Source organism: Anastrepha ludens, chromosome 6 (assembly GCF_028408465.1).
Source record: "Anastrepha ludens isolate Willacy chromosome 6, idAnaLude1.1, whole genome shotgun sequence".
NCBI lineage: Eukaryota > Metazoa > Arthropoda > Insecta > Diptera > Tephritidae > Anastrepha > Anastrepha ludens.
Window position 1 is genome coordinate 61708152 of NC_071502.1, and position 144179 is coordinate 61852330.

The 144179-nt window shown below is 38.0% G+C and overlaps 2 protein-coding genes across 2 annotated transcripts; one reads left to right on the forward strand and one right to left on the reverse strand.

Annotated features, from left to right (window-relative positions):
• Positions 1-10392: 10392 nt before the first annotated feature.
• LOC128867088 (uncharacterized) lies at positions 10393-11290 on the reverse strand. The gene is made up of 2 exons (XM_054108185.1): positions 10869-11290; positions 10393-10785 (listed from the first exon to the last, which is right to left on the reverse strand). The coding sequence occupies exons 1-2, from the start codon at positions 10875-10877 to the stop codon at positions 10393-10395; spliced, it is 402 nt and encodes a 133-aa protein (XP_053964160.1). The 5' UTR covers positions 10878-11290.
• Positions 11291-53680: 42390 nt separating this feature from the next.
• Positions 53681-112293, forward strand: LOC128866000 (protein grainyhead-like). The gene is made up of 3 exons (XM_054106452.1): positions 53681-54411; positions 64282-65064; positions 110346-112293. The coding sequence occupies exon 3, from the start codon at positions 111009-111011 to the stop codon at positions 112206-112208; it is 1200 nt and encodes a 399-aa protein (XP_053962427.1). The 5' UTR covers positions 53681-54411; positions 64282-65064; positions 110346-111008; the 3' UTR covers positions 112209-112293.
• The last annotated feature ends 31886 nt before the right edge of the window (positions 112294-144179 follow it).

Genomic DNA, 144179 nt, shown 5'->3' on the forward strand with positions numbered 1-144179 from the left:
TAAAAAAAAATTCCCTTTAATTGTTATTATTTTTTCTTATTTGGTTAGAGCCTCTAAATCTAGCACAGTATTACAGTTACTGAAGTTTTACTGCAGCGAAATACCGTTAGATGGAATAAAATTTTGATGCATTTTTATTTTTGAGCAAAGTACAGTCTTCATTGGAATTATCAGAAACCCTTGTGCTCAAATACTGGACTGTATACAGCCTCCGAAAAAAACATAGCACCTCAACATATTGACCAGTTGATTATTTTTCTTATTTTTTTTAAATGTCAATTTTTTTTATAAAAGTAACAAAAAATCATATAAATCTAAATTTCAGACTTTAAACAAAAATTTAAAAATGGACAAATTTGCTTTAAAGGTCCATTGTTTTTTTTTTTTAATTAATTAAAAAAATGTGTAAGGAGTTTTTAGTTATTGAGCTGCATAAATTTTAAAGCAAGTTTGAACTTGCTAGAAAATTCCGTTGATTTTATATAATTTTTTTCCTTGCTGGTGCTGGGCATTTTCTCAATACCATAAATCCACTATTTTTTATCAAAAATTTCGCAACGCAATTAGGAGGAAAAATTATCAAAAATCAACGAACATTTTGAGCCACTTCAAACTTGCTCCTTATTATAATAAAATTTAATGGGCTATAAAAGTGCGTACCCAAATTTTTTTCTTAATTCTAATGTTTTTTTGAAATTTTGATGAAAATCTGTCGAATTTTTTATACTTATAAATCATGTACAAAGGTTGGAATTTAAATTAATGTCTCTTTTATAGAATGGACTAAATTTTGAATAAAAAGAGAGAGTTTATTTTAAAAAATAAATAATTTCAAAACTTTTAAATATGTTAAAGCGGACTGAAATAAAGTGGTTCAAGGACCGAATTATAGAGCTGCGCAGAATTTGAGATATTTGTACCGATTTTAGCGTTCATATCTGTCTGTAACCCTTCATACGTATGTACATGTACAGCACTACAGCTCGGAGTGAGTCTTAGCTTACTCCATGAATTTAGGTCCGGCCGCCGTAGCCGAATGGGCTGGTGCGTGACTACCGATCGGGAGTGCGTAAGTTCAAATTTCCGTGCATGAAACAGCAAAATGCAGTCTATAGTAAACCTGCGAGTGTATTTCTGCCATGAAAAAGCTCCTCATAAAAAAAGCATTTGTTGTTCGGTGTCGGCTTAAAACTGTAGGTATCTCCATTTGTGGGACAACATCAAGACGCACACCATAAATAGGAGGAGGAGCTCGACGAAACATTTAACAGAAGAGTACGTGCCAATTATTTATGTCGGTCTATAGCCATACTACGGTAGTTGGCCACTCCTATGCTTCTCAACGTCGTCTAACCATCTTTTCCGTGGTTGCGCTCTTCGCTTTTACCCAAAAATGCGTGCAACGAAAACTTTACGAGGTATTCTTTCATCTGGATTTCTGCAAACGTGCCCTGGATGCCTCGAAGATGCGCTGCGATGTAACAAACCGCACGTCATTTTCGCCTTGCAAGAAATCCTCTAGTTCATTATTATTTTTGATGCGATAGAGACCATTTTCTTCTGATAGCCGTAGTCATTGTAAAATGTTTTTTGAAAAATGCGGTAGTCAAAGGGGTGTTAATTATAATATCATCATTTTGGAGTCACAAACACTTTTGACCTTATTTTTTCTCTCTTATTTGTATTTTTATTAGCACCATCTGGTACTAAGTCCCTGTTTACTGATGTGCCGTACATGCGCACTACATAATTCTAATGCCATCAGTAGCGTGCCCATATTTGATTGCAGCAGCTGTTTTCTAAAAACATGTAAATGCCGGAAAATTAGGCTTCTAATCTTCAAAAGTATTATGATTGCATTGGTTTTTTTGCTCCACACAGTTTATTCTGCTGCTAAACATAACTTCAACGCATTTATTTATTTTCCACACGTTAATCAACAAACAGCAAATTTAGAATTTTTCCCCTGTGCCTGCCCGCATGCATTCCTTCCGCTGAACATACCCCACAATCACGACCCTCTCATCCTATCTTCGGTTCGTTCAGTGGCTGTGCCACACCATTCGCCCATTTACACAAATGTGCGAGTGGAAACTCCAATCCCAGTTTGCCAGTCTTCGCTGTGGACCATCTACCTACCGTCTAGCCCTCCGTGTACACATACTCGTATCACCTATTGGCGTTGTTGGCTAATTGCATTTTCAATTACCTTGCTGAAGTGCTGTCATTTATGTAAGTATGACGTGTTCACTCATCCTCAGCGCCTCCATCAGGCTGCCTGACCCCTCAACTAGCAGAACTCAACTCTTCACACCGCCAGCCATGCTTGAATTTGTTTGCCGCTCAATGGCTTGCACAATTAAGGCAGTGATAAATGGCGCTGGTCATCACAGTGAAATTCATCAAGATTGCGAATGGTGCATTGCGTCGCGTCGCGTCGCCGTGTTGCATTGCCTGCCTGGCGTTGCATCGTTTCGATGTGCCGTATTTGGCCACAGACGCAGTGCGCGTATCGGTGAGTATATACTAGACATACCATCATTTGCGCCTGCGCGAATGCACAATTGAGCTACACCAAAAGATGCTACACACACTCGCGTATTCGTTCTGGTCGCTTGGTGCGTTTGCGACATTCACAACGCGGAAGCATGGACACATACTCGTACATGTACAGGTTTGGTAGAGGAGGCGTTATTGTGGTTGTTGTTTAAGCTTTTGTCACTGCCTTTTCGTTGCTCGTTTCACCTCTTGATTAGTTGTTGTTTTTGTTATTACTGCACACATTAACCCCAAAAATTGGCGAGATTTGACTGCAGCAATACAATGTGGCCGGGATAGCATTCGTTAGGCTGGTAATATCACCCTTGGGCGCTCGTTTGTTGCATGCAATCGACAAATTTTTGTATGCTCGTTGCACAAATGAACTTGCAGCATTTGTACAGTTTTGAGCTTAAGCACAAAAAAAATGTTCTGTTGTGGTTCTATTTTGAAAAGATGCTCGTGAGTGGACAAAACTTGCTGGATGGTGTAATGAATTTGAAAGATTAAAAATGAAAAACAAAAAAATAAATGATTTACAGATGTAATGACTTTAGCATGGGGAGGGAGATCAGAAAGTTCACGGGTTGAAATTAAATATGAAATTAATTATTCGCTGCGTCATATACTTTTTGAAGCTGTATTAGACTGTCGTATATAAAAAAAGGTTTGTCGAGGACTTCCAAAGGTGCAGAAATACCCGACTTCGCTTTGTATTTCAAACTTTTTTTTCCCGTTTTGCAAATAAATATTCTTCCGGAGGAGATACATCTGACCTAATGAGAGATAGTAATTAAGCCTATCGAAATCACACTTGGGTCGGGCAGCGTTGGAACATAACTCTTGTGAACTGACGCATTATGACTCACAGTCCGAATTCATTTTCCTACCTAAATGATAGGAAACGGTTTTTTAAAAGCGGTCGACAGGCAATGGCAAACCTCCGAGAGTAGTTCTGCCATGAAAGACCTTCGCTTAAAAAATCATCAGCCGTTTGTACGTGTCTCCGTAGGTATCTCCATTTGTGGAAAAATATCAAGACGCACGCCATAAATAGGCCAAATACCCAATAAAGAGTGCAAGCTCTAATTACTTATATACAAAGGGTCTAGAAGTTGTCTTAAAATGAAAGATGTAAAAATTTAGATTCTTTCATTATATTTATTCAAAATACGGTTGACGATAATTATACAAGGTGAAGTCCAAAATAAACAAGACTGACGTCATAAAAATGTTTTCGATGGCACCATCTTTTTAATGAGTTAGTGCGTTGGAAGTTACATCCCTAGCGGTCTTCCAGTGAAAGCTTGGTGACATTCTGTTCAGTGGAAGCGAAGTTATTGCGTCTAAAGTGTCAGTATGTTTGTGCCATCGATACAAAAATGAGTTTCGAACAAAGAGCTAATATCAAATTTTGTTTTAAAATTGGTAAAACGTTTACCAACATATTTGAATTGAAGTTTATGGCGATGATTGTCTATCTAATGCCAGAGTTCATGAGCGGTTTGCTCGTTTCGGAGATGATTGTAAGGACATATGTAAATGATAATCAACATACATATAGGCCGCCCAAAATCAGTAATCACCCGAAACTCCATCGAAATTGTTCGTAAATTTATCAAAAATGAACCGAAATCATCGTTGAAAATCATTGGATCGTAGTTGAATATCTCTAAAACATCGATTTATCGCATTTTCACTGATAATTTGGGCTTACGAAAGGTCTGTGCATGTTTCATTCCGCACAAGTTAACTGAGAACCAAAAATTGCCCAGAGTTCAACATTCGAAAGAAGCGAGAAACGACGAGAACTTGCTTTACAACATTGTAACTGGTGATGAAACGTGGTGTTTCCAACATGAACCTGAAACTAAGCGTCAAAGTGCCGAATGGAAGGCCCCAGACGAGCCAGCACCCAAAAAATCGCATTTGGAGAAGTCGAAAATCAAGTCGATGCTCACATGTTTTTACGTTTCCAAGGGAATGGTCGACAAGGAGTTCGTGACAATGGGCCAAACCGGCAATGCAATTTTCTATCTAGGCGTATTGAAGCGTTTGTTGCATCGCATTCGTCGAATTCGCCCTGAATACCGCGAAGGAGGAAGCTGGCGCTTAATGCATGATAATTCTTGATATTATTTCCCCAACCTTTGAAATGCCCGACTCATTCGGACGATTATTTGCACAAAAAAAGGTACCGTCTAGGAATTATTCACCACTGAATTCAATGCGTTACTTTTTAATATATCTTATAATTTATATATATCTTAGCTTTTCATAAAGTGTAGCATATAATTCCCCTGTAATACTGACACATTTTTCTTTAAAATCCACTAATAAGGTGTCTTTAAACTTCTAAATAAATTTAAACATCCATCATCTTTCCAGTCGAGGGTTACATCTTGAACATCTTAGACATCACTGAACCTCTTTTCTGCCACAGCTAGACTCCTACTTGGAAGAGGGTTTATAGAAATTAATTCAAGTTTCATTGTCAGTAGAAATCTGGTTAATAAAGAAATTCGCACTCTTCTTGAACTACCTTTAGAAATTCCGTAGTGGTTACGGAGTTTTTTCCATACACAAGCAAAAGAAATATAGAGCATTCGTTAAAGAAGAAAATGCACAAGACCGAAGGAAGATTAGAAATCCTTTAAAACGTTTGAAATTTTGATGAAAATTTTTTTAATTTTTTTAATTCGAAACTTGAAAACCATGTATTGAAGTAGAATAAAAAATTATTGAAATTAATTAAATAAGCAAAATATGTATTGCCAGAACTGGCCAATAAGTTCTTGGGATATAGTTATTTGAGGTATTACCTGTGTTATTATTCGGTAACGAAAATAACAGCGAAGTCCATTCAGGTAGCCGATTTTTTGTCCAGCTTCTGATAGCTTTGTGCAATTAATCGAATTCAATTTCCTTAACATCAGTTGAGTAGAAATATGAAAGATTTATACTTCTGCAACTAACATCCATTGTTTAGCATGCTAATTCATATTTTGAGGTTATGTTATATCAGCCTAGAAAAAAATATAGTTTAGCTGCGTGATTTCTCCCGCAAAGGACACGCAGAGCAATCGTACAAAGAAAGTCAGCAAAGTAAACGCAAAAATATACCTACGACACGCTCATAGACAAACGAAAGCTCCGCGCAGCTACAAGACACATTGAGGTACGCAGTCAAAAACTGATATTAATTGAACGGTGGCACGCAATTCGCAAGTGTCCATTTTGATTAATTGCCGCACAACGAAATAATACACGAAAATTATTGCGTACGACTGCCTGCGCCTCTGCGCAGCTATTTGACTTTAAACATATTTTCATTGTGAACATATTCACACACACATATACACATGTATGTATGTATGTGTATACATGGTGCATACTCCTATGCAGCAGATATTGTTTGCAGCATGCGGCGTTGCAATAGCACAAGTAATGTTGCGTTGGTTGTACTTACATGGAAATGTGTTGTAGCTGTTGTTGTTCGTGTCGTTGCAACTATGTTGTGTTGGCAGCGAACGATTGCGCAAAAAATTACCACAATAAAAACTACAAGGAGCAGATAATCAAAAAAAATTGAACTACAATCAAATGAACTGTGTATGAAAAACGGCGCTTGTAACCGGCTACTGCATGCGCCGTGCCACAGTTTTTGTTTGCTCTCCTGTTTTATGGTATTTCCCCTCAAACGAATGTATAGCGCATCCTGAACGCACTCGCTGCCATGCCTTCGCGCGGATTATGCAATTGCTCTTGGTTTGGGATTGCCATTTCGTGCCCGAATTATCGGCGGCAATATCCATGCGCTGCAACGGTAGCTGACCGGCTGACTGCCACTTGCGCGACACCGACGATCAATTGGACTCCGGCTGGGGTGGCCCGCTGCGTAGCCATGTACCCATAACCAGATTGACATGGTCGATAGCGGAAGGACGGTCGATTGGCCGGTGGAACAGTGCATAGCTACTTGCAATCGGCGTTGCTGCGAGTTGTTACAACGCATGCGTCCTGCTGCGCGGTGGAACAAATTGCTACAATTTCGATATGCCAAAGTGCTGCTGCAATCAAACGCACCGAATGGTTGAGGTGCGGAAATTGGAGCGAAATACGTGAAGGGAAGACCGCTGGTATATGTTGGGCGTTGCACTGTTGGGCGGGCAACTCTTGAAATGGACTTAAATGGGCGCATCGCTGTAGTTGAAACCCACTCTACGTTTGATGTCGGCACGCGATTTTTTCAAATAAAAGAGGAATAAAATAAAATAAGATAAAAAAAAATTATTTAAAAGTGAACAAAAATAAAAATAAATTATATTAAATCAAATAAAATAAAATAAAATAAAAATACAATAAAAAAATAAAAAAAAATTTAAAAAAAATAAAAAAATAAATAAAATAAAATAAAATAAATCAAAATATTATTATAGACAACTTGCATAGCAGCGAATCTTATAAATATTTAGGATTTCTGCAACTTAAAGGAATTAACCACACGTTAGTAAAGCAAAACCTCATTAACAAATTTGAGGCACGACTGAAAGCTGTATTGAAAACTAGTCTGAACAGTGGAAATAAATGCAAAGCAATTAATACCTGGGCCACACCTCTTTTGACATACTCGTTTGGAGTAGTAAAATGGTCTCAGACAGATATCATTCGGATTGAAACGCTGATACGCACCACTTTTACAAAATTCCAAAGCCATTACCCTCAAAGCGCTGTGGAAAGAATATCCCTTCCTCGAAACGTTGGTGGGAGAGGAATCATCAATATAGCGCGTCTACACTTCTCGCAAACTTTAAAGCTACGTACATAGCGGCGTACTATTATTATTATTATTATTAGAAGGCCATTACGCACTGCGACCAGAGTTGATCTATTGTGCAAGACCTATTTTTGTAACCCTAGAGTTTAAGGCTTTTTATAAATTTTAGCACTATTGTGGGTTTGTTGTTCCAAAGATTACATGGAGATACTACGATACCACCAAGGTGGTGAAGTCTTTGTCTGCCCAGCGCAGGACATTCACAAAGCACATGTTCTGAGCTTTCTATATCCATTTCGCAAAAGCGGCAGACATTGGTCTCTGATAGACCAATGTTATTTAAATGATACCTCAGGCTGCAGTGACCTGTGAGGTATCCTGTTAAAAGACGCAGATCTACTCTGTTTAGTGAGAGTAGCTTGTCTGATATTCCTTTGTTGGGACTAAGAAATTGTTTGGCTTGACGCTGACCGGCACAATTTAGCCAGTGTGCAGCAAATTTCCTTTCTTCCCATTTCCTGAGGAATTCATTAATGTGGCTTTTCGTGAGTCCACAGAAAGGCTCAGGACCAGTAAGTTGCATATTTGCTCCTTGTTTTGCGAGGTCATCAGCCATTTCATTCCCCTCATGCCCTTCATGTCCCGGAATCCAGACTACAGTTACTGTGTTGAGGTTTCCTAACATGTTGAGAAGGTTTAGGCAATCATTTACCAATTTAGAGGTGATAGTTGTTGATAGAAGGGCTTTTAGAGCCGCTTGACTATCTGAGAGTATGTAGATGTGAGTACCTCTCATTTTCCTGCGAAGGCATTCTCTCACACATATTTCAATGGCATGTATTTCTGCCTGGAAAATTGTTGGGTAGAGTCCCATCGGAATCGATTTTTTAAATTTAGGCCCATTGATTCCTGCCCCTGCTCTACCATCTTCCAGCTTGGACCCATCAGTGAACCATAATTGAGATCCAGGCTTGAAATTGATAGAATTAGTTCTCCAAGTTGTTCGTTCATTAATAATAATTCGGAAGTTTCTGTAGAGAATAGGTTTGGGAGATATTGTATCCACCCTGTGTAGTATAGGAGTGTGTCGAAAGTCTTCTAAGATCTTTAGATGTCCTCTCATATCTCCACTTTTAAGATCGGCGTTGCCTTTTAGTCTTAATGCACTCAATCTTGCTTCTTTTTCAATTAAGATGGGAAGCGGTGGTATACCTAGGAGCACGCCCAAAGCTTCAGTTGGGCATGTTTTCATTGCTCCTGTTATACCGATGCAGATGAGGCGGTACAATTTGTTAAGATCGCTTGCCGCCTTTCGTTGCTTAACTTTGGGCCACCATGCTATGGAAGCATAAGTGACTATAGGCTTAACAACTGTAGTGAATGTCCAGTAGGTCATTCTGGGGCTGAGCCCCCATGTTTTACCAAAAAGCCTTGTGCAGGCATAGAATGCCCTTGTGGCTTTTACAGTAACTTTCTCAAGATGCGAGTTCCAGGTAAGCGCTTTGTCAAGGTTGATACCAAGGTAGTTCGCCTCTGTGGAGAGTTGTAGAGTCGATTCATTCAGGACAGGACATTTGATGTTGATATTCCTTTTCCTGGTGAACGGCACTAGCGCAGTTTTAGATGGGTTGATAGAGAGCCCTTTGTCAGTGCACCATTTGTTTATTATGTTGAGGGCTTGTTGCATGCGGTTAGAGATGGTCTCTTCATGCCAGCCCATTATATATACTACCAGGTCATCAGCATAGCCCTGGGTGTGGAATCCTAGGTTGTTCAGTTTGTGGAGAAGTTCATCTATTACTAGTGTCCATAGAAGAGGAGAGAGTACTCCCCCTTGCGGGCAACCTCTTGTGGCCTTGATAGACTTTATTCTTCCTCCTAATTCTGTACTGATCGTTCTGGATTTCAGCATCGATATAGTCCATCGTCTGATGGGTTTAGGTACGTCCTTTTGAGATAGGGCATTGTTGATTGCCTCATAGGACGTATTATCGAAAGCTCCTGTTATGTCAATAAAAGCGCAAAGTGCGATTTGTTTTGACTCAATAGCTTTTTCAATAATGGTTACCAGACTGTGTATTGCAGTCTCAGTAGATTTACCTTGTTGGTAGGCAAATTGAAGTTGGTGCAGTGGGAAATTAACCAAGTTATTCTCCCGTATGTGCTGATCCAATATTTTTTCCATTGTTTTTAGGAAAAATGAGCTAAGGCTAATCGGTCTGTATGACTTATGCAATTGTTCGGGTTTTTTCCCTACCTTTGGAATGAATACGACCTTTACCTCAGTCCATTTCGTAGGAATATAACCTAGCAATAGACTTGCTTTATATAGTCTGGACAAAGTAGGGACAATGTATTGGCTTCCCTTTTGCAGAAGGCAGGGGAATATCCCATCAGGTCCAGGAGATTTGTATGGGCTAAATGTAGATATAGCCCATTGTACCCGATTTTCATGGAATAGCTTATTTGCCAGCTTTAGGTCCTCCCTGTCAGCATAAGTGGTAGGTTCTACCAACATTGTGGACTCATGTAAAGCATGACATCCCGGGAAATGGGTGTCCAGTAGAAGTTGGCTAGTTTCTTCTGGGTTTTTAGTGTAGCTACCATCTGGCTTTTTCAGGGTACATATGCCGTTTGAGTGATCCTTTGATAAGGCTTTCTGGAGGCGGATAGCATTAGGAAGATTTGAAATCTTATCACAGTGATCCCTCCAGGAAGCTCTCTTAGATTTCCTCAATTCTTTGTTGAAGTTGGTTAGAGCTCTTGAGTAGGAGACCCAGTCCCCTGTTTGTTTAGCTCTATTCCATAATACTCTGGTTTCATGGCGTAGTCTTGAAAGCGTACTATTCCACCAGGGGACATCCCTTCGTGGTTTTTTCACTTTTTCCTGACAGCTCTCATGAAATGCAGACGTAATGTTTGAGTGGAGTTCATTTGCCTCCATCTCAAGCTCAGATTTAAGCACCAGGTGATGCTTAGAGTAGTTAGCACTTTGTTCTAAGTTAAAGTGAAAGACATTCCAATTTATATTCCTTGGATTTCTGTAAATTGTTATGTGCGGTAAGGTAGCACCTAAGTCAAACCTGATAAGACTGTGGTCCGACATTGATGCTTCCCCGGACACATGCCAATTTGAGACTATCAAGTACTTCCTCCCTTATTGCATTCCTAAATGTTGGTTCATTGCCTCGGTTTACTATTGATACATTATATCTAAGTAAGAATTCAAGAAGGCACTCACCTCTCGCATTGATGTTTGTGCTGCCCCATATCGTATGATGGGCATTCGCATCGCATCCTATTATCCAGCGTAGGTGGTTCTCCTTGCAGTAGTTGACTAGGGCTACAAGTTCCCTTGTTGGAGCAGTTTCCTCATCTCCTGGAAGGTAGGCAGAGGCAATGATTACCTCGTGCTCGCCTTTGTCTGTTGGCACCTTGGTCCAGATCGCAACGAGATCGGTGGTAGTGAACTGCGAAATGGGAATGAAAGTTAAATTATTGCTAATTAAGATTGCCGCTCTAGGGCGATCATTGTTGGCATAGATTAACTTACCATTAACATCTTGGAGTCCCTCAATGACTCTGTCACGTACCCACGGTTCTTGGATTAGAGCTATATCCAAGTTTTGTTTGTTAAACCTCCTTGCTAGTTCAGCCGAGGCAGCCTTTGCATGGTGGAGGTTTAATTGAAGGCATCCGAGTTGCCTTCTATTGTTGCTTAGGATAGCGTGTGGCATTATCGCCTCTGTTTTTTGGCACTGGCTGCCTTTTTCTTGCCTCTGTTGCTACCCAGCAAGGCCGCTTCCTCAGCAGAGTGACGCTCGCCTTTTTTGGTCCTCTTTGGACCATTATTTTTCTTGTCGGCACGAAGCGGGGGTCGCATTCTTATGCCTTCCTCTACCCTTTGAGCACTTGACATTGGTGCAGGCTTGGTGGCGTGTGGCGCATCTTTAGAGCAACATGGCTGCTCATCAGTTTGCGTTACGCTCACTGCGGTTGCCGCGATCGCCGATGCCGAAGTGCAGGGTTGTTCCTCGGTCCGCTGCAATGCGGGAGGCTTGGGCGCTTCTGGTTCAGCATCCTTCTCCGGGGTTTTGGCCTTAGTTCTAAGTTGAACTGTGCTAAACCCATAGTTCAACCAGTAGTGATGTTTTTTGATCACAGTGGCGGAGATGGGGTCGATTGCGATGGTTAGCTCCGTCACCTTACCCTTTTGTACTCTACGTAGTACCCGCCATTCCTGAACGTTCAGGCCAGAGTTTTGCCCATCCAGGAGGTTGAGGATGTCCTCTGTGGATGTGCTGTCCAGTTCTGGAAAGTGGCATGTGAAGATCAAAGGCCTTGGTATGTCCTCTTCTAAAACGATCTTAATTTGCGCATCTTTCCATGGTTCAAGTTTAGGCATTGCTGCCTTTAACCAGTCGGTTGTTTCATCGTTGCCACATGAGACAACTATGTATCCTGCGCGGAAGGTGCAGCTGTTAAAAATTGGCTTGGCACCACCAGTCTGCTTTTTCCTTATGCTGTCCAGGATAGCGTGTTGAATGGCCTTTAGTTTATCCGTAGGCCATATCGTTGCCGGATAATCAGGTGGTATGATACCCAGCTTGGTGCTACATGCAGCATCTTTGTAGGACATTTTAGCCGTCCCTTCTTTCACCTCCAGGTTAGGCACTGCTGCCTTTGCCCTTTCGGCTTCTGATGGGTCAGTTGTCCTTTCCACTAAGTTAGCTCTTTTGGGAGATCTTTGCTTAGGGGTGGTGCTGCTGGAGCGCTGACGCTTTAAGTTCATTGGCTGCTGTGCTAGTTGTCGCGCTTCTTCAATGGAGTGACCTTTACCCAGGTGGTACCTGAGTCGCTTTCTGGCGGCACCGCTGAGCCGCAGCTTCACTTCCATTTCCGCTCCATTCTTAGCCGAACTTGTGTTTTTTGAGGGAGAAGTTAAGAGTTTCTCCTCTTCCTCTGGTGATAAAGCGGAAGTTTTCCCGATGGGCCCTAGGTCCATTTCGTCTACTTCCATCTCTAATTGCGCTATGGCAGAGGTCGGGCATTCGCTGCCTTTTGTTGCCTGCGGCAGTTGCTGTTGTTCGACAGTAGCTGCCGAAAGGTCACTGCTGACCTGGTTTGTAGAAGGCATTGTTGCCTTTTCTTTGTTTTCGTTTTTATCGTTAGTTTCAGACATAAGTGAATCCCACGAGTAAAGGGGAATGGAGGTCGAGCCGCAACAGTGCCCCGGTGTTGCGGTAAGGCTAATTACAACCAGAGGGCGCCCGGTATCTGGAGGTCACCGTTAAAAGACACACTGACGTAGTGCCATTCATCACTTAGGCACGGTACGAATAACACCTGTGATTACGGGTTTTTTCGAGTTTGCCTCTCTAGATCCGCCATTTTCGGTCGAAAGCAGGGGCACCTCGTGCAGGAGTGGAATATTACCACAATGGTCGGTCTTTAGGCTTTAGGCAGTTCCTGCCAGTCGCCTCTGTGTGCCCTACCTCTATAATAGAACCAAAACACACTTAACGCCCAGCGGCGTACTAAGCTGCGAGTCTCATCTATTTAAAGCTTTCGCTAGGGCAGATAATGGCTTTACCCCGCTCAGTTTGATGGAGCAGAATTTCCCAGTACCTGAGGGGTTTAAATCCCCAGCAGAAATGATCGCAGCATGGAAGGCAATAACAATACATGGTGTCCATCCCCATGATCTGGAATGGATAGACGCACAATCATCCAATTTAGAGTTAAAAAGAGGAACATTATTTTCTGAATCAGAAGGTTTCGCAATCGCTATCCAGGGCCGAGTTATTCTAACAAGAAATTTCCGAAGGTCAATACATGGTGAGGCAATGGAAGATAGGTGCCGAAGGTGCGGCATTTATGGTGAGACAATTGACCACGTAATTGCTGAATGTAGCGTACTTGCCTCCAGTGAATATGTCATGAGACATAACAATATAGCAAAGATCCTCCACCAACAACTTGCGATAAAACACGGTATTTTACAAGAAGAGCTCTTGTATTTTAAATATGAACCAAAGGCACTATTGAAAAATACAAATTTTAATCTGTACTGGGACAGATTTATTTCCAACCGTAGCTGCCAACAAACCTGACATCATCTTGTTTGACAAGATAAATAAAACAATCGAAGTATAATAATTGATATAGCGGTGCCTCTTAATCGCAACATCCAAAGCACATACTCCACTAAAATATCGAAGTATGCAGCTTTGGCCATAGAACTTAAACGGATGTACAAAGCGAAGGAAGTGAATATAGTACCAATAATTATCTCTTCCACTGGATTAAGCATCTAATCAAAAATTTTAAGAAGTATGACTGCCAACACCTCTTAGAAGACATGCAGAAGTCGACCATACTGGACACATGTGCAATAGTTCGTAGAGTTTTAAATATTTAAGCAATAGCAATTGCATGGGCGTAGAAATTGGTAGAAATTGGACCAGAGACAATCCCTCGAAAATTTTATCCGGGATGTGTAATCTCTGGCAATACCCGAGATGGATTAAACTAAAAAAAAAAAAATGAAATAAAATATAACAAAATAAAATATAAAATGAAATGCAAGAAGAATAAATTGAAATAAATTAAATTAAATAAAGTAATGCAAAATAAAATTGAATTAAATTAAATGAGATAAAACAAAAGAAAAATAAAATAAAGTAGAGCAAAAAGAAAATATGTAAGTGAAATATAAAATATAAGCAAAATAAAATAACAAACTGAAATGCAATGAAACAAGGCTAAAACAAAAAAATAAATAAATAAAGTAGTTAAAGAAAATCAAATTAAACTAAATAAAATAAAATGAAGAAAATTAAAATAAAGCCAAAGAAAATGAAAAATATAAGATAAAAGAAATTAATTTAAAATAAATAACAAAAATTAAATAAAATAGGAAAAAAATGAAGTTAAATTAAATAAAATTTAATAAAATTTAAATAAAATAAATAACATGAGAGAAAAATATTCTATGCTTGTGTATATACAAATACTTAATAAAACGAAAAATAATAATAAAATGGGAAAAATGAATATCAATAGTCTGTTCCCTTCCGAGTCCGGTTTAGAGGATTTATTCAGAACTTATAGTAAGTTGTTCCTTTACTCGAAAAACTTCTACGTTGGAACACTTTTGTGAGAGTAACTGAGCAACTTTCCCTAGTTTCTTCTCGCAAGTTCATGTAAAGTGTTAAACGATGAGCTGTGTTGCATTTGTCAATAAAAGGAAGCAATGAAAACAAGTAAATTTATACATCTGCTAAAAAAAATGAAAATCAACAACAAAATATTTCTTTGAAAATGTAAACAATTATTCTTAATTTTATATGTTTTATAATTGTTTATTGATCTGCCAACCAAAACAGTTTAGTAAACCAGCTGACTGACATTCTTGCTCCGGAAAAGTGATTTTTTGCTTTCCCGGTCAAATTTGTAGTTGCTTTCCCGTTATTCTCTCTTACTGAGTAATATTATTATGTGACAGTTCTACAGGTTTTAGTTTGAAGTGAAATAGAACAGACTACAAATTGAATTACTATAAATTGGATGGCTTTATTAAAATCTAAGTAACGGTCCATACTAAAGCTTTCACTTCATTGTACAAAATGTGCTGGAAAAATAATTTCATATTTTGCACAGAGGATTGAAGAGTCCTTATGGAGCGTGCTAAATAATTTACTGGATACTATTGTAAAAAATTCACAAGAAAGTTCTTCCCCAGAAAAAGTTTTCTCGTTCTCTCTGAGATGCGACTATGGAGGTACCCACAACTAACGAAAAAAATGCTTAAGACTTTATAATAGTACAGAACCCTAACTGGAAGAATCTTCGTATTTTTAAAAAGCTGAAGGGATGCAGCCAACTAACCTGGCATAATTTCCTACTTACCCATTTTTGTAAATCTGTAGTGATGGAATTTATTTAGAAATATTCAATGCTGCCAACTTTATTTTATGATACCAGCCAAGTTTCCTTAGACCGCATTCATATCGGGCAACTTTTGTTACTTCAATTCGTAACTTGTGGTAGAGGGGAAGACGAGGAAAATAGAGCGGCACCGAGTTGATAGTGCTCGGCCAATATGTTTTGTGTTTTCGTTGGTCATAGACTAAAAACTAAAACTATCACAAGTGAGAGAGCTACCGTGTGTGAACGCGGTCTTACTAAAACTTATTAAGTGCTTTCAAACAAATACTATTTCTGACAGTTCTTTTACTGTGCTGCCAACGATTGTTTTTTTACGCCAGTTGCTCTATCTATTCGCCACTCGATAACTCAAGACGCCTGTAGTAACTTAGTTTAAAATGAAATATCGCCTAGTAAACTGGCCAGTGAGCGGGGAAGGTTTTGGTGAATTGTAACACTTCAATACTGAAATTGATCAAATATACCAATAACAAAGCAATAATTACTGGATTTTACGAGATAATTCAAAGGTGTGCATTTTATCTCTGAGCACATTTGCTCGTGTAGAGCAAAAAACCATGAATAAAAAATGATATTTATAACAGGCTAAAATACATTATTTGGTTTTGCTACGAACAATGGGCCTATTTATATTAGTAAAACATACTTTGAAAAGGTGTACATCATAATTTATATTTGATACCAAATCAAAGGTATTAGGACAATTAGGTATTAGAACCATAAGCAAAGCGACCTCGTAAGCGAACTCTGAACGGCTCTCCAATGAAAGTTAGCCGCTGTTATATCATTTGTTGAGTTCTTGACTAGAACTTTAATCAGATACATTACCGTGATGTAAAATCGATGAATATTTTGTTCACAAATACGGCCTTTTCGACGAGTTTGCTTCCTCAGACGCCGTTGATGTCCTGATAATATTATTTTACTGAATTTCACAGTAAATTTAATAGGGGTTTTAAACGATCAACCCAAAATGTATCTGACATCCTTTACTTGGCGTAGAGTCAGTCCCTTTTCCAGTGAATGAGTGGTTTCTACAGTTTCATGTCGCCCCCGATAGGTAGATGGTTTTTATGAGTAGCTTTTTTCTGTCATAACTGCTCTTAGTGACCCGTCATTGTCTGCTGTGCAGTGATCACTTTTGGAATACATTTTTTTCTCCATTTGATTATGTCCGCAGTGCACATCCAAACCGATATCAATACAATGACATTCTCCAACAAACCCATTGAGCTGCCTATTAAATACGAAAAGCACCAGACATATATTCATTTATTTTATTTTACTAAGAAAAATTTATTCTGCACATCCTTTATTTGGAAGTTGGTTGATCTCGATTTGATTTTGCAAAGGGTGGTTAAGTTTCAAGGGCCGGTGTTGATTTTGAATAAAATACAAGTTTTTTGGGAAATTATTGTCATTTCTCTTTATTATGATAATATTAGTATGGCTCAATTACGCGTGGAACAAAATATCGGCCAAATGGCCGTCGCGGCCTCGGCGACACACCTCCATCCGATGGTTCAAATTTTCGATGACGCTGAGGCATAATTGAGGTTCTAGGCCGTTAATGTGCCGAATTATCTCATCCTTTAGCTCTTGAATTGTTGCAGGCTTATCGACGTACACCTTTTCTTTCAAATAACCCCAAAGAAAGAAGCCCAACGGTGTCGTTGACGTTTAGGTGTGGTTCACATTCAACATCGGCCCTTGACATTTAACCACCCTTTATAAGCATTTAACTGCTTTTTAACGATATTTATGGCAAGAATCATAATGGTAGGTCTGTTGAATGTTGGTTTTCAGACACTATAAAATATTTTTTTAAAACTAACTTCGAAAATTCGTTGAGCACAAAGTGTTAGTCTTCAATTTTTCTATAGTGCCCAGCAATAATAATAAAGCTTATATTTTTTATTACAATTAATTAAAACATTAATAAGTTATAACTAACTGAGGAAGCGCTAGCTACCAAAGATTTCGGTTCGTAAAAGATTATATTTATTGTAGGATATAGCAAATGAATGCCGATAAGTACCTACATTGGGCTGGAGGCTATACAATTATATATTCACGATATATGTATGTAATTTTGTGGCCCACCTGCCACACCCACTCGACCACTTACTAAATCAGAAATCCCACCAAAGTAATAAGTACCTGCACGATTCATATTTTTTAGTAATTTTATTTTATTTTATCACCTGCAAATCTCTTATTTATGCCATTTGCGGCGGGGTGACGGCGACGCATCTAATGGCGGGAATTTAGTGTCACATTAGCACCAGTGACGGGCGCCACCCAAAGCCATGCAGCCAGCCAGGGAGTCAGCTACACAACCGCACCGTTGGCCATTAGAAAAGTGTTGGTGGGTATTGGTACGAGTTAGCTCGATAAGCTGGCCGTTTCGTTGGTTCGTTTGGCTGGGCCAATGCGTTGCTTGTCGTCGCGCTGCCGCAAGCGATTAGTCAACACACTCGACGTTAAGGGTGTAGCGGGTTGGAGGCTACTGCACACCCAGACCAGACATTGGATGACAGTTGCTTCGGTATTTAATTGCTCGTGCAAAACCAAAACAAAAAAAAAAACACACACAAAAAAACATTGCGTCTGAAAAAAATTTCTTGAAATTGCATTGGCAATTTTTCCAAGTGAGCTGTTTGTTGTTTTTTACTGATATTTTTTGCTTACTTTGCAAGTCATGCATTTACTAAATATATGTGAGTGCAACATTTTTTCATTTGCTCGCACTTTTTCATTTAAAATAATACTTTACGGTTGGGAGTGACAACTACCAATCGGAACGAACCAATGGAGTAATGGATGTGTATAACTTTTATGGGTTCGTTAAGCTGACATTGAGCTGGCTTTTTTTATTTTCATTTAGAAATTTTCTATGATGCATTGTATATTATTATCGTACACTTCGCATATATACCAATACCTGTATTAAAAATAACAAAAGTGTGATTTATAGGGTGGCCCAAAATTTATTACTCTATCGGCAGATTTATAATTTTTGCAAATGGCGTCGTGCGTCATTCATATTAATTTATTTATTTATTTGGTGGTTCGATTCTAACACAGCAGGGTAAACCTTATAATTATTAGTGCTAGGTTACAATTTTCATGTTCAAATTTACAAAGATGTTTTAACTTACATAGAAAAACAAATCAAGTTAACATTACTAATGAATTAAAATTATCTCTCTTAGTGCTAATATAGGGTTTTTCAATAAGGGCGGGTAGATATTGAAATGGAATAAAACAAGCTGTGTGTGAGTTATTGACAAAATTATTTTTTTATTTGAAAGGCGCATATATGCCATTAAGTGTGGAATATGACATCATTCAAATGCCCGCCTCGGCTTCTTACGGTGGAACGGATCCGAGTGGTCCAATTTTCAATGACTTTTCCGCATAGATCCGGCTGAATTTGAGCGATGGCCTGTGTTATGTCCACCTTTAGAGCATCGGCCCATTGTGGTTTATTTGCATAGACCTGAGACTTCAAGAAACCCCACAGGAAAAAGTCTAGCGGGGTCAAATCGCATGACCTTGGTGGCCAATTCACATCACCCCTGCGAGAGATAACCTTACCCTCAAATCGTTTATGCAGAATGTCAATCGTGGCGTTTGCTGTGTGGCATGTAGCGCCATCCTGCTGGAACCACATGTCGTCTAGGTCCATATGGTTCAATATGGGCCATAAGAAATTGGATATCATCGTTGTGTACCGCTCGTTGTTGACGGTGACCGCCTCACCAACGTCGTTTTCAAAAAAGTACCGACCAATGACGCCGCCAGCCCAAAACCACACCAAACGGTAACTTTTTGAAGATGCATTATCACCTGGTGAACCTCGTGTGGATTGGTGTCGCCCCATATACGGCAATTTTGTTTGTTAACACAGCCATTCATCCAAAAATGCGCCTCGTCACTAAAAATGATCTTTCGCCCAAAACTGGGGTTCTCTTCCAAACGATTCGAAGCCCAGTCAGCGAAAAAACGGCGTTGTCTATGGTCATCAACTTTGAGCTCCTGGGTGTATGCCCAAGTCCCGACGCCAAATTCGCCAAGTTGAAGTCTGCGAAAGGCCAAGTTCTTGTGCACGGCGAGGAATAGACTGCTTCGGGTTCTGCTGTACACTTTCACGGACCGCGGCAATGTTCTCGGCTGATCTTGCGTTCCTTGAACGTACGGGTGCTGGCTGATTGTTTACTGACCCGGTCGTCTCAAATTTGGCCACCAAACGTTGAAGAGTCGACTTTGAAGGGCCACCACGTCTACCGAAAAATGGGCGCAATGTGCGCAACGTTTGCGTTAATGAACATTCATTTTGATAATAAAATTTATCATTTGAACGTGCTGTTCAACCGTGTAACTTGTCATGATGATTTGGCATAAAAAACTGAATAATAAACAAAAGATTTGACAGATGTCACCAAAACAAAATGGCTGCCACAGGGCGCCAAAATCGACCCGCGCCAATTGGAAAACCCTTTATATCTCTGAAGTTCGCGTCTAAATGTATTCATGCTACTTATAGATACTAAATTTTGGGGTAAAAAATTGCAAAGTAGAGTCACATGCTCCAAGAGCTGTCTTACTGACGTCAGTGTTTTGAGGGCGAGGTGCTGTGAACTAGTCAACTGCAGTATACAAACAGATAAGCAATGTGGTACGTCAAGGTCAAAATATTTTTTTATTTAGAAAAAAAAAAACAAAAAACAAATTTGAATGACTAAATTCTACACCATCTAATATCAAAAATTGTAGGCAAATAATATTTTTATTTAATTTTAACTATTTTCTTTATAAAAATACAGTTGCTTCTACAATCAAAACTTTATAAATGACAGTTTTAAACTTTGTGGAAAATTTTTCATCATAATTACAAATTTTATTCAGAATTATAAAAAAATGTTTAGCATGCAGTTTTACATACATATCATACAATTCTAGTATAGTAGAATGCAAGTTTGAAATGGCTAAACATATTCATTGATTTTTGATAATTTTTGTCGCAAGCGGAGTTGGAAATTTTCTTCCATATAAAAAATATTTCGATCCAGCATTCTTTAATAGAAATTTACATTTTTATCCTAAAATTAAATTAGATAACTAATATTGAAAGTAAAGGACTTAAAATTTCATCACGATCAGACCCAAAACATTTATGGTATTCCCACAGAGCCTGTTACTTTGATAATTGTTTTGTTTGTGTAGTGGTAAAACTTTCAACTGTGAAGACACTTTTTATTAATTATCGGTAGTGTTGTAAATTGTTTCACAGCTGCTTCAGTTTTATTGAGAAGTGAAAAACCTGCGAGGAAGTGCGAAATCAAGAACTCTTGAAAGCTTAATTGCAAATGCTGTGAAAGAAATCTCGCTTATTGCTGGCAACCTCTTTAAAATGAGGTAGAAGAGTAAGGAGCTAACTTTAACATTTCTTTTAGATGTATTCAGAGCAGATGAATATTTGGTGAAGGATATCATTAATGAGCTTCATAACAACTTGCAGAGTGTTATGAACTGTCTCAGAGGTATATTCCAAAATAATTCTGTGATATTTAAAACATTATCAAAAAATTTTGAAACTTGCTTAGTGTGAATACCGCTATTAATTTGGATTTCGTTTCTATGTCGATTAGAGACGTATGAAATTAAATATTTTTTCCAAAGCAGTAGGCAGGAGACATTTTCTCTTTCTCTTAGGTCAGGTGGTGTACTATACTTTTAGTGAGTATCGAAAAGTACAAAAAAGTCATAAATAGGAGATAAAGCGCATAATTTAAAGAAAAATCCGCTTATGGGCTTATCTGGATATATGACAGTGTCTGCCAAGTATATTCGTTATTATCCAGCTATTAATGCCAAATGATTTTAACAAATTATAAAACTTTATTATGAATGATTTGAGAAAGTGGTAACTTTTTGTGAAGGTGACTTAAATTGGGCGTCAAGATGATGCGACTGATGTACTCAATGTTAACATAATCGAGACCATTTCTTAAATTTAGCCGGACATATGCTGCAGAGTCATTTGAACGGCGCCATATTCCATACCTAATGACGTACATATCGAATCCGAGCCTTTTGTTTCAGTTCGACAAAATGAGGAATATTTTTATAAAGGGTACATAGATATCTGGATGAGCGCAAGAAAATATTTCTTGTATCATGCGTGAGCATAGGTTTTTCGATTCCATTGGTTTCCAACATTTGCTTAGTTCCTTCAACCCCGAAGTTGAGTGCTAGCAACTTTACCAGTTTTTTGTTTTAGACCAAATGCTATGTTTAATTTTTTATTCGATCAATGGAACAAGATCAAGACGCTCGCCACGAAAAAGACGGAAACTCGCCCAAACTCACAAAAAATTATGTAAGCGCCATTTATATCAGCTGTTTGTTTTTAGCTGCAGAACTATTGATATCGCTAACTATGATTTGACAGCTGAGAATGGCAAAATGTGTTGACATTTCGGTTCAAGTCATCATGACTCGTTTAACGCCAGGACAACGCTTCCGAATTGTGGAGACTCTCTTTGAAAAAACAAAACGAGTAATCAAAACTTTGACTGATCGAATGTGTCATGTAACTTGAAGCCGCGTTGGACACATGTCGGATATCATATTCAAAAAATAAAGGCCATGAAATTATGTACCAGATTATAATAAAAAAATTCCATCTTCCCATCAATATTTCTGTTTTGTATTATCATTTTAAGTTCTCAAGCTCTTGAAAGACACTCCATATATACTCATATATATAAGTGCTTACAATAAGTAATATGTTAATATATTTAGAATAAGGATCAAAGCAAATAAAAAAAAATACAAGTATTTCTAATATAATTCATTGACGTCAATGCAAATTTGAGATTAATAATTTAGCATCGTCTGATTGAAGCGATTCAGTTCTTATTTTAATTAAATTTAATATCAAAACAATAACAATTTGATTCAAATTTCTTATTTCTGAGACATTTAAATTACATACAATATATTATTTCTGAGTTGTATTCTCGCCTTTATTTGACGCTTTGGTTCAGACTCTACTATTATTACTATTATTACTCAAAAGTTACTATTTTCTCGCTTATACGATCTAAGTTGGAAGAATATGCTGCCTTTATATCAAGGCTGCATCATCTTGGCCATATAAATAGATTTGGACGAATTCAAAAGAATTTTCTTCGCCCCGCTCTGAGATCGCTTTATTTTGTTCCGATTACTTCGCAGGATGCAAAGTGTGGCTTAGTAAACTTAAAGCCTTTGTACTCCTCAGTACGCCTTATTTTTTATGTCATCGGAGATGCAATTAACTTCATTTCATTTTTTCATCCCACAACAACACCAGAAGAGTAATGATTTATTCTTTCTCGAGTGAGCTAGAATGGCTTATGCCTCTTATACTCCGATACATAGGTAGAACAGTGAACGAATTTAATAAAACTTCAAAGGAGTTCTGCTCTAGTAATCCCCGGAGGTGTTCTTTAATGCAAATATGCCGCCTCTACCGAAGGGCTGTTTACCTTTTTGGGATGGCATTCAACACATCAAAAGCTCATGGCGAGTGGATGTTTATTAACTCTCATCTTATTTAAAAACAAAAAAATATGTTCGGCTTTTGCCTATAAATTCTATAAATCAGCATGGTTTTATGGCTGGTAGGTCAACAGCGGCTTTGTTGGCTGCTGGTTTGTTAAACTCAGCCGAAATCTCCGTAAGCGGTTTTTGAGCCAATCAAGAAGAATAAGAGGCTTAATGTAGTCTGATGCGATAAGAGTCTGGTTGGTTGGTTGGTTAGAGTGGTGATTCAGCCAGAATCCAACTAGCGCTTCCGCACCATTTTGTTGCCACATCCTCGTTACCAAATTGTTTAACAGTTATTTGCAGCAGGACTATATCCAGTCTGTGCGGTTTAGGAGCCTTATTAGGTTGTTGACGTCTAAGCCAGACAGTTGCTCGAGACTCTCGAACAGCGGTTTGCCCGTTTGAGTCTACTTCAATGTGCCATTTCTTGTGCCATTTTCTAAATCTAATCATTTAACCTCTTACTCATATTTTATAAAGTTTTAGTCATTTATATTTTATCATTCGATGTTTCTGATTTTACTCATCCATGTATCAGGTCAGTATAAGTTCGTGCGTTTTTTAAAGGTGGTTTAAAATTAATAAAAAAGATGTTTAAAGTATGTATTAATCAATAATATATTTGCCTTCATTATTTACAATGTCTTCCTAACGTTTAGGCAAATTTTTAATTCCCTGCTCAAAAAATTGTTTGTCCTTGCACCCAAAATACGCTTCGATATCCCTTTTTATAAATAGCTTCTTTTGAGGAGTAGTTCTTGTTACTCATATCGGATTGAAGTCCACGGAAAAGGTGATAATCACAAGGTGCAATATCCGGAGAGTATGGTGGATGCGGCATTAGCTCCCATCCGAGCTCGTTCGGCTTGCCTAATATTTGCCTTGCGGTATGAGGTCTTGCGTTGTCATGGTGAAACAAAACTTTACGTCTATTCACTAAAGACGGTCGATTTTTGTTAAGTGCCCTATTCAGGTTTTATAACTGATGGAAATGATAATCAGCAGTTGCCGTCTGGTTTGGTTTCAGAAGTTCATAATAAACAATACTGGCCATATCCCACCAAATAGACAGGATAATCTTCTTGGGGTGAAGGGCATCTCTAGGGGTCGGTTCTGGTGTTTCTCTTTATCTACCCATTGGCGTTTGCGAACAGGATTATTGTAAAGGACCCATTTTTCATCACCAGTAACGATACGGTTCAAAAAGCTTTCATTTTCAAGCCGTTACAGCAGCTGAGAACACAAATTCACTCTCTGCTTAAGGTTGGCGACGGAAAGTCTATGCGGAACCCATTTTCCCAGCTTTGAAACCTTTCCCAACTGAACCAGGTGCCTGTGAACTGTTTCATGCGATGAATTTAACCTCTGAGCTATCATATCGACAGTCAAATTTGGCTCAGCTTCCACGAATTCAAGCAAGGCGTCGGAGTTAATGACTTCAGGACGACCAGCGCGCGGGGCATCCCCCACGTCGGAATTTTGAAAACCACTTTTGCGCAGTTCTTATACTCACGGTATCCTCTCCGTGAACAGTGTTTATTTTTGCAGCAGCAGTTGTTACATTTTTACCACTTTTATATTATAAAAAAAATACAAAATATGCCTCTTATACGCGTTCGAAGAATCCATTTTATTTTTGAACAACACGTACTTCTATCCGCGTGAAATTATGGGTAAAATACGCACGAACTTATGGACTGACCAGTAGACTTGAACGCGTTCAAAAGAAATTTCTTCTTATTGCACTCATATCCTTAAGGGGTTATATACCTTGTGGTCCGGTGAAATTAGCGAAAGTTGGGTTTTTTTTAAAGATATGTAGCAATAATTTTATTGTATAAAAGTTTTTATTATTGGATATTACAATGTTTAAAGAAAAAAAAGGCTTTGTTTGTGTAAAAATATTTAAAAATGGCGGAGTTATGGCGTTTTCCCCCAAGACCCTTTTTTTGGAAGAGGCTTGCGGTGGACGCGATTCAAGTCCACCAAGTCAACTGAAATCAAAAAATCGAAAAGATTTCATTAGTATAGGGTTATATCTTCTTAGTGAACGATCAATATATTAAATATTTTGATTTTTGTGAAAATAGGAACATGTTTTTAAAAAACTCCACTTCTACAGTCCTAAAATTGGCATTAAAAAATTCATATCTGCAAAATAAAAATTTATACATAAAAAGTTGATCGTTCACTAAGAGGCGACATCAATTACGAACAATTTAAAAAAAAAATTATAAAAATCGGTTGAATACTTTTTTTGCAATCGCGTCCACCGCAAAAGCATTTTTGGAAAAACACGTTTTTGAGATAATCGCGTTTAAAGTTTCAAGCGCCGCATGAGGCCGTACGCTCAGGACGTGACGACGCACAATTTAGAACGCTGTAACTTTCGATCTATTGCTCAGATCTCTATGAAATTTTTGGAAAATGTTCTCAAGGGATTGTACTTTACGATAAAGAAATAAAATTTATTTTGATTTTTTTGAAAAACACAAGGTATATAACCCCTTAATACACTGCAAGATGTAGATTATTAAATTTAAAATCGTAGAGTAGAAATTGTGAAGTAGAAGAAGTGTAATTTCACTTTGCTTTGTTTTCGATATTATAAATAGGACACTTGACACCCCACTCACTACTCTTAGAATCATTAAGTATATTTGTGGTAGTCTGTAAGCAAGCAGTGTTTTTAGATTTACTAAGAATAAATACATAATGTCTGAATACTGATGCCATGTCAAAGGAAGCAATAAAAAAGGCACACAAACTTGGTTTAGAGATCCCAGCGCACTCCACCTTAGTAAGCGGTGCAAGGTATTACTAGGTATTTTTGAGGCTTGGAGGTACAGCTTGATGATCTCAATATTTTTTTTTTAATTATCACCTGCTTGGCTTCTCAAATAGTCAGACTTCACTTAACGAAAACTTAGAAACTTGATAATATGTAGTCGGGATTAATTGTTCAAGACAAAGAGGAACATTTTAACGGTTTTAGGATATGTTTTGGGCTGAGGCTTACCATATATATATATATGGCTAATGACCCAAGATGGCTATAGGTGCGCTCAGATGCAATAGATTATAGAGTATCACCGATGTGGTACGTCATACAATATTATGAGTCCTTGTCTTCTAACACATTGAAGATGAAAAGCTCTCAGAATTTTTGAAAAATCATTAAAACTTTAAATTGGTAGTTCAACATAAATTTTTATTACCCAATTTTTATTAGTTAAAATTATTATTGACGTTACAACATCCTTCTTTATATTTGTTCATAAAAACATAACACACATCCATATATGATTATCATTTTATTCGTTATCAAATTAAAGTCCAATTAACCTTTGCTGAGTTACGTAATTAAATTTACTACGACACGTAGCCAAAATAATCATAATTAGAAAATTAGTACCTAAACAAAAATTTGCTGCAAACATCAAATCAAAATTTCAAACATATGCGCTTAAACTGAAAAATACGGCATACGGCCGTCACACATTTTCTTAATTTTTTAGTGGTTTTATAACAGTTTTAATTACACATAAACTTGCACAAAAAAAAAAAAAAATACATAAAAAACTTTAGCTACCAAAGCTACGCTTTGAAGGGGCAATAAACCAAAGGCTATGAATGCAATGCGCAGTTGACCTCCAGCAGGCCAGGCACTTGAACGAATGAGTGGTGGTCATATTTGCCAAGCAGCCCACATATGAGCAATGGAATTATATATGGATGTATGTGCATGCTCGTAATAAATAAATGCTCGGCAGCTGCAGTAAGCGGCCACCGGACGCCCACAACCGCAGGCATGCCATTTGCCGTTGATTGCATCATAGCGCTCGCCAAATGTCAAGATGTCGAGAGAGCTTTAGCGTTGAAGCCTATCAAAAGGGAGAGGTGGTGATGGTGATGGTGACGGTGGCGGTGTTGGAGAGACGGAGATCATCTATGCATGTTGTTGCTTTTACCGCTAACATAGCGTTTGCCGTGTGCAGATTATTCGCTGTGGCAGCTGCAGTAGCTCTACTGACAGTACAATTGAGGTTCACTAATCCGCGCCAAGATTGACTGATCGCTTATGAATTGGACATACCACACAGCTATATAAAAGTAGATATATGTATTTGTATTCGCTTGTTGTTGGCTGATGCCAGTACTAGCGGCTGGGGATAGTTAGCTTAAAGATCCGTTAAAATGAATCATCTATGAACAGTCATAGAACGAATGACCAGCTGCATAGACGGATTGTACGATTTGCCACCAGGCAAAGCTTTCTCACGACCATAAAACTTCTCGCATTCCATCAGACGCACAAAAGTACTTACATATATATGGGTGTATATAATTATTCACCATTGAAAAAAGCGCTCAAGTAAAATTGCCGGACTGCAAAGAGGTATCCCTTCGCAAAAGATATCTCCTAGCAAAGGATGTCCGTTCTTATGCCAGTCTAACCTTAAAAAGGACATTTGTTGTTTATTTTTCTACTTTTTAACATAAAAATCAAAGCTGGAAATTCCGGTTTAACTGCCTCGCTGTCCATTGTCCACCACTGCGTGCTCGGATAGGCGATCCTTGCCGCGCCTGCGCATAATTAATGACCAAATGCGCAAATGCCTTGCACCCATCTAGTCGTTTGATTCTCAGCATTCCATGGCATTAATTCTTCTATGGAATTTTCCTGGCGCTTGAGTGTTTCTTAAGACCTTAGAGTGTGTTTGTAAACGAATTTATATCTATGAATGAAGCTCATATTTACATTTATCCTGATTGATAGTTGCACCCATCGCACAAGGGGTGGTACACGTACGTACTGAACGCCTCTACATACATTTATATATGCAAACACATACATATGTATGCACACTCAATGCACAAAGTCCCAGTACAATATTTTTATTTTCCTACCACAAATGGCATATTTAATTGTTGTTGTTACTTAATTTGAATTCAAAGTTCTAACAACCCTTGATTGATAAATGCTTTGTGTTGTTATGTGATGGTAAGAATGTCAAAAGGAGGGTAAGATATTTTTGCAATAGTTTTTGATGTTTTTATATGTACGCATGTAAAATGATAAGGAAAAGGTTATAATGCAAGATTTTCAAGGAAATAACGAACTAGTCATCTATAGGCATTCGATTCCCATTTCGTAATCCTTACATTTATACAGCAGGGAGTTTCTCCTCCTCTTTGTGGTGTGAGTCTTAATGTTTTTCTACAAATGAAGGGGCCTACAGCTTTCTGTTACTTCGAATGACAATCGATTTCTTACGAGGAGCTTTTTCACGGCAGAAATATATTCGAATGTTTGCCATTGATTGCCAAAGGTTCGTTTCCGTGCACTTCTCAATGGTAGTCACGCACCAATCCAAATCGGTCTATCCGTTCTAAAGTTTCACGGTTACATATATTTATGAGCTAGGACTGAAGATTTATCAGAAAACCTTTTGCACATTTTATAAGGCTTCTCTCAAAAAGGAGTTCGATGTCTGGATACCACATGATTTGACTCCAAAGAACTTTTTAGACCGAATCCATGTATGCAGAGGCGTAATGAATCGAGTGAGTGAATATGGGCGGTGAACAATCAGTCACGCGCGAGAACAATAACCAAAAAATAAAAAATGGTCTATCGCTAACCTAAGCGTTCGTCAAGTCCGAATGCCAAGCCATGAAGATTTTGCTATGGGTTTGGTGGTATGGACTAGGAATCATTCACTACTAACTAATTCAATTGAGTCAAACCCTTAATTCGAACTTCATAGTTGACCATGGTTCAGGACTAGTTTTAGGCTCCGAAATTTGTTTTGTTGGCCTAGGAGTGTTAAGACAAACACAAAATAAGCGCTTCTCTCAGCTGCAAAGAAAGGGTTTTTACATATCTATTTTCGGTATCAGCAATGCTATTTGACAAATAGTGACTGTTTTAAGCTTATTGAGTGGTACAGTTGCGACCACACCGACAACCATTTGCTTTAAGGTACCTCATTCGCGGACAACTTTTGTTAGACTAAACTTGTCTTGGAGTTTATGGGTAATACTGTCGATTGCTGTTTTGTTTCCAGCTGATATGCATAGATCCAAGATTCGTCACCTGTTACAATGTCATAAACCTGCTTTGAATCACCAGGGCTGAATTTCTTCAGTATTTCTTTGCACTAATTGACACGAGTCCTTGTTTGGGAAATTGTTAAATTATGCGGTGCCCAACGAAAACAAATCTCCTTGACCACCAAATGCTCTTGCAATATTGAATGTAGGCTGCTCCCACTAATGCCCAAATAGGCTTCTATCTCACTATATATGCCACATGATGGTCTTGTGTTATCAATTGACGCAGAGCATCGATTGTTTTTGATACAACAACCGTTTTTAGGTGGCCTTCACGAAATTCATCCTGCAAAGATCGGCGGCAACATTGGAACTCGTTGTAACAGCATTTCACAGTGACTAAGTGTGGTGCTTTAATACTGAAAGTCGAAGTAAGCTGATTAATGTTCGCCTGGCTAGATAATTCACATAGAAAGTCGTAATAAATAATTGTTCGAAAATTTTCACGATTTAATTCCATCTTTTGAGCGAGATGCATTTTTCAATTCACTGAAAAACGAAGACATAAAGCTGGTAAATAAAAACGTTATATGTAATTGTATGCTAAAAAATATAAAATTTTTCGAAAAAACATCACACGTCGTGTTACATAGGCGCAAAATGTAAAAGGCAACCTTCGTGTTCCACCACTGCAGTGCCTCGAAATCATCCTAAAATGACACGCTGGCATTTTCGTGTCGTTCGTTCGTTCATTCCAAATCTTATCTTAAGGTTGTATTAGTATGTGTGGAGTTTGAATAAAATATTGTAGAAGCCGCGCTTAGTTCGACACACGTTCTGCGTTGAAGGAATAGTTTTGCTCTTCAATATTATTCACATTCAATGCTTGATTTAATTTTTTTTACAAATAATTTTCCATTTTCTGAAAATTGTATTTTTATTCATGAATATCTATTTTGTCCCCTTCAAAGTAATCCCCATGAGATTATGCACTTGTGCCAACGTTTTTTCCAATATTCGAAGCACTTGAAAAAATCATTCTTTTTTATCTTGTTCAGCTCCTCCTTCGATGCCATCTTTATCTCGTCAATCGTAGCGTAGCGTCGTCCTTTCATGGGCCTCTTCAGTTTCGGGAACAAGAAAAAGTCACAGGGGGCCAGATCTGGTGAATACGGTGGCTGTGGCATCATTAGTGTGTTGTTTTTGACCAAAAAGTCGCCCTCAAGCAACGATGTCCGTGCAGGGGCGTTATCGTGATGCAAGAGCCGATTTTTGTTTTTCCACAAGTCCTGGCGTTTCTGGCGGATTGCTTCGCGCAAATTGTGCATGACTTGCAGGTAATATTCCTTATTGACCGTTTTACTCTGTGGCAAGAACTCATGATGCACAACGCCCCTGCAATCGAAGAAAATGGTAAGCAAAACTTTTACATTCGACCGAACTTGGCGCGCTTTTTTCGATCTTGGTTCGTGCGGCAGCTTCCATTGAGATGATTGAGCTTTGGTTTCCACGTCATAACCATAAACCCACGATTCGTCACCAGTCCTCCGCGGACAGAGTCCACTATCTCACTAGCAATGTTCATGTGATGCTGCTTTTGGTCGACATTGAGCAGTTTTGGTCCGAATTTTGCGGCGACTCGTCTCGTGCCCAAATCATTGAAAAAAATCGAATGGCACGAGCCAATCGATATGCCTACGCCCTCAGCAACTTTTCTAACGGTGATTCGACGGTTGGCCAATACCATTTTCTTCACGTCATCAATTTTTTCGTCTGTTGTTGAAGTGCTCGGGCACGCTTTGCGTCGTTCACATCTTCTCGACCTTCTGAGAACATTTTGTATTACCGATAAACGTTGCTTTGGTCAAAAGTATGAGAGCTTCTCCGTATGACCCAGTCAACATTCGGAATGCATCCACGCACTTAATTTCGTTTTTCACACAAACTTTGATACAGGTTCTTTGATCCATCTTTTTGAATAGGTACAAATCGAAGACGAGCCGAAACACGTGGAAGCAAAGCAGCTGTCAACAATTAACTGAACATTCAAAATGGCCGAACTCGTCGGCATGAGTGAAAGACATGAGTACCAACATATCGCCATAAAAAAATCGAAATTCGAATATACGCAACCTGCGGTAATTCAAAATTCGCGATACTTTTTGTACACACCTCGTATAAGCTTCTTAGACAGTGGATATTTGTGAAATATCGATAAATTTTCCATTACCAGCTCCAACATAGTAAGAAATTAGATGAAAATCTCTTCAAAGAAATGTTCAGGACGGAATTGTTCTCACTTCACCAGCCTCGGCACTTACTAAATATCTCTTATATTTCCGGTAATTCCTTGATTGATTTTTCACAATTGACACGTTCATTCCATTCGCCAGCAAGTCGCATACTTTTTCTCTCCTGGACATTAAATATATGTAATTTAACAGCTGTGAACATGAAAATAGCAGTACCCTTAAAAAATTATTTTGAAGTCATTTATTTTTATCCTATAAATCATTTCAATACCAGATAAACATATCATGATTACGGGTTTTTAGATGTGGAGAGTCTATCCAAATTAATCTGGAAAATACGTAAATAACGGTTCTTGACGTCGTTACGTTTTAAGTGCAACATTGCAATACAGGGTTTGATTGAAAAGTAATGAGCCTTATTTTTTTTAAGCAGTTTTATTAAACCTTTTGGCTTATACAACCAATATGCTTCAAAATAGGACCCTTGAGCGTCAATACACCGCTGGTCTGCCACCACTCCAGGAAAAATTTTTTAAACTCATCCGCCGGAATCGCGTTTAATTCGGCTGTCACAGTTTTATGGATCGCCTTGATGGAGTCGAAACGCCTCCCCTTCAGCTTTCTTTTCAGGCGCGGGAACAAGAAGAAGTCCGGAGGGGACGGGTCTGGGCTGTAGGGAGGGTGGCCATCTTGGCCAATGCAGAGGTGCAGAGGAAGGCGGTGTGCGCCGGCGCATTGTCGTGATGAAGGGTCCAATTGTTGACGAGGTCGGGCCGAACCCGGGCGACGCGGTTTTTCAGCCGAAGGAGCACTTCTTTGTAAAATCTTTGTAAAAATTGGTACTCGTTTTCTTTAGCTTTACGCGAAATTTGATCGAGTAACGTTGCTCCAACGATCGCTGCATTCTCGCCACTGCAAAATCCTAACACACATTTAAAACAGATTTTTCAGATTATGCAAGGAATACTGGAAATACTCTGGCCCTAACAAAAATGACTATAACATATTCCCGAAGAGTCAGAAGGCCATTAAATCACTGAATGCGGCTCTACTAATATTAAAGGTTGCACAAGAATTCCGAGCAGCCCTAAATGATATAAGCGACGTGTTAAAGGTCAGCCTTATTTGGGTGCCCGGGCATAGAGATATTGAGGGAAATTGTAAAGCCGCTGAGCTAGATAGGAAAGGTACTGCTCCTCAATTGCTCAGTGACAAAAGTACCATTGGGATACCTTTGGTTACGAGCAAACTAATAAAACAATATTATTCAAGAGGCCAATAGGCCATCGGGAGATGAAGATACATGCGTAACTCTTAGGCTACTATGGCCGCAAATAAATAAAAAAAAGTCAAAGGAATTGTTTACCCCCTCCCGAGAGAGGATATCTCGAAGGTCGTGGCTTGTATAACCGGTCATTGGCTATTTGGCAGGCATTCCTTGAGACTAGGAGTTTTCTCCCATGAATATGGCAGAAGTTGTAGAGATGAGAAAGGGGAAGAAACAAGTGAGTACTTCCTTTGCAATTGTCCAGCCCTAGTTAAAATTAGAGCGGGTTATCTAGGTAAATACTTTTTCAATTCTCTTACAGAGCTGTCAGGCGTGGGAATGGGACCAATCCCATGTTTCAAAGGAGCCACAAAATGGTTCCACGAAGGAAAGTAAATGAGGTTCCCATGCAGTACAGTGGTATTACAATGGACATGTAAGGCCTAAGGGAGTTGGTGGTACAGACCGACTACCACCATAACCTAACCTAAACTTATTTTCAGTTGATTCATTCCCTATTTCTCCTTTTTTGCGGATCGCTTGTTTGGTATCTCCCTACGTTGGTTTCTTTACGTCATAACTATCGCTGCATTCAAGTTGGCGGTAAACACAAATAAACGGCCATATCCTTGTCGAAGGAGCAGCTTGTAACATGAATCTTAACTGGAGCTTAACAGCTCGTTGAGGTTGTTAATTATCAGCAGAACATCGGGACCGTCGTGAAAATATTCGCCCAAAAAAAAGATTTACCCGTGAATATTATCCGCTCTGAATTTGCCTTAGCTCATGCAAGTGTGATAATGAGTATAGCGGTTTTTTCAATGTGCTCCGGAATTTGAAGTTTTCAAACAAATCAATGATCTTCCGATCTTGCTTTGGAGAGATATTTTTTGTACCTCATCCGGGTATGTAGTCAACATTTTTAACATCGGTAGCTATTGCGTCGATTTATTTATAAACGACTTCGACTTTTTCACATGTTTTGCTGCAGATGCATTTGACATTTATGGACCTTAGGGTGTGTATTTATGAACATTGTTTCATTTCGTTTTCCATACGTGAAACTCATTTTGTAAAAATATAGTACGTTTTCTAAATTTTCCACTAAACTAACAAATTTCAATACAAAGGATACGCCTATTTAGCAACAATTAAATATTTTTTATAAAGGAACTCTAAGTTTAAATTTTGCCGGTCACGCTTCTATTAGGCTGACTGCAACGAATGCGCATAACAATGGGTGCTGCAGCTCGACACTTATCAAATTTATCCTTGTACGAGTATTAACACAGCTCATTTCAATGTGAGTAGTAGTGAAAAGGAAAAAAATACAACTGCATTCATCCAATGCTCTAGTGCTTAACATATCGAGCTGTACGATGGATCCAAATAAATTGTGAGGCCAAGTGAAAAATGAAACATTAAAATGCGTATAAATGTTGATTCCTCTACTGCTTAATATGTGTCGGTTTCGATTCTTTGCAATATTGCTGTCACCGATTAAATACCAGGTGTCATGTTGGACTGAGTAGACGATTGTGCAGTGCAGACTTTTAACGTAGAACAAAAAAAAAACTCCTTACAGAACTCTTATTCTGTCCTTACTTAGTACATCTACTGATGCGAATTTTAGACGGTGAAGTGACAAGTAGAGTTGAGTCCCTCAGGAAATAATATCTAGATCTCTGCCGCCAAAGTTTTTTCGTGCCAATTTGAGAACGACCTAACATCGATTTTTGAGGCCAGATCTAATATAATATTTTCAAGGACCCTCGTGCACGAATTTATTTGGGAAACATTTGCATGTGTAATGGATTCAATTTTTGGTTGCTTGGATTAGTATGCAAAACCAGTACATTTTACGTGAGAATTCATTTATTTCTAAAATATTAGTGACATATGTATTTAATATTCAGGTAATTAGAATTGCAAAACAAAAATAAACTAATAAAAGCAAAACACAGCAACCGCTCCTAGGCAAACAGGTGCCATGATGTGTTCCAGACGTCAACTGTACCCAAGGGGCTAATTTCAATTCATTACATAAATGTACCTATTTAATTATATTTTTAAAAAATATAATAAGAATAATAAAAATAAAATAATAATTTCATTTTGTAATGTAAAATCAATAGCTTATCAGCATTTTCATCTTAGCGGTGGTATATCGGTATATAGCTGACCTTCAGCGCTGAATGGAGAAGCAGATAGATACATACATAGCTATTTCCCAGCATATTTTTTTTAAGAAATGTGGCTTTGCTAACTATTGAAAAATGTGTTGCAACGCAAAGTCTTGCTAGAACGTGTTCTCGTTTATTCGATTAAGCAGGATTAAACATAGTTGACATTTGGTCTGTATAATATAGGTGATGCCAGATTTGTGATATATTACCCATTTCCACAGTAACCAGCTGTTTTGAATAAAAGCAATTTTAAAATTTGTTTGACCAAAGTTCGGCATTATTTTTGCCGCGAACTCAAATGGACTTTTTTGCCCGAACATGATTGAAACCGAAACCGAAGCCGCAGTTCGGTCGTTCTGTAGTGCCATTGAACGTGCCTCAGTTCTGAAATTTAACAGCATTTGCTCATGGTGAAAAGGTTTTAAAGGTGAGCTCTTTAACAGACCGTTATTCGGCTCTCAGCGAATTCGACAAAATTAGCTGATGGGCTTACGTCACTTGGGGTGTGTTTATAAAGAAACTGAGATTGCGTTGTTGATATACGAAAACAAATCAACACAGTCTTCGCTCATGTTGCTTCGTTGCTATCTGAACAACGATTGATTGGACGAGCGTGTGATTATATTAGGTGCGCAACTAAGTTCTCGCTGTGTTTTGATGAAAATACAATTTTATTCTGAAAAAATGGTTACAAGTGAATCATTGAAAGTATTGCCCATCGCTGGCTACTACTTTTTCCCATCTTTCTGGTATACCGTATACCGTCGCGGTAAAACTGTTCATCTTTTGAGGCTATCCACGGATGAAGCCATTTTTTGATGTCTTCGTATAAATGAAACTGCTGGTCAGCTAAACCATGTGCCATCGTTCGGAACAGGTGATAATTGGACGGCGCAAAACCTGGAGAATATGGCGGGTGGGGTAGGATTTCCCATTTCAGTGTTTCCAGGTAGGTTTTAACGGGTTTCGCAACGTGAGGCCGAGCGCTCTCATGCTGTAGAATCACTTTTTCATGCGGCCGCTTCTCGCGCAGTGCTCGGCTTAATCGCATCAGTTGAAGTCGATACCGATCGTCAGTGATGGTTTCGCTTGGTTTTAATAGTTCATAATAAATAACACCAACTTGGTTCCACCAAATACATAGCATAACCTTCGCAGCGTGAATATTCAGCCGAGGCGACGCCGTAGAAGCTTGACCGGGTAGTCCCCATGAGTTTCTTTTCTTTGGATTGCTGTAATGAATCCATTTTTCATCACCCGTGACGATGGGATGAAGAAACCCCTTCCTTTTTTGGCGCTGGAGCAGTTGTTCACAGGCGAAAAAACGACGTTCAACATCCCTTGGTTTTAACTCACAAGGAACCCAAGTCCTCTGTTTCTGAATCATTCCCAAATCATGCAATCGCTTGGAAATGGATTGGGGGGTAACTCCTAATACTGCAGCAAGCTCTTCTTGCGTTTGACACCGACCCTCATTGAGCAATGCCTCCAATTCAGCGCCTTCGAAAATCATAAAAATCCCCGTCTTTGAAGCGACGGAACCAATCTCGGCACGTTGTTTCCCTTAAGGCAGCATCTCCATAAACTTTTTTGTAGTTCTCGATGCGCTTCAGTCGCCGTATTTTTCGAATGAAAGATTCATTATTCGGCATTCAGACATTCGGCAAATCAGACATTTTGACAAAACCAAAAGTATAAGATACCAAAACAAAATCTCTAATGTGTCGAAGCAGTTTGTTTACTATATGTCTAAGCTTAGTTTATTACGGCTAGGTTATGTTAGAATCGACTAGCGGGACAGTGGGAACTGCGTACCTAATATGTGAAATGATTGCGTAGAATGCGGCTGTCGAATCCCCAAGTGACGTGGCCGCCAAAGTTCTTCTCACAATTTTCTTTTTCACCATAGTTAAAGAGCAAACTTTGAAATCTATCGTCCTTGTATTTGCTGGCGATAGTAGAGTAAAAAGGAAGCGTCCTCAGCATTGAAGAGAAGTAGTGGAGAATTGCATGGTGCCAGAGGTGAAAATGTAAGTATTAAGTATTTGTGCTTTACAAGGTTTTTAACGAAACCCAGAATTCTTATTGCAGTTAAGAGTTTTTTTATTTTTTCTGTTTGTCTAAAACGTTATAATTTCATAACTCCTTAGTTAACTTTAACCTTGTTTTACCCAGCTTAAAACGGTCTTTACAGAAAATGACTTTAAGTAGGAACTTTCCTGAAAAATTGTAGAAAAAAGCTACCAATGTTGAAAATATAAAAAAAAGTGTAAACTTCTGACTGATTTGTGAAATTTTTGCAAAATATTCAAACTATTTTCGCAAAAGTCATTATTGATCTAAAAAATGCCAATATTTTTCTTTCCAACGATATGAAAGGTCTAAAGCTTGTTTGGTAAATGATGCTATGCCAAATTGTTTCTTTTACAAACAAGTTGAGAATTTGAGGGTGATGGTCAATTTTTAAACACGTTTTCTTGCGAGATCTATAATCTCTACTAGGTCATTTAAAAAGTATGTGTAATTTTTTCAGATGATTTTTTAGCACTTTGTTATCTTTTCTTGATGTTTCTCGATGGAATCAGCACACAACAGAAATGAAATGACTCATTCGTTGTGTTGAAATCTGTTGAAATGTTGAAATCGCCTAAGAACTTATAGCAGGTCAAGAGAAAATATTCTGTGCATTCGGGTATTTATGCATATAAAAGTTGTCGCTGGATTTATCTGCCCTCTTTGAATATGGCGAGACCTCAATTCGCGACTGTAAAATTATTTCATCAAAAGCCAACAGAGGTCTGTGAATAATAAAAATACAAATTCCTTACGGATATTTAAACAAACAAAATATCTAACATCTAATTCTTGAAAAAAGCATACATATGTACATACATACAAACACCCAACCAAAAACGAATGCCAACAGAAAAAAAGTAAAAAGCATCAAAGAAATTGACTAAGGTGCTTGGCCTGCCCCTCGTGCACCGTTGTTGCACCATTGCCATACTTCCCTGCCTACACACACTCCATGCGCCAGCATCACAGCAACAATGAGTGCAACATTATGTGGCACAGCGCACACAAAATGCCACGGCGACTCCGTTGCTATAACAGTGCGCCAACAACGTTCAAGAACATACAAGAAGTTTAAGAAAAAATGTCCATAGATGAAGGAAAAAGCCAAAGGTGGTATTGGTGGTAGTGAGGGCGGCCGTTCGAAGAAGGGGGATAGGGTAATGGAGGCGAAGTAGAAACATTCACTTGGCAATGTTTAATTTATTTGCATTAAATTTAGACGAGCGAAAGGTTGTTTGCTTGCTTGCGCTGGAATGCACTCGCCTTCATACGTATTTTGTCGTATACATACAGATATATTTATAATATATATACACGTATGTGTGTGTATTTGTGTTTTTGTTTGTGTAACTAGATTGGTGTTTCGCGTTGAATTGCACAGAACAACAGAACTTGAGAACTTTAGAGATGCAAGATTAGAGACTGCAAAAGCAGCGACGGCGAAGCAATGTTCCAGCACGAATGGAGGCTGCTTACACTGAGAGTTTTTTGTTGTAGCGAGCCTGAATTAGTGTGGCAAAATCTGTATAAAAGAGTTGGTGGAAATTCTTTTCCATTCTGGTAGTGGTCAGATATAGAAATTGCGGGCTTTTCGATTATGTAGCAATTTCTTACACAAATCATCTCGTTATCGATGATTCGCTAACACTTTCGGGTTTCTTTCAAATTGAACCTGATTGTGCCTTTAAATCTTTACCATTGTTGAGTGTTGTGGTTTCTTTAAGAAGACGCTAGTTCACGATCTAGCAAACTAGAGTGTACTCTGTCTAATCCATCACTTTATATAAATAACTTTACTAGACCCTGGGTCCCAATGCTATACATGTAGTTTACTCGGTCCTTGAAAATATGATAGTGTTGAAAGATTTTCTGAGAGTCGATGCGGTCGCACCTGTCTCATTCCGGTTGAGATTAATTGGAAATTCTTTAGATATTTAGAGTACTCGTAATCCGGAATAATACTAAATCCTTAGCGCTATTGTATTTTTGAAAATTCGGATAATTTCCAACCACATGGAAAAGCCAGATAGCGACTGGACATCTTTTTACAGTGAAATGCTATATCAGCTGCTTTATAAGGAGCGGTGAGTTTCCTATCAAAGGTTTTTAACAGTTGATAGACTTCGCAAAAAATAAACATGTTTTGCCTGTTGCTTCCTAACTCTATAAAGCATCGCTAAACCTTCTCAAGGGAATGAAATTAACGTGTGGGGTATTTATTTGTAAATTATGAGAACTCAGGCTCATAAGGCTTACTTCCTATCTCCTAAAGGTTCTAGAAAGGTTATTGATTATCTACAACAATTAAATGTAAAAACTGTTGAGAAAAGTTGCAGGGAGTTCTTTGACCCGAAGCGAGGTCTTAAGCCAGGCAAGGACTTATTCAGTCCTATGATAGAGAGTGTAGAACTGCTACCTCTCTGAACCGCAGCTCCACCATGTACAATAAAAATGGGACACTGCTATGTGGACGATTTTGGCGTCATTTGGCTCTCCAACAGGGCTCTCACCATAACTTTCTCAAGCTTAGAGAAGAAAGAACATTTTTTTTGAGGTGAGCGAGGGTAAAATCAACTATCTGCTGGCAGCACATAAAGAGCCCACAGTACCCACAGCCCATAATACGTTCTTTGTATTTACTTAAGCACCAGTATAAAACCACCAAAAAAATCCTATCTTGGGATGTATTCTGGTCAGCAGTGGTTATTTTGGGCTCGGTAAGCAGTTCAGATCCACAACCCAAAAGCCTCTCATTATGCTCGTTCCTTTAAGTAGCGCACAAGCTTGAGCTATGTCGAATTTTCATGCGGCGGAAATTCTATAGTCGATCTGTGTAGACAACGAGATGATAGAATGAATAATTTTACTACTTTTATTATGACAAGGGCATATTAAAGCGCGTTGGTTTGGCTACGCCACACTGTACTACAATTATACGGACATGGATACTCTGTTGAAAATATATTTCGAATCAGCATCCATGAGGAGGCAACAAAAGCAATGGCACCCGTGAACACAGTATCTTTGGTCTAGCGAAGTGTTTTGGTCTCAGCGCAAACAATGAAATAGTTGTGTGACCACTTAGAGGAAGAAGAATTTTCGACAAGAATTTAGTCCCTAATGTATGGTTGGGTAGAGTAAGCAGAAAGAAGAAAGTGTGCTTGAGTTCTTGTTGTTAAGTGATATTTATCGGACTCAGCGAATAATCCATACGGGTTCAAGTTAGCTATGGATTCACTGAGTCTATTACGAGAATTAGAGCTATGAGGGTGTGCTGTATTCTATTTATAAGTGGGGTGATCCTTGCCACTCGGAGACTTCACGAGAGGAGTGTTGCGCTTCTACGGCAGAGGGCTATGCAATTAACAAACTGAGCGAGAGTTTCTTACGCATTTAGTTCTGAATTGTCTGATTCACTTTTAGCACTTTAACAGTGTGGAAGGTGGGTTTTCATTACCACTTTTTTGAATAGAGGCAAACTTCTACATTTTAACAGTGAATGTTAGAAATGTGCCGCCTATTTGGTAAGTGTTGTTTGACATCCTATAAGCAATCAACTTTTACAAGTTATGCAAATTTTACAGAGTTCTGTAAAGGGTCTTTATAGAAACCCTTACTTGATGATGGTCACTTCAAGTTTTGTGAAGCATAAAAAATTCTCACAAGTGTCTCATAACTGTCCAAGTTTTCTTTGGGCGGAGTGACATAGCGCATTAATGAAATTAATTTGACTATAAAGCAGAGCTCACTTCCAAGTCTTTAGTCTCGCTAAGCTTTTGCAGGATATTATTATAGAAAAATAATATTCTGTAACAAAAACCGTCACATATGCCGCTAATGAAAAGGATGAATATTAGAGGACTTCTACCGTTCGATTGAGGGACTCCTCGTGAAGCGGTAAAGGGCTCAGAAGTCGCATTATCTACGGTTACTACACAACGTCCTTTAGATAAATAGGACTTAATTAAATCAAATGAAAACCTAGAGGGGAATATTTACTAATCAGAGTTTTATATGACACAGTGTCAAACATCTTACGCTGGCAGATAAGGCATCAGAGCAGTATTCTGCGAATACAGAGAGATTCGAAACTGTAGATTTATTGGAAATAAATAATAAAAAAATACAATTTGTCACAGAAAAGTAGTTTAGCAACAGTCGGAAGTTTTGAGATGGGTGTATAATTTCGTACGTACTATGAATGGGGTTAGGTTAGGTTAGCCTGGTTGGCGGTAAGCTACGCATAGACCTTTTGGTCCCTAGCGATACCAGATGGAGACCGACCTCTATGAATACCTAAAGTAGACATCATGTAGGATGTCAGCGCTTTTGGCGAATCTAAGCAGAGCTGGGAGCTCCCCTTTTGAGACGTCCTCGAGGCCCTCAATCAATAGGGCTCCCAGGCATCTTAGTCGCGTTTTTAATAATGCCGGACAAACTCACAGAAGGTGTTCTAAAGTTTCCTCAACATCCTCTATGCATTTTCTGCATTTGTCCGTGTTAGCAATCCCTATCTTGTACGCATGTGCAGCCAATAGATTGTGACCTGTTAGCATACCTATGATAGTTCTGCATTCCTTTCGCGAGAGCGTAAGTACGAATTACGTAAGTTTTTTGTCGTTAGTTCTACACATGAGTTTCGCTGTTTTGCATGTGGTCAGGTTAGTCCACCTAGCTTTAACTTGCCTTTTCATGTGGTCGTCCATTTCATTGTATATTGTGTTTAGCGGTCTCGGTATGTCGTTCTCTTGTTCAAATGGTAGTCTCACAGCACTTTTTGCTATCTCATCTACTATTTCGTTCCCTATAATGCCTTTGTGTCCAGGTACCCAGTAGATATGCAGCCTACTGTTTCCGGCTAGCCTTTCTATGTCTTCCCTGCTCCGTCGAACATTTTTGGACTTAATACAATATGAGCTTATTGCTCTTATTGCTGCTTGACTATCCTCGTATATATTAATTGTTGAGTTCTTTCTTGTTCTAGTGTAGCCTAGCTCCGCGGCCTTCCCCACAGCAAAAACTTCCGCTTGGAAAATACTGCTGTGGTCTGGCAGCTTGATAGACTGCCTTATTCCTAGTTTTGAGCAGTAGATACCCGCTCCCACTCCGTCTGGAGTTTTCGAGCCGTCTGTATAGATGTGAAAGGTTCTATGGCCAGGCTTCATGCCTTTGTGCCATCCCTCCTCTTCAATTGTAGTGCGGAACCTTCTTTCCCAATTAAAGTACGGAGTCATGTAGTCTGTGCCACCTGAGCTCCACTTTCCTATTGTGCTGTGACCGAAGGTTCTGCAGATGAATACCCCCGCAGCCATTAGCCTCCTCGCGGATTTCGCTGCCAGGTTTTCTGCCATGAGGTCAATAGGTGGCATGCTCAGTATCATTTCCAGCGCCGCCGTTGGAGTGGTCTTCATCGCTCCTGTTATGCACAGGGCAGCGAGTCGTTGAACCCTTTCCAGCGGCATTAAGTATGTCAGTTTTTTTGTCGCAGTCCACCATACTAAGGTTCCGTACAGCAATATCGGTCTGACTACTGATGTGTCGCACCAATGCATCAGGGAGGGTGATTAGACCCCAAGTAACGCCCAGCATTCTTTTACATGCGTACAACGCATTACTGGCCTTTTTCACCCTCTCCTCAACGTTGTGCTTCCACAGCAATTTGCTGTCCAATATTACTCCGAGGTACCTTGCATAATCTTTGAGAATTAGTTCGTTGTTGCCTAGCTTCAGGAGGTTCCACGTCGGAACTTTGTACTTCCTGGTAAAAAGTACCATGTCCGTTTTTCCCGCGTTTATCCCTAGCCCTGCGCGAGATGCCCATTGATGGATCGTTTTGAGAGTGCTGTTCATCACATTACTGATGGTGTCCAGGTACTTTCCCGTAACTACTATAGCTATGTCATCGGCATATGCCACTAGTTTAGGTGCCCCTCTGTCAAGTTTCTTAAGAATTTCATTTGCTACTAGTAGCCATAATAGCGGCGATAGTACCCCACCTTGCGGAGTACCTCTGCATGCATATTTGGTGACGCTCGCATCGTTCCACTCCGCTCTTATCTTTCTGCTAGCTAATAGCTGCCTTATCCATAGATAAACCGCGGGTTGCACATTAAGTGACTCTATGCTATTTAGAATAGCATCTTTTGTCACGTTGTTAAAGGCCCCTGATATATCTAGAAATACTCCTAGAGCATACTCCTTATATTCTAACGCCTTTTCTATGTTTAGTACAAGTGAGTGAAGTATGAATGGGGTTAATCGAAGTTGTTTTCCACTCATCTATAAACTTCTATGAAGCTAGAATAAGGCATGGTCTGTTTTTCAATAGCTTAGAAGAACACCCATTCAAATCGGCCTGTATGGAGAGCGTAAATGATAGTATTCTCAAAGTGACCGTTACCGTGAGATTAGAAGACCTTTCAGTAGGACCGCTCGCTAAAGTATTTATTTTTTGAAGAAGATTATTTCTGATGGACTTGATCATACGATTTGACACTTTGAACAAGCTAATAATTATTGTAGCGATGGAAACCAATATTGAGCGCTGCATCTGTGATATGCAGTCGTAAATATTTGCCTCTGGGTATTGTATCTTAAATATAATGATTCCTTACAGTGTATACCACTCTCTAGAATTAGATGTAGATACTCCATCATCTGTAGGAAATGAAGTAAAAGACGACGTCCAAGTCGAAAGACAAACAAAGCGATAAGATTGCTACACTGAACAACAAAAACAACAACAGCCACAACAAAAAGGCGCATGAAGAAATGATATACTAAGAAGGTCGGAATCGAAATAAAATAACATAAAAAACGAATAAGAAATAAATAAACAATAAAAGCAACAACAACCAGCAACGACGAGTACCACAGCAGCTAGCCAAAAAGCCACTAGCGCAGATAAAATGAAAAAAATTGGCTAAAAAGCAACGAGTTAGCCAATTCAATAGTATTAAGAGTAGCGAGAGAATCAATTGCAGCTAAATATTTACTCGTGCAAATACACTTAGGAAAAATCAGCGAATACTAAGTGACGAGTGAATGACGTCGCGCAGCGAATAAGCGATGCGGTTAACTGTTGAGCTGCTGCACTACCAACGAATAAGAGGAGATGACAACTAATAAGGAGAGCTGAGTGCACGAAAACACACACACACAGTGGAGATAAAGGCACATATGTTAACCTATACAAAGCAATCATGCGAACGACTATCGAATTAACAATTGACTTTGCTGACAGAATTCAACAAAAAAGAGTGAACATTTGAAAGAGTCAGTGTTTTGTTATTCTTTATATTTTAATTTGCGGGTATTTTGGTAGTTTTTTAGACGGGATGATTTGATAAAGTGCGTATCATAAAGTTAAAATGCATTTACAGCAATGCAAAGCATGCATACCCACTTACACGCGCATATATGTATATACGTGTATAGACACTCACGCCAACGTTTGATCTCTAAGACATTCTTTTTTATTACAGAATGACTGCAACACTTGTTGACTGTTTTCGTTGTATGTGTCTGGCATATGTGTGTTTGTGCGCGTTTTGATATTGCAGCAGCAAGTGTACGAAGGCAATAAGCCCCGTGTGCTCAACTACATAGACATGCGCATGCATGCATCCACTAACTTGCAAGAGCGCATTTTGTGGCAGCAGCGCCATGGCAACAACGCTGCAGCAGCTCTCTGCTGGAACTCTTTTCGACCAGTAAAGTTATCTATCTGTGCGCCGCCTTTCTACCCACTTACCGAATTGGCGTCAGTGGCGGGGCGCGCATACCTATTTGAAATCGGAAAATCGATGAGGCATAAAAATAAAGTGGGGTTTCATAGGTTCTTCTGGTATGCATTTGGCGCACTAACTTTATGGTGCAATAATAAACAGCAATGAAAGTTAAGCATTAGATTAGGCTAAAACTCGTATTGGGTGTAAAAAAATTTAAGTAAGAATAGTTTTTCGGCACATCCTTTATATTTGAGGAGGGGGTGTGCGCATGAAATTACGCGTAGATGGGTTCAGATCCAATTAAAATTGTTGAGGCACATATAAGTACATAAGTACATATAAAGGGTGTTTTTTTAAAGGTGTAGAACTATAGATTGAACCAAGAAAATGTTGGTAAATTCGAATTTTTTTAAGATGTAGAAAATTGTTTTGAGCACAAAGCCACCATGGGAACGTCTGAGGTCTTTCAAACAGCTTTTAAGGTCGATTTTGATTTCAAAGCCTACAATATTTGTTACCTATTCCGCATAGGCTAAAGACTTAAATATGCCACAGAGAGCAAATGGTTCAGATGTGTTACATCACGTGATATTTGAGGCCAGTGTACAATACTGTTATTGGAGCAGCAAAAACTTTCGTAGATTAAGCTGAAACCAAAAATATGCGATGATTGGCCACACAGTTTTGGAAAATGTAATTGTAAATGTCATTGTTCTTTTATGTCATACGGTATTTCCTACGGGCTTGAAGTACAGGGTAGGCCATGTAAAATTTGCTTTTTGAATCGGCTATAAAAAAAAACTAATCAATATTTTTTCAAACGTTTTTTTTATTTTCATGAATGGCAACTTCGATTTCGTGTTTTAAAGCATCAATCGTCTCTGGATGGTTCGCATAGCATTTGTCCTTAACGCTTCCTCGCAAAAAATAGTCCAACGGGCTTAAATCACGGCGGCCAATTGATATCGGAATTTCGGTTTTCAAAAAGGGTAGCCAAAAGTTCGAGTGTAACTTTGGCAGTGTGACCAGTTGCCCCGTCCTGTTGAAACCAAATGTCCTCCATGTCATCCTCTTCAATTTTTGGAAACAACTCGTTACGGATGTTCGCATGTCACGGCAACGCTCGCCATTTACTGTATCCGCAGCTCCTCGCTCATTTTCGAAAAAAATGGCCCGATGATGCCGCCAGACCAAAAACCGCACCAAACAGTGACTCGTTGTGGATGCATTTGCTTCTCTACAGTACAGCTTCTGAGCCCCAAATCCGACAATTTTGCTTATTGACGTAGCCACCGATGTGAAAATCAGAAAAGAAGAAGAAGACTCACCACTTTGGAAATAGGTTTTCAATATTTCCCAATTTTGTTCAAGCGTATAGCGTCCCATTTCGTAAATGTCAAATCTTTAAGTAAATTATGAACACATTTGACATTTGTGTTATCATTCTCAAAAAAATAGGTGGTTCAAAAAGCAAACGCTATATGGCCCACCCTGTATTTATTTTATTTATTCACTATCGGCCTGAGGTAGTAATGCATTATTATGTGGAACAAACAATTGAGCGCTGACTGTATTGACGTTGACCATTTGCCTTATTTCGCTCGTCCCACCATCTCTCTGACTGATGAAAATATCGAAATAGCTGTGAGAATTGTACTTCCACGATTGTGGCATGAGCGTCAGGAAAGCATCGTTCTTCGTTGATTGCTTTCTTTGACTTCCGAAGTTGTGTTCCATTCCGAATTTTTTTGGCATGCAAAAAAGAGGTCGAAATTGTGCGGAGATAACTCGTAATTTGCTGGACCACGATTATGGTGCGGCTGCCACATCTCATCTGGTACGCAACTATTTCAGGATTTCCTAATACCATTTCGATAGCTCCGTATCCCCACATAAATCTGTGGCTCTGTGCTGCTCTGTGTAGTTTTCTTGTATTCTGTTGTCACGACTGAAGTTGTCACTTTGGTGCAAGCGTTTTGGTTTATGGCCTAATTTTCAGGTACTGTTGAATAGAAGGTGAAGAATGACTAACGAACGGCTGGTTTCGTTTTGAGTAGACAATTATTTTGATACTGTGAACAATTTGACGCTCAAAAATAATGGAAACTAGGTATCATATCTCCGCGTTACGAAACGGATCTCTGTATGAAATATTGAAGCATCGTTTTCAAAATAAACGCTATATTACTGAAACAGTTTGAGAAATTGGCCTGTTAATCATGTTTATTAGGTCTGCCCAGCCAATAATATTGGTGCTCTTGCTTATAATGTGCGCAAGAGCTCGAGAGCACCAACTCAACTTAAGGTGAGTTTTGCTTAGAGCTTGGGCTTACTCACTTATAAGATTTAATGAACTCTGAGGGAGTTGAGGCAATTGACCATGTGCTTCAATATTTTTTCTCTTTATGTTCTTTTGAGCAGCTATGGTTATGACGATTTTGCCAAAAAAAAATCAACTCTTCGGATGAGGAGCATTTTCGTCTCGCTAACAAAGTAATTTGGCGTATTTGGGACGCAAAAAATCCATCCGTAGTCGTAGAGAGTGTGTGACGTTTTCGAAAAGCCGGTATTATTCGCACAGTTTTCTTCGAAAATGGAATAATAATAATAAGTGGAACAGAGGCATGCTAAACAAATTTTTTTATCAGCACATAGAAGAATTGGATGAAATATGGATGAGTTCTGGTTTCAGAAAGATTGGGTTACGTGCCGCACAAGCTGCCCAATAATTCGATTATTTGGATTATTTGAAGTCAGTTGACTTCCATAGAGCCAGGGTGCTGCGATTTGACTAGATTAGATTAAAGTTAGGCTTTTTTGTAGGCTGCCGTTAAAGATTGTGATTATGCCGACAGAACGATTCCGGCACTAAAAACATATTGTTCGTGCAATTATTGAAATAGGAGGCGAAGCCATTAGAAATGTGCTTTAAAATTGATTGGTAGTTGACCTACTGGTTGACCACCAGAGGTGCCATTTGAATGATGTTATATGGCACGGGTGGATAGCTTACTCTTTCTAATAATAAAGAAAAATGATTTTTATTTGGTTGGTTACTCTTTTTAATACAGAAAAAAGATTTTTTTAAACAGCAACTAGTCAATGGCCTGCTTTGACGAAGCTGTAATTTCATTTCATGTCCGTGTTCATCGAAAATTTGGTTGGTTTTCATAACTGTATGTAGCTGTAGGACTTTCTATGCGCAGAAAAAACTTAAAACGGGAATTAGAAGGAAATACTCGGTCTTCATCCGTTAATATTAATATAGACATTCTAAAATACTGCGAAACCTCAATATAACGAACCGTGATAAAATAAAAAATTGGATATAACACAAAACCCCCTGAAAAAACATCGTTGATGCGAATTTTTCGGTACAAAAATACTCCATAGATATGATATAGAAACTTTGAGCATGAATACCTTTGAAATATTTATATTGAAGATTAATAACCCGTTAGCAAAAGTCCCTACATAGGGAAGTGTAGTGCGTTGAGCGCAAATTGTCAGTCGGCTTTAAGATAATTGTTGTCAAAATGTGTTGTCAAGTAATTTACCTACATGTCAAAACAGCAAACAAAACGCTCCAAATACTTTTCGGGGTCAAGCATTCTATACCGCATTAAATATTTGAGGATTTGACGTCTGTAGAAAAACCGATTTTTCGTTTTATTCAAAACGAGCGTAAATAAACTGAAATAAGAGATAATTTTTGGGCAAATTGAAGACTTTGAATAAATTTTTCATTAAAAAAAATTAAAGCAAATCAAAATGTTTTTTTTCTTATTATTTGATCAAGAAATAAAACGAACTATACTTACGAGTATAACGGATTTCAAAAAATTTTGCGTGTTTCGTTCAGCCCTATCATCATTTTCATATCTCCCGTTGGAACAAAGGGCCTCAGTAAAGAAACTCCATCTTTTACTATTTTTGGTTAGCTATTTTAATTCATTTCACGATTTCCGTCGTTTCCGCGATTTCTTTTTGTGACGATCTTCTCCATGTAGTCTTAGGGAGGCGCCTCTTGCGACTTCCTTGGCGGCTCCAATCAACAGCTTGTCGGCAGAATTTCGCAGCATATTTTCGCAGTATGTGGCTTATCCACCTCCGTTTTCGTAATTTGATAGAGTTGGCCATTGACAACAAGTTGCACTTTTTATATAAATCATCATTGCCGGCGACGTTGGGGCCTCACACTTTGAGAATACGGCGGAGCCTTCTGTTTACAAAGCATGGAATTTTCTGGTTAGATGGTCGGGTTTCGCATTCATAGAGCAGCACTGAAATGGTCGCTGATGTAAATAGTCTAATTTTTGTTTGGAAGGATATTTGCGAAAGGTTCCAGATTTGGTCAGAATATCCTTTTCCGCATTATTCTTAGCAAATATTATTATGTAGGTAGGTAAAATCTTTGACTTTTTCTATCTTTGCCATGATTTCATTTTGTTAGGTTGGGATTTTAATGTTCTATAAATTAGTTTGGGGAAATGTATTATTTATGCATAAAATTTTTGCGCAAACGGCTTAAAACTGTTTTTTGGTAGATCTTTAGCTCCAGGCCGACATTTTCTTAAACATCAAAAATGCCTGAACGGAATCGACAAAACCAAAATTGCACGTAATTAACTGTTACAGTATCGACACCGTAGACACCATTCACAATTTCAACGGCTTGGTTTGCATTTTCGTCTTTATCAAAGAAAACCGAATTTTCTGTTTGTAGACTTCCATTGTTAACACCCTGCACACTCACAACTGAAAGGAACAAACAAAAAACAGCAACATTTTTTTTAGTGTGAAATGTCACCCTGACAACGAGTATAAAATTTAAATTTACTATACTTTACGAGATATCGATCATCCACCGAGAAAATGGATTTTTTCCTCAAACTAGTATAATGAGACTATTGATATAACTGTTTTTACGGAAGAATGTCTGAATTTCGATTTTGCTTAATACTTTGAAGTTGAGAAAAAAATAATGCCTTTGGCGCTTATAATTTCTCCATACGGGAGCGGATTCACATTATTAATAATGAGTGCGCCTTGAGCAGTAGTTGAGTGATAGGATTACTTATTGAGTTAGCTCCACTTACCAAGGTAGTCTAGCAGTGCCAGCGCTAACATACTTTACCTAAGGTATACATTAAGAAAAGGTAGCTTTCCTTAGTGTTAACTCAGGCGGCGGATGACGATAAATATTTGAGCAAGTGTCAAGTGCATTCTTCCAAGAAATATTTATATTTTAGTTCCGGTAAATATTTTATGCATTTGACTTTCAAAGTATGAAAAATATTAACACTCTGTGCATAGTATTGGGCTCTACGCATACGTGGGCATAACTAAGGGTGTTTAGTGAAGCCAGAGCGGATCTGAGGTTATAACCCATACGCTTACATTTTTGTGCGATCCTGCGAGTATATTGTAATTAACAGAATCATGTATTTATATACTTTGTACCTACTATGTATTGAAGCGATTACCGAATAAAAAAAAATAGAAACCCTACAATGCGCATCTCCCCTTTGCGCAAATTTCGCTTGAACCGCCTCTGTGGTCATTAATATGAGCAACAACAATTTCGCTGCTAACTTTTTGACTTCAAAACTGAGCCCGACTATCCCTAGCGCACTCGCTTTGTCATATGTACACACATCTACACATACATACACACATGTAGTCTGATGCTTCTAGCACGGCACTTACGCACGCTTACTATTTATGTACGTGTTCACCATGGGATTGTTGCGTCGCTCCAAACATTTATTGCTGTTGTTGTTCTTCTTACTAAATGTTAGTGTGGTTGGCTGCTGTTCGCACTAACTATGTATGCTAGTAGCGGTGGGAGTGTGCGCCGCTGCCATCGACTTCGACACTGCCGCTGCCGCTCCCGTCACCACCGCGCCCCGATATGAATCGAATTTGAAATTGAATGTCGGTACTTTTGGTGGTTGAGTGGAGTTAAGTTTGAGGGAGTGCTGGTATGTATTGTTATTAAAACTTAAAGAAGTACAGTGTGTCATTTAAGGGAAAAAGGTAACAAAAAAATGATACACTAAAGTATTTTAACTGAATTATTTCTTTACGGAAAAAGGATGTGTTTCAACAATATAAGACTTGTTTAGAATTAGTGCCGGTTGAATTTGAAGCGCTGTTTGAATATGTATTTGTATGCAAGAATCGATAGAACTTTTCGCAATAACAAAAAAATATAAAAATGTTCTTTGAACCAATAATATCGACATCTGAATGTGGCAAATCGTACGCGTCTCTGTTATTACAGCCATATAGTGGACGACCACTAATGGTAATGAGTTAACCCAGAACCCAGTTCAGAAAGGGGAGGTTTTGATCATCGCAGCTGCAGATTTCCTTGGGTAGAAAATATTTTCGCTGTAGCACATAGTAGAAGTGGTCTTTGCCCGTCAAAAGAGCGCTAGCGCACAGTATAGGGCTTCAATAGGGCACATTTTCCTAGCCAAGTATATGCCAAATCGCAAGTGGACGCCTACAGGGTTTGATTGAAAAGTAATGAGCCTTATTTTTTTTAAGCGGATTTAATAAACCTTTTGGCTTATACAACTATTATTCTTCAAAATAGGACCCTTGAGCGTCAATACACCGCTGGAGGCGGTCCTTCCACTGCCGGAAACATTTTTTAAACTCATCCACCGGAATCGCGTTCAATTCGGCTGTCACAGTTTTTTGGATCGCCTCGATGGAGTCGAAATTTCTCCCCTTCAGCTTTCAGACGCGGGAACAAGAAGAAGTCCGGAGGGGACAGGTCTGGGCTGTAGGGAGGGTGGGGAAGCACCTGAATCCACATCTTGGCCAATGCAGAGGTGCAGAGGAAGGCGGTGTGCGTCGGCGCATTGTCGTGATGAAGGGTCTAATTGTTGACGAGGTCGGGCCGAACCCGGGCGACGCGATTTTTCAGCCGAAGGAGCACTTCTTTGTAAAATGCCGCGTTTACAGTGCTTCCTGGAGGTACAAACTCCTTGTGGACGATGCATTTCCGTCACTGCAAAATCCTAACACACTTTTAAAACAGCTTTCACGCGCGGAGCGATGTTGACTGCCCCGCGTTTGGACGAGGTACTGTGAGGAGTAGAGGGCACAAAAAACCATGACGTCGAAGTGCAAACTTCAAATTTTATTCTATTATATTCTAAGCAAGATTTTCCGAGTTTATACAATAAGAGGCTGGTTGACTTTATATTCTTGAAATATAGTGAAACCACTTCTATTACACTAGTATAAATGCCTGATCAAAGTGCAATTTTCAGCAATACAAACGAAGTTACATTGATTTCTGAAACCTCAAAATGGCATTGAAAGTGCGAATCTAATTGATTGTCAAATATCTATTTGCTATTATACACCTTGAGGTTCATGTAGCAGAACCAGAGCCCAGCTATTCTATTTTTGGACTCCTGGAGGAATTGGGTTAAAAATTAAAATAATCGAAAACAAAGGGGGGGGGGGGGGGGGGGGGGGGGGGAAACAATAAAATAATAAAAACACTTTCATTTAGTTCATAGCATTTTAATGAACTACGCTTTTTGTTTATTATATCTTTCACCTTGCACTAATTTTTAAAATCCCAAACAGGTAATTAATTGAAAGCAGTACAGCACGCTTGCTTGCTATAACCAGGCTTATACCAATAGCAGCAATACCTTTTCTCCTATTCGACGTCATGATGACTTCAAAAAGTGCGAGGTGTAAGATTTATTTAACAATCAGCCCTAATCAACAAACTTTAAAGCACGCGAAGGGATTGAAGCATTCATCTACGAGGTCAGCAGCAGCTCAACAGACTATACTAGGCCAAGAAACGGACTCCTGAAGCCGACATAAGCCCAGTATAGTAGGAGGGACATGCCCAATTGAGGGGATTTCTAAACATAGACAGTGGAGTAATCAAGTACTTTTGATGGGCTGCATGTGAACAGTAATTGTCGCAGGGTGCTCAAACAGACTCCCGACGATTTACCTAACGGTAGTATTGGGAGGGTATCTGTACTTAGAACTATGCGGAGTTGATAAGTTGGAACAGGTGCCTGTCTGCGCTATCGATTTGAGAGAGATCATTTTTGGAACCTTATTGCGTAATAAATAAACAGTCCGACAAATGAGTAACTCACTAAACCTCTAAAATGCTGTCTATTTACTTTACTAATCTTCCATGCAAACGGTCTTACACCTTGCTAAGTTGAGCATAAATTCATGATCGAATTTTTGAAACTTCAGATACTATGATTCAGATAGTTTTTATTAAGTATATATTTAAATACATATATATTTATTTATTATATATACGTATATATTTATTTAACAGATATGGTTCAGCACACCGTTTCATCACTACCCCACTGTATGCGCACATCTGAATAGCCCAACACCCAAACAAGCGAAGCAATCAAGCGATTGAGGGTCCAAGGCATAAGCGCGTTTGTGGCTTGAATCTTTCGTACATATGTATGCATGCACACACAAACATTCATGTATACAAGCTAGTGCGGTAAGGCCGCCTGTTGCGCGCGCGCTGCTCCCTGCCGCTGTTACTTCATCCGTTACCCCTGCGTATCGCGCCCACAATTCGGCTGTAGTGATTCCATGTGAAAAGAGTACCTGTGCATACAACGCCAATAAAACAATCGCTGAGTTTATTACACACACATGCAATACGAGCCATAAACGAAAAGAGTAACACACAGCTTAAAGGGTTGCATGCATACGAGCGCCAGTGCCGAGTGCGCCTGTGTGTGAGAAGGCTTGCGCTTGTATGCAACACTGAGATGAAACCATAAAAAGCAAATTGCCTTTTGAGACACCTTCCACAAACTATGCTCACACACACGCACACAAGCGCGCCATACACACCTTTACAGGTGTTTTAATGCTCATTTGATGCCTATGCACGCGTTTTTTCTCTCTTACTCGCGCCTGATCATGATTTTGAGTAGGTGTGTGATTGTGTGTGTGGTACACTTGTTGGTGTTTGCGGGCGCGCAGGTAAGCAGCGCAACACAGGTAGTCAACGAAAGACGTAGGTATTTGTGGTACTATCGAGGCGAGTATGCTGAGTAAGGCTCGAGCGCGCTGAGATTACCATCCACTAAACGTGCATCTGTATGGTGGACTCTGAGCTACCAGCCACAAAATACCGTCGCGCGCTCGCTCACTCATTCATTACGTTCGTTTGCTAGTTCGTTGTATCGCCGCTTTGGTGTCCGTTTTCTTGTTGGCTTCGTGTCCACTTTGCACATTCGCTCGTTTGTTGCCTCATTCGCTCGTTTGTGGTTTGTACACCTTTTGGGCACCAACCACACCACTCCACTCCAACACACTCCACATCACAGCACACAAAATAATAGTCGAGTTCGAGACGATATTTTTTGTTTTAGCCAAGAAAACATTCACAAGAATTTTTTAAAATAAATTCAACAATAAAATAAATATTTGTGTATGAAATACACAAAGTGTTGCTGTGGCACTATGTGAATTGGCACAAGTGAATTTTCTGCAAATAGCCACGAATTAATATTTAAGCAGCACAAACGAAAATAAAATACTTGTGTTGATTTGTGCATAAATTAAATTTACTGCTGTGTGTGCAAAATATTTGAATTGTGTTTGAAAAGTGTGTGAAACAATTCGGAGATTGTGATTTTCGTTTGAAAAGAAGAAAAAAGAAATATTTATAATTAAATAAAGCCATCGATTTGTTAGCTATTGCAGAAGGCGCGCGTGGCTGCCACACATTCGAAAGAAAAATATAAAATATATATACAGAGTAATGTATTCGTGTACAATGCGCTGCTCGTTATTGCCATCGTTGTTGTTGTTACTATTGTGTGGCAGTGCAAATTCGCCAGCAACAGAATGCCAACAGTGTTTTGTGTAAAAGACGCGCGGCGCGCGCTTCTCGTCTCTTCCAATTCTGTCATTGTGGTGGTGTTGGTGCAGTGATGTGAGTTCATGATGTGAATTTGTATTGCATATCCATTAATACATGGATGGGTGTGTGAGTGTGTGTGTACATTTTGTTATATATGCACACGTATTTGTTCATATCATAAACCCCATTGGGTTGATTGTGTGCGTGTGTGTGCCTATACAAATGTAAGTGCTGGAGCGTTGTTGGAAAAAAGTGTTAATTAGCAAAGACGCGCTTTTTTCTTTTAGTCAAATCACAAACATTCAATTGGGAATAGCAAAAAAAAAAAAAACAAAAACAGCAAACAGGCGAAAGGCATGGAGAAAGAAAAATCAATAAAAAGCATCATTAACAATTTAAGTTTTGCAAAAAGTTGAAGAAATTGGTGAAAATAGCAGACATTTCTGACTAACGAAGTACCCAATTTCCCCAACTTCTGTGCAGTTCATCAGATAATCGAGCGCAAAAAATTCCAGGCTACTCAGAAAGCGCTAAAAATTTAAATTATTCATAAAAATAATTAATACCTCACCCTTTTTGCCTACTTTCGCTTGACTCTCTATCAAACAATTTCAAACATTCCTCATTTGTTTACCTTAACACACAGGGTGTTGTTTTTTTACCACTTGCTCTTCTGTTTTGTTAATGCAGATGAAATCGTTAGAGGCCTAATTTGTTTAAGAAATATAAAATAACGTAAAAATAATACACAAAAGTAAAACGTGTTTCCAACAACTGCGTTAAATTTGAACTGGATTGAGATTTAAATAACAGTAATAATAGTAGAAATACATACAGACGTACAAAGATGGGTACGAGCATGAACAAAGGCTCCTTACGGTAGAGGTAAGCGGAGGAAACATCTGCATATGTGTGTGCACTGGAGTGACCTCTACATATTCTAATTGAGCGGCAAACAGTTATGTGCACCCAAAAACCAAACGTCAATAATAAAAAAATCATAAGCAAGAAATTAAGAAAATTAAAAAACGAGCATAGAATTCTCTAATATATGGCGCCAAAATAACAAAAATGAGAAGCAAAAAAAGTGACGATGTAACGCGTCTTGATGTTGTTCAACAAATGGAGGGACCTACAGTTTTAAGCCGAATCCGAACGACAAATGGTTTTTTACGAGGAGCTTTTTCATGGCAGAAATACGCTCGGCGGTTTGCCATACTCTGCCGAGGGGCGTCCGCTATTAGAAAAAAAATTTCTAGTATTTGATGTTCATGCACGAAGATTCATACCTACTCACTTTCGAATGATAGTCACGCTCCAACCCATTCGGCTACCTCGGCCGCCTAACCGATAAACTCTTATTAATTTTAAATTTCTTAAACTACGGAGGTGATAAACTATTCTTAATTTAAATTGCGCGTTAACTCTTTTCGTCTCTTCAAATGCCTTTCCTAGCACGAAAATTTGTTTATCTGCAAGATAAAGTAAGCTTTAAAGTTAGATATTGGCTGAGAATATGGGTTCAACTTTCTTAACAGAATTTTGGTGCATTACGGTTTGTATGGGCGTCTAATTTTTAGCTTGTTAAACCAAATAACCTTTAAATAACCCTTTCATAAATACACCATGAATCCGCCTTAAACACTGCCTGGGCCCTATAATCGGGTTACCTTATTGACCATTTATTTGGATTTTTCAAGTATTTGTTTAGCCTAGGAAGTGTGGGGATTGAGTGAGTGTTACCTGAGCTTCTGGGTGAGCTCGTTACGGGCTTATTTATTTGAACTTCAAAGCTCATAAGGTCTGTTAGCGCACACCTGTGTAGACCACTAACAACCATTTGATAATAGAGCCTTGTGACTCGGAGGCACTTGGAAATTGTCGGTCTGTTTGGGAAGAGCTTTTTTACTTAAATCGCTTTAAATTAACTGCTGAACAAATGAAAAGGTAAACCAAACTTTAATTGGGCGGATGCTTACTGTCGGGAAAGAAATTGAACTGAACTATTTCGGCAAATATTTGATATCTGCTAAAAAAAAATGCAATACCCAAGTAACGATGAGAGATGACTCGATTCATAAGCACAAGAGCATCATCAAATTTAGTGATTCATTGAAAAACACATAGCCATTTACATACACCTGTGTTCACAATAATAGCAGCGCGACGCACTGCAAAGTTTTGACTATTTATTTTTTATTTAATTTTTTAAAATCTGTTTTTAATAAAAGTAGTAAACTTTATACAATATTTGAAAAATTCAATAAATTTTCATCAAAATTTCAAATTTTTTAATTACAACTTTTACAAAATTCCATGTTCGCAGTTTTGAATGGAATACAAAGTGGGTCTAATATTGTGCGAGTTTAAAGTGGCTCCTAATTCGCATTTTTGATAAATTTTGTTTTTTACATTGATAAGATGCAACAGCGCCAGCAAAAAATCAAGCGACTTTTGAGCCAGCTCAGTTTGTATTTTATTGTACCAAAATTCTCTTTGTTGTACTAAAATGCAGTTTATTATACTATAAACTGCGTATACGGAATTTTTTTTTTTAATCTGATTAAAAAGTTTTTAAATTTAACGACATTTTTTCGAATTTTTTTATTAATTTTGTGCAAAGTACAAAACCTTAAGTTTTGTTATAGCAGCTCAGATTATATTTTTATACAAAAATAAAATAGTTAATAAATCATAAACAAACTGTCAAAACTTTCCGATATGTCGCGTTACTATTATTGTGAACACAGGTGTATATCCGCCTATAAGAAAAAAATTATAAAATAAATACAAAAATTTTTTACAAAAATTAGTAATTTTTTGAAATTAGCGCGAACGTCTCGAAACTCTAATACTTTTGTTGCCTTTCAATGGCATTAAGAAGACACTGACAAAGTTATTAAACATGCAAAACCACAACAACAATCACACTAAGACCGGTGAGCTAAGACACTCGAGTGGTTTACTAACAACCAGAAAAACCACTGCTAAACAATGATGCATTAACAAAAATTAGCAGTCCAAGAGATTCATAGGCGAAATTAAAAAATGTAAATAAATAGATATAAACAATGATGGGAATATATTTATGTGTGAAGTATTGCAAACTGTCTAGAGCACAAAACAGATACATACATATGTATATGTAGGGCAGATTTATATGCAATAGCTACTAATTAAACTGTGCAATACAAAAAATAAAATAAAAAAATAAATAAAAACGTTTCGACAATGACTTTTGGTAGAGGGGATAAAAAAAAACACAAATATACGTATCCGAATTTAAAATTTTTAAATTTTTTAGGTAGGTCAAAGTTATCACTTCCTGCACTTCCTATGGAGAAACAATGGGCGAGCATTTCGTGGAATATTTGAATCCTTCAACTCCTAAGCAGATTGGTGTTTTTTGTCTCCCGTGCCAGAAATGTTTGTAACAGCAGGATACAGGGGATTAAAATGTATTACAAAAATATTTGTTATACAATTTTAGTATAAGTCCCTTAATACACCAATACTCAAATTTCAACTTGTACAGCAGAAATAAGTCACAACGGAAAATGTGTTTTATGTTCGTTACAAAAAAAAAAAGAATTATTAAAAAATTGTTTTAAATTTAAAAATACAAAACTGTCGATGTGATGTGGTCCCATACAGTGGCGGTCACAATAATAGTAACGAAAAATTTTGCAAAGTTTTAACTATTTATATATATACTATAACTCAAAGTTTCAAACTCGATAAAACCAAATAAAAAATAAAATAAATAAATAAATAAAGTTAAAATTGCAAACTTGTTAATCAGAATTTTTAGAAGAGATCTGGGTGTGGAGTTTTATAGCCCCTGAATTTTGGTAAAATAAAGGGGTAAGATTAAAGTGGCACCAAAATCGCATTGTTTTTGGTTAATTTTTTTTAATGACGGTGTTGGGCATTCATTAAAATATAAATTTTTTACATCTATGTCGATCTGAAAAGTGATTCTTAGTCTAAAGCTACATAAACTGGTAACATCTGGGCAGCCGAAAAAGTATACCACCCTGCCATTTGTCATAATAAAATTGAGCTTATCCAAAGTGTAAATGTGCTCTTATAAGCTTTATCAGAACGGAAATACCCGTAGAATTCAGCGGGAGTAGATCATTAGTAGAAAAGGCTTTATACGGGGCCAAGAGGCAGCGATCAGGTTATGCGTTTGGTTGTGCGAAAAGTTGGTATTTGGATTCACACGTAGAGATTTTCCATACAACTAATTTTTCTAGCTTTGTTTGATTTTCATACAATCAGTTGTACAACAGATACAACGGATATATCTACTTATATTCTACAACAAATCGTACCGTTTGACGGCCGCCTAAAGCGTCTCATGAGTGTTTCGAGCCCACTATTAAAGAAATAAATAAATTCAAATATTCCCGAAAGGAATTCCAATTACACCTGACTAAATATTGATTTTAAGACATTAAATAAAAAATTAAAAGCGATCAGTGAGACTGTGAGATACATATTTAATGGTACAATTGGAAAATGTATAATGCAAATGTGAATATATGTTTTATACCAAAATCAGGTGGAAATATTACTCGAAAATGTTTCATAGTTAAAGTGGCCATTAAACCCTGTTTAATAAAGAGTATCTAAAGAGTAATATAAAAATGTTAAAATTTAGATTTTTCAGATTTCTATATTTTTATTCAAGAAAACGGCTCATAGCAATTATTTGTGAAAAATGACATAAGTGAAATGTCCACCATGGGCATGTCTAGAAGCTGCCATATGAGAATTCAAATTTTCAAGGGCTCGCGTGCACATTATCGCATTGGATTCAGCCCTTCGTAGCTTAGAACGTTCATAATTAACACATTGGTAAAAGCACATAGGCCCTATTCTCACTGGAGATATTAAAACATTTAACATCAAAATGAAGTTTCAGACAGCGGCCGCCTCTCGGAATACAGTGGCAAGGCTTATTTCTGCCATCAAAAAAGTTTGTAATAATTAATTATTTGCCTTTTGAAAACTGCATAAAGTTAGGACCTCCATTTTTGGGGCCAACATCAGGACGATTTAAAGTAGAAATTAGATATAGTCTTGTGACTTAGTTAACCCCTGACAGCATGTAGAGATTTAGCTAAAGCGCGGACAACATTGAGACACTTCGGCCAACTGCAGCCAGGCTGCAAGAAAGGCATATGCACTCAATCCAATCCAACTCTATCCTGACTGTGCTGTGATGAGCACAGGGCACAAAATACCATGAAGTCGATGAGCAAACCTCGAAGAAAATCTATCTACCTTTGTGGAGACTTAATTTCAAACTTTATTTAAAGAGGTATCTCAGGGTTATAGTTCTGTTTTCCGAACCATTTGGATAAAAACTCTCCTGTATAAATTCACAATCTTTATATTCGATTGTCGTCCATTTGTATGTACATTAAGGTGGAGCGACAGTACAGGGTGGGCCATATAGCGTTTGCTTTTTGCACCACTTATTTTTTTGAGAATGGTAACACAAATGACATGTCAAATGTGTTCATAATTTAATTAAGGGTTTGAAATTTACGAAATGGGACGCTATACGCTTGAACAAAATTGGGAAATATTGAAAACCTATTTCCAAAGTGGCGAGTCTTCGTCTTCTTCTTTTCTGATGAAGCTCATTTTCACATCGGTGGCTACGTCAATAAGCAAAATTGTCGGATTTGGGGCTCAGAAAATCCACACGTTACTGTAGAGAAGCAAAGCAAGCATCCACAAAGAGTCACGGTTTGGTGCGGTTTTTGGTCTGGCGGCATCATCGGGCCATTTTTTCTTCGAAAATGAGCGAGGAGCCGCGGTTACAGTAAAGGGCGAGCGTTACCGTGACATGCTCAACGAGTTGTTTCCAAAAATTGAAGAGGATGACATGGAGGACATTTGGTTTCAACAGGACGGTGCAACTTGTCACACTGCCAAAGTTACACTCGAACTTTTGGCTACCGATTTTGAAAACCGAATAATCAGCCGAAATTCCAATATCAATTGGCCGCCTCGGAGGTGTGATTTAAGCCCGTTGGACTACTTTTTGTGGGGAGCCGTAAAGGACAAATGCTATGCGAACCATCCAGAGACGATTGATGCTTTAAAACACGAAATCGAAGTTGCCATTCATGAAATTTGAGCCCAAACAATCGAAAATGTGCTTAAAAATTGGATTGATCGAATGGCCTACTGTAAAGCCAGTCGTGGCAGTCATTTGAACGATATTATTTTTCATTCATAAATGACAATGTTCAACCTTCAAAATAAAAAAAAAAGTTTGAAAAAATATTAGTTTTTTTTATAGCTGATTCAAAAAGCAAATTTTACATGGGCCACCCTATACATATATGAAAATTTTAATTTTTTTGCAAACAAAAAAACGTTCGTTCCACCAATACACTCCTGTGAGGTTTGGCTAATGAAGAAAGTAAAAGAAAACTATTTCGAGGAAACAGTGTTGAGCCCCTAGCAGGGATTCATCGCTATATAAGGCTGCTTCAGAATTCAAGTTGTACAACTTTTTAGAGAATCGGGAAAAATTCAGCATAATTTTGTAAGTAGAAAATTATTATTAAAGTGACGAAAGATTTTTGGAAGAATAAAAAAAAATATTGTAAAATTGTTAAACAAAATTGCCTTGTTAATGTCAGGTGCGGGTAAAATGGCCTGCAAAAAACCCAAGTAACCGTGAGTAACAAAATGCCACAAATTCATAGATAGCTCAGTTTTTTTGGACATAAAAATGTGTTCAAAAGGAAAGCAATTGTACTTAAGAATACTTGAACGATATTTTATGATGTTACATAACCACAAATATAGCCAAAAATCGTATGTTTTGTATTTTAAAAATCGAATTTTTAGAAAACGTAACACGTGGCGCTTCTGAGGCTGGATTCTAATTCAGCACGTCATGATTCTTATAAAAATTCTATGCATTTATTCGGTATATATTTATTATAAATAATCATATTTGAAAATAGTCCATGGTTCTGAAAATCAATCATATTTTTTCGGGATATTTTTTTAAAATATTTCTTTGTGCTTAGGGCTTCGTATTTTGTTATATTTTGTACGAGACAACTTTTTACATATCTTGAAAATACAAATCTTTCTTCTTATGACTGATAAGGCTATAAAACTGTTGAAACTTTGAAATATACATACGTATGTATAATAAAATAGAAGGAAAAGAGCTACTCTGAAACGTTACCCTTACACTTTACCTTTACTACATTCCATTACATCACAAAAGAAATATCAGAACTTTTGTTTTTCCAAACTCCCCTCCCTACTTCATTGTTCCATTTCCGACGAAATATCGGTTCACTTGCTTACATACATACATACAAACATACATACATACATAAGTACTACCTTCATGTTTTCACTTCAATACCCCCACTTATCACCTATACTCGTACTTATCTCCCACATCTTTCCTGCATTGCATCCAGCTTTTTTCTCATTATCATTTCGACATTCATTGCCATCGTTACAGTGTTGCTGCTCCCCTGAAAGTCATGGCTAAAACCACACTTGGTCATATTTTGGTAGTTGATTTCGTGTTTGATTTGATTTTTGAAGGGTTGGAAAAAGTTCAAGTCACCGTTGAACTCTTACAGTGTTACTCACAATTCCCTCATTCCGAACGGGTACCTTCACCTTTAGACAAATAAAAGTAAAGAAGAAGAAAAAACAATCAATGTAAGTACTTGGATTGCTCACCAAAAGGTGGGAAATGAAAAACGAACCAAGCATAGTAAATAGTCATTAAGAGAAAAAGCATACAAAAAGTAATCAAATAAAAAAATATCATAAGTTTAATTGTTATAATATGAAAAGAAAAAAAAAATACCACTTGCACTGAAAGACTCAAAAACCAGAGCGTAATAACCAAAACTTACCACACAGTAACAAAAGTTGTGGTAACAATCGAACCAAAAGAAAAAAATTGAAAAACTGTTTGGAATTGTTTGTTATTGCTGTTGGCTTCAGCTCATTTTTTTTATTGTAGTAAACTGCCATTGCGTTATGCAACAACTTTTCCCGCTTGGTTGCCCCTCCAGTCTGCTAGATGTTTTCGGCCGCCTGTTGAGTATTTGAGCGCCTGTGCTTGTAAGCCTCAGACAAGCCATTCGAAAGCAGCGAAAATGGCATACACCAGAGCCGGGTGTGTTGAGTGCGCAGTTTGCAAGAGGCACTCAAACTAAGATATGTAGGGGCGCTAAAGCGTCTAGAAAAAATTATAAAGTACTATTAAAAGCCTTCTACTGGATAACTGATTAAAAGGTTAAACTACTGAAATTAAACTGAAGTTAAAAATTTTGTTTTCATTTTCTCTTAAAATATTCCTAATACCTTAAAATGTGCACACTCAAAGGATTAAGGTTGGGAAATTTTTTCTCAGTTCGATATAATCAATCGATGTATCAAAAAAAAAACATTTTTTGTTTACTGCGAATAAAAAAATTACAGCTGCACTTAAAAAGGCTATGCAGCTGTAATTTTCTTTTATATTACTTTGGAAAAAAATTAATAATAATATTAATAACTTATACAGTTTATGACATGTACAGAAATCCCCCTTTTCAAGAGTTTTTATTTATGTCATAAACAAAAAATTTCCGAAACATTTCCCGACCATAGTGGCCTAACCCTCTTAATTGCTTGATTAGAAGCTGCATATCTGTCAGTTAAGAAGAATGATGGATTGTCGGTTAACGGCTAACTAAAGTTAATTGCAGTGAAAAAACTAAATCAAATTTTGCTTTATTTTGTTTGTTGTCCAATTGTGGGAATTTTTGACTGATTTCTACCAAATTTTTTATATTTTGTATTTATGTATTTTTTAAATCGCTTGAGAAATTTTATTTCTAAATATTTTGAGAAAATTACCTGATCAAAACGAAGGAAACACAAGTCAGTAATCTACGACTCAGAACTAAGCTTACGTGTCTCGGAATTTTTGTGTATAATTAAAAGTGTTATTAGATTAAACAACTAAAAAACACAGAGAGTTCACTCAAAACGACAGTATTATATCTAGAGTCCGCAAAAAAATAAAGCACCTCAACACTCAGCTCCCAGATATGACTATTTTTCCTGTTTGTAATGTTGATTATTGTTTTTGTTTTTGTGAAGCATACTTTTATAACGGAAAACCATATAAATAAAAACTTTAAATTTTATACGAAAATTAAAAAAAAAAAAAAAAAAAATCCTGTAAATTTTTAACTTTTTAATTAGAATTAATAAACTAAAAGTTGCTGAGCAGTTTTATGGCCCATTAAATGTTAGAAAATATTTATGGTATTGAATGTTTATAATTTTTTTTTTTTGATTTTTCAAATTAAGTATTTTTTTAATAGAGAATTTTTATAAATCTTTTACAAAGTTAGAAAGCTGAATTAATAACGCCTTTTGTATAGAATGATCTACATTTTTATAAAAAAAATATCAAATTAAATAAAAAAACTAAGAAATAGTCTAAATTTGTCGAAATGTTAAAGTGCTATATTTTTTTCGCTGGCTGTATATATAATAATTGTAATCGAAATCCTTCATTCAAGTATTCACAATGGTTTTGGTGAGCTATTTGCTCATATAATTACAGCCATCGAATCAGGTGATTGTTATTTCAAGCTTTTTGATGGTTAACTAACCTCGGGTTAAATGCAATACTAACCAGTTATTGGTTCATCCGCCCTAAGTATTTTAGCTTAGTCCAGCTCAACTCTTTCTCAACTCCTAACAACTGTATAACTGCGCTTTGAAGGCAATAAAAACGGCCACAACTTCACAGCGCTCCTGCTAAAACTCACACACACACCCATACGCGGACAAACAAATATATTATATTGCATACCATGTAGTGTAAGCCAGACAAAAGGCATTAAATATAAAAAAGTTTTATGTTTATTTCAGTGCAATTTCGATGCAGCAAAGTATTTAACAACAAAAAAATCAAATTAAAAAAATATAAATAATAAGATTTTGCAGACCAAACTGAAAGCAAAGTAAAGTTTTGCATTGAATGCAAACAAGTGTTGAAAGCATGCCAAAAGTGTACAGTACTAAAAGTGACCGAAATAAATCCAGCCAGCCACTTCGAATTGTTACAGGCGAAAGAAAATTAAAATATCAATTTAGCCGGAAACAAAGTGAAATAAAATGAGATCAATGAATTTAAGTGCCAATACAAATAAATAAAAATTCAGCTAGTAAATGTTAAAAATCTACAAGCGCACTCACACATACATACATACAAGGTTGTATGCATGTAAGTACATTCACAGCCGCAATAAAATCAAATTGAAAGCCGAAGTGCATACAGAAAGAAATATGATTTCCTTATTATTTTGATATGAGTCAATATAATCCAGAGACAGCTACATAAACCAACAACTTGACAAGCAACAGCGACAGCAACAGTGAAGGCAGCAACAATAATAACAGCAACAGTAACAGCGCCATCGTTCAGTCGGGCAATCGAGTAACCGATATCGATGAAATAGCCACCGTAGTGCCAAATAGACGCGACCATATGAAATTTTTGGTAGCTGTGTCGCCAGCTGCTGACCAACGACAACAACAACACTAACGGCAACTGCAAATACGACGACAGCAATAAATTCGATGTCCACCACATGAATGTATCCAACACCAACAACAATTGCAGCGAGTGAATTTCAATCAAAGGCGCACTATGTAAGTAAAACGAATACTCCATTTTAAAACTGAATGAATTTTAACGGTGTATAGTATGCGTAAGTGGCCTAGTACATGCTGAAATACTTACTATATAATAACACTCGCTGCTCTAAAGGCGTTACAAATAAATATGATTAGTATATTAATTCTTATAGATTGGCAAACATAGAAAAAGTTTTACCTTTGAAGGTTTCTTGAAATGAACATTCGATTTCATTATATGGTCACATCTCTGATTTGATGCGAAAGTGTTATTTTTAAAGATAGTTTTTTTTGGTAGATAAGCAAGCCTCTAGTTTTATGCTTCAAAAAGTTTTAGCGATATCTATTAACAGTAGACGAAAAGTTAGATGGAAATGTGTCTTTACTTTCAATTAGGAAGGCATAGTAAATTGTAATGTAAAACGCTTCTTCTCGAATTTTCAAGTTTTTGAGTTATGACATTATTCCAGCAAACGAGAATCTGTTCTCATGGAAGAATTGCACTTAATTGATGACAGGAGTTGATGGTTATTGTAGCTTGCACTCCTATATGCAATTAGGATTAATATCTATATAAAGGGTGGTTAAATTTCAAAGGCCGATGTTGAATTTGAACCACACCTAAACGTCAACGACACCGTTAGACTTCTTTCTTTGGGGTTATTTGAAAGAAAAGGTATACGTCGATAAACCAGCAAAAATTCAATGCCTCAGCGTCATCGAAAATTTGGACCATCAGATGGAGGTGTGCCGCCGTGGTCGCGGCGGTTATTTGGCCAATATTTTGTTCCGTACGTAATTTGGACTTGCCAATATTATAAAAATAAAGAGAAATGACAATAATTTCCTAAAAAAATCTGTTTTATTCGAAATCAACACCGGCCCTTCAAACTTTACCACCCTTTAGATAAGAAACTATTTGCATTTGGTGGTCTTTGGAGGTGTGCCGCCGAGGCCACGGCAGCCGTTTGGCCAATATGCAGGGTTCAATTTAATTTCAATCTGTTTTTGATTATTATTTATCCTTATCACCAATCAATGATTCATCATATCTAAAACTATGACTTAAGCGTGTACTGTGTCATAAATTTATAAACACAAGCAAAGTTATATCAGACTGCAACAAAAGTTGGAACCGCTCCTAAATCTGAGGGTCTGCGCACGGGCGTGAACCAACAAGTCCCTGAAAATTCCTAATTTAAACTTCATCCAAGGTTTCTCAAAAAAAAAAAAAGAATTAAAATAATTGAAAAAGGTTAGTCGATAAGTCCGTGAAACCTTAAAAAAAGGTACTCTTTTCGGCAAAAAAAAAAAGTTTAACTCTTTGCTCGATAGATTTCATGCGTAGTTTCTCTAATAAGAAACAAAATAATAATAAAAAAAAATAAGTAAAAAATATGCGGTAAAAAAATTGTTTTTTTTTTTCAACACATTATACCCTTTGTTCGATAAACTTCATCTACAGTTTCTCCAATTAAAAAAAAATAAAAATAATAATTATAATAAATAAATAAAAAAATAATCAATAAATAAGTAAGTAGAATAAAAATGACTTTATTCGGCGCAAAAAAAAAACCATTTTTCTTTTGAACAACTCTTTGCTCGATACACTTCATCTGACATTTCTTTACAATTGTTGTGCCCTCCAAATTTTACGAAATACCAAAAAAAAAAGATTCTATGCAGTTCTAATACCATCTCAAAATGCACAAAAATCTCTTACCTCCCAGCATTTTTGCATTCCATTCGGAAGCACCAAATAGTCGTAAGACTTTAAATCTAGCGAATAATTCATGAAATTTCGCCTTGCGATTTGCAGCTCTGGTTGTTCTTAAGTGAAGAATATTTTTTTTCTTGCCAAACGCATTCGCATTTGCTTTAATTCTATACAATAGAATATGAGTCGGTAATCATTTTGCTCTTTGATAATAGATTTCTATTTGGTAAACTGTGATCAATGATCAAATCGGTCGATTCTTCTATGGTCTGTGGTGTATTGTGATGAATTCATATTTTGCTTACGGTTACGAAATGGCAAATCGCACGAATACGCATTGGACACCACCAAACCCTTCTTTGAGGTTGTCCAACTATTCGTCCAACTAACCGTTTGTCAATTATGCGAAGCAATCATCTTTTCCAAATCCAAAATTTAAGGCAACAAACTTAAGAGGCGCGAAAGCTGCACTACACCCTCACCGAAGCTGTGTTGACCAAACCAACACTCTTCGATTCAAAGTAGAGCAATCAGTTGTGTGGCGTTCCCCATTTTACATGCTGTTCGTTGACTTTAAGAAGGCATTCGACACAATAAAACGAGACTCAATATGGCTGGCGTTGAGTAGAAAGGGAGTGTCCGCTATGATATTCCGCCTCATCAGTTCCCTTTATGAGAACTCTAAACTGGCAGTGATTCACAACGGTAAAATCAGCGACCCATTCACCATCAACGAAGGCGTAAGGGGAGGTAATCCCCTGTCGCCCCTTCTCTTCATCATCGTCCTAGACGACATCATGAGCCAATTGGCACTGCACCAAGAGGCATCGTTTAGAGTTTCATCAGACATCCTGGACTTAGGAGAGGCCATCTGGCTTCTCTCTCACAAACTCACTTACATGCAAGGCGGGCAGACAAGTTACGCAGGCTCGCGCTGTCAGATCGCCGAGACGAAGGCTATGAGAATCAATAAAAATAAAGCAAGACCTATAATGGTTGATGGGTGCTTGGTGGAATTTGTCGAAAGCTACTGCTACCTCGACTGTTCGAACACGGCAGACGGCGGATGAAGATGTTTACTGCAGGCTAAGCAAAGCAAAGATGGCGTTCAGGCAAATGTATACGGTATGCTCTAGTTCGCAAATCTAGAGATGCTCTAAACTTCGAAAGTTCAGCTCATGTGTGAAGTCAGAATTGATGTATGGATGTGAAATATGGCTGGTCTGTAACACCATTACACAGAGTTTACAATCTTTCGTCAACAAATGTCTCCGCGTCATCTGTAGAATATTCTGGCTGAGCATCCCATCTGTCGAGATCAACGAATGATAAAGCCATCCTATGGCAAATCAAACGCAGAAAGTGGCAATGGATAGGTCACACGCTTAGATAGCATCACGAGTATGGCATCGGACTGGAACCCGCAAGGAAGCAGAGGTTGCAGTCGACCAAGTAGTGCTTGGAGAAGATCGATATTGTGCGAGCTAGCTGATGCCGGCACCATATGGGACGGCGCAAAAACATCAGCCAAAACCATGTACGATGAAGGTGCCTAGACGAGGCCATATGCTCCCGAGCAGAGTGAACAAGTAAAGAAAAAAATTCTCACTGGATCACACTTTGCAAATTTGAATAATAAAACATTCATGAGTAAAATTTTATTATTATTAAAGTCTTAGTGAGTTTCGAACTTCGGGAACCGAAAACTTTGTAGACTTTATTTATGTTTTCTCCTCGAGAGCTTTTAAAATATCGGTCCGTTCCTTTGTAGCCACGACTCAGTACCCTTTCCTCGAAAGTCAGTGGCCGTAGTGGCTGCGCTCTTAATCCCTTTGGCGCCAATAATGCCGTCAGAGCCACTCGGAGCAGAAGAATGTCCGTCGTTGACCATTCCACTTCAATGCATCATACTGATTATTTGTTGTGCTTGGAATACACGGACATGCACACACAACTTCACCATTGGAAGTCATGAGGCAGTGCTGCAGATTAATCGCTGAAACTGTCATTCACATAACAAATCCGAAAGCAAAGTAAATCAATACAAAACAAAACATCAGAAATCAACAACGCAAAGAAATAATAACAAACATCATCTTTACTGGCAACTTTGGCACGCCAGCAATAACATTAACCGCTGTAATCAGCGACAACAACTTTTGCATGCGTGTTTCGTGCACGCTACATGCTTGGCTACCCGAAACCTTTCCCGCTATACCGCAACAGCCAACCGGCTCTAGATGCCTTGCCGCCGCCGATTACTGGTTTCTTATCAACCCACTGCCTTCTGTCGTCTGCCTTCCACCTGTACGCCTGCTTGTCAGGTAAGTTGTGCGCCGTCTCGTTAATAATTGCGGCCTCCCTTCCTGCATCGCTGTATTGCTACGGCTAGCCAGTCGCTGTGATAAGCATTCTCTGGCTGTTTGACTACTTGAACCGGGTTCACTTGTTTCTTGATTGGCTTGTTTCTTTCGATGTACCCCTGCCTCCGCGCCTATGCGCCTAGCCGCCAATCTTCAAGCTGCTATCCATCTACTAAAGAGCCCGGGAGGTAATCCAAACATTTAAGTCTGCTCTGAGCCAGTTTATCGTGTGCTCTCTATGTTTTTATTCTGTTGACTTATTTTTCCTCCTTACTTGTTTTGCATGTTTCCGTTTTTATTCGTCGTTGTTTATTTATACTTGTTTTAATTTGTGTCATAATCAGCGGTACAATTTTCGGAATTTTGCAAAAAAGTGTTTACTTATTTTGTTTTTTAAATTTTAATACTTAAACTACAATTTGAGGCGAACTAATCGAATTGATTGATAAGAAGGGAGTACAGGATACGTGAGGAGGTCAAAAAGTGCAAGCAGTCAATAGAGGGCGAAATCCTGTTTGATTGTTTTGCTTTTCTTTTTCGCTGAGTTTTCAGGTAAGGCTTGAACATACCTTCTTCAACATATACTTATACCATACATTTTTTTTCACTAGATCTCAAATACAATCGGCTTCATTTATCATCAACAGTAATTTTTTTTTCCACGCGGTTGCTTTTCATTAAATAATAATAATAACCTGGAAGAGCTAAATCATAGTCTAAGAGTGTAGCTACTAAGTCCTTCGAAGCCTCTTGGGTAGAGCAGCAATCGCAACACGACTTTTTAGCTTAGTGTATTCTTCTTTAAAATATTTCACTAAAAAGCCTTTAAGTTCCTACAAAACAGTAGCCATCATTTTTCCAGCTGATTGTGGCAACTGGAACTGCTTGGGTATTGTTGCATCTATTTTGTACTGCTGCATAAACTGCTGCTGCAGGAATCAGAACAATACACTTGAGTTTCTTTCTTAGTAACAGTCCAGTTCGTAAATAATTTCTGTTCTCACTATGCCAATTGAAAAACTGGCATGTGTTACTCGTCACTCGATCATCAGCTTTTTGTTTGACATCAGATAAGCTCTAAAGCCGCTTTGAATGTCATCTCTCCATGATTTTCTCGGCCGGTTTCTTCATCTGTCCATCACCATTTGACCCCTGATAAGTGTGTAACTCGTCGTTGTACCGAATGTGGTAAATACCGTCTTCAAGTCGTACAGATCCATATATTTTTCTTAGAATCTTTCTTTCGATCGGATTTATTGGATTTCAACACTCAGACTTCGCACACGTATGTGAGTGAAGGTCTTATGACGTAGGTGATACTCCAATCATTCCTGTGTTTGTTTTTTTTTCAAACATTCAACATCCAGAACAAGTTTTTCGACTTTTCGACCAATGTTTGAGAATGTCACCACAATTAGTCGGTCTGGACGCGGAGCGTGTGCAATAAACTATCTACTCTGCTAGAGTAGAATGTAGCACTTACAAATTAAAATGTTTCTCAACTTGAACCCCTTGAATAACCGTTAATGTCTCTTCCATAATTAACTGTTTTCTATCCTTCCTTAATAAGGAACCATATCATTCGCGCAAGACTAATTTTTTCATAGTTGTTTTCTTCCCGTTTTTGAGTGTATTGAGTTATCATATAGTGCTAAATACTAAAAACAAAATATTATCTACCGTTTTCAATCCTTCCATCCGCGATTTTTGCGACTTACTCTCGTTGTAGCACCATAAAGATTTGCCATAAATGTTTGGAGAAAACTGATGGAGTCACAGTTTTTGGTCGGATCATTCCGGTAGCGTAGAACTGACTCTCGTTCTTAGACCTCTCATCTCATACATCTGCCCAGAATTATGAGTTTACTACGATCCATACATTTGTTTTGTTTCTGGGTTATGAATCAGTAGCAGCATCGCGGACAATATAGACTTGACCTCCTCGGTTCTTCATCAGAAACGACTGTTTGAAGTTTGTAGAATTGGCTTAGGTCTCTTATAAGCTAGCATCCTACAATCTGTGTATGTTTTTAGACGGCTGGTATATTTGAATATAGGAATATCTGGGCGTCAGGGAGAAGGTCATGATATGTGTGCTGCCATTGTGAAAATTTCCAGAGAGGAAGTAAATACTGGATTGTTTGATTTTATGTTTTTAGCGTCGGGCTTTAGGGTTACTTTTATTGCTGTCATGTAACTTTCCAAATATTAGACCCATATCTTGGATCAGTGTAGGTAATGTGAAGGCAGGGTATGTGTAATCCAAGTTTCGGTAGCTTCTTGTATGGAACATCTTAAAACAGGGAAGCTGTTGCTTTAAAGCCGGCCTGTTGATTACCTCAATTTGCAGACTTCAGTGGATTCCTAAGATAATAATGTTGAGTTGATCTATTGTGTTGGAATGAGTTTTACAATACATATATTAATTAAACACACTCAATATGAGAAAAGACTTTGGTGATAATCGGACTTCAAAGGCGAATTGATATCCATTCGGTTAGTCCCGGGTTTAATGGCTTCCGTAAGCATAAAATGAGAGTAAAGGGGGGCAATTATAATTCTCCACATTTCAGCCAAACGGATTTGGCATAAAACTGGAAATCCCCCTCAGCTTTAGGGCAAATCCAATACGTACAACACAAATCGGAGCGACGAATACAATAAACTATCAACTCAGGAATAAAGCAGTTCAGTGGGATCGTCAATCCTTGAATTGTTTAGGGACTAGTAATCGGATAATCAATTCAATTAGTAATTCTCAAAACTAACCGTACAAGTACATTTTTTACTTACTTTTAAGGCTTTGCATTTCCCCTTGTGCCTACTTGCAATACTGCAAGAGCTATGCCCACGCGACACTCTATGTAGCTGACTGGCTGGTTGCAGCTTCAATTTCACAAAATCCATTACACCAAGTACCAAATTCACTCAGCTACCTATCCCTTGCGCCTGTCACTTATCTGTAGCGTTTTCCGCATAACCATTGCTTGGGAATGAGAGGCAAAGGCAGCTGTTTGGCGGCGCATGCGCAGGCGGCCGGTTGGTCTGTCGGTTGGTCGTTCGTATGGCAGGAGGCCATGAGAAGGTTGACTGAATGGCTAAACTTACCGCCCCCCTACATCCGCTCACCCCTTTCATTGCAATGTGGTACCAAGCGCAGCCGACGAATTTACGACAAGCGCACGACGTCCGCATGCCAAGTCAAAGATTGCGCGGCTGCTTGGTACTCGTAAGTATTGCAGGAGCGATCAGGCATAACAACTTTGTAGTTGTGGTTGAATTGTTGGTGGAAGTAACTCTTGAGCCACAGCATCGATCGTTCGATCGAAGGTGGCAGAGGTGCTCTGATCTTTGTGCCTGTGGCGTTGCGTGCCACTTTATGTTGCTGCAGCCTTGGCTGTTGCCATTGCTGCGAAGCTGCAATTGCAAGCATGCTCATTTGTGCTACGTCATCGCATACTCTCCTCTCTCTATCTCTCTCTCTTTCTCTCTCTGTCTTCATAAATACATATAATTTATCGTGGTACGCTCTCCACTAACTACCTTTCTCTTGGTATTACCTGTACGCTGATTATGCAGCGTCTTGGTCGTAAAGCCACAAGTACTATATTTAACAATGCTCAGCTGGTGATTGGACTCGTTGCGCGTTTACTCGTTACTTTGCTGTCTGTTCCAGCGATATCGGTTTTAGCCGCTTTGTCGCCTGTGGAATCTATGTTGTGTAGCTACCTGTAAGAGTCGTTGAGAAATCATCTCTCTCTCAGCCATCTGCAATTATTGCCCTATTGCGATGTATGTGTTTTCTTATCTCTTGTCATTGTTTCTATGTTCACCATCTGTATTTGTAGTTGTTGCTTGCGCATTGTACCTGTGCGCTCTGTTGCGCTCCGCTGTAATTTATATGAACGTTTGTAGCTTAAGTCTTTCGTTGGTTTCATGGGATTTTTTCGCTCTACACACACACTTTATTGTTGTATTATTGATCGAATATTTGTTTGTGTGGCAGTGACTGTCTTTATTGTATATCTGTGACTTGCTGTCTCTTGAATATTCCCTTCGCTTCCCTCTCCTATTTAGTTTGCCAGAGTTCGTATGTGTTTATTGTCTCTTTGAACCTCAGCTAGTAGGCTCTGCGTCTGTCGGTTGTCTTTTACTTCCATTCCAAATTCAACTTGCTACGATTTCTACTTCTCAGCATCGCTTTGTTCTTTTATTTTGTGTATTCCATTTTATTTCTTGGTTTTTTCCGATTTTTTGTATTGTATTTCTTTGCTCTGCGTTATTTTATATGGACGGTACATATGTATGTATGTAGGTATGTGTATTTTCTTGTTGTTGTTGGTTGTATTTAATGTTTTATGCACTGCCATCAGCAAAACACGGCAATGTTATTTCTTATTGCCTCCACCATCACCACCAGCTCCATTACCATTACCATCACTCCACTCACTGTTGTTGTTGATATTATTGCTCTTGTAGTTAGTTTAAGGTATCGTGTTGGCTGAAAAATCGTCATTGTCTTTTATTTCCTTTTTTGCTTTATTGTTATTTATTCTCTTTTTTCTTAATCGCTATGGTCACTACCATAGTTGTTGTTGTTCCTGCTGTTTGGTGTCTTGTTGATGCTGCGTTCGCGTCTCTTACTTATCACCATCGTACATACCTGCATACTTTCATACTCACGTAGTTGTACATATCTCTTTTGGTTTTACCTCTGACTGTGCCGTTTATTATTGTTGTTGCTGCCATTACTCTGTCAGTTGTTGGCGCAATTGTTGTTGCTGAAATGTTAATATTGTTGTTGTTACTTGCTCGCAGATTTTTTAGCTCTTTGCCGAAAACAGAAAAATAGCGAAAATACTTTTTCAACTTAATGTTAAGCGCTGGCTGATAGACTTTGCCTCTGTCTCCCCACCCTCTTTTCTTCAGCTTCGTTTGTCCTCGTTAGAGAATTGATTTCCGAAGTTGGCTTTTAGGTCCTCTAGGAACCTAATTCTTAGCCGTTGCTATGCAATCTTTTTCTTGGTGTCTAAGTTTTCTCCTAAAGCATTTGTGCCACATTTACATTGCCAGGTTCTAGGCAGGAGTTGGGTATGAAGCGAGACAGACAGAATATCAGTTGTGAAGAAGGCGAATGGTTTAAGGATATACTAGTAATAGATGTGATATCAAATGGATACCTGGAGTCTATAAATATTGAGAGAACATGCGTGTGCTGGGTGACCTCCAGATGTTTAAAAACAATAGAGAGAATCGTCAACATTGCAAAAGAAAAGTTGACTCGACAACTTCGCGCGAGATGTTTAGAGTCAACTGACTTTTATATTAGAATATAATTTAGGAACACGGCTCATAGCAACTGAATGCTTGATTCTTACTTAATAAAGGATTATTGTTATGTTTTGTTATAAACGTAAATTATCCAGGTATCAACATGCACGTCACTGTTGACAGTTCCCTTATTTAGGATCCAGCATTAACGCCGAAAATCAAGTTGACCTTTAAATCCAATGGAGAATCTCTCTTGGCAACAAGTGCTACCATGGACTCTCGACGAAGAAATATTACACTTAGAGTGCTCGAGAGGTTTGTATGGAAGATTTTTAGGCCTTGCAGCTTTGTGATGGCGAATATCGCAGACGATGGAACAATGAGCTGTGTGAGCGTTACGGCGATATTGAAATAGTGTTGTAAATAAAGATGCAGCTGGATAGGTGATTTCGTTCGTATGGATATAAATGCTCTGGCTCTGAAAGTATTCCATGGAGTATCTGATGGCGGTAGCAGAGGAAGAAGAAAGAGAGCTCAAGCGGAGAAGGACTAGTCTTCACGTGGTGTGTCCAAATAGCTCCGGTTAGCACGAGAAAGGAACGAAAGAAGCAGGAAGAAGAAAGAAAAATTACCAGAGAGCCCGCAAAAACGTTATAGATTTCAGAGCAATTTGCCTCTTATAATGCACTAATTGATTTGTAATTTCAATAAAGTCAAATTTTCTCAGAAAAAAGATGCCTTTTCAAGATATAGTCTCCTTAACTAATGTATAACTGATATTTGTGAAAGTGATGGTATTAATTCATAGCAAAACGAATAGCTTTTTGTACTCATATTGATAGCAAAGATTTGATTTACTAAAACGAACTTACTTTTGGTCTACGATCTTGTTCCTCGATCTACAGAGCTCGTTTTTACCTTTACCAGAAGCCAATAAAGCAATGGATGGACAAGCTTGCCTTATCCGTGTTAACATTTCAAGTTTCGGTTCAGTAATACCTCGCGTGAATTGTAGGTGACACAAGAAACAAATGTTGTAGCTTGTCTTAGGAGTGGCGAGTGAACCTCATCGTGCAATCTCACTAAAGCCACACTCCCTCACAACTTTCGCGAATCTGTGCCATCAACGAAGCACTCACAGTATTTCTGCACTCTGTCTAGCATTTCTTTCGTTTCTTTTTTTGTGGTAGCTCGTTTAGCTTTTTGCTGTGTATTTCTGGCTTGTTTTTGTTTTCTATTGGAATGCTCTGTGAATCGCCGTACGCTTCGGCGCGGCAACGAAAGAAATTTTTAGAGAAAAAATAAATAAAAGAATTTCCAGCATGGCCGCTATCGATTGATTGTCAGCATTGTGGTGGTGGTGGCGGCGGCGTGCCGTTGTTAGAAACATTTTCAACGCACACACGACGCTTGTACTTATATATTATATTATATATACCTATACATACATATATACATACTATACAACACACAATATGGACATTTATTCGCGTGTTTCTGTGTTAAGTCTCCAGTATTCGAGTGTAGTTAGTTCGTTCGTCTGGTCCATGGGGGCCTGCTGTTTGGCGCAAGCACAGGCTCATAGCTGCATCTTAATAATTCATGCCGTTTGGCAGCCGAGGCGATTGTGGCAGTCGAATCGCGCTGTTAGATAGCTGTTCTATGCCTTCATTGTTGTTTTTATTTAGTTATTTCTATTGCATGAAGGCTTTGCTAAATTTTTTACGTACATTACTTGTTGTTTTTGTATCTATGGCATTTGCTATTTGTTATGCGCTGTCATTGTTGTAGTTGTTTTGGTTTACTGATGGCGTTGTTGCTGCCATTGCTAGCTTGTAAAGCTGAGAATTTAACGTGAAACACTCACTTATTACTTATAAGCAACAGCAATAGCAAACCCAACAACAACAACATCAAAAATGTAAACTGCAACGGCAACGCCAACGCAATACATTCGCTTGGTTTTTCTTCGTAATTTAAACGCCAGCTATGCGAGTTTTCTCCGCGCAAAGGTCAGACAGCTGACCGCGGGAGCAGCCCAGGGGCAGGCAGGTAGGTAGGCAAACGGCGGCAGGGGGCATACATGTTTGCATGCTTTTAGCATTTACTCAATATTTTAACTGTTAACTTTTTTCTGTTGTTCGCTTAAGTTATTTGATGACTTTGTGTTGATTTATTATTATTGTTGGTGTTTCTGCTGCTGCTACTAGTCGAGTTGAATGCCGTGCGGTGCAACAACTGCGCAAATTCACTCTTACACTAAGTAATTAAAATCGAAAAAAAAATACTTAGCTTAGAAAATAGAAAAACTTTTAGAGTTTTGTGCTCTTTCCATATTTTTTTGTCTCTCTAATACAGCTGCTACATTACTGAGTTCGTGTTTTGAGTCTTTTGTTTGCCTTTTTTGTCTGCTGGTAATGATTTTTTCGTGTATCACAGCACATTTTTCATGGCATTGTGATGAGGGTCACTGTTAAATTGGGAAATTTTATGTTAAAAGATAAGAAAAGAAAAAGGAATTAAAGTAGTTTATTGAAGTTGTATGCGTGTATGCTTGTGAATATAGGTGCATAGATGATGTTTTTTTCATTCGAAAAGTTTTTTCTCTAAAATTATTTGAATATTAGCTTAAACGGACTAGTTACAGATGTACGTAAGCCGGTAAGTAGATGCGTGTTACACTTAGACGTATTCCTCTCAGCCTATTTGAATAAATTGGATTTTTGAGGAAATTTTTTATCTTATGAATGTGCTTGTATACATAGGTATATATTAGGTATCTGGTAAGTATTGTAGAGTCCTGAAAAACCCTGGGAGGGCTGATAAGCTAGCCAAACACATTAGTTGCTAGTAATGTCAATTCGGTGTTCTAGGATTTTTTTTAGTCTTTTTATTCCTAGTCGATTCGCATTGCGTTATTTGCTGAGTCAACTTTCTTTCATCAGATGTAATTAGTAAAATGCTCATCACAAAAATGTCCCGGTTTAAGGGAAGAAAAGTCGTAATTGCAATTTGGGTTGAGCTTTTAGTTTTTGCAACACCTTTTTTTATAAAACATCTCATTTAGTAAGTTTTTTGAGTGCAAAAAATTAATATTTAAAACTGATTGACACACAAAGCAGTCAAGGATAAATTGTATAGTGCTTTAACTAGCAGCTCGCATCATCATCATCTTTTGGCGCTACAGCTCTTTGTGAGCTTTGGTCTGCTGCACGTGGGACCTCCATACACCTCTTTGCTTGGTACTTTTATCCAATTCCTTATCCCAGTTTAGTGATGTCCTCCTCTAGTTCATCGGCTCTGCCATTTTAACCGGTGCGCCGTTTATAAGCTGGCTCGTCGTTCCACCTTATACACCACTCGCAGTGACCTTTGATTGCTCCAAACATTTTTCTGAGTATTTTTCGTTCAAAGTCTGGTCTAGTGATGGTTTTTTACAGAAGCAATTTGCATTGTCTGTTTAGTAGTTCCGATTTGAAGAGTTACGTTAGTGACGCGTACGATCTGTTAGCTGCTTGAATTCTCTCATCGATGGTGAGACTTGTTAAATTGTCTCTACTTAGTTTGAAGCCTAGGCATGTAAAGGATTCTACAATTTAAAAAGAAAAGATTCAGTTCGCATACTCGCGAAAACTTTAATTTCTAAAAATGCATGGAAGAGAAATCACGGCTATAAACTCACCGATTAACTGAATTCTAACTCTTAAAACAAAGACCTCAAGGCTAGTAGTACCAAACTGCTTAATTAATTAAAATTGGACCTCACAATGGACAAAAAGTTGAGAAAATGGGAATTAAAGACGTTACGGAGAAATATTTGCTATGCGTGCCTCCAATGCGAGTCCCAAAACAATAATAAAGAACAATTTTTTGATAGTTTTGCATTTTTTCAATTACATTTTTTTATTACTAGTTTGATTTTGATTGCTTGTAATTATTTTTGTTTATTTTTGATCAAAAATTAATTTAATTAAAATTTATTTTTAGTAATATTTTTAATAAGAATTTTTCAAAATTATTTTTTTCTTACTTAGTTGAATACTTTTTATTTTATTTTGGTTATTTCTGACTAAAAACTTATTTAATCAAAAATTAATTTTTGGGATAGTTTTAAGTGATAATTTTTAAAATTAATTTTTTCTATTATTTGATTATTTTTTTAATTCAATAAGATTATTTTTGATTAAAAATATGAATTATAATTAATTTAGATTATATTTTTTATTTCTGATTATCTATGATTCCTTTCTTTACTAGTAAATAATCGTAACATTTTTTTTTAATTTCATTAGTTTTTAATTAATTTGGATTATTTCTGTGCAAAAAAATTAATGTTGATTAATTTCGGTTAATTTTTAAATTTCTAATTTCTTTTTTTACAAGTAAATAATCATAAGTATTTTTTGATTCAGTGATCATCAACATTTCCGATTACTTGTATTGTTTGTCATCGAATGTTGATAAAAAAAATCCATATAATGGTAAATAAAGGATTCTCAAAGATTATTTGACTAATAACACAGGTCTACCTCGCTAATATTATTCTGTGGTCCAAAAGTGGCCACCAGTGTAGACAAGCCATTATTAGTGAAAAGTGAGTTTGGTAGACCCGTGAAGTCAATAGAGTTTATAACAGAGTCCTTCCGTTTTACAAAAATGTTATTCAAAATGCTCAAACAAAATGCTAATATTTTTGAAAGAGTTTTTCAGGGGAAGGTTAAAGTTTTAAAATTTTTGGCGAAAGTGCAATTGATTTATTGAAAATAACTTGAATGAAACGACTTAAAATAAAATTTCTGAATTTAACGAGGAGTTTTTTGTAGTAGATTTTAACACCTAACTCATAGTTGAGTGTACATTTTTGAGCCGTTCGCAAAAAAGCTATAATAAAAGGTTTTAGAAAAGTCTGAAAAAGAAACACTCGTACGGGTTATGATAAGTGCGTAAGAAAGGCCAGTTAAAATTGCGTATATTAACACCTTTGATATAGATTCGTTGCGAACCATACACTAATGAGTATTAGGCTAGTTTACTTGATATAGAATGGAAGTTTTAGACCGAATTAAAAATAATTCGAAGTAATTAGAATCGTTTTTATTTCACATAATGAAGTACAGACCAGGATAATCTAACATTCGATAGTTGATGAAAATACTAGCTTATAAGAAAGCAAATTCATGTTTGTGTGCCAATGTGACTGTGCTGATGATACCAATTTTAGCCAGAAGCTACAAAAGCAATTGTTTCTTGTATCGAAATTGTGGTATCGTGCAACTGCCTCATGTTCATGCTTTTCTGCTCGGAAACGTGCCGCTAAAAGGAACCGCGAAACTTCCTATAGAGAAAAATTAATGGAAATAACATTGAAGTGATGGCGGCTCACAACCCAAATACGAATTTTATCAGCTCAGTGTTCCATACTTACTATATCTAGATATCAATTAAAAGTAAAAAATAAAAAAAATTTAATTGATTGTTTACTCAGAGTAAATATTAATGCGCCTTATTTGGTAGCAGGCATTCTCAGGCACCCTCAATTGCGGTGGTCCCACTGCATGCATTGGCACAATTTCCAGCGTAGTTACCTCATGAAAAAGCGTCTGATAAAAACTATTCAGAGTCGGCATAAAGCTTTAATTCCCGCCATTTTTAGGACAATATAAAGACACATCGTATAAATTGAAAGAGAAGTGCGGCCTAGTACTCATTTTGGATTTGATTTTGTCGTGAACGGTCGTGTTTTTGATTGCTCCGCCATCGAAGTTATTAGATATGAACATAGACCATCAAAAATTAGAAATTGTGTAATTTTCTTTATGAGACAGTTACTCAGTGTATTATATTTATCCTGTTTGGCTATTGTATCTTATTTCGAACTAACAATCACGTGTCTACGTGCCAATAAAGTTGGGCGTACTCAAGATAAAGTGCAGTGCGTTAATGTAATAATCTTTCTTAATATTTTTTCGAACTCAACTGAACTAATGAAGAACATTTTTTTCTAATAGCGGTTGTGCCTTGGCAGACGTGAAAAAGTTCCTCATAAAAAATATCTGCCGTTCGGAGTCGGCTTAAAACTGTAGATCCCTCCATTTGAGGAACAACATCAAGACGCACGCCACGCAGAATAGAAGGAAGAGCTCGGCAAAATACCTAACAGAAGTGTAGTCGCCAATTATTTTTATTATTATTATTTGTTTTTTAATAAATAAATCTCTCTTTGGAAATGGTTGGCTCTCATTCCTAATTCTTACCTCATTTCTGGAATTTCTTTCAATTATTCAGGTAGTGGAATTACAGGGTGTGCCCCGACACCAAACAATCTCAGTCGCTTCCTCACACTTGTGCTTTAATGACTTTTCGCTTACACTCATAATTCTCTGATGCCCTTTTGCAGCAATTTATGTTCACGATCGAGTTTTGCATACGCATGCGCGTCGCACAAGTGATGATGAGCCGTGGTCGCTTTGCCGCCCAGACACAATTTATTGTTGACTGACAAGTTTTCCTTTCCCTCTCTTGTGTACGACGCGCTCGTACGCTCGAATTATTGTAGGGGTAATTTTGCCCAGCGCACACCAACAACCAGAGTCCATTCAGCACAACCATAGCGGCACATCAGCTGTTGAGTGTTGTTTGTTTTGTTTGTTAGCGTCAACGCGCTCAGCTCAGCTGATTTACTGATAGCACGTTGTTGATAGTGGTAATATAGTAGCAATGCTAGTTGTTGTCACTGCCTCTGCCACCTCCGCCACCGCAATCGCCAACATCACTGTCACTGGCACCACCGCTGAAATTGTTGATTGTTGATGTTCCGTTTCAGGTTCAGGCGCTTGGAAGCACGTGGCGGTTTGACTGGTATGACCGGGCAGGCAAGCTGGCAAGCAGACAAACAAAAGCCGCCGCACCAATACCTTAGCAGCAATGCCCGCCTAACAATTGGCGACCTGCTGCAGTGACGAACTGGCTCGCCAACCAGCTGGTGAGCAGAGCAACCCATCGACTATTATTTACAAAATGAGCGAGCGTACGCGCTGGTGAGTGTGTGAGGTAGCGTGAGAGTTACGGGCTAGCATACTGGTTCCCATACGGGTGACTGACTGCCTGACTGATTTAGGGCCACCGCAACGACAATGCCGCCCAGCAACAAAAACAAATTTATTAACAAGAGGAAGAAGAAGAGCCAGCAACTACGACACTATGGCATACTACACTCATTCAACAACAACAAAAACGCACTATTGCGCCGCACCAGCAACAACAACAACAACAAGAAGATACTAGCAACACTGTAATGCTAACTCATAACAGTTGCAAGCAAAAATACTCTTACTGGTATTGGCATTTACATTACAAGTACTTACTTGTTTATAATAACCATCAACATTGCCGGCAACTTGCGTCTGACAACTGGCAACTGGCTGCTGATGGTATGTTGTGTGCAAAAGTCTCGTTTCTGTTGTTGATCGTCGACTTTGGTTTGACTGACGCGGCTGTTTTGTTTACAAGCAAATCGGAAGTGAATAACTAACCAGTATCCAGTAAAGTTCAATGGCAATCGCTGAGTGAATGGTTGGCTGTTTGAGGTAAAGTGAAATGATGTGGACTAATACGAAGCCGGCGGCGCCAGGCTAAAACGAGTTTTGATTGATTACCAGCTTGACTGTCTAGTTAACTACAACGATGAGATGCGTATTACATAAGAAGACAGTTAAAGGCAACTGAACGGGTTAGAAGTACTAATCGAGTTTGTGTGGGCAGCTGGATTAGATTTACACGCCGAAGAATTGCGTTCTCTATTTTAGGATGAGGAAATTTTTTAATGTAATGTGGAGGCGATGCATAACCAGGCTAAATATTATATGCTGAAATAAATAACTATAGAACAGGGACTTCTTGATAAGGTGTGATAATTTATTTGTGTTTTATTTAGATCTAATAATTTTTTTTATAAAAATATTGTTCAATTTCCTACAAAAACCATATACAATCGTTGAAAAATACTTGTGGAGGATGCGTTGGCAACCATATATGTGCATCCTTTTTGTATGGTGCCGTAACGGGTGTTTTTGCGCTTGACTATATATTTTGTGTGATCACAGAATTATCCTGCAGTGCTATTTAGACACAGTTAAACATTTAAAAAACTATGGTTTTAACGCTTTGAAATATTTTTCTGAGTTTGAAACAGGAGAAAACGTTCCCAGAAAAAAGAAAGTGCGAAAGACTACCAGAAGTCAGATGGATGAGATGATTGTTAGGTTGTCAAAACAGGATCCCAAGAAGAGTGCTGCTAAGTGCTGCGAGTTACATGGAAAAGCCAATAACGAACAGAACAGAGTCGATTGGTATAAGCAGGGCTTCACCGTCGACTGGCACGAAAGAAGCCATTGATAACAGCCTCGCAACGACAACGCCGAATTGAGCACATAGTGTAGACTCGAAAACTGTGGCGTTATATTTTATTCAGCAATGAAACGAAAATAAATATAGTGGGCCTAGATAATAGGAAGTACAGTAGTACTAAAACGTGCAGCATTCGATCCCAATTTGGTTACAAATACGGGGGAGGCTCAATAATGGTGTGGACCTGCTTTGCCTGGAACTGTATGGGGCCAGTTCATCGTATTGAAGGTAATATAGATGCGGTCAAGTACGTTCAGATACTTCAAAATGTAAAGCTACCTTATGCGGAACAGAATTTACCGGTCATTTGGAAATTTCAACAAAACGATGATCCGAAGCACACTTCTCGTGTTGCAAAAAAGTTTTTCGAAGACGATTCGGTGACTATTCTGGATTGGGTATCTGCGAGTGCCGACTTAAATCCAATGCAAATCTTTGGAGCGACATAAAAATGCACTTAGTACGAAGAATATCACAAATTTGGAAGGGCGAAGGCAGGATGGGAATCAATTCCTGGTGAACGTTGTAGATTACTGTCAATGCAAAGGCGCTGTGCAACAGTAATAAAGCAAAAAGGATTTTAAACAAAATATAAATGAACACTTTTGTCTTTTGCCTGCATTCGTTATGATTTGACCATTATTTTGCTGCGTTTTTCTAGATTGTAATAACTTTTGTACATAAAGTAAGCAATTGTATGTTTCTTTTTTTAACAAAAAATACTCATACTTTTATGCAAAACATTTAAATGATTTTATTGAAAAAGTAACTCGGTGCATGATGATTTTTTTTTAAATTATATTTACTGTATTGTTCGTGTTAACATTTTTTTTTAATTTTTTTAATTATTTCTTTACTAATTTTTAACTAAAAGCATTATAAATTTAACAGATTTTCATCAAAATCTTTAATGTTCCGATTTGAATTGGAAAAAATATTGACCATTGAATTTTGATGTAATAAAGTACAAGTGCAAGGCGGCCGCCGTAGCCGAATGGGTTGGTGCGTGATTACCATTCGAAATTCAGAACATTAAAATGAAGAAAAAAGGTTTTTCTGAAGCGGTCGCCCCTCGGCAGGCAATGGCAAACCTCCGAGTGTATTTCTGCCATGAAAAAGCTCCTCATAAAAAATATCTGCCGTTCGTCCGAGTCGGCTTGAACCTGTAGGTTCAACATCATTGTGGAACACATCAAAACGCACGCCACAAATAGGAGGAGGAGCCTGGCCAAACTCCCAGAAAAGGTATACGCGCCAATTATATATATATAATGTGCAAATATTAGGTTGGGGGATAAGCTCGTAGCGTTATTATACTTTCATTTATTTTACAACGATTTGTTTGCTGTTTGGCAAAGGGTAAGTATTCATTGGATTTACCTCTTTCTGCTCTACTAAAACTATGTGAATTGTATTTTTGAGTTATTTCGTTTTTTTATTAAGGTTGAGGCTTAGAAATGGAATACCCAGGAGGCAAACATTTTTAACACCTGCTCTTCTTAGCTTTTCATTGAGGTCCAAAAGCAGCCGATGCAGCCCAGGACATTTGCGACGTGTATGCAAAATGTGCCTTTGGTGAGTCCACAGCACGAGAATGGCTTGCAAAGTTCAAAAATGACGACTTTCACGTCGATGACATGTCCCACAGCGGAAGGCCTTCTGAATTCAAATTCTTCATCCAAAGAAGCTCATGACATGTGCTTGGTGGGACTGGGAGGTTATGGAATAAAAGGATGCCACGGTCAACAAGAAGCTTTACATTGCCCAGTTATACCGCGTGAATGAGACTATTCGACGGAAAATACCTGATCGACATGGTCAAACCATACTCCTTTACGACAACGCCAGGCGCCATGTTGCACAAATCGTCAAAGCCGCACTCCAAGAGCTCGAGTGGGAGGCCCTTCAGCATCCGCCGTATTCTCTGGACCTTGCACTGACCGATTACCACCTTTTCCGCTTCCTGTCAAACCATATTAGCTTCGATAACAAAGAGGTCCTGAAAAACTATCTGAACAACTTCTTTGACACCAGACCAGGCGATTTTTGGCAAAACGGCATCAAAAAATTGATCGGGAGGTGGGAAGAGGTTGTAAACAGCAACGGCGAATATATAATTGATTAACTTATTGGTAAAAACGCTACGAACTTATTCCACATCCCCAACAATATTAAATTGCATTGGTTTTAGAAACTGTTTTGGTGATAATTCTTATGGGGCTTTTTCGTACAACAACTGGAATTATAGGTTGGAATTGATGCTTTATATTTTTTTCTGCAAATGGTCTTTGCAAACGATTCATTTTTATGTGGAATAGAGTGCAAACAGCTGTATCTATAGTCTTCAAATCTTGACTAACAGTCAATTCCTGCAAATACTAAGCTTGAAATTGAACTTAAAAATCCGAGTATTTTATAGTGAAAGCAAGCACCGGTAAGGCCTTTGACGCCTTCAGCGCACCTTTGAATCTGCCAGCAGTCATCAAATTTGATCTGATATTGTATATGAGTGGGAAATTGATGGAAATGACAAGACCAACATGTAAAAATATCTTTGCTCTCAACTTTTAATAAACTTAATCCTATAGACATTTCTAAGAAAAATGTTTGTGCCACATTGTAAGTATGGGCGGAATGTGGATTCACTCAGGAACTCATAGTAAAATAAACCATATCGAGGCATTTTAGTCACAAAAAAATTGCTATTAACTTTAGAAATTTTCGCAGTACAGAGTGCTTTGTAGAGGAAAGAACGTTATACGTCATCTGTGCAAATGCAGCCCTACCCTTAAAGCATTTGACTTGTCAAAATTGAGGTCAGAATATTGTCCAGATTTGGTTGCTTCCCATTATTTTATTTATTCGAACTGTAGAAATGGCTGAGTGTAAGTGAAATGTGACGAACGCAAAAAATCGTACAATATTATGGGAGAGACATCAATATTTAAGGGCTGTTAAATTAACTTGACGAGTAACAGTTTAAGAGAAATTTTTTCAAGATTTTAATTTAATACTCGTAACATTCGAATACGTTTTGTTTTATTTTTTAATTGCTATACATTCACATTTCGGCAGGCAATGGCAAAACTTTGAGTATATTCATGCCATGAAAAAGCTACTCATAAAAAATATTTCCCGTTCGATGTCGGTTTAGAATGAATTGTTTTCCTAATGTCTTTAGACGTCTTTTTAAATCTGTCTACGAATGCTTTGTTTAGCTGACTTTCAAGCGCTAAATTTGGTTTTTCTATTCTAAAAGTAAAACGCTAACCAATGCTTAAAACGCGCCTCCTCCACCTGCTGATGGAATAATTACACATTTACATTCTGCATTTAATTCGCATTGTGGCAGGTTCTAAGAAAAATTAGAACCTGCTCAGTACCCTTCTTTGGAGTCCATTTTAAACGGTGACACGTCTGTTGATGGGTTTTCTCTGCATCCTTTCAAATAGCCAAAAAGGACCGATATGTAAAGAAGGTAAAAGTTTGCCTGCTCAAAAAATATGGCCGTGATATTCGCCATATGATTGTTGTACAAATTGCATACTTCAGGTGTAAGCATCTCGTGCTTTCACCCGAGTGCCTTTTCATCCTAATAAGAGCATACTTTGCCTTCTGTGGCCTCTTCGTTTGTGGTAAATTGTTCCACGACTTGAGTGTTTTATAATTTAAATGTATTACCCTTTATTAAAAAAAGCAGAGCCTCATTTATAAGTAGTTATTACAACATCTTTAAAACATTTTTTTTATATAATACTGATTTAAATTTTATTGAAAATATATGTAAATGCTATTTTTCTTATGAATATCAATTTAATTATTAAATTCCTTAGGTATCCCGCCAAAGTTGTATGCATGTGTATGTGAGGCTGATTATATGTACATATGTATATACGTATACATGTCTGTATCTATATAAATTCGATTTTTATTAAATTATTCGGCCCTTTTTCATCATCTTTTCAACATCTGAACCCTTTGGTATTCGTTTCATCTAACCAATTAACGAAAATCACGAAACAGTGCTTTAATAACAATGATTTACTTACATAAATGTACATCCATGAATACATACTAAATATTAGCTTATAAAATGTAAAAGTAACTAGCTACCCTTTAGGGAAATTCACTAGCATCCAACTGGTGCGCTTTTAGTGATTTTGGAACCATAAACTAGTTCCAGTTTTTGCTCTTCTAAATATGAGCAGCTGATGACTTTTACATTGTGAGGCTCAAAGCAGTATCAAATGGCTTCATGTGTATCGCACTTTGGATAATTTCAAACTAAATTCGACAAATTATATCTCATCACAAACCAATCTGTAACTTCGCTTAAATTACTTCTGGTATCGCTATAGCCAAAAGGCCTGCCGTTTAGTAGGCTCTAGGTAAAGTTTTTGGGATGGACAAGGAGTTTCAGTTTTCTTGTGTATTTTCTTAACCTACACAAGTCTGCAATTAAAAAAAAATTTTGTTTTTTGCCATTTATATTGCCACATTATATGACCATTTTTGAATACAAAAGATTCGGAAAAGATTTTTTTCTTTCTTTTCTTAATTTTTAAAACGTCCGAGAATATTTCACTTTAAAAAGCTTCACACTAAAATTTTCTACATTGAGTAAATCTCAAAATTTTTAACTTTTTTCTAAACATTTTTTTTAGTCAGGGTTGAGAAGATAAAACAGGCAATGTAAAGCTTGGAACCTGTGGCTTACGACTGGATAGCGTTATTTTAAAGCAAAATTGAAATTAGTTGTTAAATTTGATTTTTGACAAAAGCCAAGGTGAAAAATTTACCTAAAGTGCCTTTGAATATGCAAATGAATGGCAGCAGCAAATTGTTCAATTGAATGGCCGATATGATCATCCACGAGTTTTGTTTTTGTTTTGCACAGAGCTGGTCGACTCAAAGTTGTCGATAAATTTTTGTATTGCGGGCATGGCTATGGTGACCGATGGTATCCACAATTTTGCGAAGTTGCGAATTTTGTCAGATCCATTTTCGTTTAAATTTTAATTTATTTTTAACTATTTTTAAATAAATAAATTGTAAATTTGCTCATTTAACGTCTGTCAAAACAGACCCCTTCGCTCTCTAACAGCTGCCAAAACAAAGCACTGCTAAGAAAGAGACTAGAAGAGAAGAACCCAGAGCGACTGACCGCTTTATCATACGAACTCACGATAAGTTTACTGTTTTGATACCGTTACACTTTGAAGGCGAAAGATGCCGCTGCTCACAACTTGAAATCTGTATGGCAAATGTTTTCTCTAGGGGTTGTACACATATTTTCCCTGCAGGGTATGTGGCTCTATAGGCTATAAAAATTTCATGTCAGCTTACGTCAATGCCTGTAGAAGATCGAACATTGGTAAAATTAGGGTTGAACGAAAGCAACAAATGCGGCAATTTCAATAAACTAATACACACTAAAACCAGATAGCAATGCCTACAGATACACACGTATACATATAGTATATGAGCACATAAATATAAGTATACGCCTGCGAATGTATTGTACCTCTACGAGAGACGTCAATTGACGGCGATATTTGAAAAAGACTTTAAAACTTTAAAAGCATAAAAAAGAAAATAAGAGGGAAACAAAGAAAAAAGTGTTCGCTGGTTGTCATTTTACCAGTCAAAATGCTGTACTTGTATGTGTGTATGCACGTAGTTATGGCATGTATGTATTGTACTCGTGTGGCTAAATGAACAAGCGAGTGAGTGTTCAGTTGTTGTGCGGTTGGAGAGGGTTAAATGCAGAGGCCGCAAGAGGTTTGTGACGGCTGAGCAAAACAAAATTCACAAAATATTTATGGATGCCATTATCTTAGTTACGTGATTCGCTCCATGCTATTATAAGCGGGTAACAATAAGGCTATGAAAAAGCGAGAAACTGCAACAACAAAAACACGGACAATAAATATAAAAATAAATAAAAATCTTAAGCAATAATAAAAACAACAACAAAAATCTCAGCAGTCATCGTTAGCTATAAAAAGTGACTGTGGAAATCGGCACTTTTTTGACCCTCAAGCAAAGTATTGCAAAGTGGAAAAGGATGAATTTTCAAAATGCCTAAAACGTCCAAAACATACAGATATGTGTATGTATGTGCTTATAGTATTTATATTTATGTAGATGTGTACACCCGTGTTCACAATAATAGCAGCGCAATATATTACAATTTGGCTACTTATTTTTTAATGAATTTAATGAATGAATTTTTTTTTATAAAATTATAGTTCACACTACAAAAAGTCCATACAACTGAAAATTTCAAACTAACTTTGCACAAAATGTAAAAAAAATTAAAAAAATTCAACAAATATTCATCAAAATTTCAAACTTTTAATCAACATTTTTAGAACGCGTTGATTTTTGACAATTTTTTTGTGTGTGCATTTTATCCATATCATAAAAATGTCGAGGAGTTGTTATATGGAAGAAAATGATAATAAAAAATCAGGATGAGTTTTGAGACATTTTAAACTTGCACAGCATATACTTAAATTGAACGGGATATACCCTATGATCAGAAAGTACCGGGAATGTTTAAATAAAACAAAACAGAGTTAAATTTCAGGCAAATTTATTTTTTCTCCTCCAAAATATGATCTGTCTGAAGCAACACACATGTGCCAACGTTTAACCCAGCCGTCCATGCACCCCTGGTAGGCCGACTAAGGGATGACCTCTCTTTCGTCGCATTCTGTTTGCTCTCCTCCATCGACTGAAATCTCCTTCCACGAAGTGGTAACTTCAATTTGGGAATCAAAAAGAAGTCACACGGGCCCACTTCAGGTGAATACAATGCTTGCACGATGCTATTGACTTGGTGTTTGGTCAAATAATCCAGCACAATTTGGGCTCGGTGCGATGGCGCGTTATCATCATGCAAAATCCAATAATTGTTTGCCCACATTTCCGGGCGTTTGCGTCGTACAGCATCTCTTAAACGCTTCAAAATGGATAAATAGTGACAGATGTGTGTTTCACAGTCCTACCAACATAAGAAAAAAATATGGACCGGTTCCCACGTGCGCGATTCTTTTAAATAAACATTCCCGGTACTTTTTGATCATAGGGTAAAGTGACATTCTCGAATTTTTTTTAAAACTCTGACTAGAAAGCTCCAAATTTTAATGAAAATTTGTTGAATGTTTTTAAAATTTGTACAAAGCTCTAAATTTTAAGTTATATGAGATTTCTTGTGGTATGGTTTTTATAAAATATACAAATATAGAATATTTGAAAAATATATGTACAGCATTTTTTTTTAAAAGCTATATAATAATATACTATTGGTATAAATTACATAAATGAATAGTCAAAACTTTATAATAATTCGTGCTGCTATTATTGTGAACACAGATGTACGTACGAGTATGTGCATGCGAGAATGTATGCGTGCGCACAGGAACAAAGACCCCAGTTCGAAGGCCAGAAGGCAACATTTTCGAAAAGCGATTTACATTTGTTGAGTTGCGTTAATGTGATGCCCCAGTCATGATGTCCATCCGCACATACCTACACACATACATATGTATGCCCATATTGTGAACTGTGTGATGCCACTTTGGCTGCTGCCGCCGTTATTGCACACAGCGATTGTCGATTGTCGATCCTCTGCTTGCTCTACGTAATAAAATACCTGCAGAGATAAAAGAAGAATACCAACAACATCAAGCAAAGTGACCTAAAATTAAGTTTACGAAACCTTAATCAAAACGACACAAATTATGTATATACATACACACATTGTACTTTGGTATATGTATGTTAGTATAAGCGAGTGGTATACGTGAGTGGGGAGCCAAAGTAAAATGAATAAAAATTCCAATAATGAAGGGTTCAACTAAAAGGAAACAGTAAAGCAATGCAAATGCGTTGATCAGAATTGGAAAGACAGGCTCCAGAAATGCATGAAAATGTGCTTTAATAAAAAGTGAATGCAAGTTGGATTGGACAATGTCAACAAAGGAATACCGAACACGAAAGAAGAATACTCTTCTTCTTTGCTGGAAAAATCAACAACTTTCTTTAGTTCATTTAGCACTAAATGAGTCACTGGCAAAGACACCTTCATATTCGAAATGAAGTATAAAAGGGCCTTGGTAGTTGCATTTCTAATCTTTAATATCCAAGTCACCTTCATTTATTATATTAAGGTTCGTGTGTCCCGATTCTTAAAGGAATTATAAATTTCATAAGGAATTTAAATGAAGTACCGACCAGCGCCGGACAATAATTCCAAATTTTTTCGACGTTTCATAGTTCTTGTGGACATTCCCTATAAGTGGACGGATTCATTCGGTGCAGTTGCGAACTCTATTAAATACGACCGTATAGTTAATCTGTGATTGACTATAAGTTATTTTAAGGCCACAAAATAGCCTAGGCTGGAGGAAACACCAACTGCCCTTTTCAGCTCATCGACGCGCTTGTTTACTTCCTTAATTTATTAGTGCATTTCTTTCCCAGACTTCGGATGTTGTCATAACATTTCTTCGCTAGTTTGGATGTGAATATGCAATATTGTGTGAATTGAGTTATACGTTGAAGTGCAGTAGGTCGTATGCCCATCAGAGTACATAGAGAGTAGTATAAAGTAGTATAAAAGCCTTGGACTATTCCCTCGTATATGCACCAAAATCCACCCCTCGTTCATTTTAGAATCACCTGTATACCAGGATGGATATTACGCCTGATTATCAGGATATTAACAGTTCTTGTATGGCAATAAAGTCATAATCAGACCGATATTTTAAGGCTTTTACGGATGTTCTGGCAAGCAACTCTTTGCTTTGAGATATTAATAGCTTAAAATATGCGAATTGTTTTGAAGTTGGGTAACAAAAAGCAATACGTTTTTATTCTTTGATAAATGGAAAACAAAGAGAAAAAGAAGAGGTGAAGAAGGAAAGACAAATGAAGAAGAGAGAGAACGAGACCGTTTACGGTATCAAGAGATTTTGTAGTACTAATTAATAAACAGTTAGGGCAATTCAAAATTGAATCTTTACATATCAATCTTCACTTATCAGTGTTGACTATTAGTGTTGACTTTGGATCGTCCTCTACGGAACAGCTACGAATGAGAGCTGTGCCGATCTTTATAAATCGATATAAAATAGGACATGAGGAAGCTTAGTGTTTTTCTAACGAATAAGTTTGGCCAGTGATACAGAGTTCTCGTCCACGTATTCGAATCTTTGAAAATCAAATAGGGTTTTGTCTACATATTCAGGAAGCCTACATTTACGTTCTATATTTACATTCTACATTTCAAGAAAAGACGCCAATGATGCCAACATTAGAAAATTCTCGGAGTCAATATTGTAAAATAGGGTATTTTTAGTAATATTAAAAATATTTCGGCTCCAGCGCCACATACCTAGTAAATTTTGAGGCAAATAAATCATATTTGTTTCTAAAAACAACAAAACAAAAATTAAAAAAAACTTTGATGTTTTGAATCCGCATCAAGTCAGATTGCAAATACAATTTTTAAGAATATCTTAACTCTAGCATTAGTTGTTGGTAAAATTCTAGGCCAAAATATGTTTTTTTTTTGGTTTACTAATAAATACTTACTGCTAATATAAATCATATCGAATTGTAGGTACAATTTTTATAAATACCTCGGCACCAGCGGCCGATAGCAACCGTTGTACGTGTACAGAAGACGCTAACATAAACATATTGCAGTTCTGGAATCTATAAAGAACACACAAGGGTAGCTACTAGAGACGTACGTTTTCGATTTGTAACTTTCGAAAACTATATTAAACTTGTTGGAGAAGCTCTCCTACCATAAAATAAATAATAAATATTTGGATTTTAAATATACCTTTTTTATTTAAAGTGAAAACTATTTCATTAGTATGATTTATTTATAGTTTTTCGAGATTGTGGTAATTCAAAGCCGGTAGCTCTCATTACCATTGGAGGTCCTCCGATTTTGCAAACGGTAAAAATTTAAAGCTGTCCACTGCAGTCATCTGACTTTCAAAATAAAACATTATTTTTCGTTACTCGCAAGGGATAGAATTACGCTGATCAGCTCCTTTTTTATTCTGGTTAGGTTTTACAAATTTTTAGTGGGATTTCAAATGTGGGTTGTTTGTTGCGAGCTACTAAAAAATGTCACCAAACGAAGGAAGAGTTCTGATCTCGTTTTCTGGGAGACAAAACCTGTGTTATCATACCTGAACATCTACGCTCCAAACGGAGTTAAAGGAGGTTGAATTAGTTTTAAAGGTGACACACAGATGGCGCTATTTATCACTTTATCGCGTTGGCAATACTGAATGTATATTCATGACAAAGCCTCATCCCTAGGCTTTGTTTATCAGTATCTGTCATTTCGCTGAAGTATAAACAACGCAGTGTTTTCGTGCTCCGAGTATGTTAACTTTCGTGCAGTTACAGTTACTTTCGAAGTTGCACATTCAAAACAAGAAGCCCATCTGATTTCTGTCACGAAATTCAGGTAAACGAAAAGTATTTTTTTAATTTTGCTTTTTTGATGCAGAATAGTTTCTTTTGCCCCCATTTTGTATGCTTCGTTTTTGGAGGTAGCTGCATCTAAAGAAGCAGTAGATTGGTTGCTTTCTTTTGCAATTACTGTAAGGGAGGGAAATATCGACCCCGACGCTCGAAATTAGTTGGGGAATGCCTGACTTCTATCTCGACAGCATCCGAATATTTTGATACTAGTCACAGTGGCATGGCGGGAAACTGCTGGGCTAATGTGCTAGGAAACCCTGAAGACGGTTTAACGGCAATATGAGAGGTTTGGGGTTCCATTGCGAACCTGTGGTCTGCTTCTACTCACACTCAGTGAGTGCGCAGACGTGCAAAGTCGCAAGATTCTTCTGGTCACGTATAGATGGGGGCGCTGCAGGATAATAAAGCTGCAGTTCTCAAATTTGGTGGGTGCCCTTACCCGGCATTGCCCGTTAGGTGTCCATACGGTAAGACTTGAGATTGCCTCAAGTCCCAGAAATTGTTTGGAGGATGAGGTGAAATTACCTTTATCTCAGCTGCTCTGCTCTCATCTGGCTAAGGTTTAGATATCTGGGCTCTAAGTTTTTCGCTACACCTGCGGATATAGCAGGTTTAAACATTACGCACCTGGTGAATTTCATCAGCAGATGGAAGTGGTTTACGTAATTAGTCATCCTTCTTCTTCTTTCTTCCCCCCTTTTTAGTGTTTGTTTTGCTTTTCCTTCTCTGATTTTCCTCTGTACGGCATCAGAATGAACGAATTTGATTCTTTGTCTAAGTAGGTTATTTATACTAACCAAACTTAGTATATGCTTCGTAAGAAATTATGTATCCCGAAGTACCAGGATTGTTACCAAATAAACCCGCGATTATGGAGACATAAAACATTGCGGGATTCTGGGCTACCGCGATTGACTTCCCAGTAGCCTCTTCAGTTTTAAGATAGAAAAGTAAAAATAAATCGAAAATTTATTCTTTTTCAAAATATTGTCCATCGGCATTTCTTTGCACCCACGATAGTTAATTAATATAATTGATTCTCCGTTAAAGAAAGGAGGCGAATCTATATTCGACCAAGGCCAACATTTCACCATTATTCCCCAAATATTTATGGAGAGTGTTTATGTTGTCATCACAACAACAAAAACAACCTTTTTTGACCGCTATGTGCCCCTCTATTTGTTTACCTAATCATCAAAAAAAATAAATAAAATAAATAAAAACAAAAATAAAAATGTAAACAAACTGGTTGAGCATTTTTTCGACTTCCTATAAGTCCCGTGATTCCTGCAGGACACACCCCAAAATCTGCTTTGTGCGCAACAAGAAACTGTGCCTTTGGAAACGGGTATTCTTCGCATCAAATAACAAACAAATAAAATATGGCATGCATTGGAGAATATGAAACACGTTGTATGCACATTACTCATTTGCGTTTACTGCACCGTCCCATATCGCCACAGGGTCGGCTTATGAAATCAGGATCTCTTGCGAAGGTAATTTAAACAGGTTTCTGGGCCACATGTGTCAAACAGCAGAACATAAAAACTCAAATGAAACACACATACACACTTACCCACTCGTATTTGTACACGATAAACAAATGCCATCAGTAGATGTGTATTCTCAGACTGGGCCACACGTGCCAGTCCAACTAGTTTAACTCCTTCACAGCGACGCCAACGAACAAAGTGTCAAACGGTGAATGGAAGCGACCTGCTGCTGCGGCGGCATAATATCGCTGCGCAAAGTGACGTCGCTTGAATAACTCCAATCGAACGACCGGTCCGTTGGTCGGTTGGCTGGTGGTTCATTGGCCACCCCCGCCATCGTGCTGTTAATCTATTTACGTTTGTTGCTGATAAAACAAGAATAGCCACATTTGTTTTGATTTAAAATTCTGGTTAATGGTTACGCAAAACAAGAAAATCGTCAACAACAGCAGCAGCAGTGACGATGCAGCGCTTCCCTGAGCGTTGTGACAAAACATGTTTTTTTTGTTCGTTCCAGCAGGACGAGAGAGTGAGTGAGGAGCTCAACTGCGAGCGAACGAGCGTGCGAAAACTGGTACCGGCAAGGCAATCCTTGACCCAATGCGGTCGTGATAATGATGACGTCTTTAACGCTGGTGCTGGCGCTGGCACTGTCTGACCGCTTCTTGGGCTTGCTGCCTTAAGTCAGCCTGTTTGCTTTGCTGTCTCGGACTGGCCTGACAAGGAACGGGTAATGTGTACTAGGTACACATATATGTGCGGACAGTTCAAATACACAAACAGGCAGGCTATGGGAAAGTTCAGTGCCAACACCAGCCGCAGCAGCAATAACAAGTAGGTAATCAAAAGGTGAACTGGTAGCTGGTAGCTGGTGGCGGTTCGCTATTGTTGGTCGGCCGGTCTGGCTGATTGGACTTTTGGCTTGAATTGCTGTGCTGCTTATGTCGAAGTTATTGTGGCATGAAACTTGTTTGTTTGCGATACCTACGGCCAACAAATCGTTCTCATGCTTATGTACTTATATGTACAAATATTTCTGTGTGCATATACTCCGGTAAGTGGGTGAGGTCAGTTTCGACTTGGAACTGGTTGTGCTGTTGGTGGTGTACGATACACATTAGAGGCCACTGGTTGACCAGGCAAGCAATTTGGAGAACCAATAAAACTTGCCACTCGAGTTAATCGAGCAATCGTTCAGCGATAGAGCCACTTCACTCTCCACCAGTCATTGGCAGAGCTCTGCTCTTTTTTTTTTTGGCAGCTACGGGCATTTAGAAATTGGAGCATGCTTTTTGGAAGAAATCAATTTGCAATGCAAAGCATCTTTTTGATTAATATTTGTTGCTTTAATAAATGTTGCCTCTATTTCCTCTCTACAGCAAAAGTTTAAGTGTGAAGTGGATTGAGAATAAAGTGCTATTGACCTAAAAAACTTTAATCTGCTTGGTTGTGGAAAAGAACAAAGTGGGTAAATTACAAAGAAAATACTCATCTAGATCTCCTATCGAATGCTAAAAAATAAAATAAAAATGTGTGCGTTAAATAAAATATGAGTATTCTAAAATCAGAGTTTCACATTCGCCCTATTTCTAAACGCATTTAGAACCTCTTCAACAGGCTTCATTATATCTTCTCCCAGCTTTCCTACTTCGAGCGAAGTTAAATCCATTCACACTAGGTCTTTTGAATCGGGGGTTTGAATGGGGCACACTCATACGCTAAAGTCGACTGTACTTGTGTGATATATGAACTGTTAAACCGAAAACTGTCGGCTCAATCCGAGGTTTGAAGCAATGGACCTTATGTTGGCTGGTGAAAAAGAATCCCTGGGTTGTGGTACCATTAGTTTTAGTTTTATTGGAACATAGTGTACTGCAATTGTACTGTGGTTTATTGTACTTGAAAGCTTCTAACGAATTTTAGTACTTCCACGAGCCTTTTGCTCCATATTACCAATGGATCCAGAGTCACATCAACTAGTTGGGCAAGTCTAACTCTGGCGAGAGCTGCAAATTGTGCTCCGTCTCTCAATCGTCCGGCTTGCAAAAATGAAAAAAGGCTTGATTCTACTAATCTTAGTTTGCCGAAATGATAACGAAGACTACAATGCCATGTATAGTAACACTTGGGACCTCGTAAGCCCCTCTCTGTCTGGACTTAAGCGCCTATTTGACGCTCCTCTATAGGAATCAATTGTTTTGCCTGCCTCTGTCTAGGACTTTTCATCCAGTGTTGTATGAATTTCGTGCTGACAATTTCCTTTATGTGGGCTTTGGTAAGCTCGCTGACGGGTTCTGGTCCATATAAATTTCGTCCTAATTTCGCTAGGCAGTCCACCTGCACGTTATCGTCATGGCCTTCATGTCCTGACACCCAGCTCAGCAATACGGGGTTTCTTATTCCGATGGTATTGAGGATAGTGAAGCATTCCTCAACGCGTTTAGATGTTATTGTGTGAGACTGCAGTGAACATAGAGCTGACTGGCTGTCTGACAAAAACAGATACGCTTCTAATTAGTACCACTCCTATGATCCACATTTGTGGCCAAACTTCCATGTCAGGTTGATTATATGGATTACCTACCTTCCAGAGCGCTGGATCTAAAATATCAGATATCTTGAAATTTCTAGAAACCTTTAGCGCAGTAGTTATAACATCACACAACTGCACTCCGATGGCTAGGGCTCGTTTGCAGAATGCAAGAGGAAAAAATACCTCGCAAAGTTCTACACGCGCGCATGCTTGATGCAAAGCGAAGAGGACGGCCGTGGACTATCGCTGTCTGATTATAGACCGAGATGCATGGAGAAGAATTGTGGAGGAAGCTAAGGCTCACAACGAGCTGTAATGCTATGAATGATGATGATCAAACCAAATATTTAAAAAAAAAATCTATTCGAAGCATTAAGCGAATTGTTTGATAGTGTTGCCACCTGAATTTTATGCCAAAATAGCGACTTATCACAAATTCTACTTAAATATTACATCATAGCTGACAAACTAAGGGGTTTAAACAAGCAAAAAGAAAAAAGGTTTAGCTGGTGTTGCCACATGGTTTTCAGAGAAAAGAAATGAAAACTTTGAATACAAAAATATGGAAATAGGGAGAAAGTTGTTGAACAAGCTTGAATAAAATAATATTTTTTTGGCCGGTGTTGCCACCTATTTTTATTGCAGTAATATAAATTTATGAGTCTTTCCATTTGAATACTAAGATATGGATATCGGTTAAACACATGCTTTAATAAAACAATATTTTTTAGCCGGTGTTGCCAGCTTATTTTTCTGGAAATTAAAGAATTGATAACAAAAACATATTACTTCGAAAAAATACATATATATATATTTGCGTATCAATGCAAAGGTAGCTTTAATCCAATATTTTTAAAAGACGTTGCCATCTAATTCAGAAAACATTTTATTGCAGAAATATATATATGTATATTCATTCGAAGACTAAGATATAGATATCGGGTAAAAACATGCATTAATAAAGTAATATTTTTTGGCCGGTGTTGCCACCTATTTTTTATTGCAGAAATTGAAATTTATGAGCCTTTCCATGAATACTAATATATAGATATCGGTTGTAAATATGCATTAATAAAATAATATTTTTTAACCGGTGTTGCCACCTATTTTTTATTGCAGAAATAGAAATTCATGAGCCTTTCCATTCGAATACTAAGATATGGATATCGGTTATAAATATTCATTGATAAAATAATATTTTTTTGGCCGATGTTGCCACCTATTGTTTCTGGAAATTTAGTAATTGATTACAAAAATATATTACTTCGAAAAAAAAGATATTTATATATCAATGTAAAGATAGCTTTAATCCAATGATATGTTTAAAAGACGTTGCCATATAATTAAAGAAAAATGTAATTCTTAAAAAAATGTAATCAAAGGTACGAAATGGGTATCAAACAAAATGTGATCCAAATAAAGAATAAAGCTTTAATCGAAATTATGTGTGCATGACATTGCCACCTTAATCTTAAGGTGCTAATAGTACAGATGAGTTACATAAGTATTAGGATGTGGGTATCGCGCAAATTATGATTGAGCACATTTTAATGAAAGTACTTTTTTAGTGGAGTCACCACTTAGTTTTTAATTTAAATAATATTAGAAATTCCTTATAATATAAAGTGTGTACAGTAAAATAAAAAAAAATGGTAGCTAAAAACAGAAATTGTTTGCTTTTGCCTTGCAAAAGTTGCTATTGTTAACTGTTTTATAAGCATTAAATTCATAAAGTATTAGAATTTAATTTTATACATAAGCGATGCCGCGAGCACCAACTTTTATGTAATAAAACTGTACTTATTACCAAGAAAATAAGCACAATGATTGCACGTTGGTGGGGGTGCTACGGAATATAAAAAGAAAAAAACGAACGCTGGGGCTTTCGGTGAAAGTTAAAAAAAATTTCTGCATATTCTGCGGTTATAGTCTACATATACATAGCCTGAAGATATTACTCTCCAAATAACGCTGCCGTCAAAATGTTTCTGAAATTCTTAAATATTTCCGGACCAACTCGGCTCATATTCATAACATGTAGCAGTTAGGTGAAAAAAATTAGAAAATAGAAGTACTGGGAGAACCTCTTCTTCTTCTTCTTAATTGGCGCGATAACCGCTTACGTGATTTTGGCCGAGTTTAACAAAGCGCGCCAGTCGTTTCTTTCTCGTGCTAACCGGCGATAATTGAAGCCAAGTCCTTCTCCACTTGATCTTTCCAACGCAGAGGAGGCCTTCCTCTTCCTCTGCTACCACCAGCAGGTACCGAATCGAATACTTTCAAAGCCGGAGCGTTTGTATCCATTCGGACGACATGACCTAGCCAACGTAGCCGCTGGATCTTTATGCGCTGCACAGAATCTTTCTCTCAAACACTCCAAGCGTTGCTTCATCGGATGTTGTCATCGTCCAAGCTTCTGGGCTTCTGGGCTTCAGCCTTTCACATAATACGCTCGCTAGAACTTTATAGGCGATATTTAGAAGACTAATACCGCGGTAATTGGCACAAAATGCAGGAGAACCGGGAGAACCACTATGGATCAAGATATTTCGAAATGTCGTATTTTTCTTTCCTTTCAGTAGAAATTCACAATACTTGCAAATGGTTATAAAGAAAAATCTTATCTTAATTTTATTTGCTATCAACTCTAGGACTGCAAATGAAATATTTTCCTACGTTGGATAATTTCGCGCTGAAGCTATTCAGTTACATTATTCTTACAATATTATACCTTTTTTTATTTTTAAATAAATAAAATAAATTGCAAAATATTTTCCATTAAAAACTTATTTTTTTTTAGTGATGTGAAGTAGAAAGCAGCTATAAAAATATTTGTATCCGATCATATATATATATATATATATATATATAATTGGCGCGTACACCCTTTTTGGGTGTTTGGCCGAGCTCCTCCTCCTATTTGTGGTGTGCGTCTTGATGTTGTTCCACAAATGGAGGGACCTACAGTTTCAAGCCGACTCCGAACGGCAGATATTTTTATGAGGAACTTTTTCATGGCAGAAACATTGCCTGCCGAGGGGCGACCGCTATTAGAAAAATGTTTTTATTAATTTTGCTTTCACCGAGATTCGAACCAACGTTCTCTCTGTGAATTTCGAATGGTAATCACGCACCAACCCATTCGGCTACGGCGCGTTACTATTAAGGATAGGAACATAAAATATCAAGTTTTAATAATTTCGCACATTTTTTCAGGTAAAATATAGCTGTGTTCTTTCCATTTCGATTGAGGCTAAGTTTTAAATGCAAAAGCAACATTAAGCTATTCCACAGCAAACAATTTTAACCGTAGCAAAGAATGCCGACTATTGCTAAAGAATAATAAGGCACTTAGGCCCTTTAAAAAATTAGCTCTGAGTGAGAAGAAAGCATCATCATATAAAGTAATGCCAATCTGTCTGTTGTCACCTCTGCTTATATTCTTTTAGCTCCATCAGCCATTCTAGTACGCTTACTAATCCGGTTTTTGAACAAAGAATGACAATAGACATTTCCACTTTTTGCCACAAAGTTGCCACAACAACTTTTTGCTTCAACTATGACGCTCCAAAACAAATCATAACCTACACCAATTTGAGCAATTTGAACAGACAGACTAAAGATAACAATCAAGCGACGAGTAATCCATCTCACCAAACCAGGCAAGTAGCAGCCAAACAAACAATCAACCTGTCAATCGCTAGCGGCTGGTGAGGCAGTTGTACATACATACACGTATACATACACATACATATACATTACTAAGTTGGTAGCCATTGACTTGTCCAACCAGACAATGACGTCGCGCATCAACCCGACTGACAAGCCAATTGAATTCAATAGATTGAAGCTAGCGCATGGTTGGGAAAAACATCTGATTAGTTGTAAGTAAGTACTTAGGAGTGCATGGTTTGATAGCGAAGAAGCGCGAGAAAAGTCGCTGCAATCGGCTGATTGCTGCTTTACTTTTGCTGCTGTTGTTTTTGTTTGAGCTGAAAGCATTTTTCTAAGACGTTGTGTGATTGTTTTCTTATCTGCCCATCTAGCAAAGAGCAGCAGGACAAGCTGATATCTGTGAGTGTGAAGGTGTATATGCCTCATTGCCAGCTTTCAGCTGCCAGCCGCTTGCTACCTTTTGTGGCCATCGCACAGATTGTTAACTAGTTTTCATCATTGATTTCCAATTATTGACATCGCGATAATGGTTGTGCATTCGCTTCATTGTTTTCTCATTCAATCGAATCATATTTGTTTCAGTCTGTGTGTGTGTAGTCGTTTTTTGTTTTCCAATTGCTTTGCCTTTTTTGCGTCATTGCTTGATTGCCATTTCGGTTAGAGCCCATTACTGGCATATACATTGCGATTGTTGTTGCTGGAAACATACATACACATACATATACAGTGCTCATCTACTTAATAAATATTTACTCATAAGACAACCAGTTCACACTGCAACAATAAAATGATCAAGAAGTGCAATAACAACAATTGCATGATGCAGCATGCGCAAATATTGGCGGACATTGAACTCCACAGGTTAGCTAAACAAAAGTCACTACAGTGCAGCTTCCATTACAGCACAAACAGAAAAAGGAAAAAACAAAAAATGTGTTGGCTACCAAAAATATTTCTCTCATTAACTGGTTAAGCTACGAAACAAGAAAAAACAGAAACGAAATTTTCTCATTAACCGGTGGGGGTGTGCTTGCCTACGGCTGCTGCTTAGGTTAGGCTGCACCTCAATATGTGGAATTAAAATTGCCGCACCGCCTTTGCCGCTGTGAGCGGCGAAACTGAAACACCTGGCGTCGGCAAAGAGTTTAATTTGTTTGTAGTAAAGCGTGAAGCGGGCGCGCGCATTTTCGCTTTTTTTTTGGCATTTGAAATTTTTTACAATGTATTGTTGTTTTTGTTGCAAGTAAGCACATTGCTGTCAAACCACTTGAACTTTGCGTGTGCCTCGAGCCATCACAAATGCCATTAGCAATATTATTAAATTTGGTATTTGCTATTGTTGTTGTTTTTATATTTTTTCAACGTTTGAAAATCAATTTTTCTCACACTATGCGCTAGTAGTATTTTGAAAATAGTTTTTGAAATATGTAGTATCCACATTGTCCATGCAAACGGTATTAGGTTTTCTTTTTAAATTGTTGTTGCTTCAGTTCTACATACTGCCCTTTCGTTGCAGGTATAAGTCATGCCAAATATCTGTGGTGCACTAACAATACGAATGTAACCAAAAGGTTTTTGAGTAGCCTTTGTAAATGAATAGTTAATTGGCATTTGGAACAAAAGACTTAAGTAACGAACTTGTTTGTCGTGGGTACAGAATGTGCTCAGTTGATAAGGCGATTGAATATTTTTATGAAATTTCTTATTAAGCAAATATATTATTTTATTTTGTTTTTTAGATTTCTTTGGTTTATTATCTTAAGTGAATCAAATTTCAAATGGTATGGCATTTGCACCAAATTCACAACTTAACTCAAGAAATATGAAAACATGCAGTTATAGTTGCTACAGGTGCAAATCACACCGATTTAGAAATCGATAATTTTCTTAAATACGCACGTTCATTCGTTCAAAATTCGCCGTGAATTGGAAGCATCAGGCGGCGACGTAGAATCTGTTGCGAAACGTAAAAATCACATGTAACGTTCTGATACTGTCCGATCTGCAGAATTTAATCCACAGGTGCAAGCGATCATTGACGAGGGCCCTTCACAGTCAATGAGAGCCATTTCGAGGGAGCTTTATCCTACGTTTGGTGCAGAAGGAAAGAACATCGAGTTGACCCATCTACACGCTTTCCAAATTAAATTAAACACCTTCAAGTGCCCGAGATGTTATCGTTTGTTTCTGACGAAAACAATTTTGACCTAGACCAAAAGGCCTACCGCAGAAATGATAGATGTTTATGTTCCAATCCTACAGATGTTTTGATGTCATACACACGAGGTTTCCAGCCACTGTTAAGGTGTTATGTGTTGTGCGCAACAAACGACATGTCGTGTCACCACACTTATTTACTCAAGGAGTTCGAGTGAAGATTTTAGAGACAGTAGAAAAACTGGGGCTTAATAGTGTACGCGCCGACAGCCCATATATCTTTTGCTCTTTCACACAAAGTGAAGGTGACACAAGATTGGATGGCTGGCAATTTCTGTGACCACATAACACCGAACTTATGACCGTCTAATTCCCCAGATCTTAATTCTCTGAAGGGTAAGGGTCAGTATAAATAAGAAACATTTTCTGCAGGCAAGCAATCGTTTGCGGATCCGGGTCGAGGAGGTTATTGCAGCTAATAGAAATTTTATTGAATCCGAACGGATACCTCTATTAGGCAGATATCTCCATTGGGCGGCCTTTTTTCCTATACTATGTTTTAAGGGTAAATTTTCTCTATTAAAAAGCTCCTAATGAAAAATATCTGCCGTGCGGAGTCGGCTTGAAACTGTAGGTCCCCCCATTTGTAGAACAACACCAAGACGCACACCACAAATAGGAGTAGGAGCTCGGCCAAACACCCAAAAAGGGTGCATGCGCCAATTATATTATAATATAAAATTTACTTCAATCATTAGTTTCCAAGTTTTTTACGTAATGAATCTAATTATCTAGTTTTAGGTAGTTTATTAACTGAACTGTTTACTTATTTTATTTGCGTTATTTCGTTAAATGAAATCTGCACTTTTGGAAAAATATCTACATATTTTTGTTTAACTGTTCAATATCTTGTTTTTCATATAAAAAATAGCATCCAACTAAAAAAAATTAAAAAAAGTGTCCATCCAAAGGAGGTTTTCTTGTATATAATAAGTTAGTGTCACCTAAGTTTTATTAAAGTTTGTTCAAAATTAGTAAACTTTGTACAAAATTCACAAAATTATCATTAAAAAAAAGTTTCTTCAAACTTTTCAGTTTCTAAGCTAGCATCTGTAGAAAACTTCACGGCTTACAGTTGTAAAGCCCACTGAATTCTAGAATAATAAAGTGTACGTTTAAAGTCATTAAAAAATCGATTTTTGACAATTTTTTTTTGCTTCTGCAATGTCGGGAGTTTTCTTCCATCTAAACACTGTTCGTCTTCTATTTTTTTCTTCTGATTTTTTAAGAGCTATGGGAAAGCTTTTCAAAACAAACACGTAAAATTCAGAAAAATGCTTGAAATTTTTATTTAAATCGGTAGTAGAGTTCATATAATTTAATGTTTGAAGATTATTCCGCTTAGTCCAATTTTGGCATACTCTTTCCAATGTTTCGGCCGGTATCTCACATATAAATGCTGCAATGTTGTCTTCCAATGCGTTAATTGAAGCAGGCTTTCCTGAATAGACATGAGCTTTAACATAGCCCCACGAAAAATAATCTAAAGGCGTTATATCGCACGATCTGGGTGACCAATTGACAGGTCCCGAACGTGAAATAAAATGTTCACCGAACTCGCCTCTCAACAAGTCCATTGTTACGCGTCTTGCTGAAACCACATGTCATGCAAGTCAAGCTCTTGCATTTTGGGCAAAAAAAAGTTGGATATCATTTTACGGTAGCGCTCACTATTCACAGTTACATTACGATTCGCAGCATCTTTGAAGAAGTACGGTCCAATGATACCTCCAGCCCATAAACCGCACCAAACTGTGACCTTTTCTGGATACATTGGTAGCTCTTGCAATTCTTCTGGCTGATCTTCACTCCAAAATCGACAATTCTGCTTATTTACGAGCCCATTGATCCAAAAATGAGCTTCGTCGCTGAACACAATTTTTCGATAAAAAAGTGGATCCTCGGCCAACTTTCCAGGAGCCCATTCACCAAAAATTCTGCGTTGCGGTAGGTCGTTCGGCTTCAATTCCTGCACCAGCTGTATTTTGAAAGGCTTCACACCTAAATCCTTTCGCAAAATTCTCCACGTTGTTGAGTAACAGAGGCCCAATTGCTGCGAACGGCGACAAATCGATAATTGATGGTCGTCATTAACACTGGTCGATACTCGTACAGCTGCGATATTTTCTTCAGTTCGCTCTCTACGTAAGCGTGTTGGTGGTTTGGTTGGTGATGTCCAAAAATGTAAATTTGGTTCTAAATTTAGTCACAATAGCTCGAATAGTCGCTTCCGTGGGTCGATTAAACTGACCATAAAATGGAAGAAGCGCGCGATAAACTTTCTTAACAGAAAACGCATTTTTATAATAAAATTCAATGATTTGCAAGCGTTGGTAAGACGATTCGTGGTTAAATTATAGACCAAACTGAAGATGTTTGACAGTGAAACAAAACACGAAACGTGCGTCAGCTGTTTAAACCAACTGTTTAAAAAGATAATAGCTAAAAAATCACCCGTTATATTGAAAGAAAATTGTTAGAAACCAACGAAAATTTGAAGCCACTTGATGCGTGAACTTTTTTATTGACTGCATTTACCTAATTAGAATAGAAGTTATCTTAAAATTCTGAATAAAAAGTTGGAAATTTTGGTGGAATTTTCGGAAAAGTTAAATTTTTGTGAATTTTATACGAAGGTGGAAGCTTTGAATGATATGGTTATTGCTTTAGAATGCACTATCCTTGTCAAACAAGAAAAAGTGTCGAATCCTTTTTTTAATTCGTTGCTCTACTATTATGTTGATCACAGGTGTGGTGTATGCGCAAACAAATAGATGACAAACACGTAAAAGTTAAGTCACAAGATAAAACGACATTCAAACAAACTAAATCAACTGCGTTGCAACACTTCTGCATCAGGTCAGCAAAATCTAGATGGAGGGGGGTACATATGTATGTGTCTATGTATGTATATATACTTGAAAATCAAAATGTGTATATTACTGCAAAAGCCTCTACGCAAAAACGGGAATGAAAAATGTAACTTAAATTAGAAGCAAAAAGCTGAAAAACTACAAACATCAAACCCCTGTAAGTATGCTACGAAAACGTTGGCATTTACTCACACATTAAGAAAATACTTGTGATACAACAAATACAACAAACAACATTTTGTTATGAACAATTAAAAAATTCTTTTGCAGACATAAAGAATATATTGACAATTTTATGAAAATAAAATTTAGCATTTAATCGCTCCGTCACAGCTTTTCGCTGCGCACATTCTTGCCGCTCAATTTTGAATGTGTGTGCATAAAAAGAGAGAATTTTCAAGTGGCTGCAAGTGAATAAATTACCATTAATACTGTTGTATACGTGTTCTTATTGTTGTATTTGTTTTTCGATAGCAACATTAAAAATGGTTCTGAAACACATTTGCATTTTGTATATTGCATAAATGCCATTAACTATGCCCCTGTATGGGTGTTCATATGCATGTGTGTCTCTGCATATGACTTTTTGCTACTGCAGGCAATTTTCGCGTTGTCGAGAAGCTAGAAAGAATATACATTTTTTTTGTTTTTATGTTGTAGTACGGGGAAAGCGCGGTTACTTACGGTTTGTTAGGGTGGACAGGTGGAAAAGGGGATGCAGTCCGCTATGGATGCTGGTAGTCAGCGTTCAACACGCTGCACATAAATAAGGCGACAAGCGCGACATGCTATTGTCGTGGCAATATCATTGGTATTGTTGTTGTTGTTTGTGCACAACTCTGTTGCAGCTGTGATGCTGTTATTGCTGTTATTGGTATGTGTTTTATGCAAATTTTTGCTGTCGCTGCTGCTGCGTTCACTTTAACTAGCTTACAGCTTTGGCTAGTTGGTTTTGCTGATAACTCTTGTGGCTGTTGCTCTTGCGCTTTTATTGTCATTGTTGTTGTTGTTGTCGTTGTTGTTATTATTTGCACTGCCACCTTAGTGCTCATTGTCGCCTATGGCATTGCATACATGTTTAAGCGTATAGTACTGGAATGCTGTTGTTGTTGTTGTTGCTATTGTTAGTGATACTTTTTCATTATTTCTAGCCATTATTTAAATATTTTGTTGTTGCTAGTACATTGTGCTTGTCGCCTTTATTGTTCTTATGCCTGTTGCTGCTGCTGCTGTTTTTGTTGTTGTTCACTTCACTCCATGCGCGCACCAGCATACAAATGTTATTTACGAGCTTTTCGTGGCGTTCTTGCGAACAGTCTGCAGTCTGTCGTTTCAAGTCTCCATGCTTGGGCCTCTGTTACCACACCCCGCTGATCGAATGCAAGTAATTATTATATTTTTTGCTGCACTTCATTTGTGGCCATAGTTATTGTTGTTGCCGCTGCTGTGGGCTAAGCGATCGTGCACTGGGTGCGCTGCATGTGCGTAGGTAGTGGCTATTAGTTTCGTGAAATTTATTTTATTTTTTATTTTCATGTTTCTTGTTTTGTGTGTTTGTGTTTACTCTAAGCTACTGATGGAGCCAACACAAAAGAATTTGGCCACCATGAGCGCCAGCTACTAACTATATTCTATTGCTTGAGTGGCCAACGGTGGCTCATTTATTTCGCATTCCTGTTGTTTTGGACTCGTGTTTTAGCGCCATTGTTGCGCTGTTAGAGTTGCAATGGTTCTTGTTTGTTTTTGGTTTTATTTTACAAAAGTCAATAAAGTTATGAAAGAATTTAGTACTAGCAAAATTAACTTAACCCTGGATCGGGATCGGCATCGTTGGTCAAAAGGGCATCGCGCGTTCATATTTTCAAGCTTTCTCCTCTTGTCATTGCTTGGTTGGCTCCAATTTTCTAAATTATAATTTTCTAAATATTTCTTAAAATATAAATTTTGATTTAAAATTAACTTACGAGTATTATAATAATAAAATCCGCTGTTGCCTTTATTTATGCGCAGAATCCATTCAATATGGATTTAAAATAAGTCATCATTCCCAGAAAAAACTGGGACTTGGACTGTTGATTTTCAAAAATGTATGATAGTAGAACATAAATACAGTGTGACCTCTCCTAATGGGCACCTCTGTTAGCCGGACATCTCGCTCGAGCGGATATTTTTTTTCTATACCAAATCTTATCAAATTGGAAGAAGTTACCACCTTTTGAGTGGACATTTCTCTTGGATGGACAAAAGCTGACTGACAGTGAGTGTACGCCCAAGATAGGACTCCCTGCATATATTTTAAGTGTTAATGAAGTAGTATAGCAGCATTGGCGAAAAAGTCTAGTATTTCAAAGCGCTATTGAAACTCTTTTGTGCCTGATTTTATTGTTAAATGCACGAGTAGAGTTTTCTTTTCATTGCTTGAAGCTTTCATTTATGAAGCTTATCTTGTTGTCAGCAAACTACCTTAGTCTTATTAGCACAGAAAACGAAATTGGGGGTTTCTATGGTGTTCAAGGCAATGAGCGGGCAGACAAGATTGACAACCGCAGACAACATTGACTATCCACCGGATGTGCTGTGCATAGATGGTCTGCAACTTGTTTCTCTTGGGGAACTGTTAAGGTTCTTAAAAATATCTGGGCAGTTTGCAAAGGAGTAATGAGTCTCCGTCGGCTGTCTGATTTTTTTAAATTAACTGAGAGTGGGATAGCGGTTGGCGGATGTTGCCACCATATTGTCGTCACCGTGTCTTCAGGAAAATCTGGGACAAGGTTGCGTCAGCATGCAACTTCCAGTTAAGCTTGAAATTGAAATTTGAAAAGGTCGAGCCAAGGAGCACCAGGAGATTTGGTGGCTCCTAAAACACTCAGGCTAAAGAGCCCATTGTATTTAAAGCTCTGGAAAGGGGGTAGATAGTCAAGGAGGGAAGGAGAAAAGTATCTGAGAAAGAGATAGGAAAGAATAGAAACAGAGATAGAGATAGTTAGTCCTGTGAGAATTTTCCAGATTCTTTGGCAAATCTGTAAATATCCTCCAGTTTGAGAGAACGAATATTACTCATTCTCATGACATCGGAACCCAATACTCGTAGTCGTGCTCTAGCAAAGGCAAGACACTCACAGAGAAAGTGCTCAGTGCTATCCGCCTCCTCTCAGCTTGTCAGGCATACCGGGTCCTCGATGATTCCAATGGTGGTCATATGCTGACCCCATGGGTTGTGTCCTGTAATGATACCGACCATCAACCGAATGTCTTTCCTTCTAAGTTTTAGTAGAAAGTTTGACAGTTTTCTGTTCGGACTTGTCACAAAACACTTTGCAGTTCTGCAGCGTTCTAGACCGGACCATCGCTCTTTATGTAGATTGCCTACATAATCGCTGATCAAATTCTTGATTCCTGCGGAACTGATTCCGATTATTGGCTCTGGCCCCTGTGGGGGCACCGCTGATCCACGGTTGGCCAATTTGTCGGCAATTTCGTTTCCGTGAACAGCGGAGTGTCCCGGAACCCATATAAGAACAAGCCTGTTTTGTCTTGCGAAAGAATTAAGCTTCTTCTTACATTCTTGAACAATCTTTGAGGTTTGCTTCGCGTTCTCCAGGGCCTTCAGTGCAGCCTGACTATCACTGAAGACTCCAATCTGTTTCCCACTCAATCTCCTCTCGATTATTCATTTGGCTACTTTCAGGATGGCAAACACTTCTGTTTGGAAGTTTATGCTGATCTTTTTCATTCCTGGTAAAGCTCTTTTCCTGATGAAAGAGATGACGGCTATTTTGGACGGGTTCATATCCAGATCTACCCCAGCACACTATCTTTTTGTCAGGTTTAAAGCTGTTTGCAGTATGTCGTAAAGAGTGTTCTCGAACCTGCGTCTCGCTTTAATTATAACGTCAGCACTAGGCTGCACAGGAGGTGTGATAAGACTTCCCCGACGGACACCCCTAAGTTATTTTGTAATTGGATAGTACTGTCCGCTGTTGTGGCTTCAGCTATCCTTGTCTGTAGCAGGGACTCTATCCATCTGCAGATGGGTCCCTGCACGTTTCCCTTTTCTAGTACGCGACATACCCCTGAGTGAGAGGCATTGCCATTTTATCGGAATAATTATTAGTACTCGAGTATTTATTATTTTTATAAAAGCAATTATTTTTAGTTTTAATAAAATGCTGTGCAATTGAAATTTGTATTCTAATTTTTTTAATTTTTTTTTATCCTTTTCTCTTTCAGTCTTGTCTATTTTCAACATTTGTTGCAAACAACATATCTCGCCAGCCGGTCTGATTGCCGCAATTGCCCATTATAGCTGCCGCTAATGTGCCCAGAATAAATCAAAACACTACAAGTGCCATACACAAACAAAGAAACGCCGTTACGACGTAACAAAACGTAACGTAAATCAACGCAACGAATTCCGTCCAATCATACTGAGATTCTTAGTGCCTTTTTACAAAACTAAAAAAAAGTTTTAAACAACAAGCAACATGATATAATATTAAGAGTATAAAATTAAGGACATTACCATAGTTAAGAACAGAGCTTCCAAAAGTTAAACTGAAAAAGAATAGCAGTAAGTTAAAGTAGCGCGTAAATAATAAGAACAAATCATATTTCTTTAGAAAGCCATAGAACAAATCAATTGGAGCAGCTTACACAATTCTGACATAAACTTAAGCTAAGCTTGTCAGATTGGAATTGTCCTAAGCTCTTAATGAACGCTTCATAAAGCACACGAAAGCCGCTAACACCGATTGGAAAGCTCTTAATAGCAAACGAAAGCATTCGTAAAGTTCAATCATTTAAATCATAAAGCGATAATATATAGCTTCACTCGCTCAACAATATTGTCCTTAGGCGTGCCTCGAACTGGAGCTTAAGTATAAGAAGCATAAGATGTCCGCATCGCCCGCCACAACTAGTGTCATCACTTCAAACGAACTTGCCATACAACAGCAGCAACAGCAGCACCACCACCAACAGCAACAACAACAACATCAACACCAACAGCAACTTCAAGCGCACACCTCTCCGACGCGTGTCTCACTCCCGCCTGGTGTTACTGTCACCAACGTTGTAACCACAACCTCTACAGGTGCAGCTGCTGCCGTCGGCGCCAACGGTTTGTCCCTCATGCATCGCTCACCTGACAGTCCACAGCCTGAGTTGGCCACTATGACGAATGTAAATGTACTCGATCTGCACACAGACTCCTCGAAGCTCTACGACAAGGACGCTGTTTTCATCTATGAAAGTCCGAAGGTGGTGCTGCCTACAGTGGGCTCGGGTGCGACGGTAACCAGTGATGAGCAAGTGATTGATGCGCGCATGGTCGCCCAATTGAACGAACAACAAGCAGCTGTTGCTGCGGCTGCTGCCACCGACAATCAGCCATTGGCTAAGATCGAATTCGATGAGAATCAGATAATACGCGTAGTTGGGCCGAATGGCGAGCAACAACAGATAATTTCACGTGAGATAATCAATGGTGAACATCACATTCTGTCGCGTAACGAGGCTGGCGAACACATACTCACACGCATTGTTAGCGATCCGACAAAGTTGATGCCAAGCGATAATGCCGTCGCTGCAGCGATGTTCAACCAGGCCCAAAAGATGGCCAATGACCATGCAGTCTATCAAACTTCGCCATTGGATGCTTCAATGTTGCAGCATTATGAGCCGGACAATGTTGTCAAGGCGGAAGTGGATATATACGATGATCCGAAGAAACCGCCGGGTGGTGGCGGTGGTGGCCAACAAATACTCTATACTACAACTGGACCGGATGCTGGAAAACAGCTTTCTCATTTACCGGTAACGGCGAAATTGGAATCGGATATGTATCCGACAGACAAGCATATTGATTTGATTTATAACGACGGCAATAAGACCGTCATATACACGACCACAACCGATCAAAAAGGACTTGAGATCTACTCGGGCAGCGATTTGAGCGGCCTCGTTGCCGATGGGCAGGTAGTGGTCCAGGGTGGACTGCAATATGCCGGCGCCGGTGCTGGAGGTGGACAGCCTGTTTACATTGTGTCCGATGGTGGCTTGCCGCCGGGCGTCGAAGGACATTTGCAAAGGTGAGTCAAATTTGAATATTTACAATAAATTTTTGTTTTCTCCGAAGTGCAGGGAGGTTAATTCTGTTACTAAAATTACTGTAACAAATATAAGTATTAATGACTGGGAAATACGAACTAAAAGCAAGAATAATAAAATACAAGATTGCGCTCATCAGAGAGGAGTGGCATCACACTGGTGCAGGTGCGTGAGGGAAATGTGAAAATACAAACAATAATGCAATAATAAGAAGAATTTACAGAAACGACACTCGAATAATTCATTGAGAGAAGAATTGCGGTACGGTTGCCAGCTTTGTATTTTATACATCGAGCGGGAGAGGGATTGATGGCGCTCAAGAGAATTGTGCAGTGGATACCAGAAAGTTCACTGATGCTCCATTTCACTCGATAAACTTGGATTAAAAGCCAATCAACCTTATAATTGGTGGTTTCTAAGTTACCGTGTCAGATAACAAAAAGTTTTTGTTAGCGAGTTTCCCTATTTGCTTATTCTTCATTCGCCTACAATTATAAAACTCTGTAATTATCAACCAGCTTATGAAAGAATTGACGAGGGTTGTTAGTTGTATTTCGGGCCTAATAATTGGCACATTCGTGGCTGAAGTGATTTTATAATTTTTCGAAATTATCTCAGGTCACACTTTTGCATTCGGTTGAAACAATTTTCGAAGCACTTTGTCCAGTTGCGTTTCTAGGGCGTTTTTTTTTTAAATCCATGAGATTCAATGCGAATACGTCATTTTTTTTTTTTAAATGATGGTTATGAAAATCACATGCACAAACCTTGAGTGGAGAAGAGAGAAAAGGGAATTGATTTACACTGCCTTCTAAACCCAAATTGGAAAACCTTTCAGCAAAAAAAAAGAAAAAAAAAATCGTGCAGCAATTTCAGCCAAAAAGGAAAGTTTTTCAGTTTCAATCAAAAGCATTGGTAGAATAAATGTGAAATTCCTTTCTAATTCGATTATGTTGAAATACATGGTGGCTAAAAAATATTGTTAAACTAATTTGTTTGTTTTAAGTCGACTCCAAACGGCTTTTTCTATCATTTAGTGTTTTATGCCCCAAGGATCGAACCTTAACACTTCAGAATGGTAGTCACGCTCGTGATACTCGTATTTTTTTAATTGGTCTTCAAAATAAGTGAATTTAATGTCCGCCACTCTCGGTGATGCTTTTGCGACATCTAATCAACCCAATTCAAATCAATGCTGCCTGGAGACTTACAGCAGGAATTTCCTAAATTATCGTTCGATGGGTTGCTTTATATCGTTCAAATTTATTGATTTTGTTTTGTGAGCTTTCTGTTTCCAATAATCCCACAAAAAAATTCTTGCAGCAAGATGAGGGCACCTTAGGGCCAAGGAATGTAGAGTTTCTTGAGATCAGCTTATTGGAGAGTTTACGCTCCAATTTTGTTACAACAAGCCGTGTTATGCGACAAGTTGCACCACCTTGTTGATAGCACACAACCTTGAAAAGAACTCTCTTTCGGCATAGATCCGGAAACAAAAATTCTTTCAACTTTTTTAAGAAACGGTCTCCATCGACAATAACGTCATTTAAAAAAAAATGTCAGGCTCTACAGTGACCCTTCATGAGACTGCACACCATCCTGGGACACAAACTGCACAGAATTTTCTCTCATTGAGTATCTGGAGATTAGAGTCACTCCATATTCGAGAGTGCTGTTTGTTGACATTGCCGTTTTGCTCAAAATATGCTTCGCCAGACACAAAAATGCAGTTCACTTTGTCTTCGTCTTCTTCCACCAATTGAATGAACTTTCCGCAAAACTCCAAGCAATGCGGAGAGTCTACGGCATTCTGTATGTTTGTTAGTTGAATTTTAAACGCAAATAATTTTAAATCTTTATGCAGAATTGTCTGCTGGCACCGAAGCTTTACTAATGGCCTGCACCACAGCCTCTACATGATAGGTGGTTTACTGTGTCTGAATTGAGGGATTTCGATTATAACGCATTTTGGTGAATATTGCGCTCTTGACAAAATTATTCATAAGCCTAATGATCGTATACCTGCCAAGCGTACGCCTATATGCCCTTTGGATGAATGCCACGGACTCTTTCTTGAAAGTGGCACACATTCCAAATTCTAGTTTGATTGTTCCAATCCTCCATTTTCGTAAAATATGAGGATTAGGCCGGGTCGATTTGTGGGGATGCAAAAAAATCGCCCATTGCTCTGTGAAAATCATATTCTAGGGATCAAAATAAGAAACTTTGCCGAAGGAACCATACCTCTAAAACGAATTCTGATGTCCCCCAATTTGGGTCGAACTTTTTAGTTTCTTTTCTCATGTTAAGGCCAAAAATGGTGATATTTTGAAATGATTGTATTGGGAACCCCCTAGGGGAGTTCCAGGGGGTGTGCCACTGGCATGGGTGGATCGGCAGTCCAAAGTTAGGGGGGGTCGGTCATTCATTTGGACTAGATTGGAGCACTTTAAATGGGTCAAAATCGGATTTTTCGTTTGACCCAAATTGGGGGACATCATAATTCGTTTTAGAGGTATGGTTCCTTCGGCAAAGTTTCTTATTTTGATCCCTAGAATACGATTTTCACAGAGCAATGAGCGATTTTTAAATCGACCCGCCCTAATGAGGATCTATGAATAAAATTAAATTAAAATTACGCAGAAGGAAAGTTTTATACGTTTTTTTTTAGTAGCACCTTTCATAAACCAACCTGTATTTTTTTTTTTAATTTAAATCTTTCTACGAAATTTTCTCTATTTTTAACGTTAAATCCAATAGTCTACTTAAAAATATTTCCTTACGCAAACCAATCGTTCTAATTGTACTTTATTGTCGGCGTCATTGTCGCCTTCGTCGCGAGTGCGTCTTGGTGTGGCATGCAACATGTCGAGCGCTGGCATGTTACCGTTACTATGTCGTTGCTGTCGCTGACAAAGTGATAACACAACTGTCACACTACACTCTTCGCTAATGGTCCGAAAGCCGGCACCTACGCCCCGCCATACCAATGCGATCGAACGATAAATTCCAAGCGACAGCTGCATATTTTTGCTACAATTTAGCTGAGCGGGCGGACGAAAGGCAGCGTTGCATTAGGCGACTGAAATTAATTGCTGCGCTTTATGGTTTCAATGAAATGCGCAACAATTGCTTGCTGTCCTGTTGTTGGTATTGGTTTTGTTTTTGTTAGTATTATTTTAAGTAAGGCTATACGAGCGAATTCAATTTATTTTACTGTTGCATATTTTAATTCCATTTGCTGTTGTTTCCCTTATTGTTGTTGGTATTATTGTTTGCTTTATTTCGTTTTGTTGGCGCTGCATTTGTACATTTTAATTATTTGCAATTCATTTTCGTTTTTATAGCTGTCACCGCCGTCGCCGCCAACATCTATTCGAACGATTTTAAGCTTTGCAGCGCTCAACGCTGTGACGCCATAAAATCGCGAAATCATTGCGCATTCGTGTATTCGGGTATTTCTGTATGTATGTTTTTATGTATGTACATAGTTGCGTTGTAGTTGTAATTGTAGTTGCAGGGGCTTTGAAATTCTCGCTGGCGTTCATTGATCGTTGGTCGGCGGCGCTCGTCGTCTGTTGCCCGCTGCCTCTTTTGGAGTTTTATTGAAATTTCATGTTCATTGGACATTTTTCTATAATCTTGTTGACTTCATTGACTGCAACGGGCGCACATGTGATGATATAGGTATACATATGTATGTATGAGTATAAGGATAAGTATAGCATTAGATATGTATGTGTATGTGGAGTGTATATTGGGATGGGCATGGAATACAGGGTGGTAGTGGCATCAACACAGGTAGGCATCACACGGTTCGGATTTAAAAGAATAGGAAGGGACAGGTGGGGTAGAGATGCATTACTCCTGTAGCACGTCCATTCTCCATACATCCGATCCAAGAATTTACCATTTAAGTCAAGCGAAAGCCGGACAGCGGCAGAGGAAATGCTTTGTACTATCTTCATTCTGGGCACAGTGCATCGGCGATGATACCTATGGTGACCATATTCCATCCGCATAGATTATAAACCGTAATTTGTCCTTTCAGCGCCCGTAGCTCACTCCTTCTTTGACTGAGAGGTAATTTTGTTAAGACGCTGGTAAGCCGTTTTTCAAGAAACACTTGATTATATTGCCGGTTTAAGTACTATCCTCACAGTTCTCATGAGTTTTATTGCTCAGAGCCTTGATGTATGATACTTGACTATTCCAGCTTTACTTGGTAGTAAAACTGACTTTGGTCCAATAAAACACTCCAAGGATCCCCAGTTCGCCAATTAATCAGCCAGGTCATTGCTTTGAATACCACAGTGTCCTGTCACCCATATAAGTTGAACCACATTCCGCCTTGTAACATAGTTTAGTCTCAACTCACATACCTGTATAGTTATGTTTGGTGTTTCAAGGGCTTTTAGAGCAGCATTATTATATATCCTTGCCACTTTTCGCCAACTATCCAGTCTGCTACTTTAAGTATTGCAAGACTTCCCATGGGAGACTGTTGCCGTTATATCTAAAGCAGTAAAGCATCTGAAGTTACTGTCCAAATGCCATCCCGTTCCAATACCATTTTCAGTTTTGGTGCCGTGCGTGTAGAAAGTTCGTACCGAGCTCCTCAAGAGAAAGCTCTCCATTATTCTATTGCAGGAAAACTAACTACATAGTGCCTTGCATAGGGGTTCCAGGTATTGGTTTGTAGTTGAGTGCAATAAACCGAGGGTGTTGCTTTGGTTCTGATAATCGTTAATTCAAAATTTACTGTGTCCATTAGTGCTTCTTCTCACACGTGACGTCTTACGTAATCGAGGAGACTCAATCGGAACATGTTTCAAAAGTTTTTTTTTTTTGATTTTGTAATCTGCCACATATCAATATTCGTATTATCAGGTCAGTCCATAAGTTCGTGCGTATTTTACCCATAATTTCATTTTTGTACGATTTTTGCATACAAAAATGTATTCGTGGAATATAACGGAACTATTTATATTTCCATTGATATATTGTGCATTCAACAAGTGATTTTAATCGAGGATAGAACTACGTGTTGTTCAAAAATAAAATGGATTCTTCGAACGCGTATAAGAGGCATATTTTATATTTTTTTTATAAAAGTGGTAAAAATGCAACAACTGCTGCTGCAGAAATAAACACTGTTTTTGGAGAGTATACCGTGAGTGTAAGGACTGCGCAAAAGTGGTTTTCAAAATTCCGAAGTGGTAACTGCGACGTGGAGGATGCCCCGCGCGCTGGTCGTCCTGAAGTCTTTAACTCCGACGCTTTGCTCGAACTCGTGGAAGCTGAGCCAAATTTGACAGTCGATATGATAGCTCAGAGGTTAACTTCATCACATGGATTAGTTCACAGGCACCTTGTTCAGTTGGGAAAGGTTTCAAAGCTGGAAAAATGGGCTCCGCATAGACTTTCCGTCGCCAACCTTCAGCAGAGAGTGAATGTGTGTTCTCAGCTACTGCAACGGATTGAAAATGAAAGTTTTTTGAATCGAATCGTTACTGGTGATGAAAAATGTATATCGCAAACGCCAATGGTTAGATAAAGATGAAACACCAGAACCGACCCCTAAAGTTGGCCTTCACCCCTAGAAGATTATCCTGTCTATTTGGTGGGATCCGGTCGGTATTGTTTATTATGAACTTCTGGAACCAAACCAGACGATAACTGCTGATTATTATTCCCATCAGCTATCAAACCTGAATGAGACACTTAAAAAAAATCGACCGTCTTTAGTGAATAGACGCCAAGTTTTGTTTCAACACGACAACGCAAGACCTCATACCGCAAGGCAAACATTAGGCAAGCTGAACGAGCTCGGATGGGAACTAATGTCGCATCCACCATACTCTCCGGATATTGCACCTAGTGATTATCACCTTTTCCTTGGACTTCAATTCCATATGAGTAACAAGAACTACTCCTCAAAAGAAGCTATAAAAAGGGATATCGAAGCGTATTTGGCCTCCAATGACAAACAATTTTTTGAGCAAGGAATTAAAAATTTGCCTAAACGTTGGGAAGACATTGTAAATAGGGAAGGAAAATATATTATTGATTAATAAATACTTTCAACATCTTTTTTATTAATTTTAAAACAACCTTTAAAAAACGCCCGAACTTATGGACCGACCTGATATTTAATTCTTTGTATATATTTCCGGCGCAGAAGATGGATGATTAAGGCGGAGACGGAAAAGATGAACAAATCATGGAGTGAAGTTTAAATACTGGCGCAATTTCGGTACAATTGTTGAGGAATATAGGAATAATATGTATTTCTCCTAACAGAGTTCGAAATTTGCTGAATTCTCTCCCCATGTTTTCGGCATAGCTCCTGTACTTCCCTCTTGGCGACCTTTATGAAGAATTGCCTTTACAGTTCTTATAAAAATTCTCAAAAATTTTCAAAAAATTTGAAAAAAATATTCGAAAATCTATATTAAGTAAGTGCTTTTGTAGAGCAAAGGATTTAGCTTTCTTTTTTAGATAATCTCGTTATATTACACAGTTCTAGTTTTTGACACGAAATTTTCTTATCGAAGATTTTAGTAAATTCAGTCGGTGCTCGCCTACTTAATTGATGGATACCTCTAGTGGAAGGTCTACATCACAGATAATTTTTTAGGAAATCTGATTTTACGAGTTTAGGGATTCGTATTGGATCAGAAAGTCATGGCAAATAAGGAAGAGTTCTACATTAAAATTTTTCTGAAGAAAAAACGCCACAAAATTTACTTTTAAGATTTTTCTTTGAATAAACTTGAAGAAAGAAATATATACCTACACCAACAAAAAAAAAATGCATTTTAATAGATGCAATTCTCCGATTACTATCTTTAAAAAAAATATTTTCTCATTTCATACGGTCATTCATTTTTAAAGAAAACGATGAGAGGCAGTTTATTCATTATATTTTATTATTGCAAAAATACGAAATACCCTTTTTGGGTGTTTGCGTGCGTCTTGATGTTGTTCCGCAAATGGAGGGACCTACAGTTTTAAGCCGACTCCGAACGGTAGATATTTTTTTATGAGGAGCTTTAGTGGCAGAAATACATTCAGAGGTTTGCCATTTCCTGCTGAGGGGTGACCACAATTAGAAAAAAGCTTTTTCTATCAATTGGTGTTTCATGCACGGAGATTCGATCGGTGACTCTTCGGAATGGTAGCCACGCAGTAACCGATTCGAGCACGGCGTCTGCGGTATAACTTCTTGAGTATTAATTGTAACCTATGATTAGTGCTTCGAAAAAAAATAAAACACGGCGTTAACTGCAAGTCTTGAGCTGCCTTTAAATGCCAGTCGTAACCGTCTAATAGTTCTAAAGGTAATTTCAATGTTCTGTTGGCTGACAAGCACCCTGTATCAGTACGCACATGTGGTATGTGTAAGTTTGTCATGGCTATATTAAGTTGCCTCAATTTTGTTGGTTTTGCTCGTGTTGGATTATTTTCCTAGGAACGCTCGTAGCATGTGACAGCCACTCGGATTATTTATGGGTACACGCACCGTTCACCAAGGCATCGCATTGAAGCGGCGCATTAACGCAACAACAACAACAAAAACAAGTGCACTACTTGCTCCCATTTCCAGTGCTTAAGATGCTCCAGAAAGTGCTCCACTTTGCGACACTCCTCACAACCTCCCCACGGACGCCATGGACGCTGGTGCTGCAATATTTGAATTATCCGCTCAATGGTTGTTAGCTAAAGTAGGCTGTGGTCATTGCAGTTGTTGTTGATGTTGCTATTGCCTGCCACCGTTGCTGCACGAGGCTGTTAATTAGCTTTTGCTATGTCACTTGGCAGACGCAGCGCTGCACTCGTTTTTTGTTTGTTTTGTTCTTGTTTGCTTTGCGAACCCAAGCTGCTTTCATTACACTGAATGGAGAATAGTGGCGGCAACAGGCAGCAGCTTTTACTTGCCACATGCGGATGCTGCACCAATTCTTTCAGTTATTTGATGTGTTTTGAATTTTTAAGTAGGCGACTTAATAGCCAGAAATGAATGGACAGGTCGGCCGGCTGACAGACAGGTAGGTAGGCAGCTAGGATGGCCTGTGAGTTTGAGACTTCGAATAGCGGATAGCGGATGGATGGACACTGGCGGATGGTGTAGCGTGCCTTTAGCGCTGCTTGTGATTTGTGGTATTTGTTCTTATTTTTAGTTGTTGTTACCATAGCCATTTCATTTGGCACATCCGCCGTACCACTAGCTGGCGGCTTTGCTCTGGCTCATGTCAACCACATTTTTTTTTATTCTTTATTTTGTAGCAGCAACTAGACAACTGGAAGCGCTCCAACACATTGCTATCACCTTCCTCAATGTCGCTTTCGTCCTCGACGCAGTCGTGCACGTCGTTTGGTAATAAAAATTTGAATAGAAATTAATCTAATATAGAACCGTTAGGCGTGCAGCAACTAACTCAACAATGCTTTTTTATTGTTATTTTTCGCTTTGTTTTATTTTATTTTAGTTTTCATTTTGATAAGCTGACAAGAAAGAGGAGCAGCATAAACTATGCAGCTCCACCTCAAAATGGCTATTGTTGCACGGCGGCGTTGGTGCAGATACTGTTCGTCTTCTACTGATGTTGCTATAGTAGTTTGCTGCTGCGGTTGCTCCAACGGCCAACACCAATAAATAATGAAAAAAATTGAATTTCCGCATGTGGCATGCACCACAGTTCAGTCTGTTTATGCGCTGACCGTCACGCCACGCCACGCCACGCCACACCAATGTTGAGGAGCTTAGAATGTTTTGAAGAGCTTAGAACGTATTGGCTAACTGACCGTCAAACTGGCGGCCAGACACTTGCACGCGCTGTCTGCTCGCCTAGTGGGACGCCTTCTCGCTGGCATAGCTCCTTTTTGATTGCACATGCAAATCCATGCGCGATCGCTACACTGCGCCACTACACCACCATGCCATGCCGTGTGTCATGCCACAGCTGCGGCGTTCAAGTGCATTGTGGCAGGCCAGCGTTGAGCGCTGTAAGTCGCTTGCAACTGCAATGATGATGAAAAGGATGTGCTGCTGCGACGATGATTAGCATCAGCAAACAACACACACACACACACATATATATATATGTTGTAGTTTTGCGCTTTCTTTTGGCTTGAGATTTTTTATTGCCCAATGCTTTTAGAGATGCGCCTGTTTGATAAGGCAGACGCTGAAGTAGTAGCAGTCAGTTTTTTTGCTCTTGCGCATGCTCGATCATGATGGAAAGCTGCATTTGAAATATATACATTTGCTCTGTTGCTTACTTTGCTTTGAGATACGTCTGTGTATATGTACATTTTCTGTTACCTTGTTGCCATGTCATTGAATTGCTTTGCATTTTATAATAGCAGATGCCCCGAAAAAAAGTTCGTTTATAGAAATATAAAAATATTAGAACTAGACAAAATTTGGTTGCTTGCATGAGGAAGGTAGTGACTTTTAAAATGTATGAATTACCTTATCTCTGACTAGTAAGGCCTATCATTTTAGGTGCCCTAATCGGCTTCGGGGGTTTAGTATTGAAATTTTTTTATTGACGCAGTATACAGTGCATTTAATAGCTGTAGTACAGAGGCTTATCTACAAGTTTTGACAATTTATATGTTTTGTATTTAATATTAGTATTTTTTTTTAGTGAAAATGTAGTTTATTCTGCTACAAAAACTTTATAAATCCAAGTGCAAATGTAAAAAAAACTCAACAAATTTTCATCAAAAGTTTTAGCTTTTAATAAGATTTTTTATAAAAATTTTAGTACGACGTTTTGTAGCCCACTGTATTTTTGTGAATAAAGAGCAAGCTGAAGTTGCTCATAATTCGCGTTGATTTTTGTAAATTTTTTGTGCTTATTGTCTTGCGCATTTTCTCCAGATGTTTTTTACTATATATTGAAGTAATCAAGCTGCCCATATAGACATAACAAAACTCAGATTTTCTGGTTGTAAAAGTATATGCATCCGTAAAGAATGTACTCCACAATGCAATTGCATTAGACGGGAAGAAAACGATAACGTCCGAAGACACCGCCTCTCCATACACGAAAAACAGATGCAATAGTAGCACTAAAAGCCAACCCATCATCGAACGCTTCTGGTGTTAGACGGGCGCCTTCCAAATGAATTTAAGGAATTTAAGGTGGTATACTTAAAATTCTAAAAAAAAAACGATCTCTCACAATGCACCAATTGAAGAGGAATATGTAGCGCTAATAAAATCGTTTCCCATATTATAAATGGTCGAATGCATGAATCTTACCCTGAATCAGTGCTTCCTGAAGAATAAACTGGCCTTACGCCACACCGATTGTGTGTTGACCACGTAAACAGCCTTCGTGTAACAGTAGAGTAACGCGTGCAATATCATTCACTTCCTTATCTAATATTTATTGACTTTGTTAAGGTATTTGATATTCTTCACAGGAGGCTATTTGGGCCGCGCTCCGATGTAAAGGGATTCCCGAAAAATTAATTAGCTTCATAATAAATTTATACACAGACGCACGCTACCGAATTCTGCCTGAAGCACAATTAAGAGATCCAATAAACGTAAAATCTGGATTTAAACAAACACTTTCTCCAACTCTCTTTAGCGTTGTTCTAAACGTCATCTTAGGCCAGGCTCTAGTTAGTCAAAGAGGCATCACATGGGGTCTCAGTGGATCCTCGATTTCGCCGATGATACTTGCATCTTTGTGCGCAACTACGATGACTTGGCACAAAACCTCGAATAAATATCGCCACTAGCATCCAAAGTGGCACTCAACATCAATATCTCTAAAACTAAGTCATGCGTATAAATATCATACATAACGCACCTGTTCATTCCTACAAAGCTCAATACCTATAAAGGAGGTTAAAATTTTCTGGTATCTATGAAACATTATTTTGACCTCTGGCGGCTGTGTCGAAGACATCGAAAACAGAATAAATAATTCGTAGCAAGCATTCGGGCAACTGAAAAACATCTGGAGCTCCTCATACCTGTCGCGTGGCACTAAATTGAGAATATTTAGCTCCAACGTCATATCCGCTTTACGATAGCGAAACGAAACATTGAATGCTGCACCACGGCTAATGTAACGCATGCAATCTTTTACAAACCGTTGCCTTAGGCGTATTCTAAAGATAAGGTGGCCAGAAACTATATCCAACGATAGGTTGTGGGAGTTGACTAACCATGCGCTCATCAAAACAAATATTATGAAAAGAAAATGAAATTAGATCAGTCATACGCTTAGAAAACCTGCACAAGATATTACGAGGTAAGACATCGAATGGAACCCACATGCCCATGCCTGTGGAATGGAAAAGACAGCTGGAGAAGGAAAAAATATTAAGTGAATTGAACTGGAGCGAAATACAAAGTAATGCCATTGGATAGGGGCAGATGTATGAGTTTTGTTGCCGCCCTATGCTTCACTATGGGGCGGAAGGAATGAAAATATATCGCACCCTAAATACAAAAGGGGCACAACTCAAAATTTTCCACACTCGAGCTTGACTTGTTTACAGTAGCACAGAAAAGAAACTATGTGACATATCACGCTGAAATTTGCCATGTAAGCTTATAACAGTCCTACCAAAAAACAAAAAATTTATTTTTGCCATATATCATCCGCGGACCGTTTTATTGATAACGTCTCGTTCATATTTGAGCAGAAGTACATTTTGAGTTGTGACCCTTTTGTATTTAGGGTGCGATATGTATATATCTGTAAAGAAAATGGTAACAGCAGTCTGCTGAGGAATTTTTGAGCACCATTATCTGCTTTTTCTACCATTTCACGTATTTCTATGCGAATATCCTTTTAAGAGATTTGCTAGGGCTACCCGTTCTTCAATTACGGCTTTTAAGAAAATAGAGCCTTCCTTCGCGCTCTCTGTATGTTTTCCTATTAGGCTGATATATTTCCCATTTGCAGGGAGTAAACATCTCGCATTCGTGTTTGTCCACAAATTGTATTTTGATATTTCATCAGTGACAGGGTGTTGTGTTTTGGCAAGTGGCAAACGTCATATGTTCGTTTCTAAGAAGAATTTGCTTGGTTACGCTTTGCTTGTAAGCTCGTCTGCCATGTAATTTCTCTATGTTTTCCTATGATCAGGAACTTACTCGTATATGCGGTGGAGCATAATAATTCCTTAAGTGGAGCAGCCCTTACTTAAAACCAAAAGTGTGCCTGACTCGCCTGACACACTCGTTTGCTTTTGACAAAGAAGAAACAGTAAAAATTGATTTGTTACCGCTCTTTGCAAATGATTTTAAAAATTTCAAAATTTTTAAAAACAAATTTACTCAAAAATTAATGCCAAAACCATTACACGAAAAATATCCACCTATTTTTTCAACGTATAAATATGTGCGTGGTACATTTGAATGTAAAAAACGATGGGCTTAATTTGAACGAGAAATCTTAAAACACTTTTTGAATAAAAATTTTAATTTTTATTTGTCAAAATAAGATTAATGATAGTATCATGTTCATGAAGGTATTCTTGCGTGCTTTATTAATTTATCGTTACACTTTGCTTAAGAGTAAGTTCTTTAGCAAATTATAGTCCAACTTGTTCCATTTCTTGATCATGGCGGTCTTAAGTTCCTCCATCTTGCTATAAAGCCCACGGCAAAACAGTAGCATCTTAATATGTTGGCTAGTTTTTAACATTTTTGTATTTTTAATGTTTATTATGTTTTGTTAAAAGTATAGCTCTTTGTCTAATAAAAATCAGATAAATCCAAATTTACGTTTTGCACAAAAATTAGAAAAAAAACATTCTTTCCTTCAGGATACTGCTCCTTTTAATTCGAATTCCTTAAAAATGTTTGGTATGCAGTTTCATAGCCCATTAAATTTTAGTATAATAGACTTCGAATTTGAAGTTGCTGAAAATTGTCGTTGATGTTTGGTAAGTTTTTTAAGGTGTTGGGCATTTTCTCCATATGGGATAAAAAAATTTTTGGGTTTTATCAACAGTCAGCGAGAATTGTGAGCCACTTCAAACTTTTACTTTTTTATATTAGAATTTAATGGGCTATAAATGAATGAATTATGAGAAGTTTTGATAGAAATTGAATGGATGTTTAAAAATTTTGCCGATATTTTGTTCCATACGTAATTGAGCCATACTAATATTATCACAATAAAGAGAAATGACAATAATTTCCTAAAAAAATTGTATTTTATTCAAAATCAACATCGGCCCTTGAAACTTAACCACCCTTTAGAATAAAATGTATATTTATAAAAAAAAATTAATTAATTCAAGAAAAAATATAAAAAGAATTAAGTAAAAATATAGCCAATATATGTGACCTTACAGTTATGTCACTCACTATATTGCAATTTTCTGCATAAATTCGACGCAAAAAATTTCTGGATTCACCCAAAATATTTTAAATATTAAGTTGCTTGTTTTCGCTGGCAATCAGTCTTTTATTTGTCTACTGACATGAAAAATGCATCATCTTGTTGAAGTAACCAATTTTACTCATAGCTGGAGGCTAGAAAGGAAACAAGACTGCTTTAAATAACAGCTACGTAGTCACCGCTGCTCAGTCTACTCGAACAAACCAGCAGCTTCAAAGTTTTTGTGTAGGAGATTTTTACACATATCATGACATTTCGTCCCCGCGTTTTGAAAAGTGTGTAATTGCACATGTCGTACCAGTGCCCATTTAGGTTGTGTGGGTCATTAAATAAAAAATTTTTCTCATCTTAAAAAATTACGTGAAGACAAGTTTTTACTGACATTTAAGAAGCAATACCAATAACTTGTAACCCTTCACCTTTTAGACTGGAAATTTGCTTCTATGCAAATTCTGAGAACGTTTTTTCATAAGACATTCCTCAATGAAATGCTATTTAATATACAATTGTTCATGCAAAACAACCCAGAATTGAAGTAAAATTTTTATGTACATTCAACACTGTGCGGAACATTTGTGTGGGTTGAGAAATTCCTGTGCAGAACCATGATGTCGGGCAATTATATTGAAAAGCCAGAAAACCATGAGGTAGAAACTAGTTTGGTGGTCAAATTAAGTTTTCATATTTATGGAAATACTGTTTAAAGCATCGTTTTGGGCCTAATATAATGTTTGCTCTTAAGAACTTAAGAAATTTCAGGAGGAACTCTTAAGAAATTTCAAAAGCATTTTTTTCGTAAAACATCTTATCCCGTTATTGCCTCTCAGAGTGGGTCTTCTTAACCCTTTAATTGACAAGTGTTTTAAAAGTGCGGTTTGAAAACTTAGTTAATCTTCTTAAAGCTCTACAAATAAATTCTTTGGAAATTTTTTCTGTTGGTCTTCTCATTTGAAGAGTCCCGGTGGTCAAGAGCTCGAAAATTTAGCGTATTTTCAGGATTTTTTTTACAATAAAAATAATACTTAAATATTTTAGGCTTTTTATTTAATTTTTTTATAACAAAGAAAACATTTTTTAGTTTATAATTTTAAAAATTGCGCTTAAGTTGACCCTCCCGAAAAATTGGAGCGGGATAGTGCTGCCCATTTTGGCTCTATTTATCTGAAATACAAAACCCAAAAAAATTATTAATCAGTATGACTGCAGCTATGTCCCATACTAGAATAAAAGAATAAAAAAATTTGGCAAAATTGTGCGGTTTTGAATTCGACACTCTAAAAATCGGTTTTTTTCTTAAATTTTTTAATCAAAAAAATATGAAATAATTGAAATAATAATATGATTTTAGTACGGGCTATAGCCATTGATGTTGTGAACAACATATGAAAATTTCAGATGATTCAGTTGAATAGTTTTGTTTTTTGACAACAGCAGGCCGAAAAAAGTCGTTTCGAGATAAATGAGTTGAAAGTTTGAGGTACAGGAGCGCGCGAACCGCTCTCTACCTAGTTAATGGGCTGTGGAAGCTATAATATTGGAAGTTTTCGCATGAAAATTTCACAGTATGTGTGATGCTATACTTTCGAAATATCGAAAAAACAAAAAATCGTTGTTTTGTTTTGAAATTTCTAGACCTCCGGGCCCCCTTAAATTTTATGCGATTAATAAAAATTGCCAACAAATTGAAAAAAAATACCTGTGTTATGAAATTTTAAAATTGGTTTAAAACTAATGCCAAATTTGCCAGTAACGTAAAGCTGGCACTCTATTATAAGAAATTTTAATAAGTTCTAAAACTGCATACCAAAAACTTTTTTCGAAATTCTTTTATTCTTTTATCGAAAACCGTTAAATTGTAATGAATTGTGTAATTTTTCTATATAGTTTGGAATTTGAAATTATATGGTTTTTGAGCTATATATTTATTGCGATAATGAGCTATATTTTTTAAGAAAAATAACAAAAATTCAGCAAAGCAAAAGTAAAATAGTCAAATCTGGTAGAAATGGTGGTACAACTGCTTGTGTTTGTTGCGAGCTATTGCAGTAAATGCTGAATTTTAGCAGAAGTATTAGCCCAAAAGACTTTTATAAACCGAAATTCACAGCAAATTATGGTTTTTGAGTTTATGCGCTTTCTTAAACTGTGCCTTTTAATCCAAAAAATTTGCTCCTTCATATAACAATAGCCCAGAAATAACCTTCGTCGCACCTGCATGCAACAAAATTTGCTTTAAGAGGATAGTCACATTTCCAAATGTAATTTACCAATACTAAAGTTATCGATTATCATCGCCAGCAACTCTCTTCCTCTTTTTGCACATATTTTATGCCATTTCTGTGCACTTTTAACAGTATTTTGTCGAATTTTCATATAAAAATGTATGCAAATAAATGTCATGTAAATAAGGTTACTCATACGCCCCGATGCATAGATCAAAACCATTACCAGAGAACAAAAACAAAAACAAGGGAAATGAGAAACGAGAAAATCGCTGATTGATATGCAAGCACGCAAAAAACAGACACACACGCAAGCAGCAAAAACTACAATGGAGTTGTATTGGCTATTTTCACAATTACAACAACACTCACAATAACAAATACAGCCAATGCGTGAAGTTTGCATACAAAAGTGGCTGCGTTGAGTGTCCACTTAATGCAATCATGCAACGCCTATAGCTCGCTAAACTCCACAAAAGTTTAGCAGTACTTCAAATGTTGGTGTTTTATTGTATGACAACAAAAGCGTGCATGGAAAAGCGCTGGAAGCACGCGTATGTGCAAATAACATGTATATACCTACATATACATATGTGTAGATATGTATGTATGCATGCATGTAATGATGTATGTATGAGTACATGTGCGTACGTGTATGTTGATTACATTGCAACTAATTTGAATGCGACATTTTGACTTCGATCGTCGCCACGGCGGTCCGCTTGGCGTCTGCAATCAGTTGCCTACAGCGTATTCCTCAAAAAGATTTCCTGTGATTGGCTGATGTGGTTGTTGGCTTGGCTGTGGTTGTTGCTGTTGCTGCCGATTTTGTACTTTTTGCTTTTGCTGCACTTGCCGATTTATCATTTCCATGATTAATGAGGCAATTTCGTAAAATAATTGGAAAACATTTTTGCGCGCAACACCACCGAGCCGCTGCTACCCATCACCACCACCGCGCACATTCTTTGCTTATTCCCCACACTCTGCGCGTTATCCCTTCTTCCACGCTCTGTGGTAGTTGTGTCCTATGTAACTGTGTTGCGCTCTCTTTTTGCAATTCACTGCAAGTGTAAAGCATCGTGCCAGCATGTTGGTATTGCATCCACTGCTCCCCACCAGCTTCGTTCACACTGCTGCCTCTTCCGCATGTCTTCTTTTGCGCCTTGCATTACTTTGTTGCTTTCTACGCGCTTTGCTTCACTTAACATGCGTCGATTTTTATCGCTTCTCAGCATTACCATTGCCTTTAGAGCTTTGCTTGCTTCTTCTCCTTCTCCTGCCGTCACAATTTCCGCTGTGTTGCACTGATCGCTCAAGATTAGCACAAGCATGCGTGCGTAATCTAAGACGCACGATAAGGTCGCGTTGCAAGTACAGCTATTTCTGTGTACCAACATGATATGCCCATACATGTGTAGATATTTTTACAAGACATTGAATTTTTGGGGCAACTACAGTGTTTTAAGGCTAATGGAGTTTGGTAATACATATTTGACATATGTAGGTATACACATAGTATGTGCATATATTTTTATATAATTTTGAGACCATACCACGGGTTCAAAGGATCCATCAGTGTGGATTTGAGTGACCGGTAGGAAAAGATAAAGCGATTTTTATTTTTTTAATTCCGAGAAGACATAATATTCATAATCGAAAGGAATTGCGTCCTTCATTATGATATTAATATAGGTTCAATATATAAATTTGAAAATAACCTTTGCAAATAAATTTAAAAAAAAAGCGCCAAAAAGTATGCAGTGTTTACTAGAAATTAGAGACCACAGGGAAAAACTCAGGAAAAATAGCCTAAAGTGTATCTAAGATATATATAAGGTATAGTTATCTCTTTCCTTTTCCTCTACGCTATATCTTTTTTCTCTCTCGTGGAACGAAAATGCCCAAAACGTTGCATGGCCTTGAAATTTTACTCTCCGTTCTCGCTCGTCCATCGACGCCTAAAAAGTTTCACTTCAAAATACAAAAAAAAAGCAAATGTTTGACGCAAAAAGTAGGGAACAAAAGAAGCACCTCCCTTGGGCGAGCAAAAATGCATACGAACTATCCTAACAGCCTTATTCTTAGCTAATATCTGAAGTGAATGCCTTCTCAAGAGAGATTTTTCTTAAGATAATTTCTTGTGAACTTATTCTCTTTCAAAAAACAAAGAACGCCTTATATGCTTCATCACAGCAAGTTGAAAAGCTGTATGCAGTTAAACAGCTCTTGATTGTCTTATGGTTTGCATATTGCGATGAGTGGTTATCTCTCTGAGACGGGCCATAGGCAATTAAAACTGAAGTGTTTTCCCATTATTTTTAATAATAATTAATAATTAAGAACCATTTACATGCAGGAGAACATATTTTTTTATTTCTTCGTTCGAACATTAATGTTTTAGAGATGCATTATCTTCTCGGTTGGTTTTTGAAAAGCGTTTTCAGTCATGGAGAAAAGAATTCAGAATGTTTGCCCAATATTAGACCGTTAGCCGGCTCTCAGCGAATTTTACGGAATGAGCTGAGTTGCTTACGTAACTGGGGTCACGAAGCGGTTTGTTTACGTAAAAACTAGGACTGCGTTGCTGATACATGAAAAAAATCAACGCATTATCATTTCGTTGCCATCTGAATAACGACTGATTGGACTAGTGTGTAAAAATGTGTGAAATGCTCCTGCGTTATTCGGCTAACGAATCCCCAGTGACGTGGCGACCAAAGTTGCTATCATAATTTTGTTTGTCACCATTGTTAATGGGCAAACCAGTAATATGTCGTTCGTTTTTCGCTTGTGATCTGTTTGTTGATGCGCACAGTTTTGCTCTCAATTGAGATGGATTGAACTTTTGCGCTTTCTTAAGTATACCAAAATGTAACAATTCTGATAAATATCTCAGTTGTGACCGCGTAAATTTTGTGACACTTTAAAATAAAATCAATCTTGTCGGAGAAAAGTTCCGTGTTGAAATTAATATTCGCTGCAGTTTATGAGATTGCTCGTCCGAGGAAGTTCATCGAGAATAAATTTATTTTTAATTGTGAAGCTGTCGCCGGTCGCAATATGATATTTTAAACTTTGATAATTTGAATTAAGCGAGCCATTTTGGGACTAATTTCTTTGTTCTCTGATTTTATGTTCTTACTTTGTCAACTAGTATGGTTTTACTGGATGAAGTCTGCGACGAATATCACCGCTCCGGCCGACGAAATTCGCTAAGCGATTTAATTCTGTTTATACTTAAAACTCTGAATAGAAACTAGCAGAGTTATCTCTGGTGTTGCTACGACAGCAAATCAGTTAATCCCTTCGCTGATGTGTGATGTTAGTCACACCTCCTGAGTCTTCTCCACTGTGCCTTGGAGTACTTTTGTCTTCGCGTTTTATACATATATATCCAGATTTCTAGAACTGGAAGTATTAGCGATATCAGTGCATTGTAATGATTTACAAAATCCGGTAGAAAGCATTTAAATGTTTTCCTTTGAGATTCATTGGGCCTTGGTGCCATTTGCTTTAGAAATTTGAAATTGATCAATGATTTTAAGCTAAATTTTTTGATCGTACCTAAAAGTATTCAGTACCTTTATACTTATTATAATCTTTAATACTTAGAATACGTTAAAAATGTATGCGATTTCTTTTTTAAATCCAGTAGATGAGATACATAAATTGTAATTCCAACTATTCCATACCAATCTGGAGCGCCAACTGTATGACCGAATTTTTTCCATTAATTTCCTTATCGAAGATTTAAACATAGACTGGCCTAAAAATATGTTACTACAGTAGTTTAATATGATCGGCGTTTTTTAATACGTGAAATCCAGCCGAAAGCCTCCGATGCTAGCGCTGAACTACTTTTAGTTTGTGTAATAATTTTATTGTTATGTAAACCTTTATAAAATAAATAAAAAATAATACGTGAAATTATTATTTGTTTTACGGCATCTTTTAGGCGCTCCTATTTTTAATTTAGCAAATTTGTGTAACCATTTTTGCGCAACGAATTTCAAAACGACTCTGCCTTTCGTACTCTTTCGCATATGTTAACTTCCATCAACACACTGTGGCGCACAAATCCCACACAACGAAAATTCCAATTTGCTGCATTTCGGTTGGTTCGTGTGCCATGTGTGCCGTGTAACTGTACTTAAGCTGAAGCGGCGCGCTTGCGCCACAAATTGTGGCAGCTGCCACAACGAGGCAAGAGGTTGTATAAGAGGAGGGAAATGAGGAGCCGGCAGAGAGCATTGCGCAGCGTCGATGATAGATATGGGAAGCGCATTAAATTGTTTATTAGTGAACGCATGGATGGACGCTTTTGACCGCTGGGTGAGAAATTAAATACGGCGCATACGAGTAGGTATGTAAAAAAAGTATAAAAAAAATAGCACAACGAAATCTAGGTGTGCGCTTCAGTGTCGCAGTGGCCACAAATCAATTGTAAAATTTATACGATCACAGCGAGGTGTTTGCGCCGCGTGAGTTATGGCTGCTTGTGGCTGCCACAAATCTGCAACTGACCTGTGTCTAAAGCCTAAAATACGATTGCTACACTGCAAACATTTCTTCTACAGATGGTCAAGGTGTTGATACATAAGTGTACCTCCGTTCCCAATTTCAGTACAAGCTCTTTGCTGGCGGCGGCCGAAGGTCAAAGTCGAGCTGAAAAAGAGTGAGTGCCGCAAAATTCAGAGCTCTTGTCTGTTACTGATTAACGCCGTTGCTGCCGCTTGGCTATTATCAGTGATGCGATCGCGGCGAAGATCAGATAAGCTGCATAGCAGCGATAGGTGAACTCACACATATCAGAACATGCCACAACAAACAAACAAATATGTATGTCTTAAGGAGAGAGAAAAGAAAAAAAAGAAAATACAATCAACAAAGATAAAATAAAAAAAAAAACAAAAATCTTCAACCAACTTTGTTCTCATTTCCGCCAAACGTCGTACGCTCAAATGCATGGCAGCGGACAAGTGACACCTAACAAGGTACTGCAATGCCAATATGGCGCGCAAATGTTGCACGAATGTGCCATGTGTTCAGCAGGGAAGCTATAGGCGCAAGAGGAGGCTGTGATGGCTAAAATAGCCACGCCGATTGCGCGTCTCTGATAGATGTGCGACCGCTGCGCTTACCAAAGCTATTCGCTGTTTGTTTTTAACATTTTTTGTTGTTATTGTAGTTGTTGCATTGAAATCAAATTCGTTATTCGCTAGTGTTGCATATAAATTTCACAGATAACAGTAATAGCCGGAGTATGCGCTATTTGTGGACTGTCCGCGCACTGTTCTCATATCCGTATCGCGGTGGTTCAAGCGTCGTCGCATGTTTTGGCTCGCAAATGATTTGCGTTGCTGATACCCGCAAAGCATCTCCAATGTACTCATGCACACATACACATGCACATAAACATATTTGCATACAGCAATGTCCTATCTATTAGATTATGCTTTAGTTTTCAAAGCGCTGCCGTCTGTCGCCGTGTCGTGGCATCGTGTTGTTCTCATTTAGCCCCACAGTTGATGCGAATTTATCACAAAGCGACAGCGGAACCACTGCTGATCCATGTGATTGGCGCAGTTGCAATGCTGGTGATACTCACTCAGATGGTGGGTGCAGTGGGAAGCGGGAGAGCGCAGTTGCGCTTGGTCTAGTTATCGGCTATTGCTATTCTTAGTCGTATTTACGAGATATCAAGAAGTTTAAAAATTATTTATTTTCTCGTAAGGTTGGTTGTGAGAATATTTTTTCTTCATATATATATATATATACCTATATATATGGAATTATTATTTTAAGGAATTTCCTATCAAATTCATAGATTATTTCTGTCATGCGTCTTGATGTTGTTCCACAAAAGGAAGGACCTACAGTTTTAAACCGACTTTGAATGGCAGATATTTTTTATGAGAAGCTTTTTCATGGCAGAAATACTCTCGTCGGGGGTGTGCCATTGCCTGCCGAGGGGCGACCTTCATTAGAAAAACTTGTTCTTCATTTCGGTGTTTCTTGGTGGAGATTTCAACCTGATTACTTCGTTTGGGAGTCGCGCACCGACCCATTCGGTTACGACGGCCGTAGATAATTTGTGTTATTATTCAACTAATTGGCTCAATGGTGCATATTTCTTTTTGATCTTTGCCTCTTACAAAATAAAACCCGAAAATACGTTTGTATGTAAGCTAATAACTATTCACAAAATGCACTGATTTGAAAAAAAGTTTTTGTATTTTGCATCTAATTCCCCCTGAAATGTTTTGCCGACATCAACTGCATAAAATAAGAAGGGAATCATGTCTGAAAGCCTAAAATTTATTTTCAAACTGCAAAACATCAAAAATTAATCCAGCGTATTTTCTTGTTATAAAGCTCTGAAATGCTTACTATCACTGTGCTTTGTTAAAATTAATTAATTACTTCGTTTAATATTAAAAAAAAATATTCTGAAAAAAAAATGTTTTTGAACAAAGAAATTTTTTTTTCTAAAATTGCTATTTGTGTTCACTGTGTTCACGGGATTAAGTAGACAAGACAAAGAAAAAAAATGTATGCATTCTGAAATAGTATATCTACTGATTTGTTGTTGTGTTACTCACTCATCTTCTGGTATATACTTTATCTTAACGTAAGAGTATCGCATGCCGGCTCTTTTTATATAATTTGCGCTTAAACTCCTTGGTTGGGTTTGGCGTGCGTCCTGATAGTGTTCCAGAAATGGAGAAACCTATAGTTTTGTGTCGCCTCCGAATGGCAGATTGTTTTCATGAGGAGCTTTTTCAAGCCAGATATACACTCGGAAGTATACCATTATCTGCTGAGGAGCGACCGCTATTAGAAGAAACTTTGTATCATTTTGTAGTTTCATGCCTAAAGATTCCAACTTATGTTCTACCGAGTGGTATTCACGTATCAACCCATGCGGCTATGGCGGCCGGGTCTTTAATAGCTATAAATTTAATATAAGTATATGCAAGGGTTAGCTTCGAAAGTGTTATAGAGACTTATGATCACCAGTTATCACACCAGAAATTATAAGTAAAATTAGCAGTACAATGTTAGAGAATCGGCGAGTGCAGGTGCTCGAAATTGAAGAGGCTACCATCTTATTTCATAGGTTAGCGATTTCAGTTTTGCATAAATATTGGAGTATGAAAATAGTGGGTGCCGTGTCGCGTGTACCTACAATTGATCGCAAATGCCCATGTTCGTCAATATCAAAGGAGTGTTTGGCAATGTTGTGTCGCAACCCGAATAAGATCTTTTTCGTAATCCAAAAACGTAAATGAAAATGAGATCAAAAGACAGTCGTTACAGCGAGCTTTTCGTGAGCAATCATAGCCGAAGGAGGTTGTGCGCTAACAGTGTTTTTGGCTGTACGCTGTTTCTTTAAAAAATACTGCCGTCTCATATTACAAAGAACTGTTAGATCGAGACAAGATCAATTTAAGGAAAAAGCAGGCATATGCGGCGAGCGAAAAAAGGTAATAACATAAGCTACTATAGCCTACGAATTTCTTTCCATCCGCTATTTCCTATTTCTAAATATAAAGAGTGGGCTCAGGGTTAAAATATTTCAAATAAATGTATCGATCGATAGAACAAACGCTCATTATGCGGGCTCGCTGGAATCTGTGTATTTGGGAAGCATCAGAAAATTTCAGAACCGTTTGACGAGCTAGGAGGAGAATTTGATAAAACATGAAAAGATTTTTGGCTGTATTTTTAGAAACTCAATGATCCACTCATTTTTCTCTAAAAACTGTTATCATTTGCATAGATTCATGTAGGATTTCCCTTTAGAATATATTGCATTGTGAGCAGAATACAAACAAGGCTTGGATGAAATACACCGAAAATCCATCACAGCGGAGAAGTGACAGCTATGAGAAACTATTTTTGATATTTCATGTCCATACGACATCAAATCTAGTCTGACATCAACCGAATTCCAGTCACATATAATCCTACTCGGCTGGGTTCTCATAAGTCTAGATTTGCTTCAAATTACCTATTAAGAAAATTACGCATTCATCGAATAGCAAAATAAGAATTTCAGTTTTTGAGTCTGCCATCATCAGAGTCCAATAATTAGCTGTTGTGTATGAGGAATTTTAGCTGCCCAGTGAGACCCGCGTTGCTCTGACTTATTTATGTTCTGGATATTGTAACTGGTATGATAGACTTCTACTTAAGGCGTACGGAGCATGCGTCGTGCGACCCACGAAGGACACTAACCTCCTATTCAAATGCTATCACAAATTCGCTCATTTAATACTACCCTCTCTCTCTCTGGTCTCCTCTACCGGCAGGTAAGATTAATGCCGACTGTTGTAAGGTTAGACAGCCGTAAGCTGCTATACCAACAACAACTGATGGTTCAACGGATTGCATAAGCCCACGTTTCTTGTGAAATTTTGACAACGTCAACACTGGCTAGACTATGACATTAGCGTTGTAGGACTAAGTTTCGAATGGTAACAGAATGAAAGAATTCGGCATTCTTAATTCGATTGTAATCGCTGGCCCTTAAAGGGGTAACTTAATCTTATTCGAAACTATATTAATTTTATATATGATTATTGTACTGTAAAGTTGAAGCTTTAATTTGCGTAGAGGTAGAAGTCACTGGCACGCCAGGTTATTGAGAAAAGTTGGGGTAAAAACATAGGTTTTTACCTCCATCTTTCTCAAAACCATGGCGGGATGAACGCTTAGGCACTAAAATCGTGTTTAGCGCACAAAAACAAGGGAAACTAGTCTCGTATAACAGCACAAAGAAGAAACGTGCAAGCGTAATAGAAACCTATCTTTGTTCACTCTAAAGTCAAAATTTTAGGTGTAGTTCGTCCGGCTTACCTATTCTTTCATACAAATGATGACCTCTAATCAAGTGAACCGGACTGTATGTACACCCAGCGACAAAAGAATAGCACATCAACATTTTGACCAGTATTGGCTGCTTTTTTTCTTTTGGGGAAAAATTGTAAACAAATGTAAAAAAAGGACTTTTAGAAACTTAACTTTGTTAAGGTATAAAACTGCATGCCAACACTCCTTCTAGAAACTCCAATTAAAAACCGTGGAATTTGGATGAAAATTTTGAGGAATTTTTCTAATTTTTGTATAAAATGTCAATATTGAATTTTAGCCATTTAGGCTTTCAGTAAATATACCGGAAATGGATTTGGTAAATATATCCGTCAGTAAATTTTATTTCTATTTCGTATTTGAAGTCCCCTGTTACTTAGTACCCGAAGTCTCCTGTTACTCCCTACGCGGTTACAAGCAATCAACTGTTTAGTGTTTGTGTGATCTGCGTGTGTTTTAACCGCACGTGCCGAGCTGCTTCTTGCAGTGGCTCGACTAACATTAAAGCAAAAATAATAATAATATTCATCTATTTAAAAATTATAGTCAAATATAATATTCTGCTCCATTTTATATACTATCATATTTTGGGATTATCCTTCACAAATTGCACGTACGATTTTAATAACGCTTTGGTAGTTCGCGCATATTTACTGAAAGAAAGACTAAATGTAGTTCATATTTTCCACTGGCTCAGCCACTTCGTTCTCTTTTGCTGTGGTTTTTGAAAACTGAAAACTAAATTTCACGACTTATTTAATTTTTATATTATGTGGTGCTGGCACCTATTTATAAAATATTGCAATTATTACCCCTCTTCTTTTTCTTGATTGATGCGTCGGCCGCCTAAGTGCTTTTGGTCGGGCGCAAGAAACCGCGCAAGTCTTTTCTTTTTCTTGCTAACTAGATCTAGTTGAACACATCAAGTGAAGACTTGTTCCTCTCCATCTGATCTCTCCAACGAAAAGGAGACTTTCCTCTTCCTCTGCTACCACCAGCTGGTACCGCGTCAAATACACTCAGAGCCGGAGCGTTTGTATCCATTCGAACGACGTGACCATTGTCCTCGAATACCAAAATCTATTTCGGGTGTTATAAATAAGCTTCAAAATTTACTTATCTGCCCAGAGAGAAGACATGCAAAAAGCTTTCGAATTTCTAAGAATTGTAATTAAAAACCGAAGAGTTGGGATGAAAAGTTTGTGGATTTTTTTTAAATGTTGTACAACATTTGATATTTGGATTAATATGTTATACTACGTATGTGTATACCGTGTAAATATTTATATTGGGTTGGGGAAAAAGAAATGTCGTATTTGTGATCGAAATTGGACGCTTTATTTAACGTACTTAGAATTATCCGATTCAAGTCAAATATGCCCAGTTTTGTTCGCAAACTTGTTGCCATTTAGAAGGCAATTTCATTATCCCCCCCTTTATAAACCTCCTTCCAATCCCACAAAACACACAGCAAAACCTTCCTGGCGGTCCATCCGGGCTTGCCGATGATTTAGGCCGGCTCGCCGCTTCTCGAACACGATCTTTTTCGCTTGGCGTTGTCGTGCGCGATCCACTTTCCATCGCCAGTCACCATCCGCTTCAAAAATGGGTCAAGTTTGTTCCGTTTTAGCAGAGAATCGCAAGCGTTGATTCGGTCCAAGAGATTTTTTTGTGTCAACACGTGTGGCACCCAAACATTCAGCTTATCTTCTGCAAATGGTTCCAAACGCTTTTGTGGTCTACACCTAGTTCCTGACTAATCGAGCGAATGCTCACATGCCGGTCTCTTTCGATAATTTCAACGATTTCATTAGTCTCTACGACGATTAGCCTACCATTACGGAGTGCATCTTCGGCATTTACTACACCAGAACGAAATCGATCGAACCAACGCTGTGCTGTGCGAATCGTTACAGTATCAGGCCCATAAACTTCACAAATTTTTGCCGCCGCCTTCGTTGCATTTTTACCTCTAAGGTAGTAAAAACGTAAAATATGAACTTAAGACTGAAACGTACGATCACAACACTGTCAAAGAGACACTTGTAGTACAGATTGTCGTCTTCAAATCGCCGTTTAGTGTGACCCGATGCAATAAGTACAACGCAGGATATATTTAAATGTCGCGCTCAATTGACAAAATACGACATTACTTTTTCCCCAACTCAATTTATCTACTATGTACTCGTATGCATATAATTTTATAACAAAAAATAATAAACACTAAAAAAGTGAAAAGAAAACTGGTCAAAATGTGTGTGTGCTTTAATTTTTCGCGCACTGTGCAATAAAAGACCTTTTTAAGAATTTTGATTTGTTTCATTAACCCTTTGAAAGAAAAAAATCGCAAAATTTGCTTATTTTTTCCGCCGCTTTAGTAGCCTAACATCTTAGAAAACCGCAAGAAATTAACTCAATTTAGCTGCTATTGACCCGTCAACGCCACCGATTAAGCTGTCAGACTATTTTCGATTAAAATTTGACATACTTTAAATGAATTTTCACTCAATTGAATTTGCGCACAGCAGTTGGAAATATGTATAATACATACCGTTGTTGTTTTTCTTGCGCTGTGGCTAGGCTTTAGCGGCACGACGCTGTTTGTAAGCTGCGCCTTGGAAAAAAGCGGAGTATGAAAGAAACTTAAATGTGTGCCAATTTCGAGTTTCCTGCTGCTTAAAATTTTACTGCAAATTAAAAAAAATAATAATAAAAACTATATAAAAAATAAAAACATTCAAAAGGAAAAGCGAAAAATATATCAGCAGAACACTTTGCAAAACAATTTAAATATAAATAAATAGAAAATTAAAAAAAAAAAGGAATAATGGAAAATTGAAAATCCAGCTCTATCAGATTTACAGGCATACAATGTATGCTTTTAAGTGTGTGTATGTGTGATAGTAGCGCCACCACATGTAGCGCGCCAGTTGGCTTTGGCTGACGATTTACAGGTGTCGAGCGCGACTGTCGACTTGGTAAGCGTTTTTGTTTATTTTTATTTTTGTTTTAGTGTTGAATTTTAATTTGCCAGCGTTTTTCTTACTCAATTCTTATTTCTTGCTGCAATCACAGGATCATGGGTGTTGCTCTGGTTGATTCGGTTGCACATTGCTGCTGCTTTGGCTGCTGTTGCCTCGTTTGCTAATCGATTTTGCGGCCAAATGTGTTATTATGCGAGAAAATTGCTGGTATACAGCGTAAATAACATAAATGTAAAAGCGAAAAATAAAGATATGATTTTCGAAAAATATCGTGTGTACACAAATAAGAGCAATCGCAGCAGCAGCTACAGAAATAATAATAACCATAATAACAACAACAACAACAACAGTGCAGCGCAGCGCAGCTACATAAAGTGGCATTAAATCGAATTGCATTTGTAATTCTGGCGCGTATATAGCGTTGGAATGTTACAGCTGCAATAGCAACAGCAACAACACCAACTAGGAGCATGTATAGCAATAACAATTGCGTCAATGCGAAGCAATAAATAATAATTAGGAGGCCATTATTGCAACAGTCGGCCAACACGCCCCACATCCGTTCAGCGGCGGTCGCGGCCGCTACCGACGCCCCTTTTGCCACTGCTGCTAGCATTCCTCATTGTTGTTATTATTGTTATTGTTGTTCCTGTTTTGATTGCTGCGTTTGTCATTTGTTGCTTTGCCACCGAAAATAGCTGCAAATGGCGAAATTCGTCGTCGTCGTCACCGTTGCCGTCGCCGTCGCCGTCGCCTGTTCCGCCCACTTGCTTGCGCCACTTGCCAGCAAATATGCATTGAACACACTTCGCACTGTCGCACTTGCCACATTTCCTGCCAACAATTCTAAGCATCCATTTCATGCGGCGCACTCTGTCCTTGTCAACACAGGCAGCAATTTTAAGTCTTATTAATGTCGCAAGTGGACGGGTGCAAATGGTCGCGCACACACACATTCATGCGCATTTCAGCGCATACATACGCCTTAATGTTCTACAGCTGGTGGCGCGAAACTGTTGGCGATAGCCATTTGGTGTAAATGCTCTTTCGTTGCTGGCGGCATTTTCCATTGTTCGAAATAACTTTTTTTATCTAATAAATATTTTTTTTTTTTGCAAATGAAATTATTTTCCTACTTTCAGCGTTTTCGTGGCAGAAATACACTCGGAGGTTTGCCATTGCCTGCCGAGAGGCAACCGCTATTGGAAAAAACTTTTCTTTCATTTTTGGGCTTTCAGCGAGAATCGAACCTCATTCGGCTACGGCGGCCATTTATATTTATAATGGATTTTTCAGTAAGAGCGCTTCAACTTTTGAAATTTTTTGAATAAAACACAAACGGTTTGACTTTTTTAACTAATTTTTTTTTTATCATCGAGTTTGAACATATACAGGGTGGCTGATGAATTTTGCTACATTAAGAAACTCAAATAACTTTTTTTTTAGTGTATGGAATTCATTTATTTTTTTTTCAAGTTGAAGGTCATTAAATTTTATTAAATGTAGCTTAACTAGTTTTAAAAACAATTGAATTTAAATGCCCCCCATGCTCGTTGACACAAGTGCGGCATCTTAGTAAAAAGTTGTTCATTGCTGCTTTGAGAGTTGCGACAGGAATAGCCGCAATTGTTGCCCGAATGGATTGTTTTAGTTCATCCAAATTTGTTGGCTTTGTTTTATAAACTTCTTGTTTACATAAAACCCACAAGAAAAAGTCAGGTGCAGTAAGGTCAGGCGACCTGGGGGGCCAACGAAATTCGGAGTTTCTTGAAATCAGTTTATTGGGAAATTTTCGTCGCAACTCTGTCATAACAGTCTGGGCTATGTGAGACGTTGCCCCATCTTGTTGAAACCACACAGAGTTGAAAGGAATTCTCTTTCGGCGTAGTTCTGGATAGAAAAATTCTTTCAGCATTTTCAAATAACGGTCTCCAGTAACCGTAACGGTGTGACCATTTTCTTCAAAAAAATAAGGCCCGACAATACAGCGTGAAGAAACCGCACACCACACTGTCACGCGAAGACGATGCAATTCCGTCTCGTGGAGTATCTGTGGGTTAGAAGTACTCCATATTCGACAATTTTGTTTGTTCACATTGCCGTTTAAATCGAAATGGGCCTCATCAGACATGAAAAGGCAGTTTAACATGTTTTGGTCTTCTTCCACCATTTGCAGGATCTTCTGGCAAAATTCCAAGCGAATCGGCAAGTCTGGTGCATTCAGTTTGTTAACCATTTGAATTTTGTAGGGAAATAAGTCTAAATCTTTGTGCATTATTGTTTGCAAAGACTGTCGGCTGACACCAAGTTGAGCAGATAAGCTTCTTGTTGAAACCCTTGGATTGCTTTGTATAGCTGCAGCTACAGCAGCGATCGTTTCCTCCGTCCGAACTGGTGGGTTTCGATGATAAGGCCTTCTTGCGACTGTTCCTTGCTCAGCAAAATTATTCACCAGTCTCATTATGGTCCATCTGCTCGGGGGATCGCCGCCAAACATCCGCCTGTACTCTCTCTGTTGTTTGCGTGTCCCAGTTATCCATTTTAATAAATTTTAAAGATCAATCTGCAAATTAAAACAAAAATGGAACAGATAACTTAAAAAGAAAAAAAGTTTTTAAATTTTTTTTTGGTAGCGGCTTTCATCAGCCACCCTGTGTATTTAAGTATGAAATTTGATTTCTTTTGCATGACCACGAAGTCCAATCGTTGAACTCAATTTTCGACCACTCTTTTGCATAAATCGGCCGAAATTCCAGCAATTTCGCGTTCAATATTGGCTCTGAGCTCACAAATCGTCGCCGGCTTGTTACTGTAGACCAATGACTTCACATAACCCCAAAACGGGACGGCTTGTTAAATGGACCGTAAAATGGCCGTAATGCTCTTAAAGTAGCAGCAACAAACGATTATTTTCATAAAAAATTTGCACGATTTGCAATCGTTGCTCAAGTGTGTGGCGTTTCATGATGAAATGTATACTAATGAAGTTTACAAATAACAAGCGAAAAATAAAAATATTGCGTCGTTCGCCCTCCCTATCGGAAAAAAGTTGAAGCGCACCTATTGAATAACCCTATAGTATATATTCAAAAGATGTGGATAAGTGTGTGTTATGGTCGGAAATATTGCGTCAAAGAAAGAAAAACTGCAAATTTTCTTAGAAATGTGTTTTAATTAAAATGAAACTTTTGGCTAAAGAAAAATGGCCATTTAACCAATCTGCGACTATTATTCAGTTAGTCTAGGATGCGATGCTTGAGCAGCCAATTTTTTCAATCACAAACCACCGAGTGTACATATTTCCACAACGAAAAGCTTCTCATAAAAAACCCATCTGACATTCGGAGGCGTAGGCTTTTCCATTTGTGTGAAAACGTCAAGATGTGCACCACAAAGCGGAGGCGGAGCTCGACCAAACACCCGGCAAAGGATGTAAGCGCTAATCAAAAGTACGCCTAGAAGTCAGTAGTAAATAATACCCAGACGGTGCCTTTTTGTGCCATCTTTAACATTTTTAAGCAGAGATCTGTACAATTTTACTCGATAGAACAACGACTAAAAATCATTGAAACTTATTATGAAAATTTTCGACCTTTAAGAACAATATTTTGCAAATTTTGTTCGTGTTCAAAGAGCCGTGTTTTTAACAAAAATAGTGAAACTTGAAAAAATCTAAATTATTATATTTTTTTTAAACAACATCAAGTCGCGGCTTTTGAAAGACCCTTTGTGTTTGTAGTCCGCGACGAAAAATAACACATACATATTTTGATGAGTTTTGAATATATTTCTTTTTCGGAAAATTCAGAATATGTAGGTATAATTAGTTCTCGCCATTTCCAAACAAAAAACATCTTGACGTCAAATGCTTCGCTGAGGAATATTCAAACTAATTTCGGGAAGTCAGTCGCCCGAATTATGAAATCGAAAACGAAAGTGAGGGAGAGTGTAGCCTCTCTACTATCTAGCTAATAATAAGGTAATAAGGAAGCGCCGACCTTAATAGGATGGCATTGGATCAGTGAAAGCCTACATACTAGAGAGGTAGGTTAGGTTAGGACAGGTTGAAGTGGTTGTCCTGTGGGACACACTCAGGCTCATAGCCCATTGTGATGCCGCGTGGGGAGCTCTCCTTATTCCTCTAAAACCAGTGTGCGCTTTTCAAAAATTTTAGAGTACCTCCTATTTCTGCAGAACTGAGATCTTTCAATTCGTTAAAAAATTGTTTGTCTAGAATAGCAAATCTCCGTTTGGATAGAGCAGGATAGTGGCATAGAAGGTGCAAGATTGTCTCTTCCTCTTCTTCATCAAGACAACTTCTACAGAAGTCATGTGTTTGCACACCCATCCTTTGGGCGTGCCTGCCTATTAGACAATGTCCCGTCATGACTGAAATCAGTGTGCTAACTGTTCTTATTTTGGCTTAGCAAAGATTCTGTGTATTTAGCAATGAGAGTCGGCATTTCATCAGGTATATCAGAGCTT

Coding starts and splice junctions, on each gene's coding strand:
- LOC128866000 (XM_054106452.1), top strand. CDS start 111,009: ATGTCCGCATCGCCCGCCACAACTAGTGTCATCACTTCAAACGAACTT.